At 37.2% G+C, this 121896-nt stretch overlaps 11 protein-coding genes and 2 long non-coding RNA genes across 17 annotated transcripts in view; 12 read left to right on the top strand and 1 right to left on the bottom strand.

Moving 5' to 3' along the window:
• Positions 1 to 1434: 1434 nt before the first annotated feature.
• On the top strand, positions 1435 to 6229 carry LOC145219879 (uncharacterized). Its single transcript, XM_080087186.1, has 6 exons — positions 1435 to 1495; positions 3928 to 4173; positions 4349 to 4381; positions 4916 to 4957; positions 5568 to 5807; positions 5920 to 6229. Exons 1-6 carry the CDS (start codon positions 1435 to 1437, stop codon positions 6024 to 6026), a joined length of 729 nt encoding a protein of 242 aa, XP_079943312.1. The 3' UTR covers positions 6027 to 6229.
• Positions 6230 to 8140: 1911 nt separating this feature from the next.
• LOC145219878 (uncharacterized) lies at positions 8141 to 11730 on the top strand. The gene is made up of 9 exons (XM_080087184.1): positions 8141 to 8144; positions 8845 to 9012; positions 9203 to 9334; positions 10288 to 10533; positions 10641 to 10676; positions 10826 to 10993; positions 11198 to 11329; positions 11431 to 11676; positions 11711 to 11730. Exons 1-9 carry the CDS (start codon positions 8141 to 8143, stop codon positions 11728 to 11730), a joined length of 1152 nt encoding a protein of 383 aa, XP_079943310.1.
• Positions 11731 to 11758: 28 nt separating this feature from the next.
• On the top strand, positions 11759 to 13600 carry LOC145219877 (uncharacterized). The gene is made up of 9 exons (XM_080087183.1): positions 11759 to 11801; positions 11903 to 12157; positions 12240 to 12263; positions 12331 to 12576; positions 12703 to 12759; positions 12863 to 13102; positions 13172 to 13228; positions 13299 to 13544; positions 13596 to 13600. The coding sequence occupies exons 2-9, from the start codon at positions 12088 to 12090 to the stop codon at positions 13598 to 13600; spliced, it is 945 nt and encodes a 314-aa protein (XP_079943309.1). The 5' UTR covers positions 11759 to 11801; positions 11903 to 12087.
• Positions 13601 to 13674: 74 nt separating this feature from the next.
• Positions 13675 to 35414, top strand: LOC145219243 (uncharacterized). Its single transcript, XM_080086629.1, has 93 exons — positions 13675 to 13734; positions 13805 to 14050; positions 14135 to 14173; positions 14252 to 14506; positions 14589 to 14612; positions 14680 to 14925; positions 15052 to 15108; positions 15211 to 15450; positions 15520 to 15576; positions 15647 to 15892; positions 16026 to 16082; positions 16153 to 16398; positions 16483 to 16521; positions 16600 to 16854; positions 16937 to 16960; positions 17028 to 17273; positions 17400 to 17456; positions 17560 to 17799; positions 17869 to 17925; positions 17996 to 18241; positions 18375 to 18431; positions 18502 to 18747; positions 18832 to 18870; positions 18949 to 19203; positions 19286 to 19309; positions 19377 to 19622; positions 19749 to 19805; positions 19909 to 20148; positions 20218 to 20274; positions 20345 to 20590; positions 20724 to 20780; positions 20851 to 21096; positions 21181 to 21219; positions 21298 to 21552; positions 21635 to 21658; positions 21726 to 21971; positions 22098 to 22154; positions 22258 to 22497; positions 22567 to 22623; positions 22694 to 22939; positions 23073 to 23129; positions 23200 to 23445; positions 23530 to 23568; positions 23647 to 23901; positions 23984 to 24007; positions 24075 to 24320; positions 24447 to 24503; positions 24608 to 24847; positions 24917 to 24973; positions 25044 to 25289; positions 25423 to 25479; positions 25550 to 25795; positions 25880 to 25918; positions 25997 to 26251; positions 26334 to 26357; positions 26425 to 26670; positions 26797 to 26853; positions 26957 to 27196; positions 27266 to 27322; positions 27393 to 27638; positions 27772 to 27828; positions 27899 to 28144; positions 28229 to 28267; positions 28346 to 28600; positions 28683 to 28706; positions 28774 to 29019; positions 29146 to 29202; positions 29305 to 29544; positions 29614 to 29670; positions 29741 to 29986; positions 30120 to 30176; positions 30247 to 30492; positions 30578 to 30616; positions 30695 to 30949; positions 31034 to 31057; positions 31125 to 31370; positions 31496 to 31552; positions 31655 to 31894; positions 31963 to 32019; positions 32087 to 32332; positions 32466 to 32522; positions 32593 to 32838; positions 32972 to 33028; positions 33099 to 33344; positions 33429 to 33467; positions 33546 to 33800; positions 33883 to 33906; positions 33974 to 34219; positions 34347 to 34403; positions 34506 to 34745; positions 34815 to 34871; positions 34939 to 35184; positions 35314 to 35414. The coding sequence occupies exons 2-93, from the start codon at positions 13822 to 13824 to the stop codon at positions 35412 to 35414; spliced, it is 13533 nt and encodes a 4510-aa protein (XP_079942755.1). The 5' UTR covers positions 13675 to 13734; positions 13805 to 13821.
• Positions 35415 to 35446: 32 nt separating this feature from the next.
• Positions 35447 to 38427, top strand: LOC145219247 (uncharacterized). Its single transcript, XM_080086632.1, has 11 exons — positions 35447 to 35686; positions 35817 to 35873; positions 35941 to 36186; positions 36315 to 36371; positions 36442 to 36687; positions 36818 to 36874; positions 36946 to 37191; positions 37321 to 37380; positions 37447 to 37692; positions 37823 to 37882; positions 37952 to 38427. The coding sequence occupies exons 1-11, from the start codon at positions 35458 to 35460 to the stop codon at positions 38425 to 38427; spliced, it is 1980 nt and encodes a 659-aa protein (XP_079942758.1). The 5' UTR covers positions 35447 to 35457.
• A 33-nt stretch (positions 38428 to 38460) lies between these two features.
• Positions 38461 to 44479, top strand: LOC145219246 (uncharacterized). Its single transcript, XM_080086631.1, has 22 exons — positions 38461 to 38699; positions 38830 to 38886; positions 38954 to 39199; positions 39330 to 39386; positions 39457 to 39702; positions 39832 to 39891; positions 39962 to 40207; positions 40338 to 40400; positions 40471 to 40716; positions 40847 to 40906; positions 40976 to 41221; positions 41351 to 41407; positions 41478 to 41723; positions 41854 to 41913; positions 42485 to 42730; positions 42860 to 42919; positions 42990 to 43235; positions 43366 to 43428; positions 43499 to 43744; positions 43875 to 43934; positions 44004 to 44249; positions 44379 to 44479. Exons 1-22 carry the CDS (start codon positions 38471 to 38473, stop codon positions 44477 to 44479), a joined length of 3387 nt encoding a protein of 1128 aa, XP_079942757.1. The 5' UTR covers positions 38461 to 38470.
• Positions 44480 to 44511: 32 nt separating this feature from the next.
• On the top strand, positions 44512 to 45994 carry LOC145219248 (uncharacterized). 2 transcript variants are annotated; one of them, XM_080086635.1, is made up of 6 exons: positions 44512 to 44751; positions 44882 to 44941; positions 45011 to 45256; positions 45387 to 45446; positions 45516 to 45761; positions 45891 to 45994. In XM_080086635.1, the coding sequence occupies exons 1-6, from the start codon at positions 44523 to 44525 to the stop codon at positions 45992 to 45994; spliced, it is 945 nt and encodes a 314-aa protein (XP_079942761.1). In that variant the 5' UTR covers positions 44512 to 44522. The 2 variants fall into 2 exon arrangements, with proteins under 2 accessions (XP_079942761.1, XP_079942760.1); XM_080086634.1 differs by having other exon boundaries at positions 45516 to 45994.
• Positions 45995 to 46015: 21 nt separating this feature from the next.
• Positions 46016 to 61400, top strand: LOC145219245 (uncharacterized). The gene is made up of 32 exons (XM_080086630.1): positions 46016 to 46266; positions 46397 to 46453; positions 46521 to 46766; positions 46896 to 46952; positions 47023 to 47268; positions 47399 to 47455; positions 47525 to 47770; positions 48612 to 48659; positions 48722 to 48967; positions 49239 to 49298; positions 49889 to 50134; positions 50628 to 50681; positions 51158 to 51397; positions 51919 to 51957; positions 52237 to 52485; positions 53152 to 53202; positions 53692 to 53751; positions 53816 to 53923; positions 54440 to 54549; positions 54772 to 54921; positions 55168 to 55241; positions 55402 to 55516; positions 55725 to 55805; positions 56141 to 56290; positions 56849 to 56968; positions 57276 to 57413; positions 58035 to 58144; positions 58550 to 58778; positions 59198 to 59315; positions 59712 to 59872; positions 60207 to 60386; positions 60861 to 61400. Exons 1-32 carry the CDS (start codon positions 46038 to 46040, stop codon positions 61047 to 61049), a joined length of 4464 nt encoding a protein of 1487 aa, XP_079942756.1. The 5' UTR covers positions 46016 to 46037; the 3' UTR covers positions 61050 to 61400.
• LOC145219249 (uncharacterized) lies at positions 61235 to 67655 on the top strand. Its single transcript, XR_013857904.1, has 9 exons — positions 61235 to 61300; positions 62072 to 62244; positions 62450 to 62526; positions 62837 to 62889; positions 63052 to 63123; positions 63197 to 63297; positions 63463 to 63544; positions 63836 to 63920; positions 64478 to 67655. It is a non-coding gene; the product is annotated as an uncharacterized LOC145219249 (long non-coding RNA).
• A 521-nt stretch (positions 67656 to 68176) lies between these two features.
• On the bottom strand, positions 68177 to 73185 carry LOC145219250 (uncharacterized). Of its 4 annotated transcripts, XR_013857908.1 has the most exons (13): positions 73078 to 73185; positions 72870 to 72921; positions 72618 to 72668; positions 71534 to 72038; positions 71225 to 71310; positions 70817 to 70954; positions 70604 to 70740; positions 70404 to 70475; positions 70289 to 70340; positions 69968 to 70047; positions 69718 to 69760; positions 69123 to 69518; positions 68177 to 68798 (listed from the first exon to the last, which is right to left on the bottom strand). It is a non-coding gene; the product is annotated as an uncharacterized LOC145219250 (long non-coding RNA). The 4 variants fall into 4 exon arrangements; XR_013857905.1 differs by having other exon boundaries at positions 71225 to 72038; positions 73078 to 73182; XR_013857907.1 differs by lacking the exon at positions 69968 to 70047 and having other exon boundaries at positions 71225 to 72038.
• Positions 73186 to 89643: 16458 nt separating this feature from the next.
• On the top strand, positions 89644 to 94725 carry LOC145219876 (uncharacterized). The gene is made up of 16 exons (XM_080087182.1): positions 89644 to 89815; positions 90004 to 90222; positions 90829 to 90939; positions 91000 to 91140; positions 91269 to 91379; positions 91448 to 91557; positions 91930 to 92076; positions 92232 to 92305; positions 92365 to 92485; positions 92752 to 92982; positions 93130 to 93249; positions 93373 to 93510; positions 93596 to 93705; positions 93892 to 94099; positions 94213 to 94333; positions 94547 to 94725. Exons 1-16 carry the CDS (start codon positions 89644 to 89646, stop codon positions 94723 to 94725), a joined length of 2313 nt encoding a protein of 770 aa, XP_079943308.1.
• A 15675-nt stretch (positions 94726 to 110400) lies between these two features.
• On the top strand, positions 110401 to 111219 carry LOC145219874 (adhesion G protein-coupled receptor E5-like). Its single transcript, XM_080087181.1, has 3 exons — positions 110401 to 110523; positions 110823 to 110993; positions 111070 to 111219. The coding sequence occupies exons 1-3, from the start codon at positions 110401 to 110403 to the stop codon at positions 111217 to 111219; spliced, it is 444 nt and encodes a 147-aa protein (XP_079943307.1).
• Positions 111220 to 121836: 10617 nt separating this feature from the next.
• Positions 121837 to 121896, top strand: part of LOC145217457 (latrophilin receptor-like protein A) — a 655-nt gene continuing 595 nt past the window's right edge. The window contains exon 1 of the mRNA XM_080084724.1: positions 121837 to 121896. This exon is cut by the window's right edge and continues 63 nt beyond it. Coding sequence (XP_079940850.1) covers positions 121837 to 121896 — 60 coding nt within the window.

Genomic DNA, 121896 nt, shown 5'->3' with positions numbered 1-121896 from the left:
TGATGACACCAACAAAAGTTTTTTCGATGATGGTCTTTAACCTTACACCTCATGCGAAAATGAAGGTTAATAATAAACAATTAAAAAGCTTTGAGATGTGCTACACAATTCCTGAATCCTCTAAAATCCTTATTTCACTCTTTTTCGTGTTTTTGTCTACGGTCCGCCTTAGGTAGAGCAAGATGGCATACACTTTAATTACAATGGTTGAATTTAGTCCCAGACAAAACAATGTTTACCTGAAAATTGAGCTCACATTTTTTGTATGTCCAAAACGGATACATTTTGTAGAGCATCCAATCGTTCGTCTTGTTTTACTGCTGTTCTTATTGGTACCAGGGGTCACCAAACTATATGCTTGAATAGTTCGTCCAGCTTCCAAAAAAGATCTGTTCAGTAAAACGTGTGTTGTATAATTGTTTTATTTTACTCAGAAGCTTGAGCACTAATCATATCCAGTAAGTGCTTTAAAAATGACTGAATGCCAATTGGTATGGTGTCTTTCTTCCGCTCTCTAATCCTAGCGTTTATGAGTTATGTAGTATTTGTTCATTTATTCAGGTACTAGGTCCGCTGAAAAAAAATCGGACTCCTCTACTACATTCTCCTGTTTTATTTGCATATACTTTGTTTGCTGATCATTCGTGCCAACGCCTCATATTGAGAATAAACGAAAAGTCGCAAGATATTATGTCTAGCATATGTTTGTTTTAACAAATTGCGGATGACAAAACTCTTTGTTTTAAAGATGAGTTATTACTCGTATGGAGATCAACATTTATGAACATCACAAATGCACAAAACCAAGCCACAGTAGCGTCTAGTTTCTCTACTTTTAATTTCACTCAACAGTTTTTCTTTGTAAAATCAAGTCTCGATGAACAGGATGTTAGTGTTGAAGGTATTCGGGGTGGAGTTCCGCATACAGCGTTACACAACAAAGGCGCGTGCAGACCTTTGTGATGCAAGGCTGGTTAAGTTGAAGAACAGACGGTCAGAGTTGCAAAACTTTTTCTTTGTCACAGAAACGTAGAATTTGTAGAAATTTGGAAGAGATGAGGATGCATTTCATTACCGTTAAACAGGCAGCAAAATTATTACGCACACAAATTTACGTATTATTTTTGGGCGGACGGCAGCAGACAGACAAAAATAAAGTAACCAACTATTAGTGGCACATTTACAGCACTTTTTTTTAAATAAATTTAACGTTTTTAGGGTTGCAACGCACTAGTAAAATCTGCCTAGAAAACGATTAGTAAGGCATAATCCAATTAGGGTCTGAAATAACTTTGTCTTTTTAACTTCTGAACAGAAAAAATATAAATTGGCCAAATGTGGCACACACTCTTGTTAATTTGTTTTTGAGGATTTATCAGGACAAGTGATTTATCAGGACAAGTAGAATCTGATAAGTCGCTGTGACGAGGTGATATGAGAAACCTAGCTCCTATAGTGGTTGCTTTGGCTTTTTTAGCACAAAGTATTACAGCAGGTAAAAATAACTTGTATTTTACAAAATGAAACGCTGTATTTTATCGCTGTGTTGGTTTTGGGGTTGTTTGTTCACTTTGCAGCAGTTATAATGGTCTTAGATGTATTGTTTACGTAGACTCCGAAACATCAAATAATAAAATATCGAGCATAAACAGTAAACAGATCCATCCTGTAGATTGGCAGATTGATAGACGACCACCTTCCCTTAGAGTTTAAACGGGACGGGAAGTGGTTACGCTTTCGTTATGTATGTATGAAATCGTCTTACCAAGAGATATTATTGTATTTGGTAACATTCCATGCAAACAGTTCCCTAAAGGCATATTATACAAAATAAAACAGTAGCTAAAGTTACGTAGTAATTCTTTTCTTATTATTGAAATCTCCTTTCAAGTAAAACGACTGCGACGATTCAGGGTCATTAAAATCAGATCAAGAAAATTCAGTGTGAAAAACCACTAAATCTGTCGCTATATTTTATTTGTTTTATCAAAACAAATGCATTTCGCTATAAAAGCATCATCAGTGTTTCGATAAAACAAATAAAATATAGCGACAGATTTAGTGGTTTTTTACACTGAATTTTCTTAGCTAAAGTTACATTATATAATACGAACCACAGAATAAATATATTTTCATCATGACACGCGCCAAATAGCGCTAAGGCGATGCAATACGGGCTCAATAAAATACGCAATCTACTATTGGAACCATGTAATAGGGTCAATACTCGTAATTGAAACTTAAAGCTCGAATCACCCAGTCCGTTGCTTGGTGAGTGAAGACTAAAAATCCTTATAACAATAGATGTAAGTTCCGACAAATCACTTAGTCGTTCACCCTTTGGTTTTAAAGATATATATATTTCGCTATTACAGCATCGTCAGTATCTACGAACAAGCAGTTCGTAGATACTGACGATGCTGTAATAGCGAAATATATATATCTTTAAAACCAAAGGGTGAACGACTAAGTGATTTGTCGGAACTTACATGTAATAGGGTATTTGAAATTGAATTATAATGTTATTGTGTGCAGAAACTTTTATCCCAAACCTAATAGCCGTTACCATAGGCGCCAAGTAGGTGGTGGCGGGGTGGCGCCGCCACCTTGGGTTTGTAAAGCACGGTGGCGGCCACTGTGGAAAATTTGGGTTATTGGTAGCGGTATCGTACGAAACATCGTATAATCTGAAGAAAATCAGGAACGGTTTTGCTTTTAAACAAGTGTGCTGGCGATATAACAACAAATAAAAGCGTCAAAAGTTGTTGTTTATGACGTAAAACACACAATTGTTTGCTAGTGAATGGAATGTTTTGCGATTGTACTGTATTAAATGGTCATTTTGGGTGATACAAAGCAACAACAACTTGGCCAAACATCTTTTGAACATTGCCAAACGAATGAAAAACGTTACAACAAAGTGTTCTACGCAAATATTATTTCAAAAATTCTCTTTTGTTATGATTTTGACGAACTTTGCATTCTATTGGAAGTTTGTTGAGCTTTGAGTTTGAGCTCTTGCGCGCATTAGTGACGTCACATGAAATGACGTCATATTTTACGTCCGCCACCTTGCATTTTTGTAAAACTCGGCGCCTATGGCCGTTACCGTGCCGTCAGCATATTGATATGGTTAATTAGGAAGTTTTATTAGTATTTCGAAATAGCCCTGTATACTTTCAACACACATAAAAAAACTTACTGGACAAAGGGCTGCCTAGATTGGCCCCAATACGCTACTTTAGAATGTGCACACGATATTTTCACAAACGCGGGCACGCGGGCCTTTTTGTCCACTATAAAAGTATTTGTTAATAACTACATGTCGCAGTGAAAGACAAAAAATCAATCGCACAATAAAACTGCTCAAATAATTGCACTAAAAAGTTATTGGACGTCGGCCATTTTGTTTCACCAACAATATATGTATCCATAATTTTTTTGGTAAAAAAGCGCATTCACGAACCCACCTCTTTATCCAACTTGAAAAGAACCACAGCAAGAATTTCTTTGGGGGCATCAAAACGGCATGTAGTCTTGGTTCGGACTTAAGCATGGATACGTGTTTGCTAGAAAACTTCCTGTAATCGGACACGACCAAAACAAAGAAGTCAGATTTAGATATTCGATTTGTTTGTTTTCGTTCCGCTTCAACAGTTGACGCACATCGGCCGCATTTTTTAAATGTGGGTGGCGAATGGCGCCACAAAGTAATTGCGGAATGAGATTTATTGTAACCACTTTTGGTTCTAATTTCAATAATTATGTGAGAACAGTTTAATTATTAAACAAAAAACAAATGTGGACCTTTCCTGCTTTGCCTTCGAAAATACCATAAATTGATTAATATAACACAGCAACCAAACATCATATTTGTGGGAAGTCAAAGTATCTATGTGCGAAAATGATGTTTCTGTTTTGTTATAGCATTACAAGATGGATTAAGTGTTGTCCCAGCAAGCTTATACCCAACAACTACCATTACAGTCCCATTCAATAAGTCTTTAAATTCAAGCAACGTTGTTCACACCTATTTGGCTGGAACTGCAGATTACCAGTATTCCACACGGATTCTTAAAATTTGTGATTCTGGTTTTACAATTGCTATTAAGCGGAATGATTTGGCAATTGGTTGGAACCAGTCTCTTGATTTACAATGGAAAACTCTGCCAGGTTTGTATGTCAGTGATAAAATTTACATCTGGCATTAAACACACTAAGCTGTAGATTACAGTCTGTGTTAGCCACCTTATGACTAGCACATCTCTATTTTATTGCACAATACAATTAGCTACACTCTGCCATGTACTGTGTTAGTCAGTTGCTAACGAAAATCATGTATCTCCAGAACCATTGGCTCTACAAAACATCAACTCAACTGGTAAGAAACGTTAAGTTTTTGGTTGTATTGTGGTAAATTCCCAAACTTTAGCTTTGTATAAATGGTTTGTTCATATAGTTTCAAGTGGTTTAACTTCACTGGTCAGGTGCCTGACAATCTCACCCAAAAAAGTTCTGGACTTTATAGACAACAATTTTTGTGTGCTAAATTATGTTTGAATTATGAAAATAAATTAAGTGTGCTGTTACTTTAAACTTGTTGAATGCTGACTTGGTCTAATAAGCAGATCTTCTCAAACTGTGATTACTTCAGGTGGTTTCAAGCTTGATGTTTTACTATAGAATACTTTTATCACTTTGAGAGTTTCATTTGCCATAATCGAGATTTACAAAAAAGACATTTTGTGCAGTACCTGATATATTCTTTTTCTGACTCCTGAAATTGGTTTAAACAACATAAGTTTACTTTGTGCCTGTGTTAGTGCTAGTTTTTGTACAAGTGCAGTTTCCATAGTTAATGGTTGTTGAAAATAACTAAACAACAGTAAATAAAGTATTTTAATTGTTGTTGCAGTACCGACTGATCTCACTACCACCTCAAGTCGGATATTACCATGTAAGGACAGTTGTATGTGCTATACACTATCAATCAAAACACATGTAAAATGAAAGTCCATTAGATAATAAAATAATTCCAGAATCTATGAACTGATATAAATTGTACACACTTGACTTGAATTTACATTTTCCTAACCTTTCAACCACGGAGTCAAACTTCAGGTTCGGTTAAGGTTTAAAAGGACATATATTTTCGAGTTTGGAAGTGGTTAAAATCCTCTTGATTTAATTCTACCTTTATCTACACAGCCTATCAAATTCTGTATCAATTTTGACTGTGCACAGTGCACAACCTTTTATTTGTTATTTTTACCTGCCCCATAGCTGATAATAATTCATGTATTCTTCAGTAGGTTTTTCTTGCTGGTTCTGTTTCGGTTCAGCACCAAACAAAATTTGCGGTTCAAGTATGGTTTAGGATTAATTGTAAATTATGGTTCAGTTCAGGTTTAATGAAATAAAACACACAAATGGGTTCATGGGTTTGTCAGTTCATTTTAGTTCTGGTTCGACTTCTTGCTTTTAACATGTTGCATATATATATTTGTTTTAACAAAAATTTTGCGTCTCAAAAAATAAATAAATAATAAACCAAAAATGTTTTGCAGCTTTACAGCTGGGATGGATGCTAGTCCCACCCGGCTTTACTTATGGAAATCAATTAAAAGTTGCTTTTCAATCCTGTGTAAACTCCAGCACTGGACTTAAAGTTTGGTGTGTCGGACCAACGGCTTGTACACCCCATGTTGTCAAAATTTGTGACTGGGGATTTGTTGTGAGAATCTTAGGTCAAAATGCTTCTGTGGGGCTGAGCCCTCCGACGACACTATACTGGAGAATTTTTGCAGGTAATCAAGTTACATGTTTAGAAAATATATAATTCTGTTGTCCATTATTTGTGATCAATATGTTAATTTGATAAAATTTCTTGCAATTTACAATTTGATTAATTTGTTTCAGATCCTCCTGAATTGGCCAAGCTAGCCATACCTACATGTAAGCTTTTTTGTTTACAATGTCTTAATGCAGTGCATGTCCAAACAACACTGCTTTGGTGCATGCCATAGTTTTTCAGCTATATACCAAGAGGAGTGTTTCTTTGTAATTATGGGTCCCCTTCCCTGAAGTGGACACATTTTGATTTTACTCGATTTCTTTTTTTTTCTTCCCTGCGGTTTGTCCACCCTCTTTTGTCATCAAATGTTTGATGGATTTGGATGAAACTTTTACAGATGGTAGATATAGTTATGTAGATGTGCCATCTGCTTCATTTGCCCCGATAACCCCAGCATTTACCACGCTAGCCCCCAAAACGTTACATGTTGTTGCAGCGGACCACAAACGTTAGTTTTATGTGGTGTTATAAAGCCAACCTCATATGTTACTTGTGTTTCTGGGCTGGGCTATGAATGTGTTTGCAGATTGCAGTTAGGGGGTTGTTCATAGCCTTATGACGTCACAAGGTCATTATGGTTGTTGATTAAAACTCCTCCTGGTGGTCACAGTTTTAAACATTGGCTGATTTGGACGAAATTTTACAGAATTTTTGATTGGGTCATTGCGGTTTCTTATTTTTAACATTAGGGTGCAGAACCCCATTAATTACCCCACTAGCCCCCTAAAATGGGTTATTTATTTAAACAGGGCCAGAATTGACTGACATTTGGATAGCTTGTAGAGTTTACCATTTACAAATGATGATTGTTGTGTTTGATCTTGCAGCTCCAACATTTACCCCACTAGCCCCCTAAAATGGGTGAGTTTTTAAACGGTATCGGAATTGGCTGAAATTAGGATAGTTTGTAGAATATGGCATATATAGGTGTCAATTGTTTCTGTTAAACCCTGTAGCCCCAATATTTACCCCACTAGCCCCCTAAAGTGGTTGATTTTTTTCAAACAGTGTCTGAATCGGTGAAATTTGGATAGCTTGTAGCCAATGCCATTTCGAGAAGCTGATTGTTGTGTTAAACCCTGTAGCCCCAATATTTACCCCACTAACGCCCTAAAATGGGTGATGGGAGTTTTTTAAACAGGGCTGCAGTTGTAAGAATTTTGGTTAGCTTGTAAAACGTGCCATTTATAGGTGTCGATTTTTGTGTTTTACTTCTTTGTTTTAAAATAGAACATTAATTGTTTTAAATAGGAAAACTTTAAACCAGGGGTGTGCAACCTTTGTTACTGTGGGGCCAAATATAGTTGTCAAAATTTGATCGCGGGCCGCACCTGTGTATAACACAAGGTGATTTCCCTTTGTTGACTACCAAATATGCTTAACTACAAGTAAATTCGCATTTGATTCTAGTCACATTTTGTCAGGTCACAAAAAATAGCACCGGGCGCATCAATCTGCTCAAAAATATATAGTAGTTAAACTCGTTTGCCAGTGCATTTGAAATCCAAGCGTCACTGCGGGCCGCACAACCTTTAATCAAGGGCCGCATTTGGCCCGCGGGCCGCAGGTTGCACACCCCTGCTTTAAACAATGTCTGATTTGAATCCAATTTGTATTGCATGATTATATAAGCCAAGTACTGATCTAAGTGTTTTGCTATACAACACCAAATTTTCTTATGGTTATCTCTTTAATTGCATTATTTGCAAATGTGTGGGGACCCATGCGTTTCTGCCTGCAGAAACAACTACGGTTATAAAAGACGGTGACTAATATGGGACCCAATATGAAATAAGTGGAGGAATTATGGGTCCCCTTTTTTTTCTCCGATGAAGTTTGTCCATGCACTTCTGGCATGAAATATTTAGTGAATTCGGCTGAAACTTTTACAGATGGTAGATATAGTTATGCAGATGTGCTATTTGCTTTGTTTGACTTGATAACCCCAATATTTACCCTGCTAGACCCCAAGTGTAAAACGTTTTTGTATGTTGGCACAAACAAAAGATTTCTGTGGTGTAATGGTGTAATAAAGGCCCCAGTACATATGGTACTTGTATTTGTGCATTACTTGTTGGACGTTTTCGCACATGCCAGTCAGAGGGGTCTTAACAGCCTTTTGACGTCAGAAGCATTGAGGAATGTTGCTAATAACACCTCTAGTGGTCAGAATTTTAAACATTATTGGATGAAATTTTACATGACTGTTAATTGGGTCATCCTGGTTGCATATTTTATACTTTTGGGTATCAAAACCCCATTGGTTACCCCCACTGACCCCCTAAAATGGGTGAGTTTTTTAAACGGTGTCGGAATTTAGTGAAATTTGAAAAGCTTGCAGAATTTGTCATTTATAGGTGTAGAATGTTGTGTTTAACCCTGTTGCCCCAACACCCCACTAGCCCCCCAAAATTGTTCAATTTTTTAAACAATGTATGAATTAAATTATATTTGGACAGTTTGTAGAGTGTACCATTTGTAGGTGTTGGTTGTCCTGTTAAACTCAGTAGTACCTATCATTTACTCCACTAGGCCCCTACAGTCAAATGCAATTAACCATTAATAGGAGCTGATTGTTTTGTTTTGGCCTATTTTCTCACTACTTAACACTTTTTTCTCAGATGGTCATAAAATAGAAAAACCTTAATAAATGTATGAATGGAATGAACTTAAATAGTTTGTACTCCATGTAACATATTTATTTATGCACAGTACCGATCACTGTGTTTGACGTTACAATGCCAACCCTTCTCATTGTTATCTCTTGAAATGCATTATTTACAACTTTGCATGTGTGGGGACCCATGAGTTTCTGCTTGCAGAAACAACTAAGGTTATAAAATACAGTGGATGATATGGGATCCAATATAAAATAAATGTCGGATGTAAATATATGTTAAGAAATAGGTCACAGTGTATGTGCAACGGCACTATGTGCTAAGCCACCCTTCTAGTTTAATATATCAAAGCTTTGTTTTTTTTCTATTTAGATTCATGCAATAATAAATCCAGACAGCTTAACTTTACTGGACGAGCTTCTGTAACACTTGTTTGTCCAGCCGGTTGTCAGGCAACATCTTCACGGTTATGGGGAACAGGAATGTACACTGATGATTCTTATATTTGTGCTGCAGCAATTCATGATGGACGTATAACAGGTATATCATATTAAATACTGAACATTTACATAAGACGCTATGAGTGAAAGCCTGCACAAAAAAAAAACGTTTCTGACATAAAAGCTTCTAACTTCACTTGACTGAAACTGGTTAAGTTTGTCTATAATAGTCTAAAAGCTCTGGCAAGCGATTACTGCAGGTATTACCAAAGACTTTGTTATTTGTTCAGATTCTGGTGGCATTGTCACTGTTTTCAAATACAAGGGACAGTCTACATACACAGGGAGCACCAAAAACAATGTAACAAGCAAATCCTATGCCGGTTGGGGAGGTTCTTTTGCATTCCAAAGTATTACAGATCGTAAGTTTAGATCAGGGGTGTGCAACCTTTTTCGTCGGTGGGCCATATAACCAATTTCGGACATCAAGCGAGGGCCACACAATTTGTTTCATGTACTGTATTTGTTTATGCCTTTTTACCCTACTGCTGGTGCGGCTTGCATTATAGTATCATGCAGATATGCAGATAATTTTGCATTTAAAATACTCTTTCGTGTTGGCTTTACATGCCAATAAACACTTTACTGGGTAGAGCTATTTGTGTGACTACAACTGATTGTTACACAAGTTATTACTACTTATGGTAAGCTGGTTGTGTTGTATTGTCAACTGCTGGGTCTAAGAATAAATTTCAGATATTTTCGCCCATGTAAGTACCATTTAAAATAAGTCACAACATATGTTATATATTTATTGTTATAACTTTAATTATTAAATGAATAGTCACTTTACCTTTAGTCTGCTGTAGTAAATATACAACGTAAGAAAAAATTCAAAAGTCAACACCAAGCTTGCCAAATCAACTTTAAAATGTTAGGTGCAAGTAAGTTTTGTGGCAACACTGGCTTTCACAACAAAGTAATTGTTTACAAGGCAAAGAGGGTTATTATGTCACATTTGATCGTTCGAAGTTACACAACAAGCACCTTGTAGTACGAATAGAAGACCATAGGTCTGGCTAAATAAAATTGTAATTTCCATGTGCTGGTTTAGCTTATTCTTATTACGTATAGCAACTTTATAGATTTACCGAAAACTAAAGCAGGGATTTTTTGCTAAAATGTGCATTTTTACTTGCTCTGAATCAGAGTGAGGGTCACACTAAACAGCTTGGTGGGCCGGATTGTGGCCCGCGGGCTGCGGGTTGCACACCCCTAGTTTAGATGATTACTGGGGACAACTTTTTTTATAACCATAAAAGTTGTAAAACAAACATGCAGTTACGCAGTTGTCACTCTTATTTTTATGTTTTAGCATTGCAAACTGGTGATGTAGTTGTTTCAAGCAGTTCTGCTCCAACTGCCCTTTTCACCTTTCCATTCAACACAACTTTGAGCAAGAATGTTGAAGTGTGGGTAACAGCAGTTGGTCTCCCAATGCATACATTTACTTTGAAAATCACTAATGTTTGTGACTCCAATTTCACTGTGGAAGTGAAACGAATTGATCTGCCATTGGGATGGAATCAATCATTCCCATTGCAGTATAAGGTTTTATCAGGTATTTTTCACTTTAATTTTCATTTAATTTTTAATTTTGCTTTTTCAAAAGGTGTCAAAAGGTGATAAAATATCTTGCACTTAGCAATTTCATTGATTTGCTTTTAGATCCTCCTGAATTGGTAAAGCCAGCCATACCTACATGTAAGCATTTTTGTTTACATTTTGTTTCAAATCTAGTTCATGTGCAAACATCACAGCTTAGTGCATGCTATGTTGTTTTAATTATATACGGAAAGCAACATTACTTAATTTGAACAGATGCAAGAAATCTTTGTCTTATTTCTACTTAGATTCATGCAATAAACAATCCAGGCAGCTTAACTTCACTGGACGAACTTCTGTAGCACTTGCTTGTCCAGCCGGTTGTCAGGCAACATCTTCACGGTTATGGGGAACAGGAATGTACACTGATGATTCTTATATTTGTGCTGCAGCAATTCATAATGGACGTATAACAGGTATATCATATTAAATACTAAACATTCACAACTGAGTGAATCAAAAATGATATTGTCCTGTAAAAACACAAACATCACTGCCATAAAAGTTATTGTGTTTTCTAACTTCACTTGACTGAAACTAGTTTAGTTTGCCTAAAATAATCTAAAAGCTCTGGCAAGTGAATTAATGCAGGTATTAACAAAAAAATATTATTTATTTAGATTCTGGTGGCATTGTCACTGTTTTCAAATACCAGGGGCAGTCTACATACACTGGGAGCACCCAAAACAATGTAACAAGCAAATCTTTTGCCAGTTGGGGAGGTTCTTTTGCATTCCAAAGTATTACAGATCGTAAGTTTAGATGATTACTGGGGATAACTTTTTTCATAACCATAAACATTGTGAAACAAACATGCAGTTATACAGTTGTCACTCTTATTTTTATGTTTTAGCATTGCAAACTGGTGATGTAGTTATTCCAAGCAGTTCTACTCCAACTGCCTTTTTCACCTTTCCATTTAATACAACTTTAAACAAGAATGTCGAAGTGGTGGTGTCATCTGTTCGTCTTCCAAAACATACCTTTAGTTTGAAAATTACCAAAGTTTGTGACTCACATTTTACAGTACAAGTAAAACGGACTGATATGCCATCAGGTTGGAACCAATCATTTCCATTGCAGTATAAAGTTTTCTCAGGTAATAGTGAGAAACACGAAAATCTTTACTCAAGGCTATATTTTTGTGATCTAAAACAATTTAATTTTAATTTCTTGTTTTTACAGAATCTGTTGCTTTGACAAAAAATGCTTCTGTATCAAAGGGTGAGTTGATTTTTACTGTCATCTGTAATTGGACAAGCAGTGATATTGTTGTTTAATTAATGCGTGATTGCAAAAGTTATGAACATCTTTCAAAATTTCAGTTATACAAAGTGGAACCCATGGAGTAGGTGCAAGCAGTACCCAGGTGTTGAATGTGTTTGTTCCTTTCAACTCGTGCATCAAACAGACAGCCAAAGTTGAAGTGACATTCCTAGCTCAAAATGGAACATTTGTGGTCAAGGTTACATCTACTTCTGATCTTGGTTTTAATGTGTCCATCACAAGAATGGACAAAGCAGTTGGTTGGCAGGAAAATGGCCTGATTTACTGGAAAGCATTTAGATGGAGTGATGCAAGTAAGCTAATGTATTTGGTTCAACTGGTTCTTGCAATTACACTTCAAACATACTTGAGTAATGAAATATATATCTTTTTTAGGTCCAACTGCAGGCCTACCACAAGGTAAAATTCTGACAGAAATGAAATAGGTGTAATATATATAAATAATGCTGGTGTTTGTTTTCTTCAGTGTTACAAAAGGGTGATGTAGTTGTTCCTATCAGTTCTAGTCCAACTGCCTCACTCACATATCCATTTAATAACACTTTGAGCAAGAATGTTGAAGTGTGGGTAACAGCAGTTGGTCTCCCAAATCACAGGATTGCTTTGAAAATCACTAATGTTTGTGACTCCAATTTCACTGTGGAAGTGAAACGAATTGATCTGCCATTGGGATGGAATCAATCATTCCCATTGCAGTATAAGGTTTTATCAGGTATTTTTCATATTTATTTTGATTTCATTTTTATGTTGCTTTGTTAAAAGGTGTTTTAACTGTCAAAGCGACAAACTTTATATTTTTAATTGTATGTGTCAAGCTGGTTTGTTTTTTATATTGCAGTGCAGCCAGAACTTGCAAACAAAACAGCCATCAAACCACAATCAAATGCTCCTCAAAGTAAGAGTGTTTAATACTTGTGTTTTATTGCCAAAATGGTTGTATGATTTATTTTTGAACTTGCTTGGACAATATCTGTACTAAATTACGAAAATGTTTTTAGTTCTTCAAGAAGGAAAGATGATAATTCCTCCAATATCTTCTGTGCCATTGATCCTGAAAGTTCCATTCCAGTCATGCGTGAACTCGAGCATTCAAGTTCGAGTCTGGTTGAGTGGAGCATCAACCTACAGTGTTAATGTTGTAAAAATTTGTGACTGGGGATTCGATGTGACAATTTCAGGTTCAAATGCACCAGTTTCCCAGAACCAAAGTGCAACTTTATATTGGAAAATGTATTCAGGTCAATTTTCCAAACTATTGAATCCACTTTGCAAATTTATTCAAATTTCAAGTTTGTGTTTTGTTTCAGAACCCAAAGCCCTTGCAAACAAAACTATCCCTACCACTACACCAAGTGTGCCCCAAAGTAAGGCTATAACTCCAGTGGTTTTGTGTGAAAAATCTGATTGACTCCTCACTTCTCTATTGCTTTTCAGCTTTGCAGAATGGTTCCATGACCATTCCGAGCAGTTCTACTCCAACTGCCTCATTTACCTTTCCTTTCAATAAAACTTTGAACAAGAGTGTTGAAGTGATGGTGACTGCACCTGGTCTACCCAAACATGCCTTTACTTTGAAAGTCACTAAAATTTGTGACTCCAATTTCACTGTGCAAGTGAAACGAACTGATTTGCCATCAGGGTGGAACCAATCATTCTCATTGCACTATGAAGTTTTCTCGGGTAATGTATTGATGTTCTTGAAATTGAAAAATTGTTGTGTGTGTCAAATAGTGTAATCTTGTTTATTAAAGTTTATTCACAATTAACATGGCAAACACTCAAAATCAAATTTCAAGTTTATGTTTTGTTTCAGAACCCAAAGCACTTGCTAACAAAAATATCACTGCCACAAAACCAAGTCTGCCCCAAAGTAAGGCCTTTAATTCAGTAGATATGTGTAAAGAATTTGATCGACTCTTTACTTCTCTATTCTTTTTCAGCATTGCAGACTGGTTCAATGATCATTTCGAACAGTTCTACTCCAACTGCCTCATTTACTTTTCCTTTCAAGAAAACTTTGAACAAGAGTGTTGAAGTGAAGGTGACTGCACCTGGTTTACCCAAGCATACCTTTACTCTAAAACTCATCCAAATTTGTGACTCCAATTTCACTGTGCAAGTGAAACGAACTGATTTGCCATCAGGGTGGAACCAATCATTTCCATTGTACTATGAAGTTTTTTCAGGTAACAGAGAAAAGTGCAAAAAAAATAACTGAACAATGTATTTTAGTGGTCAAAAAGCAGTTGATTTCAATTTTTGTCTTACAGGACCTGTAGCTTTGACAAAAAATGCTTCACTATCAAAAGGTGCGTTTGGACAAGTAGTCATGCGTTGTTAAATTGGTGTTTGATTGTGTGGTTTGCTTATCTCGTCTCTATTTTTAGTTATACAAAGTGGAATCCATGGAGTAGGAGCAAGCAGTACCCAGGTGTTGAATGAGTTTGTTCCTTTCAACTCATGCATCAAACAGACAGCCAAAGTTGAAGTGACATTCCTAGCTCAAAATGGAACATTTGTGGTCAAGGTTACATCTACTTCTGATCTTGGTTTTAATGTGTCCATCACAAGAATGGACAAAGCAGTTGGTTGGCAGGAAAATGGCCTGATTTACTGGAAAGCATTTAGATGGAGTGATGCAAGTAAGTTAATGTATTTATTTCAACTGGTTCTTGCAATTACACTTCAAACATACTTGAGTAATGAAACATATATCTTTTTCAGTTCCAACTGCAGGCCTACCACAAGGTAAAATTCTGACAGAAATGAAATAAGTGTAATATATATAAATAATGCTGTTGTTTGTTTTCTTCAGTGTTACAAAAGGGTGATGTAGTTGTTCCTATCAGTTCTAGTCCAACTGCCTCACTCACATATCCATTTAATAACACTTTGAGCAAGAATGTTGAAGTGTGGGTAACAGCAGTTGGTCTCCCAAATCACAGGATTGCTTTGAAAATCACTAATGTTTGTGACTCCAATTTCACTGTGGAAGTGAAACGAATTGATCTGCCATTGGGATGGAATCAATCATTCCCTTTGCAATTTAAAGTTTTCTCAGGTATATATCATTTTAGTTTTTTATTTCATTTCTACGTTGCTTTTTCAAAAGGTGTTTTAACTGTCAAAGGTGCGAATGTTTTTTTTACAACTGTATTTAACTAGCTGGTTCATTTTTATATTGTAGTGCAACAAGAACTTGCAAACAAAACAGCCATCAAACCACAATCAAATGCTCCTCAAAGTAAGATAGTTTAATACTTGTGTTTTATTGCCAAAATGGTTGTATGATTTATTTTTGAACTTGCTTTGACAATATCTGTACTAAATTACGAAAATGTTTTAGTTCTTCAAGAAGGAAAGATGAGAATTCCTCCAATATCTTCTGTGCCATTGAACCTGAAAGTTCCATTCCGGTCATGTGTGAACTCGAGCATTCAAGTTCGAGTTTGGTTAAGTGTAGCATCAACCTACAGTGTTAATGTTGTAAAAATATGTGACTGGGGATTTGATGTGACAATTTCAGGTTCAAATGCATCAGTTTCCCAGAACCAAAGTGCAACTTTATATTGGAAAATGTATTCAGGTCAATTTTCCAAACTATTGAATCCACTTTGCAAATTTATTCAAATTTCAAGTTTGTATTTTGTTTCAGAACCCAAAGCCCTTGCAAACAAAACTATCACTACCACTACACCAAGTGTGCCCCAAAGTAAGGCTATAACTCCAGTGGTTTTGTGTGAAAAATCTGATTGACTCCTCACTTCTCTATTGCTTTTCAGCTTTGCAGAATGGTTCCATGACCATTCCGAGCAGTTCTACTCCAACTGCCTCATTTACCTTTCCTTTCAATAAAACTTTGAACAAGAGTGTTGAAGTGATGGTGACTGCACCTGGTCTACCCAAACATGCCTTTACTTTGAAAGTCACTAAAATTTGTGACTCCAATTTCACTGTGCAAGTGAAACGAATTGATTTGCCATCAGGGTGGAACCAATCATTCTCATTGCACTATGAAGTTTTCTCAGGTAATGTATTGATGTTCTTGAAATTGAAAAATTGTTTTGTGTGTCAAATAGTGTAATCTTGTTTATTAAAGTTTATTCACAATTAAGATGGCAAACACTCAAAATCAAATTTCAAGTTTATGTTTTGTTTCAGAACCCAAAGCACTTGCTAACAAAAATATCACTACCACAAAACCAAGTCTGCCCCCAAGTAAGGCCTTTAATTCAGTAGATATGTGTAAAGAATTTGATCGACTCTTTACTTCTCTATTCTTTTTCAGCATTGCAGACTGGTTCAATGATCATTTCGAACAGTTCTACTCCAACTGCCTCATTTACTTTTCCTTTCAAGAAAACTTTGAACAAGAGTGTTGAAGTGAAGGTGACTGCACCTGGTTTACCCAAGCATACCTTTACTCTAAAACTCATCCAAATTTGTGACTCCAATTTCACTGTGCAAGTGAAACGAACTGATTTGCCATCAGGGTGGAACCAATCATTTCCTTTGTACTATGAAGTTTTTTCAGGTAACAGAGAAAAGGGCCAAAAAATTAACTCAACAATGTATTTTAGTGGTCAAAAAGCAGTTGATTTCAATTTTTGTCTTACAGAACCTGTAGCTTTGACAAAAAATGCTTCACTATCAAAAGGTGCGTTTGGACAAGTAGTCATGCGTTGTTAAATTGGTGTTTGATTGTGTGGTTTGCTTATCTCGTCTCTATTTTTAGTTATACAAAGTGGAATCCATGGAGTAGGAGCAAGCAGTACCCAGGTGTTGAATGAGTTTGTTCCTTTCAACTCATGCATCAAACAGACAGCCAAAGTTGAAGTGACATTCCTAGCTCAAAATGGAACATTTGTGGTCAAGGTTACATCTACTTCTGATCTTGGTTTTAATGTGTCCATCACAAGAATGGACAAAGCAGTTGGTTGGCAGGAAAATGGCCTGATTTACTGGAAAGCATTTAGATGGAGTGATGCAAGTAAGTTAATGTATTTATTTCAACTGGTTCTTGCAATTACACTTCAAACATACTTGAGTAATGAAACATATATCTTTTTCAGTTCCAACTGCAGGCCTACCACAAGGTAAAATTCTGACAGAAATGAAATAAGTGTAATATATATAAATAATGCTGTTGTTTGTTTTCTTCAGTGTTACAAAAGGGTGATATAGTTGTTCCTATCAGTTCTAGTCCAACTGCCTCACTCACATATCCATTTAATAACACTTTGAGCAAGAATGTTGAAGTGTGGGTAACAGCAGTTGGTCTCCCAAATCATAGGATTGCTTTGAAAATCACTAATGTTTGTGACTCCAATTTCACTGTGGAAGTGAAACGAATTGATCTGCCATTGGGATGGAATCAATCATTCCCATTGCAGTATAAGGTTTTATCAGGTATTTTTCATATTTATTTTTATTTCATTTTTATGTTGCTTTGTTAAAAGGTGTTTTAACTGTCAAAGCGACAAACTTTATATTTTTAATTGTATGTGTCAAGCTGGTTTGTTTTTTATATTGCAGTGCAACCAGAACTTGCAAACAAAACAGCCATCAAACCACAATCAAATGCTCCTCAAAGTAAGAGTGTTTAATACTTGTGTTTTATTGCCAAAATGGTTGTATGATTTATTTTTGAACTTGCTTTGACAATATCTGTACTAAATTACGAAAATGTTTTTAGTTCTTCAAGAAGGAAAGATGATAATTCCTCCAATATCTTCTGTGCCATTGATCCTGAAAGTTCCATTCCAGTCATGCGTGAACTCGAGCATTCAAGTTCGAGTCTGGTTGAGTGGAGCATCAACCTACAGTGTTAATGTTGTAAAAATATGTGACTGGGGATTTGATGTGACAATTTCAGGTTCAAATGCACCAGTTTCCCAGAACCAAAGTGCAACTTTATATTGGAAAATGTATTCAGGTCAATTTTCCAAACTATTGAATCCACTTTGCAAATTTATTCAAATTTCAAGTTTGTGTTTTGTTTCAGAACCCAAAGCCCTTGCAAACAAAACTATCCCTACCACTACACCAAGTGTGCCCCAAAGTAAGGCTATAACTCCAGTGGTTTTGTGTGAAAAATCTGATTGACTCCTCACTTCTCTATTGCTTTTCAGCTTTGCAGAATGGTTCCATGACCATTCCGAGCAGTTCTACTCCAACTGCCTCATTTACCTTTCCTTTCAATAAAACTTTGAACAAGAGTGTTGAAGTGATGGTGACTGCACCTGGTCTACCCAAACATGCCTTTACTTTGAAAGTCACTGAAATTTGTGACTCCAATTTCACTGTGCAAGTGAAACGAATTGATTTGCCATCAGGGTGGAACCAATCATTCTCATTGCACTATGAAGTTTTCTCAGGTAATGTATTGATGTTCTTGAAATTGAAAAATTGTTGTGTGTGTCAAATAGTGTAATCTTGTTTATTAAAGTTTATTCACAATTAACATGGCAAACACTCAAAATCAAATTTCAAGTTTATGTTTTGTTTCAGAACCCAAAGCACTTGCTAACAAAAATATCACTGCCACAAAGCCAAGTCTGCCCCCAAGTAAGGCCTTTAATTCAGTAGATATGTGTAAAGAATTTGGTCGACTCTTTACTTCTCTATTCTTTTTCAGCATTGCAGACTGGTTCAATGATCATTTCGAACAGTTCTACTCCAACTGCCTCATTTACTTTTCCTTTCAAGAAAACTTTGAACAAGAGTGTTGAAGTGAAGGTGACTGCACCTGGTTTACCCAAGCATACCTTTACTCTAAAACTCATCCAAATTTGTGACTCCAATTTCACTGTGCAAGTGAAACGAACTGATTTGCCATCAGGGTGGAACCAATCATTTCCATTGTACTATGAAGTTTTTTCAGGTAACAGAGAAAAGGGCCAAAAAATTAACTCAACAATGTATTTTAGTGGTCAAAAAGCAGTTGATTTCAATTTTTGTCTTACAGAACCTGTAGCTTTGACAAAAAATGCTTCACTATCAAAAGGTGCGTTTGGACAAGTAGTCATGCGTTGTTAAATTGGTGTTTGATTGTGTGGTTTGCTTATCTCGTCTCTATTTTTAGTCATACAAAGTGGAATCCATGGAGTAGGAGCAAGCAGTACCCAGGTGTTGAATGAGTTTGTTCCTTTCAACTCATGCATCAAACAGACAGCCAAAGTTGAAGTGACATTCCTAGCTCAAAATGGAACATTTGTGGTCAAGGTTACATCTACTTCTGATCTTGGTTTTAATGTGTCCATCACAAGAATGGACAAAGCAGTTGGTTGGCAGGAAAATGGCCTGATTTACTGGAAAGCATTTAGATGGAGTGATGCAAGTAAGTTAATGTATTTATTTCAACTGGTTCTTGCAATTACACTTCAAACATACTTGAGTAATGAAACATATATCTTTTTCAGTTCCAACTGCAGGCATACCACAAGGTAAAATTCTGACAGAAATGAAATAAGTGTAATATATATAAATAATGCTGTTGTTTGTTTTCTTCAGTGTTACAAAAGGGTGATGTAGTTGTTCCTATCAGTTCTAGTCCAACTGCCTCACTCACATATCCATTTAATAGCACTTTGAGCAAGAATGTTGAAGTGTGGGTAACAGCAGTTGGTCTCCCAAATCATAGGATTGCTTTGAAAATCACTAATGTTTGTGACTCCAATTTCACTGTGGAAGTGAAACGAATTGATCTGCCATTGGGATGGAATCAATCATTCCCATTGCAGTATAAGGTTTTATCAGGTATTTTTCATATTTATTTTGATTTCATTTTTATGTTGCTTTGTTAAAAGGTGTTTTAACTGTCAAAGCGACAAACTTTATATTTTTAATTGTATGTGTCAAGCTGGTTTGTTTTTTATATTGCAGTGCAACCAGAACTTGCAAACAAAACAGCCATCAAACCACAATCAAATGCTCCTCAAAGTAAGATAGTTTAATACTTGTGTTTTATTGCCAAAATGGTTGTATGATTTATTTTTGAACTTGCTTTGACAATATCTGTACTAAATTACGAAAATGTTTTTAGTTCTTCAAGAAGGAAAGATGATAATTCCTCCAATATCTTCTGTGCCATTGATCCTGAAAGTTCCATTCCAGTCATGCGTGAACTCGAGCATTCAAGTTCGAGTCTGGTTGAGTGGAGCATCAACCTACAGTGTTAATGTTGTAAAAATATGTGACTGGGGATTTGATGTGACAATTTCAGGTTCAAATGCACCAGTTTCCCAGAACCAAAGTGCAACTTTATATTGGAAAATGTATTCAGGTCAATTTTCCAAACTATTGAATCCACTTTGCAAATTTATTCAAATTTCAAGTTTGTGTTTTGTTTCAGAACCCAAAGCCCTTGCAAACAAAACTATCCCTACCACTACACCAAGTGTGCCCCAAAGTAAGGCTATAACTCCAGTGGTTTTGTGTGAAAAATCTGATTGACTCCTCACTTCTCTATTGCTTTTCAGCTTTGCAGAATGGTTCCATGACCATTCCGAGCAGTTCTACTCCAACTGCCTCATTTACCTTTCCTTTCAATAAAACTTTGAACAAGAGTGTTGAAGTGATGGTGACTGCACCTGGTCTACCCAAACATGCCTTTACTTTGAAAGTCACTGAAATTTGTGACTCCAATTTCACTGTGCAAGTGAAACGAATTGATTTGCCATCAGGGTGGAACCAATCATTCTCATTGCACTATGAAGTTTTCTCAGGTAATGTATTGATGTTCTTGAAATTGAAAAATTGTTGTGTGTGTCAAATAGTGTAATCTTGTTTATTAAAGTTTATTCACAATTAACATGGCAAACACTCAAAATCAAATTTCAAGTTTATGTTTTGTTTCAGAACCCAAAGCACTTGCTAACAAAAATATCACTGCCACAAAACCAAGTCTGCCCCCAAGTAAGGCCTTTAATTCAGTAGATATGTGTAAAGAATTTGATCGACTCTTTACTTCTCTATTCTTTTTCAGCATTGCAGACTGGTTCAATGATCATTTCGAACAGTTCTACTCCAACTGCCTCATTTACTTTTCCTTTCAAGAAAACTTTGAACAAGAGTGTTGAAGTGAAGGTGACTGCACCTGGTTTACCCAAGCATACCTTTACTCTAAAACTCATCCAAATTTGTGACTCCAATTTCACTGTGCAAGTGAAACGAGCTGATTTGCCATCAGGGTGGAACCAATCATTTCCATTGTACTATGAAGTTTTTTCAGGTAACAGAGAAAAGTGCCAAAAAATTAACTCAACAATGTATTTTAGTGGTCAAAAAGCAGTTGATTTCAATTTTTGTCTTACAGAACCTGTAGCTTTGACAAAAAATGCTTCACTATCAAAAGGTGCGTTTGGACAAGTAGTCATGCGTTGTTAAATTGGTGTTTGATTGTGTGGTTTGCTTATCTCGTCTCTATTTTTAGTTATACAAAGTGGAATCCATGGAGTAGGAGCAAGCAGTACCCAGGTGTTGAATGAGTTTGTTCCTTTCAACTCATGCATCAAACAGACAGCCAAAGTTGAAGTGACATTCCTAGCTCAAAATGGAACATTTGTGGTCAAGGTTACATCTACTTCTGATCTTGGTTTTAATGTGTCCATCACAAGAATGGACAAAGCAGTTGGTTGGCAGGAAAATGGCCTGATTTACTGGAAAGCATTTAGATGGAGTGATGCAAGTAAGTTAATGTATTTATTTCAACTGGTTCTTGCAATTACACTTCAAACATACTTGAGTAATGAAACATATATCTTTTTCAGTTCCAACTGCAGGCATACCACAAGGTAAAATTCTGACAGAAATGAAATAAGTGTAATATATATAAATAATGCTGTTGTTTGTTTTCTTCAGTGTTACAAAAGGGTGATGTAGTTGTTCCTATCAGTTCTAGTCCAACTGCCTCACTCACATATCCATTTAATAGCACTTTGAGCAAGAATGTTGAAGTGTGGGTAACAGCAGTTGGTCTCCCAAATCATAGGATTGCTTTGAAAATCACTAATGTTTGTGACTCCAATTTCACTGTGGAAGTGAAACGAATTGATCTGCCATTGGGATGGAATCAATCATTCCCATTGCAGTATAAGGTTTTATCAGGTATTTTTCATATTTATTTTTATTTCATTTTTATGTTGCTTTGTTAAAAGGTGTTTTAACTGTCAAAGCGACAAACTTTATATTTTTAATTGTATGTGTCAAGCTGGTTTGTTTTTTATATTGCAGTGCAACCAGAACTTGCAAACAAAACAGCCATCAAACCACAATCAAATGCTCCTCAAAGTAAGAGTGTTTAATACTTGTGTTTTATTGCCAAAATGGTTGTATGATTTATTTTTGAACTTGCTTTGACAATATCTGTACTAAATTACGAAAATGTTTTTAGTTCTTCAAGAAGGAAAGATGATAATTCCTCCAATATCTTCTGTGCCATTGATCCTGAAAGTTCCATTCCAGTCATGCGTGAACTCGAGCATTCAAGTTCGAGTCTGGTTGAGTGGAGCATCAACCTACAGTGTTAATGTTGTAAAAATATGTGACTGGGGATTTGATGTGACAATTTCAGGTTCAAATGCACCAGTTTCCCAGAACCAAAGTGCAACTTTATATTGGAAAATGTATTCAGGTCAATTTTCCAAACTATTGAATCCACTTTGCAAATTTATTCAAATTTCAAGTTTGTGTTTTGTTTCAGAACCCAAAGCCCTTGCAAACAAAACTATCCCTACCACTACACCAAGTGTGCCCCAAAGTAAGGCTATAACTCCAGTGGTTTTGTGTGAAAAATCTGATTGACTCCTCACTTCTCTATTGCTTTTCAGCTTTGCAGAATGGTTCCATGACCATTCCGAGCAGTTCTACTCCAACTGCCTCATTTACCTTTCCTTTCAATAAAACTTTGAACAAGAGTGTTGAAGTGATGGTGACTGCACCTGGTCTACCCAAACATGCCTTTACTTTGAAAGTCACTGAAATTTGTGACTCCAATTTCACTGTGCAAGTGAAACGAATTGATTTGCCATCAGGGTGGAACCAATCATTCTCATTGCACTATGAAGTTTTCTCAGGTAATGTATTGATGTTCTTGAAATTGAAAAATTGTTGTGTGTGTCAAATAGTGTAATCTTGTTTATTAAAGTTTATTCACAATTAACATGGCAAACACTCAAAATCAAATTTCAAGTTTATGTTTTGTTTCAGAACCCAAAGCACTTGCTAACAAAAATATCACTGCCACAAAACCAAGTCTGCCCCCAAGTAAGGCCTTTAATTCAGTAGATATGTGTAAAGAATTTGATCGACTCTTTACTTCTCTATTCTTTTTCAGCATTGCAGACTGGTTCAATGATCATTTCGAACAGTTCTACTCCAACTGCCTCATTTACTTTTCCTTTCAAGAAAACTTTGAACAAGAGTGTTGAAGTGAAGGTGACTGCACCTGGTTTACCCAAGCATACCTTTACTCTAAAACTCATCCAAATTTGTGACTCCAATTTCACTGTGCAAGTGAAACGAGCTGATTTGCCATCAGGGTGGAACCAATCATTTCCATTGTACTATGAAGTTTTTTCAGGTAACAGAGAAAAGTGCCAAAAAATTAACTCAACAATGTATTTTAGTGGTCAAAAAGCAGTTGATTTCAATTTTTGTCTTACAGAACCTGTAGCTTTGACAAAAAATGCTTCACTATCAAAAGGTGCGTTTGGACAAGTAGTCATGCGTTGTTAAATTGGTGTTTGATTGTGTGGTTTGCTTATCTCGTCTCTATTTTTAGTTATACAAAGTGGAATCCATGGAGTAGGAGCAAGCAGTACCCAGGTGTTGAATGAGTTTGTTCCTTTCAACTCATGCATCAAACAGACAGCCAAAGTTGAAGTGACATTCCTAGCTCAAAATGGAACATTTTTGGTCAAGGTTACATCTACTTCTGATCTTGGTTTTAATGTGTCCATCACAAGAATGGACAAAGCAGTTGGTTGGCAGGAAAATGGCCTGATTTACTGGAAAGCATTTAGATGGAGTGATGCAAGTAAGTTAATGTATTTATTTCAACTGGTTCTTGCAATTACACTTCAAACATACTTGAGTAATGAAACATATATCTTTTTCAGTTCCAACTGCAGGCATACCACAAGGTAAAATTCTGACAGAAATGAAATAAGTGTAATATATATAAATAATGCTGTTGTTTGTTTTCTTCAGTGTTACAAAAGGGTGATGTAGTTGTTCCTATCAGTTCTAGTCCAACTGCCTCACTCACATATCCATTTAATAGCACTTTGAGCAAGAATGTTGAAGTGTGGGTAACAGCAGTTGGTCTCCCAAATCATAGGATTGCTTTGAAAATCACTAATGTTTGTGACTCCAATTTCACTGTGGAAGTGAAACGAATTGATCTGCCATTGGGATGGAATCAATCATTCCCATTGCAGTATAAGGTTTTATCAGGTATTTTTCATTTTGATTTTGATTTCATTTTTATGTTGCTTTGTCAAAAGGTGTTTTAACTGTCAAAGCGACAAACTTTATATTTTTAATTGTATGTGTCAAGCTGGTTTGTTTTTTATATTGCAGTGCAACCAGAACTTGCAAACAAAACAGCCATCAAACCACAATCAAATGCTCCTCAAAGTAAGAGTGTTTAATACTTGTGTTTTATTGCCAAAATGGTTGTATGATTTATTTTTGAACTTGCTTTGACAATATCTGTACTAAATTACGAAAAATGTTTTTAGTTCTTCAAGAAGGAAAGATGATAATTCCTCCAATATCTTCTGTGCCATTGAACCTGAAAGTTCCATTCCAGTCATGCGTGAACTCGAGCATTCAAGTTCGAGTCTGGTTGAGTGGAGCATCAACCTACATTGTTAATGTTGTAAAAATATGTGACTGGGGATTTGATGTGACAATTTCATGTTCAAATGCACCAGTTTCCCAGAACCAAAGTGCAACTTTATATTGGAAAATGTATTCAGGTCAATTTTCCAAACTATTGAATCCACTTTGCAAATTTATTCAAATTTCAAGTTTGTATTTTGTTTCAGAACCCAAAGCCCTTGCAAACAAAACTATCACTACCACTACACCAAGTGTGCCCCAAAGTAAGGCTATAACTCCAGTGGTTTTGTGTGAAAAATCTGATTGACTCCTCACTTCTCTATTGCTTTTCAGCTTTGCAGAATGGTTCCATGACCATTCCGAGCAGTTCTACTCCAACTGCCTCATTTACCTTTCCTTTCAATAAAACTTTGAACAAGAGTGTTGAAGTGATGGTGACTGCACCTGGTCTACCCAAACATGCCTTTACTTTGAAAGTCACTAAAATTTGTGACTCCAATTTCACTGTGCAAGTGAAACGAATTGATTTGCCATCAGGGTGGAACCAATCATTCTCATTGCACTATGAAGTTTTCTCAGGTAATGTATTGATGTTCTTGAAATTGAAAAATTGTTGTGTGTGTCAAATAGTGTAATCTTGTTTATTAAAGTTTATTCACAATTAACATGGCAAACACTCAAAATCAAATTTCAAGTTTATGTTTTGTTTCAGAACCCAAAGCACTTGCTAACAAAAATATCACTGCCACAAAACCAAGTCTGCCCCCAAGTAAGGCCTTTAATTCAGTAGATATGTGTAAAGAATTTGGTCGACTCTTTACTTCTCTATTCTTTTTCAGCATTGCAGACTGGTTCAATGATCATTTCGAACAGTTCTACTCCAACTGCCTCATTTACTTTTCCTTTCAAGAAAACTTTGAACAAGAGTGTTGAAGTGAAGGTGACTGCACCTGGTTTACCCAAGCATACCTTTACTCTAAAACTCATCCAAATTTGTGACTCCAATTTCACTGTGCAAGTGAAACGAACTGATTTGCCATCAGGGTGGAACCAATCATTTCCATTGTACTATGAAGTTTTTACAGGTAACAGAGAAAAGTGCAAAAAAATTAACTCAACAATGTATTTTGGTGGTCAAAAAGCAGTTGATTTCAATTTTTGTCTTACAGAACCTGTAGCTTTGACAAAAAATGCTTCACTATCAAAAGGTGAGTTTGGACAAGTAGTCATGCGTTGTTAAATTGGTGTTTGTTTGTGTGGTTTGCTTATCTCGTCTCTATTTTTAGTTATACAAAGTGGAATCCATGGAGTAGGAGCAAGCAGTACCCAGGTGTTGAATGAGTTTGTTCCTTTCAACTCATGCATCAAACAGACAGCCAAAGTTGAAGTGACATTCCTAGCTCAAAATGGAACATTTGTGGTCAAGGTTACATCTACTTCTGATCTTGGTTTTAATGTGTCCATCACAAGAATGGACAAAGCAGTTGGTTGGCAGGAAAATGGCCTGATTTACTGGAAAGCATTTAGATGGAGTGATGCAAGTAAGTTAATGTATTTATTTCAATTGGTTCTTGCAATTACACTTCAAACATACTTGAGTAATGAAACATATATCTTTTTCAGTTCCAACTGCAGGCATACCACAAGGTAAAATTCTGACAGAAATGAAATAAGTGTAATATATATAAATAATGCTGTTGTTTGTTTTCTTCAGTGTTACAAAAGGGTGATGTAGTTGTTCCTATCAGTTCTAGTCCAACTGCCTCACTTACATATCCATTTAATAGCACTTTGAGCAAGAATGTTGAAGTGTGGGTAACAGCAGTTGGTCTCCCAAATCATAGGATTGCTTTGAAAATCACTAATGTTTGTGACTCCAATTTCACTGTGGAAGTGAAACGAATTGATCTGCCATTGGGATGGAATCAATCATTCCCATTGCAGTATAAGGTTTTATCAGGTATTTTTCATATTTATTTTGATTTCATTTTTATGTTGCTTTGTTAAAAGGTGTTTTAACTGTCAAAGCGACAAACTTTATATTTTTAATTGTATGTGTCAAGCTGGTTTGTTTTTTATATTGCAGTGCAACCAGAACTTGCAAACAAAACAGCCATCAAACCACAATCAAATGCTCCTCAAAGTAAGATAGTTTAATACTTGTGTTTTATTGCCAAAATGGTTGTATGATTTATTTTTGAACTTGCTTTGACAATATCTGTACTAAATTACGAAAATGTTTTTAGTTCTTCAAGAAGGAAAGATGATAATTCCTCCAATATCTTCTGTGCCATTGATCCTGAAAGTTCCATTCCAGTCATGCGTGAACTCGAGCATTCAAGTTCGAGTCTGGTTGAGTGGAGCATCAACCTACAGTGTTAATGTTGTAAAAATATGTGACTGGGGATTTGATGTGACAATTTCAGGTTCAAATGCACCAGTTTCCCAGAACCAAAGTGCAACTTTATATTGGAAAATGTATTCAGGTCAATTTTCCAAACTATTGAATCCACTTTGCAAATTTATTCAAATTTCAAGTTTGTGTTTTGTTTCAGAACCCAAAGCCCTTGCAAACAAAACTATCCCTACCACTACACCAAGTGTGCCCCAAAGTAAGGCTATAACTCCAGTGGTTTTGTGTGAAAAATCTGATTGACTCCTCACTTCTCTATTGCTTTTCAGCTTTGCAGAATGGTTCCATGACCATTCCGAGCAGTTCTACTCCAACTGCCTCATTTACCTTTCCTTTCAATAAAACTTTGAACAAGAGTGTTGAAGTGATGGTGACTGCACCTGGTCTACCCAAACATGCCTTTACTTTGAAAGTCACTAAAATTTGTGACTCCAATTTCACTGTGCAAGTGAAACGAATTGATTTGCCATCAGGGTGGAACCAATCATTCTCATTGCACTATGAAGTTTTCTCAGGTAATGTATTGATGTTCTTGAAATTGAAAAATTGTTGTGTGTGTCAAATAGTGTAATCTTGTTTATTAAAGTTTATTCACAATTAACATGGCAAACACTCAAAATCAAATTTCAAGTTTATGTTTTGTTTCAGAACCCAAAGCACTTGCTAACAAAAATATCACTGCCACAAAACCAAGTCTGCCCCAAAGTAAGGCCTTTAATTCAGTAGATATGTGTAAAGAATTTGATCGACTCTTTACTTCTCTATTCTTTTTCAGCATTGCAGACTGGTTCAATGATCATTTCGAACAGTTCTACTCCAACTGCCTCATTTACTTTTCCTTTCAAGAAAACTTTGAACAAGAGTGTTGAAGTGAAGGTGACTGCACCTGGTTTACCCAAGCATACCTTTACTCTAAAACTCATCCAAATTTGTGACTCCAATTTCACTGTGCAAGTGAAACGAACTGATTTGCCATCAGGGTGGAACCAATCATTTCCATTGTACTATGAAGTTTTTTCAGGTAACAGAGAAAAGTGCCAAAAAATTAACTCAACAATGTATTTTAGTGGTCAAAAAGCAGTTGATTTCAATTTTTGTCTTACAGAACCTGTAGCTTTGACAAAAAATGCTTCACTATCAAAAGGTGCGTTTGGACAAGTAGTCATGCGTTGTTAAATTGGTGTTTGATTGTGTGGTTTGCTTATCTCGTCTCTATTTTTAGTTATACAAAGTGGAATCCATGGAGTAGGAGCAAGCAGTACCCAGGTGTTGAATGAGTTTGTTCCTTTCAACTCATGCATCAAACAGACAGCCAAAGTTGAAGTGACATTCCTAGCTCAAAATGGAACATTTGTGGTCAAGGTTACATCTACTTCTGATCTTGGTTTTAATGTGTCCATCACAAGAATGGACAAAGCAGTTGGTTGGCAGGAAAATGGCCTGATTTACTGGAAAGCATTTAGATGGAGTGATGCAAGTAAGTTAATGTATTTATTTCAACTGGTTCTTGCAATTACACTTCAATCATACTTAAGTAATGAAACATATATCTTTTTCAGTTCCAACTGCAGGCCTACCACAAGGTAAAATTCTGACAGAAATGAAATAAGTCTAATATATATAAATAATGCTGTTGTTTGTTTTCTTCAGTGTTACAAAAGGGTGATGTAGTTGTTCCTATCAGTTCTAGTCCAACTGCCTCACTCACATATCCATTTAATAGCACTTTGAGCAAGAATGTTGAAGTGTGGGTAACAGCAGTTGGTCTCCCAAATCACAGGATTGCTTTGAAAATCACTAAAGTTTGTGACTCCAATTTCACTGTGGAAGTGAAACGAATTGATCTGCCATTGGGATGGAATCAATCATTCCCTTTGCAATTTAAAGTTTTCTCAGGTATATATCATTTTAGTTTTTTATTTCATTTCTACGTTGCTTTTTCAAAAGGTGTTTTAACTGTCAAAGGTGCGAACGTTTTTTTTACAACTGTATTTAACTAGCTGGTTCATTTTTATATTGTAGTGCAACAAGAACTTGCAAACAAAACAGCCATCAAACCACAATCAAATGCTCCTCAAAGTAAGATAGTTTAATACTTGTGTTTTATTGCCAAAATGGTTGTATGATTTATTTTTGAACTTGCTTTGACAATATCTGTACTAAATTACGAAAATGTTTTAGTTCTTCAAGAAGGAAAGATGAGAATTCCTCCAATATCTTCTGTGCCATTGAACCTGAAAGTTCCATTCCAGTCATGTGTGAACTCGAGCATTCAAGTTCGAGTTTGGTTAAGTGTAGCATCAACCTACAGTGTTAATGTTGTAAAAATATGTGACTGGGGATTTGATGTGACAATTTCAGGTTCAAATACATCAGTTTTCCAGAACCAAAGTGCAACTTTATATTGGAAAATGTATTCAGGTCAATTTTCCAAACTTTTGAATCCACTTTGCAAATTTATTCAAATTTCAAGTTTGTGTTTTGTTTCAGAACCCAAAGCCCTTGCAAACAAAACTATCACTACCACTACACCAAGTGTGCCCCAAAGTAAGGCTATAACTCCAGTGGTTTTGTGTGAAAAATCTGATTGACTCCTCACTTCTCTATTGCTTTTCAGCTTTGCAGAATGGTTCCATGACCATTCCGAGCAGTTCTACTCCAACTGCCTCATTTACCTTTCCTTTCAATAAAACTTTGAACAAGAGTGTTGAAGTGATGGTGACTGCACCTGGTCTACCCAAACATGCCTTTACTTTGAAAGTCACTAAAATTTGTGACTCCAATTTCACTGTGCAAGTGAAACGAATTGATTTGCCATCAGGGTGGAACCAATCATTCTCATTGCACTATGAAGTTTTCTCAGGTAATGTATTGATGTTCTTGAAATTGAAACATTGTTGTGTGTGTCAAATAGTGTAATCTTGTTTATTAAAGTTTATTCACAATTAACATGGCAAACACTCAAAATCAAATTTCAAGTTTATGTTTTGTTTCAGAACCCAAAGCACTTGCTAACAAAAATATCACTACCACAAAACCAAGTCTGCCCCCAAGTAAGGCCTTTAATTCAGTAGATATGTGTAAAGAATTTGATCGACTCTTCACTTCTCTATTCTTTTTCAGCATTGCAGAATGGTTCAATGATCATTTCGAACAGTTCTACTCCAACTGCCTCATTTACTTTTCCTTTCAAGAAAACTTTGAACAAGAGTGTTGAAGTGAAGGTGACTGCACCTGGTTTACCCAAGCATACCTTTACTCTAAAACTCATCCAAATTTGTGACTCCAATTTCACTGTGCAAGTGAAACGAACTGATTTGCCATCAGGGTGGAACCAATCATTTCCATTGTACTATGAAGTTTTTTCAGGTAACAGAGAAAAGTGCCAAAAAATTAACTCAACAATGTATTTTGGTGGTCAAAAAGCAGTTGATTTCCATTTTTTGTCTTACAGGACCTGTAGCTTTGACAAAAAATGCTTCACTATCAAAAGGTGCATTTGGACAAGTAGTCATGCGTTGTTAAATTGGTGTTTGATTGTGTGGTTTGCTTATCTCGTCTCTATTTGTAGTTATACAAAGTGGAATCCATGGAGTAGGAGCAAGCAGTACCCAGGTGTTGAATGAGTTTGTTCCTTTCAACTCATGCATCAAACAGACAGCCAAAGTTGAAGTGACATTCCTAGCTCAAAATGGAACATTTGTGGTCAAGGTTACATCTACTTCTGATCTTGGTTTTAATGTGTCCATCACAAGAATGGACAAAGCAGTTGGTTGGCAGGAAAATGGCCTGATTTACTGGAAAGCATTTAGATGGAGTGATGCAAGTAAGCTAATGTCTCTATTTCAACGGTTTTATTTTGCAATAGCACTTCAATCATACTTGAGTAATGAAATATATATATTTTTAGGTGCAACTGCAGGCCTACCACAAGGTAAAATTCTGACAGAAATGAAATAAGTGTAATATATATAAATAATGCTGTTGTTTGTTTTCTTCAGTGTTACAAAAGGGTGATGTAGTTGTTCCTATCAGTTCTAGTCCAACTGCCTCACTCACATATCCATTTAATAACACTTTGAGCAAGAATGTTGAAGTGTGGGTAACAGCAGTTGGTCTCCCAAATCATAGGATCGCTTTGAAAATCACTAAAGTTTGTGACTCCAATTTCACTGTGGAAGTGAAACGAATTGATCTGCCATTGGGATGGAATCAATCATTCCCATTGCAGTATAAGGTTTTCTCAGGTATATATCATTTTAGTTTTTATTTCATTTTACGTTGCTTTGTCAAAAGGTGTTTTAACTGTCAAAGGTGCAAAAGTTTTTGTTTACAACTTTATTTGACAAGCTGGTTTGTTTTTATATTGTAGTGCAACCAGAACTTGCAAACAAAACAGCCATCAAACCACAATCAAATGCTCCTCAAAGTAAGAGAGTTTAATACTTGCGTTTTATTGCTAACATGGTTGTATGATTTATTTTTGAACTTGCTTTGACAATATCTGTACTAAATTACGAAAATGTTTTAGTTCTTCAAGAAGGAAAGATGAGAATTCCTCCAATATCTTCTGTGCCATTGATCCTGAAAGTTCCATTCCAGTCATGTGTGAACTCGAGCATTCAAGTTCGAGTTTGGTTGAGTGTAGAATCAACCTACAGTGTTTATGTTGTAAAAATATGTGAATGGGGATTTGATGTGACAATTTCAGGTTCAAATACATCAGTTGCTCAAAAGCCACTGCCAACTTTGTATTGGAAAATGTATTCAGGTCAGTTATAAAACTATTGAATCCACTTTGTGGATTCATTCAAATTTCAAGTTTGTATTTTGTTTCAGAACCCAAAGCCCTTGCAAACAAAAATATCACAGCCACTACACCAAGTATACCCCAAAGTAAGGCTATAAATCCAGTATATTTGTAAGAAAAATCTGTTTGACTAAACTTCTATATTGTTTTCAGCTTTGCAGAATGGTTCAATGACCATTCCGAGCAGTTCTACCCCAACTGCCTTATTTACCTTTCCTTTCAATAAAACTTTGAACAAGAGTGTTGAAGTGATGGTGACTGCACCTGGTCTACCCAAACATGCCTTTACGTTGAAAGTCACTAAAATTTGTGACTCCAATTTTACTGTGCAAGTGAAACGAATTGATGTGCCATCAGGGTGGAACCAATCATTCTCATTGCACTATGAAGTTTTCTCAGGTAATGTATTAATGTTCTTGAAATTGAAAAAATGTTGTGTGTGTCAAATAGTGTCATTTTCTTTATTAAAGTTTATTCACAATTAACGTAGCAAACACTCAAAATCAAATTTCAAGTTTATGTTTTGTTTCAGAACCCAAAGCACTTGCTAACAAAAATATCACTACCACAACACCCAGTCTGCCCCAAAGTAAGGCCTTTGATTCAGTAGATATGTGTAAAGAATTTGATCGACTCTTTACTTCTCTATTCTTTTTCAGCATTGCAGAGTGGTTCAATGATCATTTCGAACAGTTCCACTCCAACTGCCTCATTTACCTTTACTTTCAAGAAAACTTTGAACAAGAGTGTTAAAGTGATGGTGACTGCACCTGGCCTACCCAAACATACCTTTACGTTGAAAGTCACTAAAATTTGTGACTCCAATTTTACTGTGCAAGTGAAACGAATTGATGCGCCATCAGGGTGGAACCAATCATTCTCATTGCACTATGAAGTTTTCTCAGGTAATGTATTGATGTTCTTGAAATTGAAAAATTGTTGTGTGTGTCAAATAGTGTAATCTTGTTTATTAAAGTTTATTCACAATTAACATGGCAAACACTCAAAATCAAATTTCAAGTTTATGTTTTGTTTCAGAACCCAAAGCACTTGCTAACAAAAATATCACTGCCACAACACCCAGTCTGCCCCAAAGTAAGGCCTTTTATTCAGTAGATATGTGTAAAGAATTTGATCGACTCTTTACTTCTCTATTCTTTTTCAGCATTGCAGACTGGTTCAATGATCATTTCGAACAGTTCCACTCCAACTGCCTCATTTACCTTTCCTTTCAAGAAAACTTTGAACAAGAGTGTTAAAGTGATGGTGACTGCACCTGGTTTACCCAAACATACCTTTACTCTAAAACTCATCCAAATTTGTGACTCCAATTTCACTGTGCAAGTGAAACGAACTGATTTGCCATCAGGATGGAGCCAATCATTTCCATTGCTCTATGAAGTTTTTTCAGGTAACAGTGAAAAGTGTAGAAACTTCACTCAACAATGTAGTTTTGGGGTCAAAGAGCAGCTTATTTCCATCTTTTGTCTTACAGGACCTGTAGCTTTGACAAAAAATGCTTCACTATCAAAAGGTGCGTTTGGACAAGTAGTCATGCGTTGTTAAATTGGTGTTTGATTGTGTGGTTTGCTTATCTCGTCTCTATTTGTAGTTATACAAAGTGGAATCCATGGAGTAGGAGCAAGCAGTACCCAGGTGTTGAATGAGTTTGTTCCTTTCAACTCATGCATCAAACAGACAGCCAAAGTTGAAGTGACATTCCTAGCTCAAAATGGAACATTTGTGGTCAAGGTTACTTCTACTTCTGATCTTGGTTTTAATGTGTCCATCACAAGAATGGACAAAGCAGTTGGTTGGCAGGAAAATGGCCTGATTTACTGGAAAGCAATAAGATGGAGTGATGCAAGTAAGCTAATGTCTTTGTTTCAACTGGTTCTTGCAATTACACTTCAATCATACTTAAGTAATGAAACATATATCTTTTTTAGTTCCAACTGCAGGCATACCACAAGGTAAAATTCTGACAGAAATGAAATAAGTGTAATATATATAAATAATGCTGTTGTTTGTTTTCTTCAGTGTTACAAAAGGGTGATGTAGTTGTTCCTATCAGTTCTAGTCCAACTGCCTCACTTACATATCCATTTAATAGCACTTTGAGCAAGAATGTTGAAGTGTGGGTAACAGCAGTTGGTCTCCCAAATCATAGGATTGCTTTGAAAATCACTAAAGTTTGTGACTCCAATTTCACTGTGGAAGTGAAACGAATTGATCTGCCATTGGGATGGAATCAATCATTCCCTTTGCAATTCAAAGTTTTCTCAGGTATATATCATTTTAGTTTTTTATTTCATTTCTATGTTGCTTTTTCAAAAGGTGTTTTAACTGTCAAAGGTGCAAAAGTTTTTGTTTACAACTTTATTTGACAAGCTGGTTTGTTTTTATATTGCAGTGCAACCAGAACTTGCAAACAAAACAGCCATCAAACCACAATCAAATGCTCCTCAAAGTAAGAGAGTTTAATACTTGCGTTTTATTGCTAACATGGTTGTATGATTTATTTTTGAACTTGCTTTGACAATATCTGTACTAAATTACGAAAATGTTTTAGTTCTTCAAGAAGGAAAGATGAGAATTCCTCCAATATCTTCTGTGCCATTGATCCTGAAAGTTCCATTCCAGTCATGTGTGAACTCGAGCATTCAAGTTCGAGTTTGGTTGAGTGTAGAATCAACCTACAGTGTTAATGTTGTAAAAATATGTGACTGGGGATTTGATGTGACAATTTCAGGTTCAAATACATCAGTTGCCCAAAAGCCACGGCCAACTTTGTATTGGAAAATGTATTCAGGTCAGTTTTCCAAACTATTGAATCCACTTTGTGGATTCATTCAAATTTCAAGTTTGTATTTTGTTTCAGAACCCAAAGCCCTTGCAAACAAAAATATCACAGCCACTACACCAAGTATACCCCAAAGTAAGGCTATAAATCCAGTATATTTGCAAGAAAAATCTGTTTGACTAAACTTCTATATTGTTTTCAGCTTTGCAGAATGGTTCAATGACCATTCCGAGCAGTTCTACCCCAACTGCCTTATTTACCTTTCCTTTCAATAAAACTTTGAACAAGAGTGTTGAAGTGATGGTGACTGCTCCTGGTCTACCCAAGCATACCTTTAATTTGAAAGTCACCAAAGTTTGTGACTCCAATTTTACTGTGCAAGTGATACGAACTGATTTGCCATCAGGGTGGAACCAATCATTTCCATTGCACTATGAAGTTTTTCCAGGTAATGAGTTTGTGATGTTGAATTTCGAAGATTGTTGTTTGCATTGCATGGCAAATAGTGTAATGCTTTTGATTATGATTAATATTGCAAACATTGGAAATTAGATTTCAAGTTTGTGTTTTGTTTCAGAACCCAAAGCGCTTGCTAACAAAAATATCACCACCACCGCACCAAGTGTGCCCCAAAGTGAGGCCCCCTGTCGAGTTGATTTGTGTAAAAAATCTGACTGACTCTTCATTTCTTTATTGTTTTTCAGCTTTGCAGAGTGGTTCAATGACCATTCCGAGCAGTTCTACTCCAACTGCCTCATTTACCTTTCCTTTCAAGAAAACTTTGAACAAGAGTGTTGAAGTGATGGTGACTGCACCTGGATTACCCAAGCATACCTTTAATTTGAAAGTCACCCAAATTTGTGACTCCAATTTCACTGTGGAAGTAAAACGAACTGATTTGCCATCAGGATGGAACCAATCATTTCCATTGCACTATGAAGTTTTTCCAGGTAATAGATTAGTGATGTTGAAATTCGATGATTGTTTCTTGTGTTGCTTGCCAAATAGTGTTACTGTGTTTATGCACAATTTTTATTGTGAACATTGAAAATCAATTATCAAGTTTGTGTTTTGTTTCAGAACCCAAAGCCCTTGCCAACAAAAAGGTCGCTACCACTACACCAAGTGTACCCCAAAGTAAGGCCTTTATCCAGTAGATTGTTGCAAAAAATAATTGACTCTTCATTTCTTTGTTGTTTTTCAGATTTGCAGAGTGGTTCAATGACCATTCCGAGCAGTTCTGCTCCAACTGCATCATTTACCTTTCCGCTCAAGACAATTTTGAACAAGAGTGTTGAAGTGATGGTGACTGCACCTGGATTACCCAAGCATACCTTTACTTTGAAAGTCACCAAAATTTGTGACTCCAATTTTACTGTACAAGTGAAACGGACTGATTTGCCATCAGGGTGGAACCAATCATTTCCATTGCATTACAAAATTTATCCAGGTAATGAATTCGTTGTCTTGAAATTGAAGTATTTTTCCTTGTGTCATTTTCTAAATAGAGCACCTCTTTATGCACAGTTAATGTTGTAAACATTGGAAATTAGATTTCAAGTTTGTGTTTTGTTTCAGAACCCAAAGCGCTTGCCAACAAAAATATCATTACCACTACACCAAGCTTGCCCCAAAGTAAGGCTTTTAATCGACTGCCTTTCTGTGAAAAAATATTTGAATTTTTACTTTCTTTGTTTTTTTTCAGCTTTGCAGAATGGTTCAATGACCATTCCAAGCAGTTCCACTCCAACTGCCTCATTTACCTTTCCTTTCAATACAACTTTGAACAAGAGTGTTGAAGTGATGGTGACTGCTCCTGGTCTACCGAAGCGTACCTTTGATTTGAAAGTCACCAAAGTTTGTGACTCCAATTTCACTGTACAAGTGATACGAACTGATTTGCCATCAGGGTGGAACCAATCATTTCCATTGCACTATGAAGTTTTTCCAGGTAACAGATTATTGATGTTGAAATTCGATGATTGTTTCTTGTGTTGCTTGCCAAATAGTGTTACGTTGTTTATGCACAATTTATATTGTGAACATTGAAAATCAATTATCAAGTTTGTGTTTTGTTTCAGAACCCAAAGCGCTTGCCAACAAAAATATCACCACCGCCACACCAAGTGTGCCCCGTAGTGAGGCCCCTTGTCGAGTTGATTTGTGTAAAAAAATCTGACTGACTCTTCATTTCTTTGTTGTTTTTCAGCTTTGCAGACTGGTTCAATGACCATTCCAAGCAGTTCTACTCCAACTGCCTCATTTACCTTTCCTTTCAATACAACTTTGGACAAGAGCGTTGAAGTGATGGTGACTGCACTTGGTCTACCAAAGCATACCTTTAATTTGAAAGTCATAAAAGTTTGTGACTCCAATTTCACTGTGCAAGTGAAACGAACTGATTTGCCATCAGGGTGGAACCAATCATTTCCATTGCACTATGAAATCTATCCAGGTAATGAGTTTGTGATGTTGAATTTCGAAGATTGTTGTTTGCATTGCATGGCAAATAGTGTAATGCTTTTGATTATGATTAATATTGCAAACATTGGAAATTACATTTCAAGTTTATGTTTTGTTTCAGAACCCAAAGCGCTTGCCAACAAAAATATCACTACCACCACCACACCAAGTGTGCCCCAAAGTAAGACCCTTTGTCCAGTAGATTGGTGCGAAAAATCTGACTGACTCTTTATTTTATTTTTTTCAGCTTTGCAGACTGGTTCAATGACCATTCCGAGCAGTTCTACTCCAACTGCCTCATTTACCTTTCCTTTTAATACAACTTTGGACAAGAGCGTTAAAGTGATGGTGACAGCACCTGGTCTACCAAAGCATACCTTTAATTTGAAAGTCATAAAAGTTTGTGACTCCAATTTCACTGTGCAAGTGAAACGAACTGATTTGCCATCAGGGTGGAACCAATCATTTCCATTGCACTATGAAATCTATCCAGGTAATGAGATCGTGTTCTTAAAATTTAAATATTTTTCCTTGTGTTGTGTTCCTAAAAGAGTAACGCTCTTTATGCACAGTTATTATTGCAAACATGAAACATCAAACATGAAGTTTGTCTTTTGTTTCAGAACCCAAAGCCCTTGTCAACAAAAATATCACTACCACCACCACACCAAGTGTGCCCCAAAGTAAGGCCCTTTGTCCAGTAGATTGGTGCGAAAAATCTGACTGACTCTTCATTTCTTTGTGTTTTTCAGCTTTGCAGACTGGTTCAATGACCATTCCGAGCAGTTCTACTCCAACTGCCTCATTTACCTTTCCTTTCAATACAACTTTGGACAAGAGCGTTAAAGTGATGGTGACAGCACCTGGTCTACCCAAGCATACCTTTAATTTGAAAGTCACCAAAGTTTGTGACTCCAATTTCACTGTGCAAGTGATACGAACTGATTTGCCATCAGGGTGGAACCAATCATTTCCATTGCACTATGAAGTTTTTCCAGGTAATGAGTTTGTGATGTTGAATTTCAAAGATTGTTGTTTGCATTGCATGCCAAATAGTGTAATGCTTTTGATTATGATTAATATTGCGAACAATGGAAATTACATTTCAAGTTTATGTTTTGTTTCAGAACCCAAAGCGCTTGCCACCAAAAATATCACTACCACCACACCAAGTGTGCCCCAAAGTAAGACCCTTTGTCCAGTAGATTGGTGCGAAAAATCTGACTGACTCTTTATTTTTTTTTATTTTTTCAGCTTTGCAGACTGGTTCAATGACCATTCCGAGAAGTTCTACTCCAACTGCCTCATTTACCTTTCCTTTCAATACAACTTTGGACAAGAGCGTTAAAGTGATGGTGACAGCACCTGGTCTACCCAAGCATACCTTTAATTTGAAAGTCACCAAAGTTTGTGACTCCAATTTCACTGTGCAAGTGATACGAACTGATTTGCCATCAGGGTGGAACCAATCATTTCCATTGCACTATGAAGTTTTTCCAGGTAATGAGTTTGTGATGTTGAAATTCGATGATTGTTTCTTGTGTTGCTTGCCAAATAGTGTTACGTTGTTTATGCACAATTTATATTGTAAACATTCAAAATCAATTATCAAGTTTGTGTTTTGTTTCAGAACCCAAAGCCCTTGCCAACAAAAATGTTGCTACCACTGCACCAAGTGTATCCCAAAGTAAGGCCTTTATCCAGTAGATTGGTGCAAAAAATAGCTGACTCTTCATTTCTTTGTTGTTTTTCAGCTTTGCAGAGTGGTTCAATGACCATTCCGAGCAGTTCTGCTCCAACTGCATCATTTACCTTTCCGCTCAAGACAATTTTGAACAAGAGTGTTGAAGTGATGGTGACTGCACCTGGATTACCCAAGCATACCTTTACTTTGAAAGTCACCAAAATTTGTGACTCCAATTTTACTGTACAAGTGAAACGGACTGATTTGCCATCAGGGTGGAACCAATCATTTCCATTGCAATACAAAATTTATCCAGGTAATGAATTCGTGGTCTTGAAATTGAAGTATTTTTCCTTGTGTCGTGTTCCAATTAGAGCACCACTCTTTATGCACAGTTAATGTTGTAAACATTGGAAATTACATTTCAAGTTTGTGTTTTGTTTCAGAACCCAAAGCACTTGCCAACAAAAATATCATTACCACTACACCAAGCTTGCCCCAAAGTAAGGCTTTTAATCGACTGCCTTTTTGTGAAAAAATATTTGAATTTTTACTTTCTCTGTTGTTTTTCAGCTTTGCAGAATGGTTCAATGACCATTCCAAGCAGTTCCACTCCAACTGCCTCATTTACCTTTCCCTTCAATAAAACTTTGAACAAGAGTGTTGAAGTGATGGTGACTGCTCCTGGTCTACCCAAGCATACCTTTAATTTGAAAGTCACCAAAGTTTGTGACTCCAATTTCACTGTGCAAGTGATACGAACTGATTTGCCATCAGGGTGGAACCAATCATTTCCATTGCACTATGAAGTTTTTCCAGGTAATGAGTTTGTGATGTTAAATTTCGAAGATTGTTGTTTGCATTGCATGGCAAATAGTGTAATGCTTTTGATTATGATTAATATTGCAAACATTGGAAATTAGATTTCAAGTTTGTGTTTTGTTTCAGAACCCAAAGCGCTTGCTAACAAAAATATCACCACCACCACCACACCAAGTGTGCCCCAAAGTGAGGCCCCCTGTCGAGTTGATTTGTGTAAAAAATCTGACTGACTCTTCATTTCTTTGTTGTTTTTCAGCTTTGCAGAGTGGTTCAATGACCATTCCGAGCAGTTCTACTCCAACTGCCTCATTTACCTTTCCGCTCAAGACAATTTTGAACAAGAGTGTTGAAGTGATGGTGACAGCACCTGGATTACCCAGGCATACCTTTACATTAAAAGTTTCTAAAATTTGTGACTCCAATTTTACTGTGCAAGTGAAACGAACTGATTTGCCATCAGGGTGGAACCAATCATTTCCATTACACTATGAAGTTTTTCCAGGTAATGAGATTGTGTTCTTAAAATTTAAATATTTTTTCTTGTGTTGTGTTCCTAAAAGAGTAACACTCTTTATGCACAGTTATTATTGCAAACATGAAACATCAAACATGAAGTTTGTGTTTTGTTTCAGAACCCAAAGCCGTTGCCACCAAAAATATCACTACCACCACCACCACACCAAGTGTGCCCCAAAGTAAGACCCTTTGTCCAGTAGATTGGTGCGAAAAATCTGACTGACTCTTCATTTCTTTGTTGTTTTTCAGCTTTGCAGACTGGTTCAATGACCATTCCGAGCAGTTCTACTTCAACTGCCTCATTTACCTTTCCTTTTAATACAACTTTGGACAAGAGCGTTAAAGTGATGGTGACAGCACCTGGTCTACCAAAGCATACCTTTAATTTGAAAGTCATAAAAGTTTGTGACTCCAATTTCACTGTGCAAGTGAAACGAACTGATTCGCCATCAGGGTGGAACCAATCATTTCCATTGCACTATGAAATCTATCCAGGTAATGAGATCGTGTTCTTAAAATTTAAATATTTTTCCTTGTGTTGTGTTCCTAAAAGAGTAACGCTCTTTATGCACAGTTATTATTGCAAACATGAAACATCAAACATGAAGTTTGTCTTTTGTTTCAGAACCCAAAGCCCTTGTCAACAAAAATATCACTACCACCACCACACCAAGTGTGCCCCAAAGTAAGGCCCTTTGTCCAGTAGATTGGTGCGAAAAATCTGACTGACTCTTCATTTCTTTGTGTTTTTCAGCTTTGCAGACTGGTTCAATGACCATTCCGAGCAGTTCTACTCCAACTGCCTCATTTACCTTTCCTTTCAATACAACTTTGGACAAGAGCGTTGAAGTGATGGTGACTGCACCTGGTCTACCAAAGCATACCTTTAATTTGAAAGTCATAGAAGTTTGTGACTCCAATTTCACTGTGCAAGTGAAACGAACTGATTTGCCATCAGGGTGGAACCAATCATTTCCATTGCACTATGAAGTTTTTCCAGGTAATGAGTTTGTGATGTTGAATTTCAAAGATTGTTGTTTGCATTGCATGCCAAATAGTGTAATGCTTTTGATTATGATTAATATTGCGAACAATGGAAATTACATTTCAAGTTTATGTTTTGTTTCAGAACCCAAAGCGCTTGCCACCAAAAATATCACTACCACCACACCAAGTGTGCCCCAAAGTAAGACCCTTTGTCCAGTAGATTGGTGCGAAAAATCTGACTGACTCTTTATCTGTTTTTTGTTTTTCAGCTTTGCAGACTGGTTCAATGACCATTCCGAGCAGTTCTACTCCAACTGCCTCATTTACCTTTCCTTTCAATACAACTTTGGACAAGAGCGTTAAAGTGATGGTGACAGCACCTGGTCTACCCAAGCATACCTTTAATTTGAAAGTCACCAAAGTTTGTGACTCCAATTTCACTGTGCAAGTGAAACGAACTGATTTGCCATCAGGGTGGAACCAATCATTTCCATTGCACTATGAAGTCTATCCAGGTAATGAGATCGTGTTCTTAAAATTTAAATATTTTTCCTTGTGTTGTGTTCCTAAAAGAGTAACGCTCTTTATGCACAGTTATTATTGCAAACATGAAACATCAAACATGAAGTTTGTCTTTTGTTTCAGAACCCAAAGCCCTTGTCAACAAAAATATCACTACCACCACCACACCAAGTGTGCCCCAAAGTAAGGCCCTTTGTCCAGTAGATTGATGCGAAAAATCTGACTGACTCTTCATTTCTTTGTGTTTTTCAGCTTTGCAGAATGGTTCAATGACCATTCCGAGCAGTTCTACTCCAACTGCCTCATTTACCTTTCCTTTCAATAAAACTTTGAACAAGAGTGTTGAAGTGATGGTTACTGCGCCTGGTCTACCCAAGCATACCTTTACTTTGAAAGTCACTAAAATTTGTGACTCCAATTTCACTGTGGAAGTGAAACGAACTGATTTGCCATCAGGGTGGAACAATTCATTTCCATTGCACTATGAAATCCATCCAGGTAATGAGATTGAGTTCTTAAAATTGAAATATTTTGCTGTGTGTCGTGTTCCCAGATAGAGTACCGCTCTCATGCACAGTTAATATTGGAAACATTAAAAATCAAATTTCAAATTTGTGTTTTGTTTCAGAACCCAAATCTCTTGCCAACAAAAATATCACTACCACTACACCAAGTGTGCCCCAAAGTAAGTCCCTTTGCCACTAGATTTGTGTGAAAAATATGATCGACTCTTTACTTCTCTGTTGTTTTTCAGCTTTGCAGACTGGTTCAATGACCATTCCGAGCAGTTCTACTCCAACTGCATCATTTACCTTTCCTCTCAAGAAAACTTTGAACAAGAGTGTTGAAGTGATGGTGACTGCACCTGGTTTACCCAAACATACCTTTACTTTGAAAGTCACCAAAGTTTGTGACTCCAATTTCACTGTGCAAGTGATACGAACTGATTTGCCATCAGGGTGGAACCAATCATTTCCATTGCACTATGAAGTTTTTCCAGGTAATGAGTTTGTGATGTTAAATTTCGAAGATTGTTGTTTGCATTGCATGGCAAATAGTGTAATGCTTTTGATTATGATTAATATTGCAAACATTGGAAATTAGATTTCAAGTTTGTGTTTTGTTTCAGAACCCAAAGCGCTTGCTAACAAAAATATCACCACCACCACCACACCAAGTGTGCCCCAAAGTGAGGCCCCCTGTCGAGTTGATTTGTGTAAAAAATCTGACTGACTCTTCATTTCTTTGTTGTTTTTCAGCTTTGCAGAGTGGTTCAATGACCATTCCGAGCAGTTCTACTCCAACTGCCTCATTTACCTTTCCGCTCAAGACAATTTTGAACAAGAGTGTTGAAGTGATGGTGACAGCACCTGGATTACCCAGGCATACCTTTACTTTAAAAGTTTCTAAAATTTGTGACTCCAATTTTACTGTGCAAGTGAAACGAACTGATTTGCCATCAGGGTGGAACCAATCATTTCCATTACACTATGAAGTTTTTCCAGGTAATGAGATTGTGTTCTTAAAATTTAAATATTTTTTCTTGTGTTGTGTTCCTAAAAGAGTAACACTCTTTATGCACAGTTATTATTGCAAACATGAAACATCAAACATGAAGTTTGTGTTTTGTTTCAGAACCCAAAGCCGTTGCCAACAAAAATATCACTACCACCACCACCACACCAAGTGTGCCCCACAGTAAGGCCCTTTGTCCAGTAGATTGGTGCGAAAAATCTGACTGACTCTTCATTTCTTTGTTGTTTTTCAGCTTTGCAGACTGGTTCAATGACCATTCCGAGCAGTTCTACTTCAACTGCCTCATTTACCTTTCCTTTTAATACAACTTTGGACAAGAGCGTTAAAGTGATGGTGACAGCACCTGGTCTACCCAAGCATACCTTTAATTTGAAAGTCATAAAAGTTTGTGACTCCAATTTCACTGTGCAAGTGAAACGAACTGATTCGCCATCAGGGTGGAACCAATCATTTCCATTGCACTATGAAATCTATCCAGGTAATGAGATCGTGTTCTTAAAATTTAAATATTTTTCCTTGTGTTGTGTTCCTAAAAGAGTAACGCTCTTTATGCACAGTTATTATTGCAAACATGAAACATCAAACATGAAGTTTGTCTTTTGTTTCAGAACCCAAAGCCCTTGTCAACAAAAATATCACTACCACCACCACACCAAGTGTGCCCCAAAGTAAGGCCCTTTGTCCAGTAGATTGGTGCGAAAAATCTGACTGACTCTTCATTTCTTTGTGTTTTTCAGCTTTGCAGACTGGTTCAATGACCATTCCGAGCAGTTCTACTCCAACTGCCTCATTTACCTTTCCTTTCAATACAACTTTGGACAAGAGCGTTGAAGTGATGGTGACTGCACCTGGTCTACCAAAGCATACCTTTAATTTGAAAGTCATAGAAGTTTGTGACTCCAATTTCACTGTGCAAGTGAAACGAACTGATTTGCCATCAGGGTGGAACCAATCATTTCCATTGCACTATGAAGTTTTTCCAGGTAATGAGTTTGTGATGTTGAATTTCAAAGATTGTTGTTTGCATTGCATGCCAAATAGTGTAATGCTTTTGATTATGATTAATATTGCGAACAATGGAAATTACATTTCAAGTTTCTGTTTTGTTTCAGAACCCAAAGCGCTTGCCACCAAAAATATCACTACCACCACACCAAGTGTGCCCCAAAGTAAGACCCTTTGTCCAGTAGATTGGTGCGAAAAATCTGACTGACTCTTTATTTATTTTTTGTTTTTCAGCTTTGCAGACTGGTTCAATGACCATTCCAAGCAGTTCTACTCCAACTGCCTCATTTACCTTTCCTTTCAATACAACTTTGGACAAGAGCGTTAAAGTGATGGTGACAGCACCTGGTCTACCAAAGCATACCTTTAATTTGAAAGTCATAAAAGTTTGTGACTCCAATTTCACTGTGCAAGTGAAACGAACTGATTCGCCATCAGGGTGGAACCAATCATTTCCATTGCACTATGAAATCTATCCAGGTAATGAGATCGTGTTCTTAAAATTTAAATATTTTTCCTTGTGTTGTGTTCCTAAAAGAGTAACGCTCTTTATGCACAGTTATTATTGCAAACATGAAACATCAAACATGAAGTTTGTCTTTTGTTTCAGAACCCAAAGCCCTTGTCAACAAAAATATCACTACCACCACCACACCAAGTGTGCCCCAAAGTAAGGCCCTTTGTCCAGTAGATTGGTGCGAAAAATCTGACTGACTCTTCATTTCTTTGTGTTTTTCAGCTTTGCAGACTGGTTCAATGACCATTCCGAGCAGTTCTACTCCAACTGCCTCATTTACCTTTCCTTTCAATACAACTTTGGACAAGAGCGTTGAAGTGATGGTGACTGCACCTGGTCTACCAAAGCATACCTTTAATTTGAAAGTCATAGAAGTTTGTGACTCCAATTTCACTGTGCAAGTGAAACGAACTGATTTGCCATCAGGGTGGAACCAATCATTTCCATTGCACTATGAAATCTATCCAGGTAATGAGATCGTGTTCTTAAAATTTAAATATTTTTCCTTGTGTTGTGTTCCTAAAAGAGTAACGCTCTTTATGCACAGTTATTATTGCAAACATGAAACATCAAACATGAAGTTTGTCTTTTGTTTCAGAACCCAAAGCCCTTGTCAACAAAAATATCACTACCACCACCACACCAAGTGTGCCCCAAAGTAAGGCCCTTTGTCCAGTAGATTGGTGCGAAAAATCTGACTGACTCTTCATTTCTTTGTGTTTTTCAGCTTTGCAGACTGGTTCAATGACCATTCCGAGCAGTTCTACTCCAACTGCCTCATTTACCTTTCCTTTCAATACAACTTTGGACAAGAGCGTTGAAGTGATGGTGACTGCACCTGGTCTACCAAAGCATACCTTTAATTTGAAAGTCATAGAAGTTTGTGACTCCAATTTCACTGTGCAAGTGAAACGAACTGATTTGCCATCAGGGTGGAACCAATCATTTCCATTGCACTATGAAGTTTTTCCAGGTAATGAGTTTGTGATGTTGAATTTCGAAGATTGTTGTTTGCATTGCATGCCAAATAGTGTAATGCTTTTGATTATGATTAATATTGCGAACAATGGAAATTACATTTCAAGTTTATGTTTTGTTTCAGAACCCAAAGCGCTTGTCAACAAAAATATCACTACCACCACCACACCAAGTGTGCCCCAAAGTAAGACCCTTTGTCCAGTAGATTGGTGCGAAAAATCTGACTGACTCTTTATTTATTTTTTGTTTTTCAGCTTTGCAGACTGGTTCAATGACCATTCCAAGCAGTTCTACTCCAACTGCCTCATTTACCTTTCCTTTCAATACAACTTTGGACAAGAGCGTTAAAGTGATGGTGACAGCACCTGGTCTACCCAAGCATACCTTTAATTTGAAAGTCATAAAAGTTTGTGACTCCAATTTCACTGTGCAAGTGATACGAACTGATTTGCCATCAGGGTGGAACCAATCATTTCCATTGCACTATGAAGTTTTTCCAGGTAATGAGTTTGTGATGTTGAAATTCGATGATTGTTTCTTGTGTTGCTTGCCAAATAGTGTTACGTTGTTTATGCACAATTTATATTGTAAACATTCAAAATCAATTATCAAGTTTGTGTTTTGTTTCAGAACCCAAAGCCCTTGCCAACAAAAATGTTGCTACCACTACACCAAGTGTATCCCAAAGTAAGGCCTTTATCCAGTAGATTGGTGCAAAAAATAGCTGACTCTTCATTTCTTTGTTGTTTTTCAGCTTTGCAGAGTGGTTCAATGACCATTCCGAGCAGTTCTGCTCCAACTGCATCATTTACCTTTCCGCTCAAGACAATTTTGAACAAGAGTGTTGAAGTGATGGTGACTGCACCTGGATTACCCAAGCATACCTTTACTTTGAAAGTCACCAAAATTTGTGACTCCAATTTTACTGTACAAGTGAAACGGACTGATTTGCCATCAGGGTGGAACCAATCATTTCCATTGCACTATGAAGTTTTTCCAGGTAATGAGTTTGTGATGTTAAATTTCGAAGATTGTTGTTTGCATTGCATGGCAAATAGTGTAATGCTTTTGATTATGATTAATATTGCAAACATTGGAAATTAGATTTCAAGTTTGTGTTTTGTTTCAGAACCCAAAGCGCTTGCCAACAAAAATATCACCACCACCACACCAAGTGTGCCCCAAAGTAAGGCCTTTAATCCATTACATTTGTGTGAAAAATCTGACTGACTCTTTATTTTTTTATTGTTTTTCAGCTCTGCAGACTGGTTCAATGGCCATTCCGAGCAGTTCTACTCCAACTGCCTCATTTACCTTTCCTTTCAATAAAACTTTGAACAAGAGTGTTGAAGTGATGGTTACTGCGCCTGGTCTACCCAAGCATACCTTTACTTTGAAAGTCACTAAAATTTGTGACTCCAATTTCACTGTGGAAGTGAAACGAACTGATTTGCCATCAGGGTGGAACAATTCATTTCCATTGCACTATGAAATCCATCCAGGTAATGAGATTGAGTTCTTAAAATTGAAATATTTTGCTGTGTGTCGTGTTCCCAGATAGAGTACCGCTCTCATGCACAGTTAATATTGGAAACATTAAAAATCAAATTTCAAATTTGTGTTTTGTTTCAGAACCCAAATCTCTTGCCAACAAAAATATCACTACCACTACACCAAGTGTGCCCCAAAGTAAGTCCCTTTGCCACTAGATTTGTGTGAAAAATATGATCGACTCTTTACTTCTCTGTTGTTTTTCAGCTTTGCAGACTGGTTCAATGACCATTCCGAGCAGTTCTACTCCAACTGCATCATTTACCTTTCCTCTCAAGAAAACTTTGAACAAGAGTGTTGAAGTGATGGTGACTGCACCTGGTTTACCCAAACATACCTTTACTTTGAAAGTCACCCAAATTTGTGACTCCAATTTCACTGTGGAAGTGAAACGAACTGATTTGCCATCAGGATGGAACCAATCATTCCCATTGCAATTCAAAGTCTTGCCTGGTAATTATAGTAACAATGGCATTTGTCTTTTAATTGCAGGTTTTGTCAATGAATAAGCCATTACCTAATTGATTGACAAAACATTTTGGCAATGCTAATTGTTGTAGGCGTTACCAACTCGTTTAAAAATGCCCTGTTTGAAAAATCTTGGCTACAGTTTGGTCCAAAGTTGGCTGGAGAGCGCAGTATTGACATATTATTTGACCTCTGCTGTAACACGGCTTTGTAAAGGCACTTTACAACTGAGTGATAGGAAAATTCAACCGTTTTTGTCTATGGAATTCTTGTCTATGGGAATCAATGTGCGTTTGCATAAACAGCTGTTTCGAAATATTACAGTATACTAATATAAGCCCCATTTAATGTCTGTGATATTTATATATGTCTATTTTTTTGGTAGTGGAAATTCAGTCTAAACTATTCCCCCTTTCTAAATGGCGTCATTGGCTAGTTCGTTTAACACAGGGGTTCCCAACCTTTTTACGATCTCGTACCATTTAGATGTTTTGTACTGCCACACGTACCACTTCTTGCAGAACAACTAATTTGGTCGCATCACGTTTTATTCAGAAGAATAATATTGGCCTACTAAAATAACACTAAAGCACCGTAACTAAATTTACTGAGATTTTTGTTTTTGTTTACCGTCCACCAATTGGTCGATGCGCGGTGTAAATTTGCTAACAGCGCGTCGAAAGTCATTTCCGGCCGCATCTACTTTTTGTGAAAAAAAAAACGGAAACTACTCGCGTACCACCTGAAAAACCTTCGCGTACCACAGGTTGGGAACCACTGGTTTAACACAACAATCACTGCTTATTATGGCTGATTTTTTTTTCAGAAACCAAAAGAGTTGAGACGCCAATAAATGCTACCAGTGGAAGAATTGGTAAAAGGACGTTTTAAACTAACAGCAAACCAAATATTTACTTTAAACATTTCGCTTTACAGTTTTGCAACAGGAATGGATGGAAGTCCCAAGTAGTCCAAACCCGTCTTTGACAATGAATTTGCCGTTAAGCAAAACATTTAACAAGAATGTGGAAATAAGAATTTCTGTAGCCTGTCTTCCATATCATACCTTTGTTCCTGAAGTAACCAAAATCTGTGATTCGTCACTCTCGGTGAGGGTTACAAGAACCGACTCCAACTCCGGCTGGAAGAAATCCTTCCCGTTACATGTAGAAGTCTTTCCTGGTACGTTTTGTTGCTAAGTCAGTCTTCTTTTTACAATGCCTGAACAGCTTATCATGGTGATTAATTGGTATTCGTTTTTTTCTCTGAATCTAAACCAAAATCCCTTCAGACTGATGATAACCCTAAATATACGAGTAGTAAAATTGCTAAAAAACAATTCTACAATCTGTAAAATACCCACAATTTTGTTATGTGTTGAACAGTTCTTTCTGTGCTACGCAATTTTTGCTTAATTTTGTTACTTTTGTTACTAACGCTAACACATACGCAGGCCCTGCTGCATTAAACAACAAGACCACAACAGTTGTTCCTTCGGCCAAAGTCCCTGATGGTGGGTATTATTGCTTTGTTTCTTTGTTGCAAAAACTAGCCAATTTACTAGAATTTCTGTCGGGACAACTCCATATTAAAAACGTAGTTCAGCAGTGAGTAGCAATTTTGGAAACAAACCTTTCCTGTAACCCTGCATTCACTTACTGGTAAATAAAAATGTGTTTGGTATGGCTAACATAAATAGAAAGAATTGACTCTATAACATCTTTACTAGATATCTTTTTTTTTTAATGGACTCTATAACATCTTTACTAGTCTTTACTTTACTAGTTATAAAATTTAACGTAGGACTAGTTGCAGCCAATTGAAACAATTGCGCAAAACTGACCTTTTATTACTGTCAATGAAAATGTGTTAGTTATAGCTCGAGGCTTAACATAAATTTAAAGTTACGCCTGAGCTTGTGTAGAAATCGTCTTTAATCACACGCTCTAAAAATAATCCATTCCCGTTTCAAAGTCTAAAGCTGAAACCTATAGGTACAATATTTGTCAAGGGAATACAATACTGATAGTAATATAAGCCCTGTTAAATGCATGGACTGGTAAAGTAAGTGTTACAAAACAATGTAAACTTTTATGTTTGCAGTCCTTCAAAGAGGTCTGTTCAATGTTGGGCCTAGCGCAAGCAACGTCAAATCACTATCAATCAAATTTCCACACTGCCTTAACTCAAGTGCAAGCATCAAGTTACAGTTAGTTGGTGCCCCACTAAAGACCTTTGACATGTTGATTACTGCTATCACCGATACTGGCTTTAATGTTACTGTGGTACGGACGGACCAGGTTGCTGGATGGAGCGACTCGCCAATCCTCCAATGGCGTGCCATAAACGGTAGGCGACTTGAGATGTAAACTAAGCTACAAAGTACAACACTCCAGCTTGCCTATTACTTCATCTTTCGCATTACTGACGCAATAATATTCACAACAAGCAGGTCATTCCCTTCGTGCATCCCAGGTTTGATGCGATATACACTTGTGTATACAGCATACCCGGTTAAAGAGCACGGATTCTAAGGCGTTAGACTCCTATCTGGGGTTCGAATCCCACCGAGATTTTTCTACCTTTTTTTCCTACCGTGTGAAAATGCCTGGCAAGCTGACTTGCTTAGATATAACGACGGAAATAGGGCTAGTATAAATGTGCCTTGGTCGCTTGTCTACATGAACGCACAGAGCTGATCCCAGACATGAATCTGTTTGACGAAAGTTAACAGGTTTAAGAGAAACTATTAAATAATTACTGTTATGCCATTTTAATGCTACTTTAATACTGTCATACCACTTAATGGTGTTAAGTGAAACTCATGTACCTTGTGCTTTAGATTCCAAGTTGAACAGCATTTCTGCCACCCCTACAACACCACAAGGGCCGACAGGTAAGCGTTATTTCCAAAGGATATGATGTTTCCATTGGAACCGGACATAGTTCAAAATATGCAGTTCAAACAAACTCTTTTGACCTGAAATAAAAACTATCTTTATGAACAAAATTATGACAGACGTTCTATTTTGTGCCGAAGCATGTATTAAAAAACATGACGTTTTTGCGATATGGTCCATTATATTCTTAAAATTACTGTTTGATTTGTAGTAAATCTTTTCTTATTAATGAAATCTCCCAAGTAAAAGCAAAGGACTGCGACGATTCAGGGTCATTAATTCATGAAGGCCGGAAATTTTGAAATGAAAACACCGAATCAGTCGCTGTATTTTTATTGTTTTACAAAAACAAATGCATTTCGCTTTAATAAGCATCATGACTATTGCAACTCTGCAGACTGCAACTACAGACCAGTAGACGGATATTTGATTCGAAATTTCCATGGTGCTGACTAAAAACTTCGTATTACAGTGAAACAAGTCGGATGGTTTGTGGTAAAAGACAACAAGAAGTCCAGTCAAAAGGTCGCAGTGCCCCTCATACCGCACAGCAACAAGGCAACAGTTAAACTATCGTGGAAACAGCCGCCTGGTCACATTTTCCAAGTTAATGTTGACAAAATATTACCAACTTCGTTCGATAGCATTGTTAACAGAATTGACAAAGTTTCTGGGTGGAACGCTTCTTTTATTGTCCAGTTTGAACTTCAAGGTATGACAAACCGTCACTCGATTTGAGGCTTTAAACAGTTTGCTAGGACTGTTCCGGTTAATCGCATATTACTTGCGATTAAAAACATGGCTATCGTGCATCTCAAAACGGTTAAGACAGTGGTTCCGAACCTTGATAGACGAATTCCTCACTTAACAATTCGAAACATTTATTGATTTCTCCCCAATAGACTACATAGGAGATGCTTAACCATACAAAGTTTATTTAAAATTGGGTATTTTATTAACTTTACAGGTTTTACTTCCAAAACTAGAGTGTCAATTTACAAACCACATTTACATATGAAAGTAAATTCTTCTTCTTTTTCTCTCTTGAGAGGAATTCCTTCCCAGTTGGGAACCACTGCGTTAAGAAAATAGTATGTTTTATTGATGGAAAAGTTCAGCAAATTTAATACTTGGTTTAGCCGACCACTTACCAAACCAGATGCGTTTTTTTACTTTTGAATTTAAGTTGTTTTGTTTTGGCCATAAAAGGTATTTGTTTTTTATGTTTTATAGAGCCTGCACCAGTGGCACTGACAGCAACAAGCCCGACTGGTAAAAAAAACATTTTTCGACTTTTATCAATGCATTTTAGTGGAATAAGACACTGCAGATGCCGCATAGACGAAATATATTTATATCAATTCATAAGGATGGATGACTTAATGAATTAATAAATTTGAATCAATCAATAAGCATAAGGTTCATTGCAGTCTTCATCCACCTAGCAATCAGCTGGAAGATTTTGGTTGAAAGTTAAAATTTACCGTATTTATCAATGCATTTTGCGTGTTTCAATGTCTGTTCATACTGATACATACATTAATTTTTTAGTGCTACAAAAGGGTTTGACAAACGTTACTGGAAGCACAACTCCTGTTCAAACCTTGACAATTCCATTCAACACGGCAATCAAGTTCAGAAACCAAACCGTTACAGCGACTTTGAGTGGTGGCAAACCGGCAACGTTCAAAATTAACGTTACAAACATCACGGATTGTTGCTTCACTGTTAGAATCGAAAGGACGGATAAAAAAGCAGGACACAATTCCACACTGACTATCGATTGGAAATTAGTAAACCGTGAGTGATTAAGGAAGTAATTAAGTATCAAATTTCAGACCAATGTGCCATTTTGGGCCATTATTCAATATAAGAAATTAAGGTCCTGTATCCGGTTAACCAAATGTTGAGAGATTTATAATACTAAGGGGGGTCCGACCTAGGCTGGAAAATACGAAAATCGCCATATATCGTATGGTGCTGTCAACTTTCATCATAATGGAAAGTACTGTCATCTTTCACGTAAACATATTTTGGGAACATGTTATATCTTGTCTGTAGATTCGAAGATTAAAAAGTAAACCTCGGTTAATTTTGATTCGTTAAGGCCTCACCACATTACAAATCATGTGTACCTCAAGTTTTGTCCGAATTAGGCGAAGATCCGCATTATCTAAATCCGTTTTAACCGTGGTTTACTGTATATAACTTTCGTGATATAACATATATAGTATATGTGACGTTGCCTGTATTGTTCTAAAAGCTCTGTGGAAATATTATAGCTTCTTTGTATAATTAGTTTAAGTTCTTGCTTTCGGTTTGGAGACATTCTTTGTACTCCCAGAGGGAAAAAAACTTGCCCAAAGTAGGCGTTTTTTAGCACATTCTTGCATAACTTTGTCTGTACCTAAAGTGGGTGACATTCATTGTACATTTTGTAAAAAAATATACCTTTATATCTTGCAGAGACCACTACTCCCTTAGTGACGACGGTTGCCCCGGTTACGTTGACATCGGGTATGTAAAATCTACGTCTATCGACAAATTTAGTTTCAGCCTGCTTTTGCACGAATACGTTGGAATTCGACATTACGATTTTGCAGTTAGACATTTACAATAAAAAATAGTTTTACTTTACATAAATATAGTAGGAATCATGTTCCTTATTCCTAACACGTTAGAAACATTTCCAAGGTCATTTTGTACTTCCTTATCAATTCCACTTATCCGACGGAATTTGAATGGAATTTGAATGTGGTATCTGATAAACAAAAATATATGCAGCGCATCTTTATTAGTGTTAGAAATATATGTCAAATAACGACTCAATATAAATTGCTTTGCATTTTTAAAGCCTGGTTACCTTTCAAATTACGCTAAATGTCTAATTGAATTTTCCCTAAATTACTTGATTCATTTAAAATAACATTTAAAATCAATAACGCTCCGAAATATTTCAAAATTTCAAATTTCTTGTTTTTTTTAAATACCATTGTGATTGTTTAGCAACGACAAGCTCCTTGAAACCTACACCAGCCATAACAGTCACCGCTTCTGCAGTAATAAGTAAGTTTATTGGAAACAGTTTAACAAATGCTCAATCAGGATATGAAGAACTTACTTTGTACAGAAACCATATACTGCCCGAAGACCGCTATTCTGGTTGGTGGAACGACATACAATTTTGCTCAAACCGAAGTTGGGATATCCGCCACATCAGCTGAAACTTGCAAAGATGGTTAGTTTCCTTCTTTTATCTCAAATATATCATTCGGGATTGTATAGTGAATGAACTAAAATATTCAGCTTTTTAAACAAGCGAAATATTATCAAAAACTGTTTTGATTTGATGGTTAATATTATAGTCTGCTTTAAAACATTTGTGTGTCTACATTTTTCAGCTAAAACGAAATATTGTCAAAAAATGTTGTAATTTGATAGGAAGTATTATAGTCTGCTTAAAAACATTTATTAAGTTATTATGCATACGCAAATTCAATATTCAAAACTAGTTCAGTTATTCCTTGTCGGAGCTTGTTTGTCTAAACGTTTTTTTTCCTGTCACTTTGAAACAAATTTTAGTGTTGTTAATAGCCATTGTGTGACATCGATGGTAAATCTGTCTTTCGTTGTCTATTGCCGTTCACTGCTGGGCTTTTGGGGTAAATTTTACGACACAGATATTTAATGCACCATTACCAATAGTATTCCAATATAAAACTGGTCAATACCTTACGTTTTTGTTGTTTACCAGGTCGACCGATAGCAACAAGTCAATGCGTTCGTCAAACAAGCAGTGTTGCCAAATTCCAATCAACAACTGTCGTTGTTTGCAATGCCTCTTTAAATCAACTGTTTAACAAGGTATGCGATACGCTATAATTGTTTACCCTACTTTACTATGATCTGCATAGCTAACACAAGCACCGTATCAAGTATCTAATCCTTTAGTTGCGTTATGTTAACTCCAAACAAGATACCATTTAACCGTTCCTGAGAACTTCTGTACTTGATGGCTGCAGCTCAATCCATATTTTCGTATTGCCAACCTTAGTTCTTTAAGTTGTTGGCCAAATACATTTGCAGGTACCTGCGACTAATGCCACCACACAAGAAGTTCAAGCGCAGATGGCCGAACTTAAATTACTGCTGTCAACACCGGTCAACCAAACATTGGCGGAAAACGCTACCGCCTATCTTGAAGCACTTATTAACACGAATCCAACGACAGTCCAGGTGGGTTTTGTCATGTTATATTACTTTTTTCAGACCCTCCAACAAACAGCATGGTCATCTACGACCACTGTAAGCAAGAACGGATTGTATTTTTCAAGTAACGAAATTAGTCTGAATATGCTAGTTAGGCGAAAAGTATATCCCATGATATTAACTGACTGATTTTGTTACTCGAAAATATTTTACGTTTTTTGCTTATTGGAAATGGGGTTTTCCGTTAGCTAATGTTTTTTTATTTGTTGACAGATCGCACCATCCACTCTTTTTGATGCCATTGTAAGCTCAGATAAAATATCAACAGCTTTAGGAAACACAACAACGTAAGTGCATTTTTGCTGTTGCACTAAGTTGATAGCGTTAATTGAATTGCTGTATTAATGCGAATACGTTTGCAGACCATGGAGTGTTTTAGATGCTGGCTCAGAGTACTGTTGTTGGTGTGTTGTGCCATGGTTTAAATACATTTTGTTTTTTTCCCAGCGCGAAAACTAGCAAACAAAAACTGAAAACTGGTCTACGCAAATTAACTGATCGCGTTGTGATGCCAGCCAACCAAAACTTTATCAGTCTCAAGACCAATAAGACGAGTGTGCAGGTGAACGTTTATTTTTGTTTTGATGTCCATTGCTTTTTGTAATTTTAACCATTTTTCATTAAATTTTGCAATGTCTGTAAATGATACTGTATAATTTTCCAATGAAAACATCAATTTTATGACAGATTGATACTAAATACGCTCTATTAGACCTTTATTACAGTTCTGTTTTGAAACTTTTTCCTCCTAACGACAACCAACTTTATAGGTGACCGATGTACAATTGGATGCAAACAACAAATACAAAGACGTTAACAGTACATTGGTTAACCCCCAAACCGGTCAACAGGTAATCCCCAAATAACAATTCCTAAGCACAATTTATAGGGATGTCAGAATATATACACTGCACTACCATAAGGTGGAATATTAACGCATACGCTCAATCACTTATGGTAAGATACACTGCAAAGATAAGACCTTATAGGTCAAAACAGTGTTATCTATCTGCTGCGTACTGATGTACTTTCTGATGTTGACATTTATATTTATTTGTACACTGTTTAAAATAAGAACATCACAGTTTGTGTTTAAAATTTATTTTATCATACAAATCAAATACACGGTGTTGATTTTCAATTTATGAAGGTTTCAAATTGTATAATATATACTTTCCCCAAACAGGTGGTCATTGTGCGTATAGCTGGAAAGGAAATTGATCAGGCTGCAAAAGCGAGAGTAAAGCGAGCTCTATCAACAACCGGCACAGTTCGGATGAGCTTTTGGATTTTGCTGGACCCGGGCCTTTTTCCTCCAGCTGGCACGTCACAGTTTGTAAGTGCTGCTGCTCATATCACATGAGGATTCAGAAGTTATGATGTTTGGCTTTGCGCTGTGCCTATACCTAGCATAACAGTGGTGTTTGTTGGGAAACATATGTGTCTAAACTGAACTTCGGACAGGGTGTCGAGCTTGTATATATTTTTTTTTACACAATATTTTTACATTACGTTTAAAATAGTCAAGTGCGCATAAAAAGTTTCCAAAGAAAAGTAATCTTTTGACGCCCTTACTTAACAAAACAGTTGACATCTGTAGTGTGTTTTCAATACATTAAACATCTGTAGTGTGTTTAAAACGATATGACAGTAGTGTTTAAAACGATATGACATTGCAAATTACTGATTTGCCCTTGATTTCTTAAAGTCTTGTTTATCAAAAAGCATCTTTCATATCCCTGATGATGGCGTAAGCATTTGCCGAAACGTATATAGTGTTCTAAAGCATCTTTCCACATTTTAATTATTATGGATACCATGAACTCGTAAAAAGTAAACTCCTACATCAACTCCTGTCGATGATATCTAATTACCAAAATTTTTGTTTTAACAGATTGTATCGACCAGTGTTACAACCGGAAACAAGACCACTTCGAACATTCCCGTCACCATTATTTATCTCACAAATCGGGAGAAACAATCTGCTGTTCTTTTTCCCAACACAACTCTCAAGGTAAAATAGTCTGACCAGGCTGTAAAAATGTCAGAAAATTGCCTTTGTAAAACGCTGGTAGAATTAGAAAAGCATAAATTTCAGACCTCAATGACATTTTTTGTTTATGGTTGATTGTTTTGCTTACATTGTCCACAGACGGCATTTTGCATTACCATTTTGCTGCAAATATTTTTTATCTGTAAAACCGTACTTACAAGAGCATTTGCTCCAATTGCGCATAGCATTATCATTTCAAAGTCACCGCTTTGTGAAGCCATTTATTGAACGAGAATCAAATATAATGACAACAGCCAACTTGGTTTAGGAATACGTGACAAGAACTCAGTGCAAGTCCTATAAAACGGCACTGGGCCAATGGACGGCTCAAGATTGCTCCTATGTTCTCAACAGCTTTCCACAGATGTGCATCTGCAAACAAGTCACTGACTACTCACTAGTTGTTGTAAGTAATAAAATGTCAAAATTTGGTATTTTGATTTGTGCTCTTTCGGTGTGTAAAATTTTAAAACAGAAAGGCTGTATGTTAAAATTTATTAAATTCTGATAAACGGTGTACCAAATTTTTACATTAGAAACACGCCTGCACTAGAGTTTTAAGTTGAGCCGGGCTATTTGTGTCTCGTTCGGTTTAAACGAATATGGCTTGATTTAGTTCACATTTGCCTCTTAATTTTCCGTTTGGTAACCTAACTTGCGAGCCTAACTCGGGCTGTTTTTTTGTTTTTTTGAAAAAACAACAACAATCCGTTTTGCCTTTTACTTCCGCGCTTAGACCAATTTTAGGCCGGTTTGCAACACTAGCCAGCCTGCACATTTCGGATTGTAGTCTAAAACTAAATCAGACATATATGTCAAATAAAATCCCACCGAAAACACAACAGTTCTGCCCAGGGTTTTTTTAAGGTTTGGTTTGGGTGACCGCTAAGTAGTTTTAAGAGACCGCAAGTGTTTCATTTAAATACCAAAAATAGCCATGTCCAAATTTTGGGAAACCGCTGGAGAAACTTGAAAAACACCTTAAAAAAACACTGGTTCTGCCAATTCAATCAGTGTTTTGTTACAGGAACACAGGATAATGGATGCCCCTTTTGTTCTCACCGGTCCATCCTACTTCGGCTTCATTATCTGTATCATAGCTCTGGCGATAACCTTCCTGTGTTTCTTGCTTATCACGTAAGTTGAATACGAAATCAGCAAAACTTACATAACCATCCAGTACCAATGAGTTGATTTGACTTACGAATGTGTATGTTGTTAAAAATCAATTAAAAGGTTGTCGCTTTACTTGAATACCTTTGCCCGCATTTCTTACATTAACGTGTGTTTAGCAAAAGCCCGATCAAAAACGTATGTACAGTAAAAACCTCGGTTAACCAGGACCCGTTTGGACCAAAAAATTAGTCCCGATTAGGTGAAGATCTGGATTAACCGATGTCGATCAGTTGAAGCCTCGCCACATTGCGAATCATTTATACGTCAAGTTTTGTCGGATTAACCGAATCCGGTTTAACCGAGGTTTACTGTGTTAGCCACAATGTTAGTGCAATACGATTTTTCAAACTTGCATTCTACTTGCAGAAAACTTCGCGAGCACCCAAGCGCCGTGTACGTTTGTAACATCTGCGTGATTTTGTTCATCTGCAACGTGGCCTTTATTGCGGGAATCGACGAGATCTATACAGGAACCAGTGAGGTTTTTATTCGAACTACCTGTTATGCCTCTGGTATATTCATGCAGTACTTCTTTCTGGTCGCCTGGTTCTGGCTTGTTGCAAATATCTACCATGCAAGCGAGGCTATGCTAAATGTAAGTCGCTTACGAAAATGTTTTGACCGGTTATGCGTCATTTTATGCTTGAAAATTTATATTTTTTGGGTAACTTTGTCTCTCCTTTCCGTGTAAAGACTGGCTAATCGTTTTTTTTTGTTTACTACCAAAAAGCGCATTATTGAGAGTTTGTTAAATAGTAACATATTAGGGTTTGGGTTGCTTTCAAGCTTCGTTGCCGCCTCTATTATGGCCGTTAGGGGATTTTTTAGAAGTTCTTAATATTTTGATGTTTTAGAACTTAACGATGACCTTGTTCTGTTTCGCACTTTGTATATGAGTTAGCAATAACAATTGTATCAGAATTTAAATACTAAAGTGAATTTATTTTCAGCGTCAACCAGTTTCTCTGCCCTCTTTTTATCACTAAGCCTTCACTACAACTCTATCTTTTTTAGATTGAGGGTGCAAAATCACCGGCTCTGATCGCGGCTCTTTGCTACATAGTACCTTTCTTCATCGTACTGATCACTGCCTTCGTTGCTATTAGTTTCGACAACGGATTTTACAGACCAGGTAAAGCGGGCTATGCGATGATGCCAGCAGTTCTTAACATTTATTTCTTGCTGGAACCTATTCGAATTAATCAAGTAGTTCTTGCAACTACTGTTTTTCCGTGAAGTAATTATTACTACTGCACCTCACTAAGTCGGTATCCTTGCATCTCAAAGTCGCAGGTCTTATGCCCCTGGTTAAGAACCCCTGAAGTAAAAGCTTTGAAAATGCCATTTTAAGCGACATGACCCCCAAATAAGTTGCAGCATGTATAATCAACCACTTTGTTTGAAACCCGTTCCGTAATGTGTTTCTCTTTCGTTTCTATATTTTACCCTTGGCTAAAACTATTTTCCCAAATTTAATGGCGTTTTGGGGAATGAGATACTTACAAGTTTCGTGACTTTTTGTTGTCAGACGATATCTTCTTTGTGTCAACATACGTGGCAAGACACATGTGCTGGATTCATGGCTCCTCATTCTCAGTGGGTTTCATTTTACCGGTGATGTTGTCGCTTGTCTTGGTGATTATCCTTGTAGCACTGGTGTTGGCCAGGCTTCTGTGCTGCAAAAGACCGGTAAGGAAAAAAGCTATTTGTAAGATGCATTCAGCCAAAGTCGTAAACTTTTGAATAGAATCAATATGGTTTAAATTATTTTGTATCGATCACCCGGTTTTCTATATGGGTGCGCAATGCAATCGTTATGAGTAATTGCAGGTTATTGTTTATGCGCTACAACAAAACACTTTGTGGCAAGTATTGCGTCCATTAACATGAAATTCTTAGTTCAATTCCCTCTTTGTTTAAGTAATGTCATGCATAAAGGCAGTCGTAACCATAACAGGCATATCTACAATCTGCTGTAAGAACCAAATAGCAAACTAACAGAACTGATTTATTTTCCACCTAGAAACCGGAGCAACCTCAAAAACACCCGCACGGACATGCAAAGCTGGATTTTGTTTTCTCTGTTCTCTTGCTTTTCGGCTTCGCGATAGCATGGGTCTTTGGATTTGTGATGTTGCACGCAACCAATCAATCACAATTAGACGGTTGTGCGTGGATGTTTGGCCTGCTGAACGGCATCATGGTAAGATTGGTTAGAGTTGCATAGAGTTGTAAGACGAGACGGAGCTGTAGTTTGAATAAAGCGTGTTTAATTCAGGACTGACTTAACACTCGCATACATCTGTGTCCCGTTTAAAACTCTGTGTGACTATAACTGTAAAATTAATGCGTTTGGAGCGGTTGCACAAGCACTTACAAAATTTAGAAAGCAACTGTTGCGGGTATTTTTTCTTGACAAAACTACCCCTAAGCCTAAAGTGTATGGGGCTTAATCAAAAAGTACGGCACAAAGACAATAAACGTTGCAGGAATAGGGATCACATAAACGTCAAGTAATATAAATAAATATATATATATTGTACGTAGTGTGCCCATGCCCGCTGGAAAAAAGTTATGCTTTGAAATGAAATTGTGCAGACCACATTAAAACTCTAAAACTAACCAAAAGTCTTGGCAGTGCCACTGACGAAACAGCAAAATGTTTTTCTCGTTTCAGGGTGTCGTCATGTTTCTGGTGTACTGCTTCTTCCCAGCCGTGATTCGAGCCATGCTGATCGCCTTTGTTTGCTGCAAGAAAAAAGATGAAATGAAGAAAGGAAAAGAGAAAGAGGAGGAAAGTGAGCAAGGAGTGGTGGAGGAGTCGAGAGAACATGTTTCAGAAGAGAGGCCAGGAGCGAAAGCATAGGCTTTTTACTATGGAAAGAGCACACATTGCTTAAGTGTGTAAACTGTATATAGGATGTATACCCAGTTTTGAATATATATGAATGTTTTGGGTGTTTTGGTGGTTGTTAAATGACACTTACGGCCCTTAATTAATACATGTGTTTTTATAAATTAACAGATAAGATGATTGCAAAGACAAAAGATGTTTTAATCATCACAGTTTGTGGTACAGTTAAGATGTACGGAAACTAATCCGATAAAACAATAAAGGTACTGACTTGCAATTTGTTACTCACAGTTTGTTCACCTTTCTGTGTGGAATTTCATGTCACATTTCACTGTACTCAGAATAAAATGTTTGTTGATATTGGTTGTGCAGTTTTGCAGCAATGCATGATTAATCATGAGACCTTTGTCCAAGCGTGGTTTTGTTGAAGTTCTATTAAGGTTTTACATAATTAAAGTGGTTTTAAGTTTTAGAAAACCTTTACCTACTAATCGTTCTTGGTTTTAATCGGAGGCAAGAACGCAATATTTTAACCAGACTTAAAGGGCGTTTTTAAAATATGATTTTTGGGTGTAAAACAATTGTTGAGTAATAAGTTTTAGTCATTAACTGCGTGTTACGTAGCCATAAGTCATGTTTCAGTTTAAAAAACAGGATACTCCATGATCACAGCACAATTTTTTAGATATGTTTTTGTCACAATTATATATTCGTGCAATTAAATCACATTTTAAGAAACATTTTCAATAATACAGCAATAGCTCTTGTTAAATCTCAAAGGCTTTAAAAAGACACATCGTTAGCTTTACAAAACATCAAACTGTTTACTTAGTTTTAACAGCCAAAAAAATCTTATCTATGTCGAAATTAACGCAAATGTTATGAGAAAATTTTTTCTGTCAGGTGGATAACATTTATCGCAACCATGTGCAAATCATTACGAGTTTATTAAAAACTATGTATAGTTTGGGGCACATTCCAGGCAAAGATTTGGTAAATTATGCAATCAACCTTACGATTGGTTGATTTTTAAGGGCCAATGACGTTGCAAAACCGAATTTCTGGTTGGTCGAATGAAAAAAGAAAAAAGGGAACAAGAGTTGCAGTGACTTGTGTTGTGTTCCATTTGTCACTAGTTGCTGTGGAGAGAGGACGTTTTTTTTGTCCGTGCGTTTTGACATTGGAATGACACCACTGAAAGCTTAAGGTTATATTTGTTGTTCATGATATAATTGGTAATTTTGTATCATTATTTGTTGTATTGTGATATAAACGGAGAGGTAAATTGAGGGTGCACCTCACTTTCCTTTTGCGCAAATACCCAGTACAATTAAGTTTATAATTGAGTTTGAAGTTAATGCTTGACTGCGAAGTATGTTGCAAGTATCTGCCTTCTAGTTTTGTTGTTGCAGGTTTTCGACGTAGTAGATCAAGACGCCAAAGCACGGACAAGTTTAAGGTTGGACCGAAACTCTCTACCGAGATCAAAGTAAGTTTACACATACTGTAAAGTGCTTTATGCAATATTAAAACAAATTATTATAGCATTGAAATGCTAATAAACTTAACGCATGCTGTAAAGTAAACCTGCAATGTGGTAATTGTAAAATCCCCATGTGCCTTATAAAAAAATATTAAAATGAAGTTATTAACTATTTGCGTACCAAGAAACTGCCATGCAACAGAATATTTTTTTCTTGAACCTACCAGGTGTGTCGAACTTATAACTTTTAGTTTGTTTATTTTTAATTCGTTTGAAAAGTTTTGACAATTAGGTTGTTGACTGAGTTCTTTTCTAGAAAAAACGTCGCGTCCCCTGAGTTGGAGCCAAGATTTTACAATCCAAATGCAGGTAGTTTTAATTGTTAAATAAAGTAAGCTAGGTTACATACCCCCTTCGGACAAAAAAAAATTAGTTGGTTAATGTGCCGGAAGTCAGAAATGTTATTACCTACTAAGTAGTGTTTTAAATCCTCTTGAAAGCATTTATCTCACGAATAAAAATGTGTTCTAGAAAAATGTGGCGCCAACAGTTGGAACCATGACTGCACTATCCAAATACTGGTAGTCTGAAGCGCTTTAAAGTGTAAGTAGACTACTTGCACCGATACCGTAATTTTCAACACACACACAATACTGCTGTTAAAATGTTTTTCTAGATGCTCTTTGTTGAACGATAAACAAACCTTGAGCCGAAACAGACAGAAAATTGAAAGGGTTTCGATGAAATTTACTTCTACCTTGGAAATTTATTTAACAGGCAAGTACATTTTGACATCTATCCAAATATTTTTAAGATTGTACGTTAATAAACTCCACAGTTTTGGACTATGACATTAAAAGTTTACTTGGCCTTTTTCCTACCAGTAGCTAGGTGTCACAATAAATACGTTATATACTGCTAACTATTTAATTTTCTTTGCAGAACGGACTACAGAGCAAAGTGAAATGGCGTGTTTTCTTTCTTGCAGACCAAGAGGGGAAATGTGGATCTGTATAGATTTCAAGTAAATTCTTTTTCGTTGTTATTTCGACATACAATACGTACCAATTAAAGAATGCAATGTACGTTTCAGCATCTATTGTTAGGCCCTAATTGCTAAACAAAAACTATTTCGCCATCAAAGCTTGTCTGTTGCATCAGGAACGTCACGTATAGCTTAGCGTTAGTTAGAAGCTTTAAATATAGTAATTAAAATTTGTGATTATGTGCAAATAAACTTACATATATTTTCTAGAAGTATCAGCCCAGTTATCTACCTATTGTTGCGACTCCAAATAGTGTTGTTTTGTTACAGGCTTTCATCTGACAGGCAACCTCCAGCGGACAGTCGATATTTAAAGTTAACGTATCCACCATGCAAGTGTTTACGAAAAGTACATGTAAGTAAAATAGCGCTCCTAGTTTACACTAAAACCAAATGCTAAAAGCAAATAAATATTACCGGTATGTTTGTTTTGCTGGATAAGTTGGGAACTTGCAGTACGTTATTTATTACAAATTCCTGGCCAGTAACTTAGTTGTATAATGTAAACAATTTTTCCAAATGGTGCTTGTAGCATGAATACACTGTTGCTGCCAGGCATAACGTATCAACAACTTGTGTTTGCAATGTATGTCATTACCCTGATGAAGGTGTTTCGTATGGGACATCGAAACGTTGGCATATTAAAATAGAATAAAAAACTGCCGGAAGAGCTAAAATTTTGTTGGTGCTTGTAGCATGTTGCACTTTGTATTTTGCATGTCAACACCTTTATGTATGCAGCATTGGAAAAAGTATATCAACGAAATGATTTCGCATCATTAGCTTCAAAAGTTAACAATAGACCAGTAACTGGGCGTCAACAATGCAACCAACCTACACAAAAATATATCTAATTTCAATATTTTATAAGGCTTTACGTACATTCGAATGCAGTTGTTAGTTTTGTTGCAGGTGCTCCCAAACCAAATGAATCCAAACTTCTGACGACGCTTCGACGTCCGCTCAAAAGTTTCTAAACCAGCGGATATTTTTTGTTTGATTTTCGTTGTTTTTTGTTTTGTATTTTTGTTTTTATCGCTTTTGCAACATGAAGATGGAGATAGGCGCACATACATGTTCATCTTCATATCATATGCGTTTGTTCCGTCGTTATGTGTAGTTTTCGTGTACATGTTTGTAAATTTGAACATCTAATGTGTTAGGATATTGATGGTGCATATGTTTTTTTTATTTTGTTTTTAAATTCAAATCCACTTGTTGAACCTTGCGTTGTTAAACCATTGTGTTACATCTAATTGTATGTTACTGGCAACAACATTACAACATATGTATTTGGCGTTAAAAATAAGAATGAATGAAAAATATATTATTACTCCCTGCAGTTAAAAATATACAGTATCATTGTGATCATTATTATTTTAACTTCCTATTTATTTTTCAAATATGTGTATGAATCTATAAATAACTTAACCAAGTAAATCAAATCTTCACAGTCTGCCGCCTGTGGTCAAGTGGTGATGAGCTTGGATTACAAATCCACTGGTTGGTGGTTCAACACCCGCTCTAAGCATCCAAACTTTTGTGTTTTAAGTTTAAACACCTAAAAACTTGTCTAGGTCACTTTATTGTTCACTGTTGGTTACGTGGTGTAGTGTAGGGGTAAAGGTGCTGTCCCACAACCCATCGCCCTGCGTTCGAATCCCATCGTGCACCAAATTAAAAGTCCTTTTTTTGCATAAGTCTGTGTACAAGCAAAAACTAATAAACGACATTTAAACATCCAATCATTGTCACCAGTCGCAGTGTAGAGGTAAGTCTCATGCTTCCCGATCCTCTGGATGCTGTTCGAACCCCGCTAAAAGAAGCGTTCTCACCTCTAACCTACAATGCTCTTCAATACCTACTTTTAACTCACAAGGTCGGTACGCAAGTCAAAACTAATAAACACCATTTAAACATTCAATCATTGTCAGCAGTCGCAGTGTAGAGGTAAATCTCCTGCTTCCCGTTCCTCTGGATGCTGTTCGAACCCCGGTAAGAAAGCGTTCTAACCTACAATACTTCCTTTTAATTCACAAGGTTGGTACGCAAGTCAAAACTAATAAACACCATTTAAACATTCAATCATTGTCACCAGTCGCAGTGTAGAGGTAAGTCTCCTGCTTCCCGTTCCTCTGGATGCTGTTCGAACCCCGGTAAGAAAGCGTTCTAACCTACAATACTTCCTTTTAATTCACAAGGTTGGTACGCAAGTCAAAACTAATAAACACCATTTAAACATTCAATCATTGTCACCAGTCGCAGTGTAGAGGTAAGTCTCCTGCTTCCCGATCCTCTGGATGCTGTTCGAACCCCAGGTAAGGAAGCGTTCTCACCTCTAACCTACAATGCTCTTCAATACTTCCTTTTAATTCACAAGGTTGGTACGCAAGTCAAAACTAATAAACACCATTTAAACCGCAGTTGATAGTCAGCAGTCGCAGTCTAGAGGTGAGTCTCCAGCTTCCCCATCCTCTGGATGCTGTTCGAACCCCGGTAAAGAAAGCGTTCTAACCTGCAATGCTCTTCAATATTTAATTTTAACTCACAAGGTCGGTACGTAAGTCAAAACTAATAAACACCATTTAAACATTCAATCATTGTCAGCAGTCGCAGTGTAGAGGTAAGTCTCCTGCTTCCCGTTCCTCTGGATGCTGTTCGAACCCCGGTAAGAAAGCGTTCTAACCTACAATACTTCCTTTTAATTCACAAGGTTGGTACGCAAGTCAAAACTAATAAACACCATTTAAACATTCAATCATTGTCACCAGTCGCAGTGTAGAGGTAAGTCTCCTGCTTCCCGTTCCTCTGGATGCTGTTCGAACCCCGGTAAGAAAGCGTTCTAACCTACAATACTTCCTTTTAATTCACAAGGTTGGTACGCAAGTCAAAACTAATAAACACCATTTAAACATTCAATCATTGTCACCAGTCGCAGTGTAGAGGTAAGTCTCCTGCTTCCCGATCCTCTGGATGCTGTTCGAACCCCGGTAAAGAAAGCGTTCTAACCTACAATGCTCTTCAATATTTAATTTTAACTCACAAGGTCGGTACGTAAGTCAAAACTAATAAACACCATTTAAACATTCAATCATTGTCACCAGTCGCAGTGTAGAGGTAAGTCTCCTGCTTCCCCTTCCTCTGGATGCTGTTCGAACCCCGGTAAGAAAGCGTTCTAACCTACAATACTTCCTTTTAATTCACAAGGTTGGTACGCAAGTCAAAACTAATAAACACCATTTAAACATTCAATCATTGTCACCAGTCGCAGTGTAGAGGTAAGTCTCCTGCTTCCCGATCCTCTGGATGCTGTTCGAACCCCAGGTAAGGAAGCGTTCTCACCTCTAACCTACAATGCTTTTCAATACTTCCTTTTAATTCATAAGGTTGGTACGCAAGTCAAAACTAATAAACACCATTTAAACCGCAGTTGATAGTCAGCAGTCGCAGTCTAGAGGTAAGTCTCCAGCTTCCCCATCCTCTGGATGCTGTTCGAACCCCGGTAAAGAAAGCGTTCTAACCTACAATGCTCTTCAATATTTAATTTTAACTCACAAGGTCGGTACGCAAGTCAAAACTAATAAACACCATTTAAACATTCAATCATTGTCAGCAGTCGCAGTGTAGAGGTAAGTCTCCAGCTTCCCGATCCTCCGGACACAGTTCGAACCCCGGCCAACACGGAATCTCCAAGGAAAACCCAACCCACTTCGTATGGAAACGAAATGGACTCTGGCAGCAACAGGAGGTCACAACAAAGGAACTCGTCTTCCAGGAATGAATGAATGGCCTCGACAAACGTCACAAGGATATCACTCACAGGAACTCACACACACTCACACGGATACACATGGAAACACCTGCACATGGAGCGAACACATGGAATATTCGATGGAAACGCAAATCATACAACATGTCAAGGAACAGCACCTAGCACACATTGCACAAACATGCAACACACAAGAAATAATGGTTTGGATTGCAAAAAATACATAAAAAGCGTTTACGGAAAAGACACACGAAACGCATGCACAACGTAAATGAAGAACCGTAAATATTTTCTGTAATATGTGTCACAACACGTTTTTTTCTATAATGCGTTCTTTTCGCCGATCCTCTCCAGCTGACAGGTAATAACCATAGCATGCCGTTTTGAAAGGGAATTAAAAATCCGTAGTTTCTGAAATCAAAATCGTGTGTTCAAATCCTACCGCCTGCGCCTTGCTACAACGTGAATGCTTTGTGACCAGCTGATTCGGTAAAACGCCTCAATTATATAGGCCTGGCGTGCCATGATTTCAAGTCAAGGTACTCGAAACCAAAAATCCTACGATCTCAGTTGAAAGTAAGATATTTGTTAACTGTGTGACAGATTTTTCTAGCCTACGCCTTGCCATATGGTGGTGAATGCTTGGTGACCGGCTGATTCGGTATAGTGCCTTCAATGGGCCTGGCGTACTGTGTGACAGTATTCAATATTTTAGACTCACAAACAGCAGGATACTGCTTGACTGACTTTTATCTGGACCAAACGTTATTTTTGCAAATGCTACGATTTCTATTTTTCCCGAAACCGTGTATTTAGGTAAAATCATTTCTAACAAACACCAATAAATGTAAAAAACAAATTTATTTGAAAAAATAGCGATCAACAGAAACCACAGCAAATCTATGTATAAAACGTCTTTTCCGCAATTACAGGTATTTTACAGTGCTATATAATTTCTGTATTGTAGAAATACAATTCTTAACAAACAGCAATAAATGTAAAAAATAAATTTATTTAAAAAATAGCGATCAACAAAACACCACGTGTATGTTGTGTCCATATACAGCGGTGTTTGTGTAATGTGCTCCTTTTTGTAATGTGGTCCATTGATGTCCTTGTGTAATATGGTCCAACTGTATTCGTGGTATGTGTGTGGAGTGTGGTGTTTGTGTGAGCGGTCCATGTGTTCCTTGTGAGGGTGGTCCAAAGTGATCCTTGTGTGGGTGGTCCAAAGTGATCCTTGTGTGGGTGGTCCAAAGTGATCCTTGTGTGAGTGGTCCAAAGTGGTCGTTGATCAGTTGTCGTTCTTCGTGTTCCCGAAAGTGTTGTGTTTTTGTTTTTTTTTGTAAAAGCGATAATCGTAAAGCACAACAAAATATCGAATAAATTCGCAACGACAATAAGAACGTCTTCATCTCAGAAACCTCCGTTTTCTTCCGCTCGAGGTCGTCGTAGAAGATGTTTCTGAAAAATAAAGTATATAATATCAGTTCTATACGGCGAAAAGTTTAGTATTCAACATAACAATTTTCAAAATTATAACACGCGCTGTGACTCTTGTGCTCGCGCCGGTGCTGCGCTGTGGTCCTTTGTTGCGGTGGTTCCAGTTGTCTGCGAAGTGGTGCTGGTAATGTACCAGCTGTGGTCCTGTTTACGCGCCGCGGTGATGCGCTGTGGTCCTCTGTTACAGTGGTCCTTGTTTTAACTTACACACTTTATAACGACTAAAGCAAGTTAAATATGTACAACAATAACTTATCTTTGTAAATTCTTGGGACGATGCCTTACCGCATGTTTCTTCTGCACCAGGTTGTCGTACACGATGTTCCTGTACAATAAAACAAGTAAAATTAATTATTTGCGGCTAAAGGAATAATATTCAGCAAAATAATACACAAAGTTATCAAATGCGCCGTGGCACTTGTGCTCGCGCCGGTGCTGCGCTGTGGTCCTCTGTTTCCGTGGATCCAGTTGTCTGCGAAGTGATGCTGGTAATGCACCAGCTGTGGTCCTGTTTACGCGCCGCGGTGTTGCGCTGTGGTCCTTTGTTACTGTGGTCCTTGTTTTAACTTACAACACTTTATCATGACTACATTAAAAATATCTATAACATGAACTTATCTTTTATAAAACTTGGGTAATATGTGGTACTGCAAGATGTAATGTCCCTTGTATCCGATGGCTCTGTAGGTAAAAAAGTCGCTATAAAAGTAAATATACAACTAGAGTTATATGTCTGTTAAAACAAAATAATTGTTTAACAAGGTAGTGGAAGGATTTTTATGACGTTTGTACAACCTATTACACAGTAACTTACAATCAGTAACTTATACTAATAAACATAAATTGTGATAAAGGCATGACTGAAAATCAAGTAACCTACTTCAAACTGACGTGCATCCGAATTTGGAATTCATGAATTGTTTCTGCAAAATTAAATAAATGCTATGGTAAAAATTTGAAACGTTTACTTTTCCGAAGACATTATTGCTCCAAGTTTGTGTTATGCTGATATTACAACAAACTGAATACAATTTAGGCACTACAAGCACATTCAACACTTAAACGATGTTATGGTCTTCTTAACAAATTTTATCGAACCTATCTTCAGTAAATATAATTTGTTCACTTACATTTCGCATTTTTTCCAATACGTCTAAACTTGACAACTAATTTCAGGACAGTTATACCTCCATTCAGAACAATAAACGACCTGCAGAAGCATAGTATTTGTCAAGCAATAATTTACAGCAACCTGATAAAAAATATCTTAAAAAAGCGTTAGTGAACTATTAAAGCATAAACAACATAGGGATTAGGGAAACATTTCTATCTTACAAGCTAAATTAATTTCACAACTCAATTTAAAATTCTATTATAATTGTGCAAAACAACATTATCGGGTTAATTAACAAAAGTAAGTTACTAAATTAAAACGTGTAACATTTACTTACTTGTGATTGTTCAGGTTTCCATTGAAGAATTAAACCGAGTCCATATCAGGCCCTGTGACAAAATACCGAAAGTAAAATAAAAAAATAAAATATAAACTTATCAAAACAAAGTTACCTTATTAACTTGTATTCCAGGAACCTTTCGCAAACTGGCAGGTCTTCAAAGCTTAAAACGGTTTAGCGATTCCTGAAAAATAACAAAATAGTTACAACTCATATGCCCACTCAATTGCCTGGTTTTCCTAAGTAAGATTCGAGCTCAATAATCTAAACTTAAGTTTAAATTTAGGTCAAAACTGATATGTATACACTCACTTGAATAAACTTGCTGTAAACCCTTTTTCAAGCAAATTCTGTGACTTGCGCAACAGCACAGCCTTCACCACGGCTGCTAAAGCGGAATGAAAGGGCGGATAGGTCAACGGATGAAGCGTTCCCTTTTTTCTTTTTTTCTAAACCAATCAAAATGCCCCATAATGTAACGTCACAAGGGCGGATAAAAATCAACCACTCAAGTAACCGCTTTACCTAATCAGTAAAATTTGACTTGGAATTTGCGCTTTAGGCAGGTCACAACCTCCTCTGGCTTGACCCCGAGGGCAAAGAGCCTAATAACAGTGCGAACCACTTATGAAGTCAAGGATTGGTTGAATGTTGGGTAACCCTCTGGAAAACAATAATTGTTTCATATCAATGTCTGCATGAAATATGAAGTTCACTTTATCGTTGTTTAAAACTTTTAGCCAACAACATTTTTAATTAATCTATATTAGCTTTCTCACATTGCTGTTATTAAATTAGATTTCGAAGTTATTCATATTATTGTATAGCCTAAATATGCTTCATTATTAGATATCTACTTGTCAAAATAGATACGGAACGGAGGTCCAAAAAGGGCTCTGCCGCACTTTACTGTCAACTTTAAACCACACTCACTTTGTGAAGTATTTTATTATTTGTGGACATCGATGCCGACCGTGGTGTAGTGCGACGATCAATATTGCGAGTTCAACATGTCATTGCTAAAACAAATCAAACATTTAAACAATAGCAGTTTGTCAAGAGCAACAGGTGTAAACACAGGTTTACCTCAGCATTAAAACAATTAACTGAGTTAGCACAGTTACACATAGAGAAGCCGAAAATCATTAGTTTGTATTGAGTAAGTGATTAATTTCATAATTCTATATAGTGACTTATTAATGCATTCGACTTATCAATAGTGATGATTATCTATTAGGCTACCTGCAAGGTGTAACTGCTCCCATCCCAGATGTTGCGAAGATAGCTTGAAGTTAACGGTAGGTTATACAAATAGTAATATAAAAATGTTTTCAATAAATAATAACTAAAGGTATGCAACATAGGTTTACTGTTAAATAGCATCTATAGGCAGTTCTCATTTGGCCATTTCACAGAACTGACTCGTATAAAAGATATTGAAACGAAATAAACAAGCAGAAAAACATGTAGGCTAAATTCACAACATTCAGGTGAACATTCCGGGCACGGTAGGATGTTGGTCATTAGGTTACAGTAACAACATATTATTAATTTATTTTGAAACAAGCACAAGCGACAAACAGCCCTAAAGAGTGTGGTTTAAATCAGGAGAACACTGCACTTTTCTAATTGCAACAACCAAATTAGGAGCACGGAGCACAGCACGAGTAAAGAAAACCCGATTGGTCATCATCACACAAAATAGTAGTGTCTTCATGTTTGGATTTCGTAAACGTTGGAGATCCATCTGAAAGAACACATGAAACAAATGTCATTTGTTTAGTTTTTAAGCTTGTTATTCAGAAAAGTAGGCCTAAACAATAGTTCTGCTGCATTAGTAACGCTCAGATTTAACTTTGCCTAACTCCACTCATTTGAGCTTAGTGGAGTCTATTTATGTGGACACTTCTGCCGATATGCCACCGAAACACAAGTGACATGCAACATAAAAGGACCGTCAGTGAGAATTAAGAAGAGTTAATTAAGGTAGAAAAACTGCGGCCAAAACAGTACAATACAACACAGTTGGTTGACAACCTTAATTAACTCTTCTTAATTCTCACTAAAAAACACATCCCATTATATCAATTTATCTAAGTTAAGAGTTTCTAATATCTCCATAAAAATAAGAGACATGTAATGTGGGGCAAGGTTACAAATATATATTGCAACACAAACTACCGATGTTCGTGTAGACAATAACGTATTAATTCAAAATTGCCAAGACAAATGTCTGCGGACATTACATTTGTAATTAGTGAGTAGCCTAATGATAAGTAAACCCTAAAATGGTATTGTGCAATATAAAACAACAAGGTCACTTAACTTAAATCTTGCAAGCTTTCATCGAATTGTGATGTCAAAAATGCGTATTTTTCTGCAAAGGAAAGGGCAATAAGTTAAGTTATGTAGGCATATCCCGTACGTATTAGCTATTGTAATGTGTTAGCATGCAAACACAAAATAAGTACCCGTTCCGCCGTCATTATATAGTAACCAACATTTCATGACTTATTGTAACTTATTTAACCTAATTGGTACTTCAAACAAATTAATTCTCATTTAAAAAGTCACTTACGTATAGTCATAAATCAATCCGTTCCGTTCTTGGTCAAAAGACGCACGTGGTTCTGTGACAAAACACGCCGTGTAGAATTGCGCAGTACATAAATTAAACTTGCTGTACATGACTAATTCAAAATTGTGTTCCTATATTGACACATAAGTAAACTAGCGTTTTCAGTCTGTAACGGCACAAAAGCGTCCAGTTATATTAAAATGATTACCTGCATATATTCTGCGCTGGCAAGTAATCTTCCTTTTTGACCTCGCTCAGTACTTCGCAACTACAACCTTCAACGCGCGCCGCAAGAAAAGAATGACACTTCAAGCTCACAAGACCAAGGTGCTTTGCCTTTTTTCTTTTTTGTTCGACCAATCAGAACGCTAGTAGTCGAAATGTCACTCGGCCCTTACGCAACCGTCAAATCGACTCGATGTGACGTAACTGATGCTTGCAGCATTCCTGCTCTTGCCACAAGCTGCAGATGATTTTGCGTTTGGAAGTCTGATGGTTTTTAAAAATCTAGTCCCCATAATAACGCTTGTATATGTTTAAGATGATCGCTTTGATGCACCGTTCTCCAACGTCTACAAATTATTTCAAACCCGATTTAACTGATACATTAAATCACTGCAAAAGCACGCAGAAAATGTGTGAAAATGAATACGAATTTTTAACAAATATACAGGCTATTGACTTTGTTACTTATTTTAAGAAATAAAATGCATGTGTACTTTACTGGTAAGTTATATGGCGTGAGAGACGTATTTTTTAATGCAAACATTAAAAAAGACACAAAGAAGGGCCGTTTGTGGCAAATGATTTCGATTTTTTGTTTGCTTGATATTATGTAGACTGCGTTTACACAGATTAAGACCAGTGAGTCTTTTTGTCGTAGTTACAAACTTAACGAAAAAAAGCTAAACCAGGCCTATGTACTTGACATTAAATACTTTTAAAACACCTTGTATAGATCTTAAAGTAAAAGTTCTTTTTCATTAGAGAATAAAGATATGATTTTGCGTTGCTATAAATCAGACACAAAGAACCTTAAACAATCCACAAAATTGGCACATAAATTACGCCTAAATCAATAACAAATTAAAGGCCGCCGCTTTTCTGATAAACAGCTATAGTTGCAATTGGCGACAATAAATTACCACTACCAGTGCAAGAGTACTACAACACGAAAAAAATGTTTGATCAATAATCTACACAGGGTTTACATTTGAAACAAGTTTGTTTTACTGGAGCAGAAACACGTTTTTTTCGATTAGATTTTGGGATATGTCTACGTAGCATTATATGAGTACAAATTAAGCCTATATAGTACAAACTCAAACTCGTTATCAAGTTGTGTACAAATTGTCTAACCTTAATTTTTTTGCATTAATTACGATTCATACAAAGTTTAACGGCTATGTTAAAAATGGTAAAACCGTGTACTATTTTACAAAGAAGGATCAACGGGTTCAAACAAATAAATGGTTTTATCCTCTAATTGAACTTTTACCAGCGAAAACAGAAAGCAAGTCGAAATAGAATGACATTCCCCATAACAATACAACGCACGTAATAGAGAGAGTCACGAGGCAATCTGATTCATTTCCGTCCAGCTTCGCAGCGCAAAAAATGCGTCAATCATAAATGTTGCTTTCACACAATCGGGTTACGAATGTCAAAATATGCGCAACCTATTTTTGTTGTCTATTTCTTTGCAAAGAAGAGAACAATAAAAACGTACACTGCAGCGCTCGCATTCTTTGTTTCAATAGGCAGGTATTTTTCACAGCAATTAGGTTAACTTTTCATTACGAATCGAACTACTAAGCACCTACGTCGCACTAACGATAAAACTGTGGCCAAAAAGTTATAGTTTTACAAGTGCGCAATAATTCGTGTTATAGATATAAACATTTGTGTAGTTTGTGAATTGTGCTCATGGATCAAGTAATGTGGAAGAGTCTTCTGTGTTTGCTGTTTTATACGGCGGCCGATGCAGGTATATCTAGATGTTAAACTTTTGAAGGCAGATTTTTACTTGAAATTATGCCTGTAATAGTCTATTCTCACGGTGAATTTTACTTTTAACCTTTAAGAATACTGATGGAAACTGTGAATTAAAAATTCAACATTTTTTTTATCTTAGATAATACAAGTCATGCATAGATATTAGCTAATTAACAATTGGCAAAATATGGTACATAACATAACTTTTCTGATTGAAAAATGCACCAAAAATATAAGGACAGCGAATTATTGTATGATAGTAAACAACATATGTACAAACATATATCCTTTAGTAATGTAACTGTAATTTTGTTGCAGAAATTTTGGAATTTGAAAATGGGCTTATCTGGTTTTCCACTTTCAAATATGACTACAACAAAGCTCTAGATTATTGTCAAAAATACAACGGCAATCTTGTTCACTCTAAAACAGAAGAAAAAAATGACTTCTTGAATGAAAACATGCCTCAAGGTAATCGGTATTAGTAATTTAAATTCGCTAAAATGTGCAATTTACGGTAAGTTGAACAATAAAACATGCCATAAAAAATTCCATTGTGATTTAAATACCAAATCTTCCTGTGATTCATAAGAATACAATGCCAACAGTGTAGAACAAATCATACATTTTTTTAAAATATTAGCAGAAGTTTGAGTTTGAGACTTTAGATTACTGTTAAGTTTATAAAAAAGTGTTGTGTGAGCCACTAAGGGATGCGGCAAATATCCTCACGTTTTGCGACAGACAAAAGATTTTGGATTGGAATATCTTACAACATTCAAGAAAATCAGTACACTTGGAGCGACGGAAGCGAACTAAAAGCTGAGGAGATAAGATTTGGTAGAGGCGAGCCCAGTATATCACATGGCTGTGTAGCAACGGAAAAGAACGAAGGCTGGTTCGTTGATGATTGTTCTGCTAACAGATTCTTCATTTGCGAACGCATTGAACATGGTAAGTTTGTGTGACAAAAATTGCGGTAATTGTTCGTCTTATGGAGATATTTACTCCATACTAGAGCAATGCGGAAATACAAAATAAACTTAAATTGAGTGGATTTAAGACATCCATTTTATGGAGATATTTACTCCATACTAGAGCAAATGCGGAAATACATAATAAACTTAAATTGAGTTGATTTAAGACATCCATTTACTAAAGCGTTTGGCTTGACAATAACGAAAGGCGGCAACTTAAATATATTTTTAAGTATTGTCGTAACAATACTTAATTATAACAGTTGACATGGCCTTGTAGCGTAAATCAACAAAGTAAACCATAAGCGACTAAATACGATGGAACAACGGTAGGAAAAAACGTCGCGACATTTTAGTGCGCTGTGTTTTTCAGATTGTCAGGAAGGAACTATTTAGGTTTTAAGTGCTGTTGAGTCACATAGGCTACAATTCCCTGTTTCCGCCTGCGAATTTCGTTCCATTTGATCAAAGAATGGTGTCACTGATGATAGCATGAGCATTTGCCGATGGGTGTGAACAATAAAGCAAGTCGCTGTTTAGGTCTTTTTGGGCCGTTATTTTTATCGTTAAACTTACTGTATGAAAAAAGGGTACCACGCCACCAACCAAGCATGATATGTTTCTGGGTTTGGAGTTTCGTTAAGGGCATGAGCAGTATTATATAGTTTCCTGTCTGTTAGCAAATTTTGCTTCAGCACAACAAAATGCAAAATATTTAGATTTGCCAGCAACGAATGGTTCAGTTGACGTGGGCAAGTTTGAAGGACACCCGAATACTCCCAAACTGATCTACATCAATTTCGAAAAGTGCTTCAACAATCTGCCATGTAACGTGTGTCTGGCATTGGACAATGAATACAACGATATTGGCTTTAATGCTTCCGTTGTTACATACGGGCGTTGTGGCTTTATTGCAAGCGTGCAAAGGTCTGACCAGAATGCCACAGGGGATTATACTGGATGGGAGGATACAGGAACAGTTATAAAGTGGCGGATAAAACACGGTATGTCCTAGCACCCTCTATACCAGGGGTGTCAAACTCGTTGGGTTAGAGGGCCACATTGCAGTTTAAAAATTATGCCGAGGGTCGCATGTGATTTTTAATCAAGTTTTATACACATAAACAACTTTTTCGCTATGACGGCCACATTGCAGATCCTTATTTCACCAACAGGCGCAAATTACCTGCTGGTTTTTGTTTCAAAATTACAGATGTAAAGAATAAGGTTTATATCATGTATATACCATCTACTGACGCCCCCAAATCCCAGATTTCCAACTTGATGCAGAGATTGAGCTGCACAGTATGAAGATCAGTTTTAACTGTTTATTACCTCATAATCTAAATTGTGACGCTTTTGGTGACTGTTTTTCGCATTGTTTGCACACAATAGGCCCACAAACTCGTTTCTGCGGCCGCATGTGGCTATCTGGTTTGAGGAACGGTTTGATTACTATCGTTTCTATTCATAACATATGAATTATTATTTATAATTAAATTTCTGTAAATGTCTGTTTAAACAATAGCTTTCACTTTTTTAAGTAATAGCTTTGAAAAGTAAGACAAATTCATTGTAATTAGATAAAAATCTGACAAAATACTGCAATTGTTGTTGAGTGTTCGAGTTTGACACCCCTGCTCTTTACAGCCTTATGTGGCCTTTAAGAACGTTTAAATATACAAACACACTTTACATTACAATTAGGAGAGATGAAGATTGATAAAAATGAAACTAATGAAAAAACAGTCGTCTTATTTAAAGCACATTAAGTACAAAGTGTGGTTTAACTAACATGCTGCAAGCAATTACTATTTTTTAAAATGTGTAAAAAAAACGGTAAAACGGTACCTAAAAATTATGCTTATGAATAGAAAATTGTAAAACATGTATTTTAGGTGCCACACAAAATTGTTCTTGTGACTACGACAAAGAACTTCCCGGGAACCTTTACCCGAATGTGAACGTGAGCGGTAAGAAAAGCATACAAATTATGACCAAGGAATATTGCTAAACCTAGTGCACAAAATTGTCTTTTTAACAAAAACATGCATCAAAATGACTGTTTGAGCATAGTTAAATCTTTTTAGAACGTTTAACGATTTGGTCACCTTAATTGGGATAACTATGTCCGTTCGTTTGAAATACGCTTTGGTTATTTAAATCAATTTCGTCTTCTGAAAAACGTTTAATCAAATCTAAAGTCTAAAGATTAAATTTCTAAAACATGGAAATATTACCAAGGCAATCTACATTCACATTTGCTGACATACATCAACTCATACTTCTTCTCACAGAATGTATCAACAACACCCATCGTATTTCCAAACTACGATACAATAATTCCAAACCAAACATAGAGCATGTGTCCTTCAAGAAGTGTTTTAACCAAAGACCCAATAACATTTCGTACAAGCTGCAAAACCCGTCTGGAGACCAAGTTGATTGCATTGACGTGGAAATACTCAGTATTAGTCTCTGTGGGTTTACAGCGTCAGTGGTTTGGTTACGTAATGAATCATATGACGTCGAAAAACTCTACCTGGCGTGGGTGGTGTGTCAAGGTAAGAAATGTGATTGGGTTAGGGCAGAGCCCGTTTTTTCGGGTAGGGTTTAGGAAGTTTAAAAACAACGAGATTAATTTGTGCCTGACTTCACATTCAGTATCTTTTGTGCCGCAATAACACCAACTTTAAAACCTTATTCGGAGTTTGTTGTGTTTAAAAGGCCGGGCTTTGAGCTTTTACTTTCGGGTATAGGGCCAAATTTTGGGCATGCATATGACCCGGGGTTGGGAACACAGCAGTTCGTGATAGTAATCGTGACTTTGTTACAGGTGACCCACAAGAAAACTGCACGTTTCGTGACAAGAATGGGAAAGGTACATATATGTTAAATACTGAGAAATACTAAACAAACCACAAATATTTTATAAAAATCGCCACACCATTGCTGTAATACTATGTTTAGCACCATAATATTGAATTTACGACCTAAAAACTAAGCACCTCGACTCACGCAACTGTCTACATATATTTCACGTGGTAGGACCAATTTCGGGAATCATGAATGTCAGTGACTTCGACGGAAGTACAAGTGGAGTTAAAAGTGTCTACATATTCTATGGAGAGTGTTTTGCAAACCGCCCACTTCGCACAACCTTAAATGTGCAAAATTATGAATCGGAGTTTGCAGCGCATGTGATTTTCTATGAAGAATGCGGATTTGAAGCAGCCGTTGAAAAAATCGATACACAGACAACCGGTTTTGCAGGATGGCAAAACACAACATTGAGTTTGGAGTGGAAAGTAGACTTTGGTAACTGACTGTATATACGTTTATGATTTTCACACCTTTACGTCAAATGTGTAAAAACAGTATTTTCCAACCAAGAACTGAAGTCAAAGTTTTTGTAAGTTTGCAGACACCTATCGTAATTTACAGCAATTCTCACAACTCAAAAATTGGCATCCATCGACTGTCCAGTAACCGTAATAATGCTAACAAGCACAACTGAATGTTGCATGTAGCAGGAAATAAGTTGGCTGGAACAACATAAACAAAAATAACAATATCTCTTGCAGGTTGTTCACCTATTCAAGACGACTTATACCCATATTTCACCGCAAGCACACCAACAAACGGTAGGGGACAGTTTTTTCAATATTACCCTAGCCTGGACAGATAGACTGTGTTTGCTTTTCGAAACTTGCAATACAAACATAATGGCTATGATTTTCTATATAATTACATGTAGAAACGACCACTTGGGCTCCTACCACAACTGCAAGTCCGAAAAATTACCCAAAAGGTACAAAATTTCACTAAAAACTACGAAATACTTAAAAAGACAACAACTGACTATTGGTGTATAAAAGTGCTTAAAATATTATTTTGGCCATTTGGGTTATAAAGGATTTTGGGTTAAGGCGTTATATACTTCAAAACGTCCCGACCCAAAACAACGCAATTGATGTGAGTCATAGACATTCTACACTCGTATGATGTGTCACTGACCACTTTTATGTTTTACCCAACAAAACACGCTTTCATGTAAATGTAACGTTTTTTAGAACCCCAAAGAGGCGAAGTCAAGGTATTTCCAAATCCCCCAGCTGCCATCCAGTATGTTACGCTAAAGTTTGACGAGAGTTATGATGTAAAGCCAAAGGAAATTGAAATTGAGCTTGACACAAGCGGCATGCCAGACACATACACGTTCTCTTATAATGTGCTGGATGTCGACAACTGCGGTGTGAATGTTTCAGTTTTCAGGACAGATGTTAGGGACGGTATATGGCAAGAATTTGGACCGACAATTGTATGGAGAGCTTATTTCGGTAAGTGCATTTCGAGGTAATTTATCGCTATTTTATATAAGCTATTGCTGTCAGGCATGGTATCAAGTTTGTCGGGACTTCTGGCAAGTATTTTTATTCCGACGTTTCGACGCCTATTTTCGACGTGTTTGCGTTCTTTTTTCCTTTGTTTATCGTGCACTGTACTACGCGCATTCAGTATTATTTACCCGGATGAAGGCGACCTGTATAGGACGTCGAAATAAAAACACTTGCCAGAAGAGCTCTATAAACTTTACTATTCAAGTTCATGTCTGCGAATAGTACAAAACAAAACAATTACGTAAATACATTGTATTTGGGTTGCTAAAGTAAAATAGATCCAACAGACTTGCAAGAAGATAAGGAGACCAATGGTCAAGTCGTTTTGAGCTTTACGCATTTGGGTCTACCACCGTGAACAGCAATAAACAAACAAACCAAAAAATATGTTTTTCCTATCTATATCTATGTGTGCTTATCAACTGAATTCAACATTCCTAAACAAGCTAAGACCAAAACATATTTTTTAAAGGTAAAGTTTCTGGAAGTGTTACTTTGCCTATTCCTAATGGAAGTGTGGGAACTGTGTATTTTCCAAAAACGTACACGAATCCACCAAACAAAGTCTACATAACATTAACTTTGGGGTCCGTCATTGAGGTTTACGAAATCTTCAATGACCGATTTACAGTCCAAGTCCCAGTGGGAAAAAGAAAAAGAGAAATTCTTCCAATCCGTGTAGCCTCTTTCGACTGGGTTGCCTTATACGGTAAGATTGGGTACTTGTGTAAAAACGTGGTGACATACCAAACAGTTAAGGCGCATAAGTTATATTAGCTAAGTGGGGTAAATTGTGCATTCAAACGCGAGATGAGAGCTAGGTGAAGTGCAATGTAGCAACTAGTTTACATTTTAGACCATTTGTTAAAAGGCATTAAATCATAAAGCGGTACTAATTTTTAATTACATACATCAATATCTTCGTTGCAGCCCATCCTTTTAGTAATTATTTCCGACACGTTGTTAAAAAGTTAAAGCACGTAAACTACATGTATACAATAAAATATTCTGGTACATACAGACCTTTATATTCAAGAAGAACAAACAGCAACTACAAGAATCACTTCCGCCGTGACAACAGCAACTACTCAAGTAGCCACAACCAAGTATTCTCGACTAGTCCCGAAACGTAAGGATACACAATGCACATACATTTGTTGTTTACCTATAGCAGGGGTGGGGAACCTACTTAGTACTGCGGGCCGCATGAATTGCACAACATTTTCGGGCCGGCCAAATATTTTTTTATTTTCAAATTCCATGTAATACCCTAAGCACACAAGTGATTTTATATTTCATCGCTCCAAATTTTTTTTCTTTGCTGTTACTTGTTTGCAACAAACAAGGCATACAGGTTTATCACTTAATTCGACTAAAATCTGTCCATTCTTTCTGGAACACCCTAGCTCCGTTATACCGAATATATTTTATGTAACAATATAAGGATCCACGCTAATACCTCTAAAATCAATTTAAAACTAACACCACATGGCAAATGATTTGTTACTGCAAGGAGAGACAATCGAGTGACTGTTACGTCACAAACACAGCAAGTGGTTGAATGTGTGGCAATTTTAATAAGTTTGGCGACAAATGTGGAAATGTCGAATTCTTTTCAAGTAAATTGTACATAAACATTTTATTGTTGTTTTTCGATGCTTTGTTTTATGCTGTACCAAAATTGTGACGCGGGCCACATTAAAAAGGCAAGCGGGCCGCATACGGCTTCCCCACCCCTGACCATTAGGCTCGTCACTGCGCGACTGAAAATGTAAGGTAATATTTTCCAGGCAAGAAGCTGTGCGAAACACTATGGTTCGTTAACTTTGTTCCCCTGTGCTCCAAAATCCTTGTATTGTACAGAATCATTGCATCATCAACACTAAATGTACAAGCGGTTGGGCATTCTTTCAACGCTTATTTTTAAATGAAAGATCGACACAAAAACATTTTACTAACCTCATTTGGTCAAATATTTTGTTTGTATTAAAATGATTTTTTTGTAACATTATAGCGACATTAAACGCGGTTTTTGCATTCGCAGAGTCTCAGTTTGGCAGGTTTGATATAAAGCCAAAGCTTTTATCCGCGATCCAATATGCTACACAAGAATTTGACGAGTGTTACGACGTGCTACCGAAGGAAATAGAAATACAGTTTGACACGACTGACATGCCTCAATATTTGATTTTCTCGTATGATTTTGTTGAGATCGATTACTGCGGATTCAACGTTTCAGTTTTCAGAACCGATATTCCAGGCAGGCATTGGCACAGTGCAGGCCCAATAGTCCACTGGAAAGCTTATTACGGTAATTACGTTGTTAACCTTTTAAATCAACAAAAAAACGCTAAAAGAAATATGTTTGACAATAGTTTGCAAGTCATCAGCAGAAAAAAAGCACAAAAACAACACATCTGCCCTTACTTTTTAAAACCCCGCCAAATAACACTGCGTTGTATGTTTTTGCAGGTCGAATTAATGGAACAACAATAATAACTCACTACGCTTCTAATAGTGTGGTAACAATACATTTTAAGCGTTGGTTTCGCGACCCTCCGAGCAAAATAAGACTGTCCGTCAGTACGTTGGATGTTACTGTCGCGGTTCAAAATATCTTTAACGACCATTTTATTGTACTAATATCGCAAATAGTGGCAAAAAGAAAAAGAGACACACTTCAGCAGAATGGGAACTTTCTTGAGATCAATTGGACTGCGCTATTTGGTAAATAATTTATTCCCTGCTAATTTAACGTTAAACTTTCGATAAAATGAATATTGTTAAAAAAAACTTGTTTAAGTGGTAAACTTAAAAAAAACTCAACTATTGCATTTAGATAAACTTGTACGGGAATATGCAACAACGCCTTCAACGGCATTTACAACTGAACATACGGAAACGATTCCATTCCAAGCTATCACTACGGCCACAACAAAAATTACAACCGATGCCATCACTGCAGCGACAACACAAATGACAACCATCGGCTCAACTACACCTAAAGAGACAACCGAAGTCACGACTGAGGCTAAGGCAGATATTACAACCAAAGCTACCACTGCAGTCACAACCGAAGATACAACCGAAGTCACTAATGAAGCTACAACCGAAGAGTCAACCGAAGCTACCATTGCAGTCACAACCGAAGAGACAACCGAAGTCACTAATGAAGCTACAACCGAAGAGTCAACCGAAGCTACCATTGCAGTCACAACCGAAGTCACGACTGAAGCTATGGCAGAATTTACAACCAAAGCTACCACTGCAGTCACAACCGAAGATACAACCGAAGTCACTAATGAAGCTACAACCGAAGAGTCAACCGAAGCTACCATTGCAGTCACAACCGAAGAGACAACCGAAGTCACTAATGAAGCTACAACCGAAGAGTCAACCGAAGCTACCATTGCAGTCACAACCGAAGCTACCATTGCAACCAAAACACAAGAGTCAACCGAAGCCACCACTGCAGCGACAACCGAAGAAACAACCGAAGCCACGTCTGCAGCGACTACACATATTACAAGTGAAGCAATAGGCTCAACTACAACCGAAGAGATAACTGACGTTAGCACTGCAACAACAAAAGAGAAGACAACCAAAGATTTCAATGCAGCCACAACAGAAGAGGCAAACGCAGCTACCACTGCAGGTACATCAGAAAAGACGACTAAAATCACCATTGCAGCTGAAACAGCATTACAATCCACAACACAAGCCACAGGTTACCAAACTGTGATGTTTGATAGTAAAATTATAAACTATGTAGTGACCGATAAACCGTTGTACCTTCATCAATTTTTTACTTTGATTAAGACCGCCTTTTTCAGATACTACCCAACGGTTTACCACTGGTTTTGGACAAAACATCATTGTAACACCAGACGGTAGGTTTTAGGTAGAACAAGAATTAGGTGTCGTAAACATTATTTAAATGTGCAACGAAACGCCTATACTGCCATGTACCATCACAGCATATAAAACCGACGCAACTCCGACAACCACAAATTAAAATAACAAAGTCATTCCTAAACTTACACTACCTTCCGCTAAACATCCTCACTAAATACAGGCCCGGTATCTGACGCTACACGCATTTGAACAGCAAAAAATACTTGCTGAACATAGAAGCAAACTATGTTGTGTAAGAGTCATCAGCCTGGTATTCTCAAATCAAATAGGACAGAAAAAAAGAAAAAAACAAACATAAATTTTGTTTCTCACGTCATGAATTCCTATGTGGTCTATCTTTTTGGCGAAACGTAACCAACCTGTCTCTGCAACACCAGAGTGGGTGAGAGTAGGCAACACAGAGTTCTACCTTGGTACAATACGTCGTAACTTCACGGCATCGAATGATGCTTGCCAAGCAGAAGGTGGATCACTTGTGATAGTCAAGACAGATGAAGCAATAAGATTTATTCTTGCAGTGGTGACATTAATCGGAAAACAAGAAGGTGGGTTCGCTTCCTTCACGGCTGTAACATCGAAAAGTGTTGTATTCTGTGCAAAAACATGTGATGAAGAACTTTTATTCAACTTCAAGCATTTTTTTCTACAATGCAATACAGGGTTATCTGGCACCTTAAAAAATGTTTGGATTGGACTCCGCGGAAACCGAACAACCTATTTTTGGATTGATGGTACAGAGTTAAATGTAAATGAACCACCATACATCCAAGTCCAACTACTATCACATCTACTCAACCATAGTGTTTGCGTTATTGTTGACAGGGATGTTAACTGGCATGCCAGAAAGTGTGGGCACAAACGTTCCTACGTTTGTCAACGACCTGTTACTGAAGGTAATTATAAGGAAATTACCGTTCGATTATCAACAAATACTCCCGTAAAACCCTATTTTGTACAGAATATTACTTGAGTCAGCTAAATAAATCAACAAGTCCATAAAACACTAAAATCATGTCTATGCATGCCACCGAAGTGCCGAAGGAATTGTAAACAACACTCCAACACAAGGGGACCACACTCTTACCAGATATTAGCACCAAATTTAAAAAAACGGGCTTAATAAAAATGACTTTTAAAACACAGAATACTGCTAAAACTATTCGAAATTCCTTTACTTTGGATAATGTATGCTTTTGGCATACAAATATTACACATTGTTAAAAACATATGTTTAGGTTTTACTGCAACACAAACAACCCAGTTCAAAACTAAAGTGGTTAAAACACCGACAGATTCTTACACAACTCCCACAACTTTCATTAAAGGTAAATAATAATCTAAATATTTTTTGACCCAATTTACCAAAGTATAACAAATTTTCACGTAGGGGTAACCACGGCACAAACAACCCAACAAACTACTGACAATTTTCATAAATCATCATATTCTGCGACACAGATCTCTACATCAGGTATAGAAAGGTTAACTGAACAAAAATCACAAATTAACTCCTGATGATTTATGATTAACACTCAGATATTTCCGCGAGACAAACTACAAAACAGACAACGCAACGTTTTGAAACAACAAAACAATTTTTCACGCCAACAGGTAACTTTAATCCAAGAAAAAAAAAAACTTAATAAAGGACTAGTATTTCGCGTAGGAGGGAAACATACAACAAAACAAACGACTGGAAAGTTTGAAACAACAATGAATATGAACAAAACAACAACTGGGCCAGGTAATACAGTTAAATGTACAATGAAAAGCTCGATTAAAACATAAAGCGTAGAGTTTACGACGGGAAAAACGACACATGGAACAACCAAAAAAGTTGAAATGACAACAGTCTATGGAACACCAGCAACTACACAAAAACTAACCAGGCTGCTAACAATACCGACGGCTATTAGCGCAAATACAACTTGGACAGGTAAATCTGTTTTCTCAACCAATAAAAACATATAACACAAAAAACGCAGATTTCACCACAGAAAAAACAAGCCAACAAACAAACGGAAATGGTAAAACGTCAACAAATTATGTGATACTTTTAACCACACAAGAACAAACTGAAAAGCTAACTAATCCAACGGCTGCCAACACAAAAACAACTTGGACAGGTAAAACATTTCCTAAGGCAGGGGTTCCCAAACTTTTATGGTCTGTGGCCCAAATGTCTATTTAATAGTGATTCGTGGCCCACCATGTGCTGTATATTTGGGCACAAACAAAAAAATTCAAAAAACAGGCGACATTTTCTAGCAATTTATTTTAATGAGATACATGCTCCTGAAATTTGGCTACAAGATTCAGAATTCTTTGCAAAAATCACTTTTTTCAAAACAAAGCGCATACTATTTACAGTATAACAAAACAGTAGAATCTATTCAAATGGCTCTGTGGCCCATTGAAAATGTCTTGGTGGCCCAGTTCTGGGCCATAGCCCACAGTTTGGGAACCACTGTCCTAAGGTATTAAAAGACACTTAACTTACGAAAACGCAGGCATCACCACAGAAAAAACAAGACAGCAAACAAACGGAAATGTTAAAACGTCAACAGTCTTTAGAACGCAGTCACAAACTGATAAAGCCACAGTGCCGATGACCGTTAACACACAAACCACTGAGACAGGTAACTCATCGACGAATAACTATAAAGAACTAGTTTATCACAAAAATAACTTAGATGGCATCTCGGACAAAACAACCCAGGACGCAATAGAAAATGTAGAAACGTCAACTGTTTATGGAACACTCGTAACAACATTGGGTATGAAAATGATATACAGAAGTGCTTGAAAACGTTTCAAAAAGGCTACGAAAAACGTTTCTAAAATCAATTAGGCATGAGCAGAAGCCTATGGTCGACTTGCTGCAGGTTATGATGTTAAAACAATGTGATTTAAGATTGATTGATGGTTCAAAGCAAACCGAAAGCCGTGTGTTCTAATAACACCTTATTGTTTTAAACAACCCTGAATCCTAACGTTTTTCACAAGCTTTGTGTTAGTATGTATTACTTAAGATGAACATAAATTCATAACTGGGATCAGATTTATGTATTACTTAGAACTTTTATTTTCTGGGGTTCCAGAAACAACAACAGGCAGTCTTGAAAATGTACAAACAACCAACGCGACCTCCACACGTAAGTTATTTTAATTTCCTGGAAAATATCGTTAAAACGTCTTTTACTGCGCCACACAATTTATTCAGGCACTACTGCAAATGTTTCCAATATTTTGACGCTTTTATTTGTTATTTTGATTAAAGATGCGGATACAACGACGGACAACGTTTTCACAACCGAAAACAAAGGCAAGTTCAACACGTTACCTATGTTAAAGTTACCACCGATCTACCAGTTAAACAATTTGCACAAAGTAACAAATGCCAACAAAGTAACCATATCCTAAACTTTTGTCATTATTTTGAAATAAAATTTGCTTTAAGGTATTGCCACAACGACCGACAACAGCTTCACAACCACCACAGACAATAAAGGCAAGTCAAGATATTGTAGACGTTTAGTCAATGAAACTCGCTTAGTTTCCTTTTAGCATGACCAATTACCGACAAAAAGCGATATTAAATTTTGGTCCAAATGTCATTTTGTTTTAAGATTTTGAAACGACAACTGTCAATGACTTTGCTGCTACAACCGATGAAGACGGTAAGTGTATACTTGTTTTAATGATCATACGTATAACTAACAGTTAAGTTGGTTTATTATTTTATGCAATATAGAACAGTCGTCGGCAACCGCCGGTCCGCGACGAGTTCGCTAGTGGGCCGTATAATTTTTCAGGTTAAGTGTTTAAAAACATTTTGCCCATTTATCCCGGGAATGATAACTTAATTTAGGCGTTTTCGTTACTAAATATTTGTAGTTTTTTGAAGGTCGGTCTGCGAGAATAATTCAGTTTCAACAACGGTCCGCAGTAGAAAAAAGGTTGCCTACCCCTGATATAGCACAAAAGCACAGAAAGTAAATTTGATTTGGCAGTTTTTGACTAATATTTTATTTTCGTTTGAAGATGTTGATACAACAACGGACGTGAATTTCTTGACCACAACTGACAGTGAAGGCAAGTTATAAGCATGTTGACATAAGTTTGGGCACAACCACTAATTAAACTGTCTTGTATTAGAATATGAAACAACCACCTATGAAAATGTGATCATCACCACAGCAGATCAAACAACGTCATCAGGTAAGCTGTAACGCCGGCAACGATAAATTTATTTGTAACTGCGTATACCTGCTGGACTAGATTACACATCTTTACATTCACAATTAAAACATAGCAGTGATGTTGCCAGGACTTGTATTGCTTTGGTTTAAAACCACCAATAACCATGAAGCTCTTTATTAAGTTGCCTAAACTTCTTGCACGCGCACTCGCCCTTAAATTTAACAACTGATTTTGACGTTTACAACATTAATTGTATTCGATTTAATATGTACAGCGGAAGTCACAACCACAAACGATTACGTTGCGGAAACCACAGCAACCTCTACCCAAACCGCAGGTGAGTAATATACATTAACAAAACAAGTTGAATGGTCATGGACTTTTTATCGAACTCTAATGGCTTCACATAAATTCACACTAGGTAACCGTTATGTACCCTATGGAACGTCAAGAATTCTATTTAATATACCATTTTTGAACCCATTTTTCCTACAATGCTTTTCAATGAAATCATAGTATGTTTTAGAGTCGATTCACACGCTTTGAGTGACAATAAAAAAACAAAACAAATCTAATAAAACCGTCTTTTTCTTTTCTTCCACATTAATATTAATACCAACAAAAAAAATATTTTGATCGCAAGAATTTGAAACGACTATTGGCGTTGAACCTACTACAGAACCGGTTCCTACAACAACAACGTCGACAACTTATTCGCTAGAAGGCAAGTGGCAACTGTAATTCACGCATAAGTTACACGATATTTTCTACACGTAAAGTTGTTTTTGCAAACTTTTGTTTTGGCACAAACCGTAAATATTTTGAGTCTGTATTGTAGATCAAACAACAGCAGGCCCTACAACCACTACTGGCGTTGTAGCAGTAGCAACAACAGGTATGTTTCCAGTAAAAAACAATTAAAGCAATGCAAAACTAATTTGAAATATTTTTCTCCAGCAGGTAAAAAAGAAACCACAACACAAGCTGAGGTTGCTACAACAACTCAAGCTCCGCCAGGTAGCATGTTTTATTAATTGCAATAAAGCATATTGCATATTAAATAGCTAAAAAAAGATGCAGCATATTAAATAGCTAGTTTAGTTTGAATGCATTTCAAACGAACAGCCACCAAAATATCATATACCAGCCTTAATTTCCAGTTTATGGTTGTACGTTAAATACGCAGTAACTGCTGCAGCATCGTACGTTTATCCACTTTACCAAAATCAGTGGAAATAAAACTTACATTTGAACGTTTGGTAACAATAGTATAAGCAAACAATTATGGTTTCAGTTGACGTGTGGAAGGAGTTCGAATACTCGAGTTACCTTATTCGTGAAGATCCAAAAAGCTTCTTTGAGGCTGAACAACTTTGCCAGAAACTGAACGCAACGCTTGCAACCATCAAAAACACCCGTATAACAGAGTTCCTGAAACAAAATCTCACATTCAGAGGTAAGTTGTCCCCAGTGGGTCGTTTGTCATACATGACTATGTTAAAGACGATTCTGGTAACAAAACAAAGCTATACTAAATGTAAAATTTAGGAGGTGTTGGAGGTGTTAGATGCTAAATCGTAGCAAATGGAACTGTTAAAAACATTCTATTGAGATTTTTGACACAAATTGTTTTGCATCAAGCAGGAAATGCATGGTTCGGGCTTTCAAAACTTAACGGAGAATCTAACTTAACGTGGAGTGATGGAGACCGGCTTATGCCTTCGCAAGAGCAATTTGATCAGGGGGAACCGTCCATTAACTTAGCTGAAACATGCGTCATACTGAACACCAATTTCAAGTGGGCAACACGAAGATGCTCGTTTGAGAGGGCATACATATGTGAAAGACGCCTGCAGAAACCAGGTACGACCCGCCTTTGTAGTGTTTATTATATGCAATCTCCACACTTTTTTAAACTGCTGTGTTCGAAGGCCAACTTGGTACACTCCACACCAGTAGACTATGGCAACTAGTGTAAGGTTGTAAACGGGCCTGAAATTAGAGTCCGAACCCGGCCCGAACCCGAATCGTTTTTGAGTCCGTTTAGGCCCGAAAGTTTGATTGACAAGCTCAGAAAAGACCAAGACAACAAACACAACAGACAATTGGTCTCGAACAAGGCGTTTAGGGCTGTTTGACATTACGTCAGGTCCAGCAACTGCCTACTTAGCTGGTTAAATTTATTAAATTAAAAAATACTGACACAGAGTGTAAAGTCAGGCCCGAAAATCCCGGCCCGACTTACAACTCTGAGGTAGTGCATTTGAAATAAAAGTAAAACAAACTGGTGAACAGATTACAAAATACATACCACTACTATTCTTAACCTAACATATAAATAATGCAAACAAACATCAATGCACTGATGACTGTTTCTATTTAAACTTTAGCGGTTTCTAGTAAAGATCAAAAGATAGAAAAAGAAGCGTCATAAATAAATGCGTTCTGTTGACTAATATCTGTTATAAGGCACGACGCAACGAACAGCCACGACACCAGAAAGGTCCACTAAGACGGATGTACAAACTACATCAACAACTATAACCACAACAGCTGTTGCCACCACTACACAAAGTGCAGGTAAATTAAATGAGTGTCGGCAACCTGTGCTAAAGTATTTTACAAACCGTTTTCCAAAAGCAGAAACAACCCCGTCGAAAACAACACGGCCAACCACAATAGACTTTCACACTACCACTACAATCGAACCAACCACATTTGGCAAGGAAACAACAAAGCACAGACAGACAACAACACAGAAGGGTTTGACAACCGTGATAGGTATTGTTTTTCCAGTAAAACAAGAAATATGATTTTATTTTTATTTCATTACGTTAATAATCGGCACCACGTTATGGAATCGAAATCTATCATGTGATGTGAAAAAGTTTGTTTATTGTTGATTTCAGCAAGTAATCCGACATGTGCTGAAGCTTCAATAACCTATAAAACTGAGACCTACACCTTTCCGGGATCATTGCTTGGACAGTCAGCAGTTTCAGCTGAGAGCTGCTCAGACGGTAAGACTATCCTTAACGTATACGGTCACAGAGGAAGTTGTTAACTTATATTCTACTTGCACATACAGGACGACCAATTGCATCAGCGGTTTGCTTAGAAACGGCGCAGAATACCTTCAGGTTTGGAACTCCTCGTGTTGTTGGCTGCAATGCGACCATTGGGGATTTGCTCGGCTCGGTTGGTAGATTGTTAAAATAAAACAATTGTTGTGTCATCGTAAAACTGTAAACCGGCTGCAAGGGAGTGGGTCCGGCCACTTCGGGCTTTATAACTTCGATACTGACATGCAAAAGGTTGAATAATAATTCAGTAAGCCGAACCCGAAAAAATATAAAAAATTGATGAGCAGTATTCAAACGTGCAATAAACAAACGCCACATACCAAATTGGATCTCAGCAAGCGTAAACCGTAAACAATAACATAAACCTAACTTATATCACAGTTTGTCCCACACAGTTTTTAACGATTTCGTAAATTACGGTAAGTCGACTTGCTGTATTTCAGTGCCACCTGCACCACGTCGGCCTAAAATGCAGTATATGTTGTAGGTGGCAACTGAAAACGCAACGACGGAGGTGGTAAAAAATCAAATTGCAGGCATCAAATTGCTGACTTCCAACATTAGCACCGACGGAGCGACAGACGCGGTCAATGTTCTTGTTGCATTGAGTCAAACTGACCCAGAACAAGTCGAGGTGAGTTAAAAGTGCTGTCAAACAATGACACGAATATTTATATCTAGTAAACTCCGCATTTTAGCATAAATATTCTTACCTATAAAATAGGTAAGATAACGGCTTTGGTAAGTATAAAATACACATGGATCACGTTCATTGTATTTTTTTGTAAGATTACCCCTTCGACAATGTATGACATTATCGAAAGCACGGAACAAATCGGCAAATCTTTGAGCAACGACGAGAGGTATAAGAATTTGCGATTGTAAGGCTTGCAAAAGATCAACTCGGATTTTTTTCATGCAGCAACGAGGCACAACAAAAGCAACAAGAACTGTTGAACGCTTTCCGAACGTTCGCAGAGAGGGTGACATTGCCAGAAAACCAAACTTCTATCACATTTAGTACTAGCTCCACGCAACTGACGGTATGTTGATGAACACAGATTAACATAGAAAACAATGTCAGTAAAGTGCCATGGGCAATTGTGACGTTTTCCCCACAAGATAACGGCACATCGTTATGTTTTATGCTACTTTAACTATATGTTTGTCAAGTACGTGTCGTGATTAAATAACATTAAACTAATTATTATTTCGATACTTGCTAATTGCTGTGGCATTGCCTATATCCGAGGGTTCGGTGATAGCGCTACCCTTTCTTTCCAAACATATAAACTAACTAAGCTTACAGATCACAGAGCCGACCCGAAATGCTAACGATCAGTTCGATGACCAAAACTCGCCTCTAATGGAACCCGGTTTAAACCGACAAATTGCCGGTGTCTCAATCCCTGGATCCTTGTTGGACCAAATCTCATCAGCTAGAAAACGTCGTGCAACTGGTGCTACTGACACACCGAGGCTAACACTAATGGTGTACGCAAACGATAACATAATTCCAGAAGGCCAGCAAAACAACTTTGTAAGTAGATTATAGTTTTTGAAACAAGCTAAATGTAAAATACACCAGTGCGTACAGTGTTTTTATAAACCCGTTTACATGGCAAGGAAAATCACCAGACAATTAAGGCTAGCATAACTGTACATAAAACTACATTTGTTGGTATAGGTGATATCAGTGAGAATAAGCGGTTTGACTGAAGCTCATATTCCCCAAGGACTACAGATTACTTTTGTGCTTCAAACTGCAGTTCAAGGAATAGAGCCATCATCTGACAACGAACTCCAAGTAAGCCTAGTAGCTCAAACTTATTGGAAACCTCAGAAGTCAAATTAAACCATAAAATCGCTGCCAGCAAAGATCTTTCGTCATCGATTTGTCGTTCCATTATGAACACTTTGCATCTTTTAGCAAATAGCCACAAGAACACAATGCAACATATGGGATGAAATCAATCTACGTTGGTCTCCAGAAGGCACCGAATTGATACTGGGAAGTTCGCCGCCCGAATGCATTTTCTATTCAGTTGGTGATTATGCCATAATAGTGGTAAGTTATATCCTTACGTTTTAGAGTACCACTCTCACACAAAACAAGAATGTCACAGTGACAACTACTAATGATTTTTTTCCAGGACAAAAAAACGTTTCCTGTAGAATATGTTCTCAACCCAGGACTCTACCTTGGAACTGTATTCGTAGTCATTGGAACGTTCATCACTGCCTGCATATTTTTGTTTGTCAGGTATAAAATTTGATTTGCTTTGTGTTTGTTTTAAAGTAAAATGTAAACTCAAACCATAGGTAAAACACTAGTGTTTAGTTGCTTGAGAACAGACGTTTCCGCAGCACATCAAAAACAAATGGAAATAAAACCATAAAAAACATAGCTTATAGACACATAAGATTTAACATCGTAAATTTCACACAGAAAACTTCGACTACGCCACACTTCTGCATTTATCATCAACATCTGCATATGTTTGTTTGTGGCCAACATTATTCTGGTAGCCGGCGTTACAAAGACAGGTAACCAAACTGGTTGTTACGCTATCGCAGGGCTGCTACAGTACTTCGCCCTTGCAACGTGGTTCTGGGTAACTTCATACGCATTATACCTGTGTCGCTGTTTATTAAAGGTAAGGAAATGCAAGAAACTGTTACCAAAAACGATCTTAAAACATGCATAACTTGGCTATTCTGATTCAATGAATGGGAGATTGGTTGTAACAATGTTTTTGCTGTTTTACAGGGATTTACACCACCTCCTGCCACAGCGTTCTTTATCGTCCCGTATTTGGTCCCACTTCTGATTGCAGTTATAACTGCCTGCATTGGCGTGTTGGTGTCAGACAAGGCGGCGTTTAGACCAGGTAAAGTAGTTTCCCACCAGGTTAAAAACCTGCTGGTGCAATAATCTTCTAAGCCTGATAGGAGTTGATACGCAAAATGAAGTAACAGGGTGACTAGCTTTGGGACAAACAGAATAAAAACGTATTTAGAGATAATAGCATTCATTTCAAGCTGCAGATCTGCAAATAGTGTGTTTTGTTCTCGAGTAATTATTTTTTCTTGCTTTCATACAGACGACATTTTCTTCGAGTCTTCCTATATTGCATACAACATGTGTTGGCTGGGCAACAGTTCTTTTTCCCTCGGCTTTATACTTCATGTTGGGATTCTCGCTCTTTTTGACGTTCTTATGGTGTGCGTTCTGGTCGCAAATCGACTCTGCTGTAGAAACAAGGTTGGTCCAGACAAATAGGATTTTAATCAACAATTAGGTGGCAGGCCTTAACAGGCGTACGGCCTTATCAGCTTACTCATTGGCAGCATCGATATACACCAAGTGTTAAACGAATCTTTAATCCACAATTAACCATGAATCGATAATGGCAATCGTGCACCCAGCAATGAACAATTTTAAGCACATCTTTCTGTGGCATCTCCATTACAAAAATTCACCTTAATTATCTAACGCACATTGATTAGGACTTGATGCTTTGAAACATGTTTTGGTGCAGTCTTTCGATCTCGAAGTTGACCGCTTGGAAACTAAAAACCAACAAGTTGATGTTAAGGACTTCATAATTTCCATGGGATTGATCGTTCACGTATGTGTCGCCGGAGTCTTCTGTTTCTTGATGCTGGAGGCTGACACTGTTCCAAAGCTGCTTGCTTTTGCCTGGCTTTTTGTGGTTTCAAATGTGACGCTGGTAAGTACATTTCAATGCGCCTAATCTTACACAGCTTTGGATTCGAACATAGTAGGGGTTTAATATAAAATGAGTCCTTCTTTTTTGCGGAAGCTATTGTATTCCAGAGAAAATATCGAATTCTTTAGATTTGATGAAGACTTGTCATAAGACAAACATTTTATCAGCAGCGTTAAAAATATGATTTTGCAGGGCCTGATGATATTTCTGGTTTACTGTATCATTCATAAAGCTACGAGACGGGTTTGGTGGAGGGCACTTACTGCGCGCCTGCTTTGCCTCCCGCCAGAACCCGATGACATACAACTTGAACGTGTTTCAAGATCAAGTACAGAAGGAAAACCGTAAAGATACTTTATGGTTTAATGCTATGGAAACAGCACCTAAAATGTAACCTGTAAATTGTGTACATATTGTGGGAAACAAAACAACGTTAGGAAATAGTATTTAGTTTTTGTGTGCGTTCTTTGAATGCAGATGTCTTTGCTATGTGCTTTTGTTGAAGACATGTTGACGTTTTAAAATTGAAATAGAGTAATAGTGAATACTTAAAACATTAATCTGTACGACATAACAATTATCAAAGTTAAAATTGTTTACAACTATAAGCGGCTTATTGTTACTTGAATTGTAAATAAATCAAACGTAAAAAAATGATGTAACGTCTATTATGTTAGTGTTTAATACTTACGGTGTGGCAACAGGCTAAAATTCATTTTAGGCTTTACAAAATAAAAATTAACCACGCTGTTAAGGTTGCCTTAAAGTTATTTAAACTTTCTGCAAAACAGATAAAGGAACTAAACTCTTACAGTTTCGAGAGAGAAAAAGTGTCAAAAGCAAGTTTAAATAGATATTGTGTACGAGTTTGCTGCAGATATTGTGTAACCAGAATGCTATCAGAAAAAGAAAACTCGCAGTACGTATTTAACGTGACATTGCACCAGCATTGCGTACACGATATAAAAATATATGTGGTGTTTAAAAGAGAAACAAAAATGTGATGATATCACGTTGTGGCACATACTTTACAAACAATAGCCGTTAAAATGCTGTCACGCCATGAAATAATAAAAGCATTTGACAATCCCCGGTTTACCACAGATCAATCAATATGCACATAAAAGTTGCATCACCAACATAGTTTTCATTCAAACTATGTAATTGCTACCCATTTAACCTGAAGAATTATATTTCACTTTTGATGTTGCTGACAAAAACAAGATTGGTAAAACTGTGCATCATTCAGCTGATAGATAAGTCAATAAAAACGAAGCCAATGAAGGGAAATACTGTAATCAAAGTTCCTGGAACAAAAACGGAAACAAGCTTTAGATCCGTCGGCAAAACGCGCCACAGATTTACAAAGCGTCGAGGCATCCCATATTGACGCAAAGAACATTTTGTGCGCATTTTACAACATTTACCACCTGTAAATATGGCATGAAAAATTCTGACAACTACTCTCTTTTGTTTGTGATTGCTTAGCTTAACAAATTCCTGGAAATTCCATTCTTTTGTAAACATTTTACAGCTAACAATTTCGCAAAGTAAGTGTTAAAAGAACAATCTGTCATTGGACTGCAACCTTTATCCGCGTCCAGAAATCCGGATACAATTTTGCAGTGTCCAATGAAGGCTGGGAAACATATTTTACTGGTTCCGCGTAACACATTTTGTTTATCATAAACACCCTGAAGACGCATTGTTGTTAATTAAGAGTAAAGTAAAAAATAAATAAACTGCAGGATGTGTGTGACGGATATTCAATCATCGCGTGATATTTCCCGTTAATTCACGCCCGACCAAGCCCCTTTTGCAGCACATCGCAAGTACTGGGCATTTCTACAAAAGACGACCAACGGAACAAAAACATCCTCATCCTCTTTACATATATACAACGGCTTTTATAAGTTTCAATATGGATCACAGGTCAACTGTAATTAAAAAGAAATGTCAGTGCATAACTGCTAGACCGTTAGCTTGAGCAAATGGAAAGGCAATGTATGGACAAACTTGCACATATTATTCCCAGTGTGAACTGTTAGATTTAGGTTAAAGGCAAATATGACATTGTTTATGGGCACATGAAGTACCAGTTTGCAACAAAGGAAACGTCCACGTTCTTGCGAATGATATGTGGCTTATTTTTTGAGATAAATATTAAAATGAATAAATTTTACGTCAGCAGGACATTTTTGTAGTTGCGCAAACAAAAAACTGATCCCATTCTCTTCCTTATTTTAACGTTAAAAGCAAGATGCGATGGAATCTTCTGCTGTTTGTCTGTCTCGTTATAACGAGTCAAAGCACCAGTATCGGTGAGAGTAAGATTTGTTATGTTGTGATTTTTTTACTGTGAGCATTATTACAAGTTAAAAAAATTAGTTTCAAACAGTGGCAAGGCTTAGATCGTCAGCTTTTTGTTTTAATTTTGCAGGATTGACTTGGGTTTCTAACGGAAAATTCGAATATGCGGTTGGTTCGACTAAACTGAACTTTACTAACGCGGCTTTGAGATGCATGTCATTAAACGGGACTTTGGCCATAATAAAGTCAGCTGGCACAACAGCTTTTCTTAACGGGACCAACATAGTGACAGGTATTGTTATCTTTATAAAGGAAGTAACATAAGTGTGCAATATAATGCAGTATCATGGTTATATTTATACTGTGTTTTAAAAATTTTGTCCCATATAATTGCAAAAAATGCAGTAAGACAATGTGTATTTTGCAAATGTATAAATCTATACATTTGCCACAAAACATTTTCGCAACATCGCGCAAAAGTGGTTGCAGCAAATTATAACTTTAAACCAGAAAGTTGGCAATTTATTTTATGTTAGCCAGTTCTACTTGTTTTACGCAGCGGCGACGTGGATTGGCTTGGAGGACAAAATTGGTTTTACAAAAAATTACACTTGGATTGATGGCACGCCGTTGTTGGAAAGCGAAAAAACTTTTTTAGACGGAAAAATTACAAACGTCAACGGTGCAAGTCCTGATTGCGTTGCTGTAAAACCATATATGTGGTGGGTCTCAAGAGTTTGCACACAAAAAAAGTACAGTCTATGCCAGCGAAAGACATCAAGTAAGTAGAAGATGCGAGCATATTTTGGAGGAGCAAAATAGGTTGCACTCTTTTTTTTTCTCATACCAAATGCTTTCAACAAAAATGTTTGTTTTATTGGTTTTACTAACAAATTTGTCCCGAAAAAACACGTATGTGGTGTTTTCAGCAATGTTAAACGGAACTTATACGATTTTATGTGACAAGCAGACAAATCCGCAAGTGAATGCATCAATTCGTATCAGGTAAACCATAAAACATGCTGACAATAATAGATTATCCGTCTGCAGCACCCACTCCTCTGACAACGACCCCACCCTTGGCAACGACGACAACTCTTCTGGCGACGACGACACCCCTAGCGACGACAACTCTCCTGGCAACGACGATACCCCTGGCGACAAAGACATCCATGGCAACGTCGACAACCTTAGCGAGGACGACATCCCTGGCGACAAAGACATCCTTGGCAACGATGACACCGCTAGCGACGACCACAATACTAGCAAAGACGACACCCCTGGCAACGACGACAACACCTCTTGCGACGAGGACACCCATTGTGACGATGACACCCCTGGCAACGACAAGTCGTAAGCCAAACACACTGACTAGTTCTGCGTTGGAAACACAGAATTCTGTCATAAAGGGTAAACACACATATTACTTCAAGTGTTACCAATAACGCACAAAAAAGTTGTTTAAGGAAATAACCTTTTGAAAGTTGAAGTATTTTTTGATATGCTTATATATAAAAAAACGTGCTGATGTATTACAGTGTTTTGCAAGACAACAGTTGTTTCTGCGTCCAACAAAACCTTTAATTTCGCTCAAGTCGAGGTAGGACAAACTGCAGTTTCACAACAGACGTGTTCTTTAACAGGTTAGTGACAAAATACTGTAAGAAGTACCAAGTGCTAAAATACGCATGGTTTGGTGCCCTACGTACATTAAAAAATACTTTCTTTGGTCAGTTTAAGTGCAACGCAGTTTTGAAACTTACATAACAACTTGCAACGCAACAGGAAATCCTGAGGCATCAGCACCCTGTTTACAAAACGCAACAGATGCGAAATCTGCGTACTTCGGCAAACCGATTATAATCAGCTGCGGAACAACACTAGGAAGCTTGTCAACAACGGTAAATAAATTTTCCACCAGAGCCACACTCGATTTCCATATCCAATGAAAACAAAAATCACACGCAAGTATTTTTAGCCTCAGTAAAGTAATTACAACTTGTGTTTATTGCAGGTCAATGTGTCACAAGCTACAACATCAAGTGTGACCACAACTGTTGCGAAGCTGAAGCTACTGACAAGTAGCCCACCCAAACTGAATAAGGCAGATGTTGCAAACGCCATATCTGTCCTTAATGCGCTGAGTTACACGGATCCCCTAAAAGTTCAGGTTAGACAAAATCTTGGACTGATTGTATAACGTTTCTAGCTCACTCTGTGCAGCAATAAAGCATTACAGGAACCAACAATTTCGACAAACTTTTTTAGATCACAGTTAACACGATGTACGACGTGCTGTTAACGACAAACCAGGTTGCTGTTACCTTTCAAAATACCACAGACAGCAAGTACGTAAAAAACGAAGTTTAAATCCATGTGGTAAAGCATTTGACTTAATGAGTGCGTTTTACGTAGAACCGCCGCAAGTCAAAAATCTTTTCTTATCAAAAGCGTGGAGTCTTTCACTAACCGAGTAACGTTGCCTGCAAACACCACTGTACTAACCATATCGACTATACAAACAACAATACAGGTACAACAAGATTACTATACTCATTATTCTAAGACACACTTAAGTTTTAATTTGGCCAACGCGGTATTTCAAAACTTAACGTATCCTAGACTAAGAGTCACGAACTGTACATAAGATTACTGATTACTTGATAGGTCAGCCAAACCAAAAAAACTGCGCAAAACAAGTATGCTCCAGTTTCATTTGCCCCTGGAAACAACAGCGCAATAACTGGAACAAATGTGGTAACAGCAACTATTCCCGGGTCGGTATTGGACGCCGTTGGCTCAACAGGCGGAAACACAAGCGTCCGAGCGAGTTTTATTTTTCATTCAAGCTCAACACTCTTTCCTGCAGCTGAGAAAGCACCCATGGTAAGATAGATCAATGCAAGTATGGTTTATGTGGCATCAAACCGATTAGACTAACAGTGCTTCTAAACAACTGGTCCAACATTACATTGAACAGTAATTTGGTTCACAATAATAAATACCTTATTCAAAACTTGAGTTGTGTTTTAGGTAATCACTGTTAATGTGAAAGACCACAAGGGAATGGCAATTAAAGCACCAGTTGAATTAACTTTCACCAACATAAGTGAAAAGCAAGGAAATGTTCCGTTTACAAACGGATCGTTAAAGGTAAACCACTTCAATTGTGTGGTACGGCAAAGTCAACATATCGTGCTACATTTCGAAATTCACGTTTACTGTAAACTGTTAGACAAAATTTCGGATACAATAATTTTAAATCTGCAATGCTAGAAAAACAATAAAAAGCGTGTTCTGGTTAAATCCACAGGATGTTGTAACCAGGACACAGTGTAGCGTTTACCACGCCAGCGGAAAATGGATTCCCAACAGCTGTAGATTGATTGCTGGAAGTTCTCCACCAAAATGTGCATGTGCAGTTTTGGCAAGTTTCTCTATGATAGTGGTAGGTCATTTTTTTCTATCATAGATTGACGTCTCACAACAAAAATGAACTGAATATATTTTATCTTAAGAGCACAAAGATCCTTCCGAGCGCTTTCGCAATGGGAGTTGTTAGTTACATCGGTTGTGCATTATCGGTCCTCGGCTTGACGGCCACCATTGGAATATACATGGGCATCAAGTAAGTCACGTTTTCCGCAAATGAACTATATAGACTGAGTTTCCTCATCTAGTCAAGAACAATATGTAAAAGTGGCTGTTCGAGTAAATAGGGAAAATCTTGGCATAGTTTAAGCAAATCCTTAACCCTCGTTATTTTTCATTCCTTTCGTTGCAAAAAAAACATGCGTCACCAGTAAACTTTCCGGAAAAATGGCAGAAACATTAACTTTGCAGGGAACTTCGTCAGCGACAACCGACAGTGTTCTTGTTGAACATATGTTTCAACCTTCTGATAGCTGATATTATCTTCCTGTTTGGTGTTGGTTGGACTTCAAATACGATTGGATGTTACATTGTCACGGGTCTTCTCCATTACTTTTTGCTCACCACTTGGTTTTGGATGAGCGCCAACGCTTACAACATGTACAAAGCTCTGACTACGGTAATATTATACACACTAGCGGCAAATTTCTAAATGACTTTTAAATACTTTCAAGTGCATATTTTAAGTACTTTTAAAGCAGTCAAAAATGCATTACTGAAAGTTTGTTTTTGTAAAAACTGTTTTAGATGGCTTACATCGGTGGTACATCACCTATCATACCAGCGATTATCTGTTATGTTGGACCAATGGTGATTGTAGCCATTAACAGCACAATTTCAGCGGTGGTGGATAGAACCAACTACTTTCCAGGTAGACTACAAAACAATAAATCGTGTTGTCAATCTAAATGAGTTTTTACGCGAGTTAAAATATCGAAGAAAATATTTTATTACTTTAAAATTTGTTTTTAGATGACATTTTCTTTACATCAGTCTATAAAGCAAGGCATATGTGCTGGCTAAGCGAGCACTCGATGAATTACGGGTTTCTTTTGCCAGTTGGAATTCTTGCACTATGCAACATCGCCTCGTTCGTCATAGTAATATGCAAGATAACTTGTCTAAGAACTAAGGTAGGGAAACGAACAACTGTGTATGACGACTTCCAGTCCCATCATCTCACAAAATGTATTCATAAAAGTGTTCTTGTTTTCTTATTCGAAAACAAAGGCTCTTATGTCAAACGAAACAATCAATATATGTTCCGATGACGGTCGGTAAAGTAAGAAATATCTAGTAGGAACTCGAAACACTTTGCAACTTGTCAATTTGCCTGCCATATTTTTTGTACTGAAATTTCGATGATGTCCACACAAACTTTGCAATTGAAGTTAAAAATTGAACAGGTGTCCTCAACATCTCGAGAACGCAATCCCAAAGATGATTTTGCAGTGGCAGTGGCTGTTTGCATCATGATGGGTCTTACTTGGGTCTTTGGATTCTTTATGTTACTTGCTGACAACGTAACATACCAAACTATAATGAGCTGGTTGTTCACCATTTTCAATTCCACACAGGTAAGTTTTAACACCGCGGCAACACTTTTTTACAGCTTACAGCTTTCGTTTCTGTGTACACCAGGGATTTCTAATTTTCGTCCTAAACTGCCTGCGCCAAAACAAGATCCGTGTTATGTGGTGGGGAGCGTGTGTATCCTTCATTATGTGCAGAAAAAATGAGCACAACAAAGGACCAAGGAGTTCTGCGGGATCAGTTTCAACTCGTCTGTGATATTATAGAAAAAAAGTGTTGAGTAGAAAGCTGAACTCTCTGAACACAGATAATTTCCTGTAAGTCAATGTAACTGCGTGTTTGTGTGAAACATGTAATGCTGTGTAAATAACAATGTTATCAAAACATATAGATGGACGTACAGCTTGCCAATATGGATTTTTCTTACCTGTTTACCGTGTATAATACGAGTCTACGACCCACATGTTAACGACAATATGGAATCGATGTTAATATTTGACCAATAACAATCTTACTCATGCGCATCCAAAAACTGAACGACAATCGAATCGTAAATCAAACACGGTCTCTGTCACAAAAATGTTGTAAAAAAAATTTCAAACATTGTATGGCCTGCTTGCAAAAGCATACTTTGGTGCAAGTTTGGGTTACATTTTTGTGTTTAATGTTTTTCTAAAGTGTTGTTTTCCATTGTTGGTTTAAATGTAGCCAAATGTAAAACGTGTACATACTGTGGAAAACGTAGACCGTTAGAGAAAAGTGTTTAAACTGCGTAAACGTGTGTGTGTGTTTAAGTTCAGATTTTGTTATCTACATTCTAGTTTTACTATTTAAACAGCGATCGTGCATACCAAAATCGCGAATCCATACCAAATACTATTATCAAGTAACAATTAATTGGAACTATAAGTGGACTGCATTGTTATCGGAAATGTAAATAAATCTAATGAAAGCGTATATGATGTTTCAAACGCATAGTAAAATAGTGTAGTAGATATTGTGTAAACAGGACGTTAATTGCAAATGACTTGTTTTAAATTACTATTGGGCGAGGGTTCAAAACATAAAACAAACAGATTGTTCAGAATGCTACAGAAATAATATTGTACTAGCATTGCGTACATATTACAGAAATATCTGTTTTGTGTGAAAGAGAAACAAAAATGTGATGATATCATGTTGCAACGCACCCTTTGCGAACAATAGAAGTCAAAAAGTCACGCCATGAAATAATAGATGTGATAATCCGTCAATTCACCACAATTCAATCAAAATGCTTTCAAACTTCAATGACCAACATAATCTTCAGTACTGTTTGATTCGCTTACCATACTTTTACCCTCTCAATGCAATCACAAGATTTTCAAATTTTAATTACCAAATAAGTTTCAGTAGTATTTGATTTGCAGATCATACTTTTGACTTCTAGTTAAACGTAATGACTGATATTTCAACTTTAATATTGCTGACGGGACAAATAGGCAATATATAGTGCATCATTTACTTTTAACTGATAGCCGAGTCAACAAAAACTGAAGCCAATGAAGGGAAACGTGTTATCAATGTTCCTGGAACGAAAAAGGAATAGAATTAGTCGGCAGAGAGAGATGTACTACCATTATAGAGAGACTAAATTAAAGATCATTTTTTAGCACGACGTTTATAACCTTTAACTGCGACCACAAAAAATCGAAGGTGGGATACTACAGGTCTTGTTAGACAGGTAATCGATCATTAACTATTTCCAGCTAATACAAGCACGGCCCAGCCCGCTCGCAACACATCGCAAGTCCTGGGTGCTTCATCGATAAACGACCAACGAAACACAAACATCCTCATCCCGTTTGCCTATAACAGGAAGATACCGACAGTTCGCGCAGCTGTGCTTAGGAATTTGCACATTTCAATATATGAAACCCAGGAAAAGGGGCATAACAGACCACAGGTTTAATGTTGCTTAGAGGGAATTAAACTTATGATGAGCTGGAAGTAAAAACAGTCTCAGTGCAAAACTGCTCGTTACGACAGCCTAAGTGAAAGGAAAACCAAATCGAGAAAAATCCACGGAGATTGTGTGGTGAAGGGCGAGATTCAGGTTAATGAAAGGTATGAATAGGTTATTTGAACACAGAGCGCCGGCTTGCAGCAAGCGAAATGTCATTGTTTTTGCGAGTGATATGAGACTTATATTACTAAGATAAATTTTGAAATCAATAAGCTTTTTCGTCAACCTGATTTTTCTTGAAGTTTAGACAAAAATTGATATAGTTATCTATTATTCAATCGTTAAGACCAAGATGCGAGGAAATCTTTGGCTGTTTGTCTGCCTCGTAATAACGAGTCAAAGCACCAGTTTGGGTAAGAATGTGGTTTCTTATTATGTAATTACGTTGTTCTATACATAGTTTTAATTACTGCCAAAGTAAAGTGTCATCTTGTGTTATTCAATTTTTCAGGTATGACTTGGTTTTCCAACGGAACACTTGAGTATGCGGTTGATTCGACAATTTTAAATTTTACTGATGCCACTTTGAAATGCAAGTCTCTAAACGGAACGTTGGCAATAATAAAGTCGTCTGGTACAACAACGTTTCTTAAATGGACACAAATAGTTACAGGTATTGTTTTTTAGTGTCGAACAAGTTAATTAAAAGTATCTTGGTTTTATAAAGCAAAAGCGGGCGTTCGAATATTTTGTCGCACATAGTTGCTACAAACATAAAAAGGCAATTCTGACTTTCGTAAAAGTCTGTACACGCAGCAACGCACATGAGAGTTGTTCATTCGCGAGATAATAATCCAGATAGTCAGCTATTATGACATTTCGGCCAAAACGGTCCATCTTAAATTGGGTTTCAAATAGTTATAACTTAAGTTGATTTTATGCAGTGCCAACGTGGATTGGCTTGCAGGACAAAGGCGGCACTGCAACAAACTTTACTTGGATTGATGGCACGCCGTTGCTGGAAAGCGAAAAAAATTTTGCGGGCGGTCAGATTACAAACAACAACAAAGCAAAACCTGACTGCGTTGCTGTGGGAAAATATTCGTCATGGGCAGCAAGGGATTGCCAACAATTAAAGCCCAGTTTGTGTCAGAGAAGGAGGCCAAGTAAGTTTAAATAAAAACGATTCTGGAGTTTTGATGGACCACGTTGTTAAATTATACCAAACACTATACCAACAGTAGCATGTAGACCATAGATTTGCTACAGTGTTTTTGAAGAAACTAAACAATATCAAGACAATTCAATGCTGGGTCAGTTTTGAAAAAAAAAAACTTTATTACGCAGCTTAAACTGTTTTGCATACATAAACATGTTTTTGCGACCTAACTTAGGATAGTATTGGGGAACACTTGCGTTATGTACAGACATAATAGTCTCTTAGTCCACTTTCATGCAAATGTAACAAGACCATAAAACGTTAATTTGGGTTTTTCATTTAATAAATATTTCATATCATGTGGCGATTTTAACATTACAAAACTATAGTGAGAGTAATTTATACTATAGTGTATAATTATACACAAAAGCTGACCCATGCATTAAAAAGGTTTGCAAAAAATAATTTGAGCAGCAAACACAAAACTACGGAAACGCGCCACCCCCACGTACAACTAATTAACACTCAACATGAAAAATCCCCATCCTTCAGCGATGTGCCATGCGTCATGTAAAGTAAACTTCCTATTTAGCGTTTACCGTGGTTCGATGAAGAAATGATACCGTTGTTCGATGAAGAATGCAGATTTTTTTTGTTTTGCATACTTTTAACAAGACGTACAAAAGCCAAACCAAATTGTATTCCTTGTGGTTGTTGGATTAGTTTTACAAACAAACTTGTCTTGTATTGTTATTAATTGCTAATCGTGTCGTTTTCAGCAACCTTAAGCGGAACCTACACGGTATTATATGGAAACCGGACAAAGCCACAAGTGAATGCATCGATCCCATTTGAAGTATGCCAAAACCCCGCCCCTCTATCGATCACAGTCACGGCGACTGCTGTTGGATACAAGTTTATCGCTACCGCTACACTGGCTGAAGCATGGGGTTTCAAGACCACGATAAACAGGCTAGACAAAAAAGCAACATTTCCCAATCAGCTTTCGATCCAATACACAGCCCAACTTTGTAAGTGACATGAATAGACTGCTAGTGTTTAAATCAGGTAAAACATAAAACAAGCATACAATAACAGACTACCCGCCTGCTACAACCACCCCCCTGGCAACAACTACGCCCTTAGCCACGACGACACCCTTAGCAACGACGACACCCCTGGTGACCACCAACCCCTTAGCTACGACGACACCCTTAGTAACGACAACACCGCTGGTGACGACAACCCCCTTAGCAACGACGAAACCCCTGGCGACGACGACCCCCTTAGCAACGACGACAGCCCTGTCAAAAACAAGTCCCAAACCTAACACACCAACTGTTATAAAGGGTAAACACTTGTTTCTTACTATGATGATGGCTAATACATAATACTCCATATTATGAGTGTTACTACTACTTGTGATGTGCACTAATCAAAAGCATGCATGTGTGTTGCAGTGTTTTGCAACGCAAAAGTTGTTTCTGCGTCCAACAAAACCTTCAATTTCGCTCAAGTCGAGGTGGGAAAAACCGCAGTTTCACAAGAAACATGTTCTTCAACAGGTAAGTGACAAAATAAGAAACAACACTGGTTGCAAACGCATACGGTACTATATGTACGCCAAAAGTTCTTTATTTAATTACAAAAAGTACAACGCACTATTGAATGTTTTATAACCTGCATTTATACAGGAAATCCTGAGGCATCAGTACCCTGTTTACAAAACGCAACAGATGCAAACTTTGCGTACTTCGGCACACCGATTATAATCAGCTGCGGAACAACATTAGGAAGCTTGTCAACAACGGTAAATGCACTTGCACTAAAGATACAAAGTGCATATCCTTATACATTGTTGGGGTCCATATCATTTTCAACTATTTGCGCCAGTTTACAGTTTTATTCTCAATCCCGTCTGAACGTCGAAAGTCCATAACAAAGTTCATCTATATTCTCATTACAAAATGCGTTGTAAGTTCTGTGTTTGGATTACGTGCGTGCGTTGTTTTGAAATGTCTGTATTTAAAACCGTCACTTGCGACCGTCAGTACTAGAATAAATTCGTTTTCTGACAAACTTTATGATCAATTTCCTTATCCAATGAAAATTGAAATCACACATTAATAATTTTGACTTGCAGTAAAGTTAATAAAAGTGATGTTCAATGCAGATCAATGTGTCACAAGCTACAACATCAAGTGTAACCACCACCGTAGCAACTCTGAAACTGCTGACAAGCAGTCCAGCAAAACTCAATATGGCAGATGTTGCAAATGCCACAGCTGCTCTCAATGAGCTAAGTGTCACGGATCCTCAGAAAGTACAGGTTAGACATCTTGTAAAACGAAAATTTTCTTTGCAGCTGTAAAAACTATACTTTCGATACTTTTCTTTAAAGATTACCGTTAACACGATGTACGACGTTCTTTTAACCACCAACCAGGTTGCTGCTACATTCCAAAATACCACTAACAGCAAGTAAGTAAAAATGGAAGTTTATAGATTTAAAGTAGAATTTTTCCTTTACGAGTTGTATTTTATTTAGGACCGCTGCAAGTCAAAAAGCTTCTCTTACCAAAAGCTTGGAGACATTCACTAACCGAGTAACGTTGCCTGCAAACACAACTGTCCTAACAATATCAACAAACCAAACAACAATACAGGTACAAAAAGAATACTACAACCAGATTTTAAAGACACACAAACACACACGGCTTTTTTATCAAATTGCTGTAGGAAAACCTTAAGCCCACGAGTCTATAAAGTGTCGCAATATATGCACGTGATTATTTGTTAGGTGAGCCAAACTAAGAAGACTGCACAAAACAAGTATGCTCCAGTTTCATTTGCCCCTGGAAACAACAGCGCAATAACGGGAACAAATGTGGTAACAGCAACTATTCCTGGGTCGGTATTGGACGCCGTGGGCTCAACAGGCGGTAACACAAGCGTCCGAGCGAGTTTTATCTTTCATTCAAGCTCAACACTTTTTCCTGCAGCTGAGAAAGCACCCATGGTAAGACAACATCCAAACATCCATATATGTAGGCCTATAGTTTATAAAGCATCAAATCAATTAGACTTAAATTGTCCATCATCAACTAGAGAAAAGATCAACTAACCATTACAAAATTGGATAACATTACTATTTGATTGAACCTTTGAGTCGCGTTTCAGGTAATCACTGTAAATGTGAAAGGCCACAAAGGCGGAGCAATCAAAGCACCAATTGACTTAACTTTTACGAACACAAGCGAAAAACAAGGAAATGTTCCATTAACAAACGGATCGTTAAAGGTAAATCACTAAGGTGTACTACCAGTGCCATGACTTTCTACAAACGATTTCGAACAAACCCAACACATAGAAAACATTGTTGTTCTGCGTTTCCGAATTAATATTGACTCAAAATGTCTGTGCTGGACAGGAAAATACTATTATACATTTCGGATACATTAATTTAGGTCTACATTGCAACAAATTAATACGAAGCGATTTGTGGGTAAATCAACAGGACGTTGTAACCAGGACACAGTGTAGCGTCTACCAAGCCAGCGGAAAATGGATTCCGAACGGCTGTAGATTGATTGCTGGAAGTTCTCCACCGAAATGTGCATGTGCAGTTTTGGCAAGTTTCTCTATGATAGTGGTAGGTTCTATATTTTCTATCATAGATGTATGTTGTACGACAAAATTTAGCCGATATGTTATCTTTAAGAGCACAAAGATTCTTCCGAGCGCTTTCGCAATGGGAGTTGTTAGTTACATCGGTTGTGCATTATCGGTGCTCGGCTTGATAGCCACCATTGGAATATACATGGGCATCAAGTAAGTAAAGGTTTTTAACGGGTGGTAATGGCCACTGTGGTGGTTTTGCAATACAAGCGGGCGGTTTGCACTTGAGCCGTTCGTTGGCAAAACAATACTTATTACAAACTGTGCTAAATAAATGAGAGTAAACGGGATGCTGTAACGTTAGGTGGGCGTTTCGCAAAACGAGAATTCGATTTTGTTCGTTTGCAAAACATTCTTATTAAAAAGCTGTGCAAAACAAAGAGGTACACAGGATGAAGAGCCCTGATAGAGTAAAAGCCGACCGTAGACTATAGACGGATTTAAAGTTACTGTTGATGAGAAAATATATTGCACCAGAAGTTTACTTTACGGACAAATGTCATAAACAACACATTTTGCAGGGAACTACGTCGACGACAACCAACAGTGTTCCTGTTGAACATCTGTTTCAACCTTCTGATAGCTGATATTATCTTCCTGTTTGGTGTTGGATGGACTTCAAATACGATCGGATGTTACATTGTCACGGGTCTTCTCCATTACTTTTTGCTCACCACTTGGTTTTGGATGAGCGCCAACGCTTACAACATGTACAAAGCTCTGACTACGGTAATAGTATAGACACTATATTCCAAGTCATTACAAAGGGCTATCAATATGACAATAGAAGTATACACGCTAAACTAGACATGTTGGAAAATGATGTTTAAAAATCGAATATCGAAAATTTAATTAAGCAAACGCTGTTTTAGATGGCTTACATCGGTGGCACATCATCAACCATACCAGCAGTCATTTGTTATGTTGGTCCAATAGTGATTATAGCCATCGACAGCACAATTTCGGCGGTATTTGATAAAAACAACTACTTTCCAGGTACATTTCGACACAGTTATCGTTTTTTTTTCAATCGTCTACGATTGTGAATTTTGAACGCGAGTTTAAACATCGACTGTTTTATCAGTTTGAAAATTGTTTGGAAAACTTATTTCCTTCCATATTTTTTCAGATGACATTTTCTTTACATCGGTCTACAAAGCGAGGAATATGTGCTGGTTAAACGAATATTCGCTTAATTACGGGTTTCTGTTGCCAGTTGGAATCTTGGCAATGTGCAATATCGCTTGCTTTGTGATAGTAATATGCAAGATAACTTGTCTAAGAACTAAGGTTGGTAGCAAAAAAAACAAACCTAATAATTTCAAATCATGGCTCTCCCGTTCAACAAAATGGAAGACTAGGTTCCGAAGGCTATGTCTGACTACGTACTACAGTCGGTAAAGCAAAAACATAACTAGTGGGTGCTTGGGATTTCTGCAACTTGACATTTGCCAGTCGTAATACTTGTAAGCAAATCGGTAGCGCTGTAAATGCTTCCAAAGTACTTTAAAGCACCCTACTAAAGTGTATGACGTCGAGATAAACTTTATCTTACACGTTTTGTAACTTTACATTTTAAAATTTTGCAGGTATCCTCGTCAGCCCGAAAACGCAACCCCAAAGACGACTTTGCGGTGGCAGTTGCTGTTTGCATCATGATGGGCCTCACTTGGGTCTTTGGATTCTTTATGTTACTTGCTGACAACGTAACATACCAAACTATAATGAGCTGGCTGTTCACAATTTTCAATTCCACGCAGGTAAGTTTTTCCCATGGCGTACAATTATACAATACTTTTTTCATTGATTAAAGTTGTTCGTTTTTGTGTGTCCCAGGGATTCCTCATTTTTGTCCTAAACTGCCTACGACAAACTAAGATCCGTGTTTTGTGGTGGGGAGCTTTTGTAGCTTGCATCACGTGCCGAAAGGAACAACACAAACGAGGACCAAGGAGTTCTTCAGGATCAGTTTCAACTCGCATCTAATTCCATAAAAGAATTGACAAGGTTGAATAAAAAACATTGAAAAAATCTGTACCGCTGTGTCGAAGAATTTTGCCCTGTTTGATTCTATTAAAACAGAACCACGGATAAACAAATTTGTTTCCATGTGTTTTTCGCCACGAGTAGTACATTCTAAAAACGCATTAAACCGCTCACAGACTTTCAACATCTAGTACTATGTGAATAACATTGCGGGAATAGGCTACAGTGACAGAAGTTGACATACGGTAAACAGCAAACCTCGAGTATCTAAAAACATGACAACAATCAAACAGAAATTCAAACATGCATTAATCACAAAACAAATCCTTGCCACGCAAAACGTAAAAATGCGACCAGCTGAGAGGAATAAGATGAATTTTGCATCCAATTTGAAATACGAGCCAAAGCCGCCAAAGTGGTTGCAGATAGCTTTAGAGACTGTGTGTAATTCCAGCCTTACCAGTAAGCGAAACATTATTAAGAAGAATTTAATATTTGCTTCATACTGTTTACTACAAACCAAAATCCAAACTTTATCGTGGGGAAACTTGGTGGTCTGATGACATGCAGAGAGAAACAAATGTTTAAACAAGAGCAGAAATGACTCAAAATCAGTTCTAAATGTGTCGTAAATATGGAATAGGAAGTCAGGAAATAGTTAAGTTTGAAACCAAGCTAAATTTAAATAAAATTATTATTAGAATTGCAAAGGCGTTAATTCGATGATTGATCGGGTGATTTGCACAGGGAGTTTTGTAAATAAACTATACTGCAAAAAAATAAATAAAGACTTGTCTGAGTCGTCATAAGAGTAATGACGCAAGTGTAATTATTTGGCACTTGGAATTTTGCAGATTTTTCTTCAAAGAAAGGTTGATTTCTTCATTGCTAAACAAGGTGGAAATCCGGTTAGGAAGCCTTTGTCAAAATAACTGGAAGAATGAAAATAGTAACAGTAAACGGGCCCGAAATCCGAACCCGACCGAAACCCGAAAGTATCAGCCCGAAGAAGACCGTTTATGCCCAAAAGTTCGATTGACAGGCATTTTATAAAGAAGACATACACAATAGACATTGTCTAAAACAGGGGTGGGAAACCTGTTTGTTTATAAAGGCTACTAAACGGTTCATCGACATTCGTTTAGGCCGCATAGACTATTTTCCAGGCGTTCTTTTGACTTACAGAATGGTCGTTTTGCTATTCCCTTGTAGAGTTGTACGACTTACGGTCCAAGCTAAATAAAATGCCTCACTACATTTCCGTCTTTACTACAACATTTAAGATTTTTTAACCAAGAAACTCACTTGTCTACAAATTCAATGATCTAAGAGCACCTCATGACATCACAGACGAGTTTAAGACATTCGATTATGTGCAAACAATTGTTCTTTTGCAAAGTAAGATTGTTAAACCTTGGACTTTTGAAAGTCCTACGGTATTCGCTCTGTGTACCACTACGGGAACATTTGGCTCTAGTTTGAAAACCATTGCTCTAGAACTAATCAAATAGTATTGTGGAATAAAGGTAAAAAAACGTTTATGTCTATTTTTCAGTGCCTGGTGCGTTCTGTAATATCAACATCCTAAAATGTATTTTGACATCAAAGGCCGCACTCAGTACCCTAAAAGGCCGCATGCGGCCTTTAGGCCGCAGGTTCCCCACCCCTGGTCTAAAACGAGACGTTTTAGGTCTTGGACATTAAGGTTAAGTCGAGCAACATCTACTCAGCTCGGTAATTGATTTTTAAAACAATTAAGGACACAGAATAAGAAGGCTTCCAATTCTAATACACAGTATGAGTGCAATAATACACAAAGTGAACAACTTTAAAAATGGCTTTTTTGCAGTGTGTTACTTACAAGTAGTAATAACTACTGTGCTTGAACATCTAATAATCGATAACCGTTTAAGAATTTAGTTTTTAGTTATGCATAAGTTCGCGTGTTTTTGTTCCGCTTAACATGACGCACAGAAAAACACCTACTTCCACTGTGGATACGTCGTCGTATGGGCAACACGGATGTTCAACTTGCCTACGATAAAGCTTGGGTTAGGGCGTTTATTCATACCAGTTTCTGATTAACTGGTTAACAACACAGCTCTTGTTACGAGTAGCCATAACAGTAGACGGGTTAGTTTTTTTCAGTTCATGAAAGGGATGTAGTTGATATTGTTTTATTTTGGTTTAGTTATCTGTGATGCGATACGCGTAGACAGCAGTATGCCCAAACTAGAGTTCGCAAACCCATGAGGAGTCCGTAAGATAGTCTTAAAGTGTCTTTAAAAGCATGTTTATGTTCCCTAAAGCATTTAAAACATACACGTAGAAATCACTAATTAATTTTGGATGTTAGTTGTTTCTAATTCTTTCTCCCGCATTGTTTCGACGAACGACACAACTTTGTGCATAAAAAGTTCCAGTTAAAACGTGGTGTTTTGCAGACACAATAATGAACTAGAGCCGTTACTACAAAAGTTTGGAAGCCGCGTTTGTTGAGAGAAAGCAACTTGAAAAAGAGCGGCAGCAGTTCATATCATACCTGATGATAATACCTGTTCTAGGATAAACGTTATGATTAACCAGTTTTGTTTAAAGTAACGAACTTCCTTTGCAGTTTAAGCTTCATGTAAACTGTTACAGCGACTTGCTGCAAGAGAAAACAAACAAACAAGGCGATGGTGCTCATAATACTACTTGAAGTTACAATGTTTGCAGTCGTTGCATCAGGTATATCAACCAATTGATGTATGTTTAATTTGTGTGTGATGCTTGATGCAAATATCTTTGCCTTAAAAAGTGATAAATCCAAACGCGTGAGTGAACTGACTGTCGCTGCTACGAGCAGCGCAAAGAACGCATTTCAAAGCCGGCCTAAAATGAGTGAAGCCATCCGCTTTGCTATTGGCGTATAGCTTCCTGTTGATATTGTAAGCATACGAGGTAAAAAACTCGTACGATCACCATAGCAAACTTATTGAAAATGTGTATTAATACATATTAAACTAAATTCTTGAAAACACAACTGTATGGTTTGTCATTTGTTGTTTATTTACAGGTCAACCGTCAAGTTATATCGTTTACTCTGGGGCTCAGCCGGCAGCAACGAGCAAAAATGTGGCCATCACATTTTACAACTGCTCTGTCCCAACGCCAATCGATATTCAAGGGACATTTACGGTGCAGTCCAACTTTAGTTTTTCATTTACCATGACGAAAATCTACAGCTGGGGATTTAAAGCCACAATCAAAAGAACTGACACACAGGTGGACACCCCTAGTAGTGTAGTGCTTAACTGGAGTCCAATTTACGGTAAGTTGGTACCAGTATTCCATTGACAGAGCATTTTCAATATAATAAAAAGTAAGACGACAGCACATTACAAAACATGACGTCTTTATTGCAACGTAGCGTTTTCAAGATATAAGTAAATGAAATTGAAAGTAAACAAGTTAAAATCTTTTTTATTGGATTTATTTTAACTTTCCTAAACGACAGAAATAGATGTCTCATTTATTGACATTGTTTTTTTTAGCAACTACAGCATCACCGACAACAGTAGCAAGCACCCCCAAAGCTACTACAGCAGCAGGTAAGAAAGAGAGTGATTGACAAAAATCCACACCTACTTGATAGTAGAAAGGTGTGTTACTATTTTTCAAATACAAATGTAGTGCTCAACTGGAGTTCAATTTACCGTAAGTTGGTACCACAGTATTCCACCGACAGAGCATTTTCAGTGCATTAAAAAGTATGACGACAGCACATTCTAAAACATGGAGTCTCTATTATAACGTAGCGTTTTCAAGATATAAGTATTAAAAGTGGAAGTAAACAAATTCTAATCTCTTTATTTTAACTTTTCTAAACGACTAAACAATACATGTCTAATTTATTGACATTGTTTATTTTAGCTACTACAGCATCACCGACAACAGTAGCGAGCACCCCAATAGCTACTACAGCAGCAGGTAAGAAAGACAGTGATTGACAAAAAACCTCACCTACTTGATAGTAGAAAGGTGCTATACCATTTTTCAATTACAAATGAAGTGCTCAACTGGAGTCCAATTTCTCGTAAGTTGGTACGAGTATTCCATTGACCGAGCATTTTCAGTACATTAAAAGTAAGACGACAGCACATTCCAAAACATGAAGTCCACATCATAACGTAGCGTTTGCAAAATATAAGTACATAAAAGTAAGAGTAATCAAAATCAAATATCTTCTCTATTGGATTCTAACTTTCCTAAACGACAGAAATACATGTCTCATTTATTGACATTGTTAGTTTTAGCTACTACAGCATCACCGACAAAAGTAACAAGCCCCCGCAAAGCTACAACTGCAGCAGGTAAGAAAGGCGGTGGTTGATAACAAATATATAAAATTCAATTACAAATTTAGGATGCGTTAACGTGCCTCAAGTAAAAGCTTTGTTTCGATATTGTTAAAGTTGTAATTATTTACTACGGTAATGACAAATTCTAAATTTAACTGAAACGTTTAGTTAGACTAGTGGTTCCCAACCTTTTTGTAGCCACGGCCCCCTTTATAAATTTTATAGTTCCGCGAACCCCGAACGAAACAAAGCACAATAAGTTCTATTGTTAATGTGTGTTGTGGTTTCGCAATGGAGGCAATAATCACAAGTTTTTCTGATCCAAGGGTTTGATAAACAGTTTGCACTCGTGCAGGTTTGTAAAAACGGTTTGCACATGTTCAGGTTTGTAAAAACGGTTTGGGAATTTAAAAAATATTGTAATGTTGTTAATGCTACTACAAATGCTTGCCTCCACGGACACCCTGAGACCATCTCACGGACCCCTTAGGGATCCGCGAACCCCAGGTTGGGGACGACTGAGTTAGACCATTAAACGCTTATGTAAGTTTGCACCCGCAATGTTTTCTATCGTTTTGCCACTCCTATGTATTTGACCTATGCCAAAATACAGTGCATAACTATTTGTTTTGTATGGGTTTAGTTACCAGATCGTTACCAACAACTAATTATTACCCACAGCTAATTAAATCTTAGCTATTGCCCGTGCTAGGTACTTACGCAAATTATCGAAAAGTATACTAAAAATACGTTACAATAGGAATAGGAAATGTCAATAGTCATTAGCAACAGGACTTTTCCACTGTACGTGTTTGTATCAAACTACCTTAAATACAAATAAAAACGCACGTTCAACAGCATAGCAAACAGAAACTTCCAGTTACCAATCTAACATAACCATTTTTTTCTTAACAAGGCGCAGAATTCAGATCACTATATTATTTAAGTAGCTTTGTACCCCACACAATTGCCTAATAATGTTTTGTTCGTTCTAGCTTTGCTGTCAGGAACGGTCACAGTCGCTGCAAGCGCATTACAGAATAAAACTGTTGAGGTTGTATTCAGCTCACCTATCAATACAACTGCTAATGTTATGATTGTGGTCACCGGCAACGCGAACCAAAGCTTTACTTCAACAGTTACAAGCATTTGTGACACAAAGTTTGTAGCGATTATAACAAGGACGGACACAAATTCAGGCTGGAGCAATCAACTAAGCCTTTTCTATCAAGTAGTTAACGGTAGGTAAAATAGAAAGCGAACTTAACATTTTCTAAATGTGACGAAAACGTTTTGACCAATACATGCATATCTAAGTTTGTACGTAACACAATTAAAGCGTTGTTTGTGTTTAGTTACTACAGCGTCACCAACAACTACAGCAGCAGGTAAGAACAACACAGATAAGCTTTTTAATAGTCCAAAGCTTTAGACAAATCTATGTTCAAAATTATCACGTTTTATCATTGCACGATATTGTGCGATTGAATCTTAATTCAAATATACTCATACTCATATATACCCACACAGAATTCTTAAACGTAGATTATTCAAGCTTTCCAATACCGTTAGGAAACGTCAATGTGTCATTAGCAACAGATTCTATTACAATTGTTTGTTTTAGCTTCTACAGCCTTACCGACAACTGTTGCAAGCACACCAATAGCTACAGCACCCGCAGGTAAAAAATACAGTGACTAATTAATTAATCCCTACCAATGTAGAATGTCGAACAGTGTGTTTCAGTTTTGTAATTAGAAAATTAGGATGCGTTAATCAGTCTTCAGCAAAGGCCTCGTTTCGGTATTGTAAACCGTGATGGAGGCTCATACATTATAGGCCTTACTAGTAGTGCACAAAAACAGTTGCTGCTGTCGTTTTGGGAATAAACCTATTGAAATTTCATATGTTACTTGCAAGCAATTATCAAAAACCATACATACGTATTACAGTGTTTTGCAAGTCAAAAGTTGTATCGGCGTCGAACAAAACCTTCAATTTCGCTCAAGCTGAGGTTGGACAAACTGCAGTTTCACTACAAACATGTTCTTCAACAGGTGAGTGACAAACTTACCAAACAAGTAGTGTTGCAAAGAATTGTTAAAGTGGGTGTTATATCCCTAAAAATACTTTAGTACAACACAGTGTTGAAACTTACATAACAACTTGCAAATATACAGGAAATCCTGAGGCATCAGCACCCTGTTTACAAAACGCAACAGATGCAAACTCTGGGTACTTCGGCACACCGATTGTAATCAGCTGCGGAACAACATTAGGAAGCTTGTCAACAACGGTAAATGAACTTGCCACTAAGGATACAAAGTGCCCATGTTTATCCTTTATACACTGTTGGGGTCCATTTCATATCAGAATGCTTGCGTCAGCATAAACTTCTTTTTCCAATCCCGTCTGAACGTTTCTAATTATGGTGTATTCTAATCATGATCATGGGTTGCATGTTCTGCGTTTGGTTTAGTGTGTGTACGTTGCTTTGAAGTGTCTACATTTAAAACGACATTTGCAAGCGTCAGTGCTAAAATAAGTTTATAATCTTTCCTTATCCAATGAAAACTAAAATTACAAATCAATTTATACCCGACATTAAAGTCACCGTAAGTTGTGCTTGTTGCAGATCAATGTGTCACAAGCTACAACGTCAAGTGTAACCACGGCAGTTGCAACGCTGAAACTGCTGACAAGCAGTCCAGCAAAACTCAATAAGGCAGATGTTGCTAACGCCACGGCTGCTCTCAATGAGCTAAGTGCCACGGATCCTCAAAAAGTTCAGGTTGGACAAAATCTTGCGAAAGCTCGTTGTGAAACATTTTGGTGTAGCCGTAAATGAGAACGTGAAGAAAACCATGCTTACTTTTCTTTAAAGATTACCGTTAACACGATGTACGACGTTCTTTTAACCACCAACCAGGTTGCGGCTACATTCCAAAATACCACTAACAGCAAGTAAGTAAAACAATAAAGTTTGAAGGTTCGTTGTACAGAATTTCCCTTCATGATATGCGTTTTTTCAGGACCGCTGCAAGTCAAAAAGCTTCTCTTACGAAAAGCTTGGAGACATTCACCAACCGAGTAACGCTCCCTGCAAACACTACTGTCCTAACAATATCAACAAACCAAACAACAATACAGGTACAACAAGATTGCTACGACCAACACTTGAGAACACACACACATATTTTTACCAATTGGTGCATGAAAACCTGAAGCTGAAATGTTTATAATGGCCGAAGTGTCGCAAAATATACATGCGATTAATTGTTAGGTGAGCCAAACCAAGAAGACTGCACAAAACAAGTATGCTTCGGTTTCATTCGCCCCTGGAAACAACAGCGCAATAGCAGGAACAAATGTGGTTACTGCAACTATTCCTGGGTCGGTATTGGACGCCGTGGGCTCAACAGGCGGCAACACAAGCGTCCGAGCGAGTTTTATCTTTCATTCAAGCTCAACACTCTTTCCTGCAGCTGAAAAAGCACCCATGGTAAGACAGCATCTAAGATCCATGTATAATAGGCCTATAGTTCATAACGCATCAAACCCATTTAACAGTGTTCATCATGAACTGGAGGAAAGATCAACTAACAGTTATACAATAAACTACATTTGGAAAGTGATTTGGTTAATATCATTAAACATTTAAATTGCGTTTTAGGTAATCACTGTGAATGTGAAAGGCCACAAAGGCGGAGCAATCAAAGCACCAATTGACTTAACTTTCACGAACACAAGCGAAAAGCAAGGAAATGTCGCATTAACAAACGGATCGTTGAAGGTAAATCACTACTATGTAATTAAAGTGTCATAATTCAACAAAATGTTTGGAGCAAACATCAAAATTAACTTTGAATCTACATTGCCACAAAACGAAGTGTTTCTGGGTAAATCAACAGGACGTCGTAACCAGGACACAGTGTAGCGTTTACCAAGCCAGCGGAAAATGGATTCCGAACGGCTGTAGATTGGTTGCTGGAAGTTCTCCACCAAAATGTGCATGTGCAGTATTGGCAAGTTTTTCTATGATAGTGGTAGGTTTTTTTGTCGTTTGACGTTGTACGACAAAACTGAACCGATTACATTATCTTAAGAGCACAAAGATCCTTCCGAGCGCTTTCGCAATGGGAGTTGTGAGTTACATCGGTTGTGCATTATCGGTGCTCGGATTGACGGCCACCATTGGAATATACATGGGCATTAAGTAAGAAACATTTCTAACACATCAAACTCTGGGGGTTTCGCAACATTAGGTGGGCGGTTTACAATTTGGTCTTCTGAGATTTTGGCAGAAACGTCCTAAACAATATGCTGCCTTAAATACGGTGGTTAACAGGAAGAAAAGCCCTGACATAGTTCAATTAAACCATTGACTACAAACGAATGTTACTTCCGGTGAAAAAAATATTGCACAAGGCTTGGCGTATCCAAGGGGGGGGGGGGGGGTTTGGGGGTCGGACCCCCCATTTTCAAAAAGTCGTGCGTAAATTAAATAGGCCAAAAACGTTCCGCTTACCACTACGTGATAACAGGGAGTCGTTATCTCAAAGACGCGAGCCTTCAATGTCTTGTATTCGCTTGTTATTTAATCGCCAATTGTGACGTAACAAGGGTTTAATAAGGAGGTTTATGCGCTAACAATCGGAAAGTTACGTTCCGGCTAGGACGCTGGTAGCAGTTTCTTGCTAAAGTGCAACATATTCAAACTGTTTTTGCATTTGAACAATGTAAAAGTGTTAAAAACGTGTAATGTTGTGTTGCTTTGATCCGCCAAACACGTAATAGTTTGTCAAAAACATTAGATCGTTGGAAATCGAGTTATGTTATTAGGGTAATTTGTTACTTGCCAGGCACAATTTATGCCTTCTGCAGTTACCACCTTTGGTGCATTCGTGACATTGCGCAACTTAACAGTAGGATTACCGCTTCAGCAAGAGATTTAGTTCTTTAGAAATTGGACCCTGTTTTTTTAAGCAACGATTTTGATTACCTGACAGTCACGCTTATTTTGCAGCTGCAGTTTGGCTGAGTAAGCTAGATAGCAGCGGCGAAATCAGAAAACTACAAAGCTTTCGCTAAAATTACCTGTTCTTCCTGTCAATTAGATGGGTAGAGAAATTTTGGAAAAAGTGCTTTGCCGCATAACGCGTCGTTTTGAACGACGTGTGACGTCATTGGGGATTTCCCCAAAAAAATTTGTTGGACCCCCCCCCCTTTAAAAATTTCTGGATACGCCCCTGGCACAAGCAGTTTACTTTACGGAAGATTGTCACAACAACAAATTTTGCAGGGAACTACGTCAGCGACAACCAACAGTGTTTCTGTTGAACATCTGTTTCAACCTTCTGATAGCTGATATTATCTTCCTGTTTGGTGTTGGTTGGACTTCAAATACGATTGGATGTTACATTGTCACGGGTCTTCTCCATTACTTTTTGCTTACCACTTGGTTTTGGATGAGCGCCAACGCGTACAACATGTACAAAGCTCTGACTACGGTAATAGTATAGACGAGTGGTTCTCAACCTTTTTTCTTTCGTGGCCCACTTTTATTGCAAAAAAAATTCTGTGGCCTAGTAAATTTTTAAGATAGAAAGAAAACAACTATAAAATAGGTTCAGAACAAAAAACAAAACAAAAACATTCCTTCTCAATTCCTCCCCAAGCCATTATTCTTGTAAAATTGAGTGTAGTGACACAAATGAAAGTTAATTCTTAAAAAAAGCTTTCTATTTGATTGGTCTGTGGCCCAATTAAAATGCTTCCATGGCCCACCAGTGGACCATGGCCCACTGGTTGAGAACCACTGGTATAGACGCTTTTGCGCGCACATATTTTAAAAGGAGTTGCAAATAAAAGGAGTTGCAAATATTTCTTTGAAATCATTCCAGGTCAGTCCAAAGGGCTATTAATATGACAATATAACTATACACACAGAACTAGATACATAGAAAAAGTATGGTAAACAATGGGAGGTTTATTTTAGCAAAATGTGTTTTAGATGGCTTACATTGGTGGTACATCATCTACTATCCCAGCAGTTATCTGTTATGTTGGTCCAATAGTGATTGTAGCTATTGACAGCATAATTTCGGCGGTATTTGATAAACACAACTACTTTCCAGGTACATTTTAAACAAGCATCGTTTGTCATTTTTTTATTATAAGTTTTGGAACACAATTATGTAACTTCTTTTTTTCTATAAATTCTCGTTTTTTTTCAGACGACATTTTCTTTACATCAGTCTACAAAGCAAGGAATATGTGCTGGCTGGACCAATATTCGCTCAATTACGGCTTTCTTTTGCCAGTTGGAATCTTA

This window comes from Phallusia mammillata, chromosome 3 (assembly GCF_965637545.1).
Source record: "Phallusia mammillata chromosome 3, kaPhaMamm4.hap1.1, whole genome shotgun sequence".
NCBI classification, from domain to species: domain Eukaryota; kingdom Metazoa; phylum Chordata; class Ascidiacea; order Phlebobranchia; family Ascidiidae; genus Phallusia; species Phallusia mammillata.
Note: the sequence above shows the minus strand (reverse complement) of the source record. Positions and strands in the feature narration are given on the sequence as shown.

Bases quoted from the DNA above. Each gene is read 5' to 3' on its own strand.
- LOC145219879 (XM_080087186.1), top strand. From the start codon at position 1,435: ATGAGAAACCTAGCTCCTATAGTGGTTGCTTTGGCTTTTTTAGCACAA. The intron at 4,174-4,348 runs GTTTGTATGTCA...ATGTATCTCCAG, and splicing joins ACAATGGAAAACTCTGCCAG to AACCATTGGCTCTACAAAAC. The intron at 4,382-4,915 runs GTAAGAAACGTT...TTGTTGTTGCAG, and splicing joins ACAAAACATCAACTCAACTG to TACCGACTGATCTCACTACC.
- LOC145219878 (XM_080087184.1), top strand. The intron at 9,013-9,202 runs GTATATCATATT...TTATTTGTTCAG, and splicing joins TCATGATGGACGTATAACAG to ATTCTGGTGGCATTGTCACT. The intron at 9,335-10,287 runs GTAAGTTTAGAT...TTTATGTTTTAG, and splicing joins ATTCCAAAGTATTACAGATC to CATTGCAAACTGGTGATGTA.
- LOC145219877 (XM_080087183.1), top strand. From the start codon at position 12,088: ATGGACAAAGCAGTTGGTTGGCAGGAAAATGGCCTGATTTACTGGAAA. The intron at 12,158-12,239 runs GTAAGCTAATGT...TATCTTTTTTAG, and splicing joins ATTTAGATGGAGTGATGCAA to GTCCAACTGCAGGCCTACCA. The intron at 12,264-12,330 runs GTAAAATTCTGA...TGTTTTCTTCAG, and splicing joins AACTGCAGGCCTACCACAAG to TGTTACAAAAGGGTGATGTA.
- LOC145219243 (XM_080086629.1), top strand. From the start codon at position 13,822: ATGATCATTTCGAACAGTTCTACTCCAACTGCCTCATTTACTTTTCCT. The intron at 15,109-15,210 runs GTAAGATAGTTT...AAAATGTTTTAG, and splicing joins ACAATCAAATGCTCCTCAAA to TTCTTCAAGAAGGAAAGATG. The intron at 31,058-31,124 runs GTAAAATTCTGA...TGTTTTCTTCAG, and splicing joins AACTGCAGGCCTACCACAAG to TGTTACAAAAGGGTGATGTA.
- LOC145219247 (XM_080086632.1), top strand. From the start codon at position 35,458: ATGACCATTCCGAGCAGTTCTACTCCAACTGCCTCATTTACCTTTCCT. The intron at 36,372-36,441 runs GTAAGGCTTTTA...GTTTTTTTTCAG, and splicing joins TACACCAAGCTTGCCCCAAA to CTTTGCAGAATGGTTCAATG. The intron at 36,688-36,817 runs GTAACAGATTAT...GTTTTGTTTCAG, and splicing joins GCACTATGAAGTTTTTCCAG to AACCCAAAGCGCTTGCCAAC.
- LOC145219246 (XM_080086631.1), top strand. From the start codon at position 38,471: ATGACCATTCCGAGAAGTTCTACTCCAACTGCCTCATTTACCTTTCCT. The intron at 40,401-40,470 runs GTAAGACCCTTT...GTTGTTTTTCAG, and splicing joins CACACCAAGTGTGCCCCAAA to CTTTGCAGACTGGTTCAATG. The intron at 44,250-44,378 runs GTAATGAGTTTG...GTTTTGTTTCAG, and splicing joins GCACTATGAAGTTTTTCCAG to AACCCAAAGCGCTTGCCACC.
- LOC145219248 (XM_080086634.1), top strand. From the start codon at position 44,523: ATGACCATTCCAAGCAGTTCTACTCCAACTGCCTCATTTACCTTTCCT. The intron at 45,257-45,386 runs GTAATGAGATCG...CTTTTGTTTCAG, and splicing joins GCACTATGAAATCTATCCAG to AACCCAAAGCCCTTGTCAAC. The intron at 45,447-45,515 runs GTAAGGCCCTTT...TGTGTTTTTCAG, and splicing joins CACACCAAGTGTGCCCCAAA to CTTTGCAGACTGGTTCAATG.
- LOC145219245 (XM_080086630.1), top strand. From the start codon at position 46,038: ATGACCATTCCAAGCAGTTCTACTCCAACTGCCTCATTTACCTTTCCT. The intron at 46,767-46,895 runs GTAATGAGTTTG...GTTTTGTTTCAG, and splicing joins GCACTATGAAGTTTTTCCAG to AACCCAAAGCGCTTGCCAAC. The intron at 49,299-49,888 runs GTGGGTATTATT...TTATGTTTGCAG, and splicing joins TTCGGCCAAAGTCCCTGATG to TCCTTCAAAGAGGTCTGTTC.
- LOC145219876 (XM_080087182.1), top strand. From the start codon at position 89,644: ATGGTTTCAGTTGACGTGTGGAAGGAGTTCGAATACTCGAGTTACCTT. The intron at 90,223-90,828 runs GTACGACCCGCC...ATCTGTTATAAG, and splicing joins AAGACGCCTGCAGAAACCAG to GCACGACGCAACGAACAGCC. The intron at 93,706-93,891 runs GTATAAAATTTG...AATTTCACACAG, and splicing joins TGCATATTTTTGTTTGTCAG to AAAACTTCGACTACGCCACA.
- LOC145219874 (XM_080087181.1), top strand. From the start codon at position 110,401: ATGTGCTGGTTAAACGAATATTCGCTTAATTACGGGTTTCTGTTGCCA. The intron at 110,524-110,822 runs GTTGGTAGCAAA...AAAATTTTGCAG, and splicing joins TAACTTGTCTAAGAACTAAG to GTATCCTCGTCAGCCCGAAA. The intron at 110,994-111,069 runs GTAAGTTTTTCC...TGTGTGTCCCAG, and splicing joins CAATTTTCAATTCCACGCAG to GGATTCCTCATTTTTGTCCT.